At 49.3% G+C, this 144,179-nt stretch overlaps 1 protein-coding gene across 1 annotated transcript; it reads right to left on the minus strand.

Annotated features, from left to right (window-relative positions):
• Positions 1-939: 939 nt before the first annotated feature.
• On the minus strand, positions 940-111,449 carry LOC122923556 (mediator of RNA polymerase II transcription subunit 27-like). The gene is made up of 6 exons (XM_044274398.1): positions 111,218-111,449; positions 109,766-109,910; positions 61,194-61,324; positions 31,456-31,549; positions 7,957-8,064; positions 940-1,005 (listed from the first exon to the last, which is right to left on the minus strand). The coding sequence occupies exons 1-6, from the start codon at positions 111,418-111,420 to the stop codon at positions 940-942; spliced, it is 747 nt and encodes a 248-aa protein (XP_044130333.1). The 5' UTR covers positions 111,421-111,449.
• Positions 111,450-144,179: the final 32,730 nt, after the last annotated feature.

A 144,179-nucleotide genomic window follows, 5' to 3' on the forward strand; every position in this document is an offset into this window, starting at 1 on the left:
GGTCTCGGGGCGGAGCCTAGTGATCACATGATTACTGCCACAGTCGTGTTGGCGAGAGCTGTGCCTCTCCTTTTCTGTCGGCATGGTGGCAGCGGGTTGTCAAAAAAACTGGCACCAGTAGTCGAGACCTCCTCGGACCCCCGTATCTGTCTCGTCAGAACCAAATTGATTGCAGCTTGAAGACTCCACATCCTTGGTGGGAATCATCACGGACTCCAGGAAAGCTGGGTGATGATCATACCTGTGGTTTGGCTTCCATCCAGCTTTCCTAAGAACAGTCACCAATAAAACGCACAGCAACTTTGTCGCTTTCTTCTCTACTGGCCGGTAGTGCAGGGAGAGACGCATTTCGGGAGCCGAAGGTCTCGTAAGTTCAGTAAGGAAATTACTTCATCTCCGGTACAAGATTCTCCAGACGGCGTCCGGGTGGTGGGGCGGGCGTGCAGCGCACAGCGAGACGCGCTGCTCCCCGGACCCCTCCGGCGCGGCAGCCCCGTCATAAACAAACCTAATAAGATAGTTCTGCTGATGCAGCGAATATTGGGGAACAGAGCAGCAGAATAATTTCATCTCGCTCTACCGGGGCCACAGCTGGCGGGGAAGAGGTCTCCCAAATCTCCGAGACTAAGGACGGCGGGTCTGTGCTGGTAATAGAAGAACTTCTGTATTATCAGATGCCAGATTATAGGGCCGTACCACAGAATTATAAAACATGGCTTCTGTCTCCCAGAAACAGCACCACCCCTGACCATGGGTTGAGTCAGGTACTGCAGCTCCACTGAAGTGAACGAGGCTGAACTGCAGTACCTTGCACAACCTGTGGACAGGTGTGGCGCTGTTTCTGGAGGACAGCAGTCATGTTTTAGGACTTTTTATGCAGTGTTATAGTAGGAAATGTGTCTCCACTTTATACTGGGGTATCTGGGCAGGCGAGGTCGGTCAGGGCACGTCTGCCGCTCTTACCTTTTGGAAGACTTGATAGTTGGACTTCGACCATATGTCCAGCTGAAAGAAGAGAAAAGAAGGGTGAGAGGCGGTCACAAGTATAATGTATGGGGTGCTGCACCGTTACCCCGCGCCCCTGACATAAAGGGAGACTGAGCACATACTAAGCGGAGAACAGGACGGGGCTGCAGCACATACGCCCCGCTACACCGATGCTATACACTGTACACCCCGCTACACCGATGCTATACACTGTACACCCCGCTACACCGACGCTATACACTGTACGCCCCGCTACACCGACGCTATACACTGTACGCCCCGCTACACCGACGCTATACACTGTACGCCCCGCTACACCGACGCTATACACTGTACACCCCGCTACACACTGTACACCCCGCTACACCGATGCTATACACTGTACGCCCCGCTACACCGACGCTATACACTGTACGCCCCGCTACACCGACGCTATACACTGTACACCCCGCTACACCGATGCTATACACCCCGCTATACCGATGCTATACACTGTACACCCCGCCACACCGATGCTATACACTGTACACCCCGCTACACCGATGCTATACACTGTACACCCCGCTACACCGATGCTATACACTGTACACCCCGCTACACCGATGCTATACACTGTACACCCCGCCACACCGATGCTATACACTGTACACCCCGCTACACCGATGCTTATACACCCCGCTATACCGATGCTATACACTGTACACCCGCCCCACACCGATGCTATACAACTGTACACCCCGCTACACCGATGCTATACACTGTACACCCCGCTACAACCGATGCTATACACTGTACACCCCGCTACACCGATGCTATACACTGTACACCCCGCCACACCGATGCTATACACTGTACACCCCGCTACACCGATGCTATACACTGTACACCCCGCTACACGATGCTATACACTGTACACCCCGCTACACTATGCTATACACTGTACACCACCGCTACACCGATGCTATAACACTGTACACCCCGCTACACCGATGCTATACACTGTACACCCCGCCACACCGATGCTATATCACTGTACACCCCGCCACCACCGATGCTATACACTGTACACCCCGCTACACCGATGCTATACACTGTACACCCCGCTACACCGATGCTATACACTGTACACCCCGCTACACCTATGCTATACACTGTACACCCCGCTACACCTATGCTATACCTTTACACCCCGCTACACCTATGCTATCACTGTACACCCCGCTCCACCTATGCATTACACTGTACACCCCGCTACACCTATGCTATACACGTACACCCCGCTTTACACACTGTACACCCGCTACACCTATGCTATACACTGTACACCCCGCTACACACTGTACACCCCGCTACACCGATGCTACACACTGTACACCCCGCTACACCGATGCTATACACTGTACACCCCGCTACACCGATGCTATATACACCCCGCCACACCGATGCTATATACACCCCGCCACACCGATGCTATATACACCCCGCCACACCGATGCTATACACTGTACACCCCGCTACACCGATGCTATACACTGTACACCCCGCTACACCGATGCTATACACTGTACACCCCGCTACACCGATGCTATACACTGTACACCCCGCTACACCTATGCTATACACTGTACACCCCGCTACACCTATGCTATACACTGTACACCCCGCTACACCGATGCTATACACCCCGCTATACCGATGCTATACACCCCGCTATACCGATGCTATACACCACGCTATACCGATGCTATACACTGTACACCCCGCTACACCTATGCTATACACTGTACACCCTGCTACACCTATGCTACACACTGTACACCCCGCTACACCGATGCTATACACTGTACACCCCGCTACACCGATGCTATATACACCCCGCCACACCGATGCTATATACACCCCGCCACACCGATGCTATATACACCCCGCCACACCGATGCTATATACACCCCGCCACACCGATGCTATATACACCCCGCCACACCGATGCTATATACACCCCGCCACACCGATGCTATATACACCCCGCCACACCGATGCTATACACTGTACACCCCGCTACACCGATGCTATACACTGTACACCCCGCTACACCTATGCTATACACTGTACACCCCGCTACACCTATGCTATACACTGTACACCCCGCTACACCTATGCTATACACTGTACACCCCGCTACACCGATGCTATACACTGTACACCCCGCTACACCGATGCTATACACTGTACACCCCGCTATACCGATGCTATACACCCCGCTATACCGATGCTATACACTGTACACCCCGCTACACCTATGCTATACACTGTACACCCCGCTACACACTGTACACCCCGCTACACACTGTACACCCCGCTACACCGATGCTACACACTGTACACCCCGCTACACCGATGCTATACACTGTACACCCCGCTACACCGATGCTATATACACCCCGCCACACCGATGCTATATACACCCCGCCACACCGATGCTATATACACCCCGCCACACCGATGCTATATACACCCCGCCACACCGATGCTATACACTGTACACCCCGCTACACCGATGCTATACACTGTACACCCCGCTACACCGATGCTATACACTGTACACCCCGCTACACCTATGCTATACACTGTACACCCCGCTACACCTATGCTATACACTGTACACCCCGCTACACCGATGCTATACACTGTACACCCCGCTACACTGATGCTATATACTGTACACCCTGCTACACTGATGCTATATACTGTACACCCTGCTATACTGATGCTACATACACCCCGCTATACTGATGCTATATACTGTACACCCTGCTACACTGATGCTATATACACCCTGCTATACTGATGCTATATACTGTACACCCTGCTACACTGATGCTATATACTGTACACCCTGCTACACTGATGCTATATACACCCTGCTATACTGATGCTATATACTGTACACCCTGCTACACTGATGCTATATACACCCTGCTATACTGATGCTATATACTGTACACCCTGCTATACTGATGCTACATACACTCCGCTATACTGATGCTATATACACCCCGCTATACTGATGCTACATACACTCCGCTACACTGATGCTATATACTGTACACCCTGCTACACTGATGCTATATACTGTACACCCTGCTATACTGATGCCCTGCTCAGATGCTACATGCACGCACATGTACTTATGCTATAATGACGCCATACTACAAGGTAGCAGACCCCGGCCGTGTGACTACAGGCCTCCTCGGAGCCTCTCCCACCACCTGGCACACACCGGGCACTGTAGTGATGCCCCCACCACAGCTAGTGGTTTTTAGAAACTGAACCAATTCCCAAATTATTATCTTTATTCCCCATTTACGTCATAAGTTTTAAACCAAGTTGCCCCTCCCCCACCTGCCGGGACCACGCGCCGTCCTCCCGCGTATTAGCATAGCGGGGCAGGATGCCATTTTCTTTTTTTTTTTGAAGGTCGTCCGAAGGATTTCAAAGTCGATAAACGAATCGCAACCTTCCGTGCATCTCATATCAAACAGTAACGGTGCCAGCCCCTATTATAGAAATCAGATGCGCCCCCTCCCCGCCAGAGCGCCCCCCCCATCCCAGACAAGTTCTACGCTCGGCTTTGAAGTGGTAGGGAAGCAGGGATCAGAAATTACCCCAGAGACGGCTCTGGTGATCTTTGAAGCTCGGCTTTGATAGCTTTGTGCTTTTCACTTGCCGAGGTTCGGAGGATGTGAGCGGCCGCTGACGCGGGGTAATTAATGAAGCCGTAGTCTGAACAGACGACAAGAGGATTCAACGAGGGCGCTTACGCCTTCTAACTGCTACACAGACGGGGACATGCACTACAGAGCCCAGGAGGGACGGCAGGGGCCCCGGAGGAGCTGTCAGGATAAACGCCCTCGCTGCGTAAAAGAAACAAAGCAGTAACAATGTATCAGGTCTAGGGGATAAAGACTAGGGCTACACGTTGTGCTGTGGTCACATGACTATTTCAGAAGGAGATTTGGTTGCGAGACGATTAGGCCGGGACTAAATGGCGACTTAGGTCTCATGACACGAAGATCAAGACAAGTAATGATCGGGAACGTGAAACGCAACAGTCGGGAAAAATTTAAACGCGCTGAATATTTGGTCACAAGTGATGTAAAATCAAGACCGCAGCCATATCGCACTGTAAAATAGATGCGGACAAATGGCGAACGTTTTCAAGCAACCAACCTGTATGTGGTCGCACGTAGGTTTAAATATTGTCGCAAGCGAGTTACGGTCCCACACGAACCACATTGATCTCAACTCTAAAGTAGTCTCATGGGAATCGCAATAAAAAAAAATCCATCAGGATTCGGACTGTTGACGACCATTTCGCGGTTGCAACACATTGCACGAAGTGACGCGACTGTGACCTAAATGGATCTGCCCCTTTAACCCCTTCGTTTTTTCCTCCCCATGTTCCAATAGACGTAACATTTTTTTATTTTCTGTTCACATAGCCATATGGGGGCTTATTTTTTACGGGATAAGTTGTATTTTTAATGGCATGTCTTGTATTGGGAAAAACGGAGGAAAAAAAAATCTTTGTAGGGTTAAATTGAAAAAACCCCCCCCCCACCATTCTGACAAGGTTTTTGGGGTTTTGATATTCAGGCGTTCATTGTGCGCTAAAAATGACACAATTTCCTTTTTCTGTGGCGCAATACGATTATCGCGATACCAAATTTGTAGGGTTTTTCTTATTTTACAACTTTTACAGTGTACACTGCGCAGGATTTTTTTTTTCATATTTTAACAATTTACGGACGCAGCGATACCGTTTTTTTTATTGTTTATATATTTTTATATGCAACATTGGGAAAGAGATTTAAAATTTGAATATTTTGTTTTTAACTTTTTTTTACAATAACTTTTAGCCCTTAGGGGACTAGAACCTGCGATCTTTTGATCCCTTCTGCCATTAACAGTTAGGGCGCAAGCACAAGACAAATTGCGGATCTGCAAAAAACGGATACCGGCCGTGTGTGTTCCGCATTTTGTGGAACGTAACGTCCTGCCCTCTGTAAAGCCGTCCTATCCTTAGAATAGGACATGTTCTATTGTTTTTTTTGCAGGGCTGCGGAACGGACATACGAATGCGGACAGCACATGGGCGTGCTGTCCACATCTTTTGTGGCCCCACTGAAATGAATGGGTCCGCATCCGATCTGCATGTTGCAAAACTAAAACCATGGTCATACGCGTGAGATCTGTTATGGTGAATGGGTTCGGCCTCTCTATCTGCCGAGTTGTGCCTCGTGCACAGCTCAGCAGGCAGATTACCATGACAGGCCAGGGAAGCTTCAGCAGGCTCCAGGCTGCCATGGTACGCGATCGGAGCCCCGCGATTTCACTGCGGGAGCTCCAATCGGAAGGCAGAGGGAGCCGCATCCATCTGCCTGACCTCACAGATGCCACAATTGATGTTGAATGCGGAATCTGAGGGGTTATATGACTGGTTTCAGCGACATCGCCGATCACGGTCAGTGTGCCCGGGTGCCTGCTGTATTATAAGTACAGGTACATCAGGGTGGCAGAAGAGGTTAAGGGGCACTTCCCTTGTAAAGCTGTTGAAAACTCATTTTTTTTACATTTCTTTGTTATATCTGTTTCTGGGAATGCTGGGTGACCACAAATCACCCAGTATGTGACTACCTGAAAAGGATAACAAAAATCTGATTGATAAAGCAGGACGAGATAGAGAAATGTAGATCCATTACTGCCACGCCCCTTTTCTGCTTGAGAACTTGACTGGTTGCTAAGGACAATCCACCTGACAACCTCCTACGATACATTGTAACTAGGAAACGTAACCACAGCAACCAAACTGTTCACACTGCGACAGCATTCTGCATTGCTAATCAGATTTTTCTAAAAATATGGACCTATAATGCCCAGTGTAGGCAGACTATAGGGGTACCACTGAAGGCTGCACGGGTCACAGGATGGCGATCGCTCCCCTCATTACTGCTGACTTCATTATTTATGCGCTTTTCTCGGCACTGCGCCGGTGAAACATCTGCATGCTAACAAGGTCTTGTGCGGTGCCCTCTGCTCGTTAGGATGTGGCCTTTGGGTCTGAAGAGCATTGTTTGCGCTGTAATCAGTCAGGGAACCTGATCCTCATATTAATGTCCGTGCAGTGAACCTGGTGCGCAGTATGGGTTAACCTCCACACCAATTAACCCTTCCTGATCAAGCAGTGTGAATGGGCAGGCGACTTTACCGGCTGCTGCTTTGTCATTTCCAGCGCCTCGGATAACCGCAGATGATCCGCAGCTGCATTATAGGTGTGTGAGGGGTTAACGCGAAAAGCCAATTACATGAGCACAGTCGGCTGTGAAAACCAAATTAATTTATTAGCTGTTCCAATGTTCCGGCGGACAGGAACCGATCCTTTTTAAAAAAAAAAACATTATTCATCTGTTCCCGTCTGCCCTTTTTGCTCGTCAATAATTTTCGGGAGTGAATATCCCTGAGTAACCCCGGATGTGACCATTACGTGCGCACTGGGAGCAGGGGGGGGTGCTGGGAGCTCTGTAAATATCACAAGCGCCTCGGCCAGGCATGGTTTGCTGTGGCTCACCGCGACCTCCCGATCCAGCAACCGCCGATGCCAGCAGAGACCTGGCAGGAGGCCGCGCCAGGCGCCGCGTCACCTCGCCGTCTCCTTCTCTTGCTTTTTACTCCTTTAGGCACACTTCTCCATCTGCATGCTACTGTTCTCTGCCGTTTCAGCGGTGCCTAAAAGCTACACTTGGGCCCCAGTAACCAGCGGGGCCCCAAAAACCCCAGAGGACGGCGTGATATAACCTGCAAGGGACGGCTGAGGGGCAGGACAGATTTTTTTTTTCCCCCCAGCTAAATGAAAATGATATTAGTGGCTGGTCTTGGCGCCGGCCCTTTAAGAAAGTCACATGATCTCACCTTGCCGTCCTCGGTGTAGACGTTCTCGTTGTAGCCCTTCACGATGGTGCGGTCGATGAAGAGGCTGCGCATCACCACAATCACCTTCAGCACTTTGCCCAGGGTCACCTGCAGAGAGAGGAGCGGGGAAATAGCAGAAAGGCTTTTTGTTTTATTTTTAAGATCCCTGCTTGCTGTCAATGAATAGCAACAGCCTGATTTACATCCAGAGGCTGAAAACCTGTTCTTTGGGTGGGTATACCCACCGTAATGGTATAATCCTAGAATATGCCATCCTTATTATGATGGGGGGGGGGGGGGGGGTTCCGACATCAGCAGTAAACCGGCGTTGTGGCCCCTTTATTCTCAGGGGGGTTGGAATGGCAAATACTAGCAGTAGGTCAGCACTTCATGGGATGGAATGCCCCTTTAAGACCTCTGACAGCTGAGGTTACCTGCACTGATACATTGTAACGAACTGTCTGGACAGAGGACTGTCTAGACTGGATACAAACTCAGCTGACGGATTAGGGCAAATAACAATGCTCCCCTCCACTGACAGCAAGCGGAGATATTTAAGAGGGATAGCATTCTTATATAAGATTGCCTCTAGTCTGTTGGTCAGCACACACACCTCTCCAGTCCGTTACAATGTACCAGCGCAGGTTTCCTAATCTATAAGCCGAGTATTTGAGGACGGGCATCCCAGATCTAGATGGCAGATGAATTAGTGGGTGAAGTATCGTTGTTTGGCAGACATGACATCTATAGGACTGGCACCGGGATGAAGGCCTGATGGAATGGGCTGCCTGGCATGTCAGAGCCACCTGCCTGAGTGGACTGTGTAGTGGCGCCAGGGCAGACGGACAAGGTCTGCATTGGGTCACTAGCTGTACGAACGTCTGCTGAACCGAGTTGGCAAAGCGTGTGCCCAGATGGCAGATGGTAGGGCTCATACAGAGCAGATAAACTGTGCTGGAAAAACCATCAACGATTGCCTTAGTAACCCAACGCCAAGTCTACCTGCCAGGAGAAGGGGCATAGGGGTGTGCCGCCTGCTGTACCCACCATACTAGCCATAGATCCACATCTGTACGGGAAAAGGGACGGAACAAAAGAAACTCCCCCCCGAAGACGGACGTCTAAGCTGCAGCTAATGTAAATGAGCGGAGCTGCAGTGCAAAGCATGGGAGACCAAATGGCAACCCAAGCCTCTGATAACACAGGAAGTGGATTTCAAGCTACACGAGACTCCAATAGACAAAAGTCATGGTTACCAAAAACGTAAATGTCGCAGCTAATGTGAGCGAGCAGAGTGTCCTGGCAGTGCCCTCCATCATGCCCACCCCCCTCGTTCTCACTGCAGGGCAGGTACGCAGGTGGCACAGAGATGTCTCCCCATGAGGGCATGTAATGAGGTGTGACAAAGCTGTGACAGGTCGACATCTTCTGAAAGCCCCAAATACAAGAGAAGAAAAAACTTCCCCAACCTCTGACGAGAGGGAACCTGAAACAGAGCAGCGCCAGCCTCCTGCCCGACGCCCTGGCACCAGCTGCAAGTCACCAAACACTTATCACTGCCGCCTCTTTCCAGACCTCCTAGGTCAAGGGAGTGCCACAGACAAGATCCGTCTGTGCCCCCCAGGTGACGCTGGATCATGCCACCACACCCTTACCACTTAGGACATTGTCCTGGTTATTATGTGCCCCCCCACCATGACCATTTGGTTCACTCCCCTGTAATTTCTTTGCAGTGCCAGGGTCAAACCACCAGCTAGAAAAGGGGAGTTATCCTAGATGGCGCCCCCTCTCTTCCATAGTAAATACCCCCTTGCTGAGTTGGCATTACAGCTGGCACCTTCTCAGCATTTAATTGCATCTTGATTATTGTGGTGTTCAGGCTCCAATCAGGAGAGGGGGGCATCATGTAAGGTAACTAAGAGCCCACGAGACACAATAGAGGGGTGCTTCCCATCAACCCCCACACATTAGGGAACCATGCCAGGGGATTGATACGAATGAGTGCTGAAATGGGTACAACCGCCAAATCTATAACGGCAAGTCATTTTATCGCAGACAATGTCTCCTTCAAGGGTGTGTCAGTGTATACTGCAGCTCTGGAATTCTATTCCAAAACCAGCTCCGGATGACAGGCTACACGTCTCCGCTCATGGCGGAGCTGCAGTTTGCAATGGGTTAATCGTCAGGGAAGCGCTGCTAACTGGATGCCAGCAGAAGATCAGGAAGCGCTGACAATACCGGGGGGATCGCCCGTGTTGGGCTGCACTGTACTCATTATATTGTTTTACTACAAAGCAATGAATTTCAAGAGCTCGGGATCCTTGGGGGAAAGCTCTAAATCCCTATTAATAAGGAAACAATGCCCCCCGGCCCCCGCCTGGCGCTCACCTGACGCCTCCATCACCGGGAACATCACAGCCCCTCATATAATGAATGCAATTAGGAGAAGTCTCCATAAGATTAATAAATAACATCAAGTCCTTGAATCGTCCTCCTGAGATGCAAACTTGACCAGCCGGGCGGCAGCACAAGGGACGCTCCTCATCTTTCAGAATGGGGGCTCCATGCCAAGGAAGGGGGTCACTCAGTCCATGGGCAACCTGGCTACACTTAGGCTTATCCTGTAACCTGAGGACGGGTGGCATCCATGGCTTTGTAGTGCTCTGGGGTGGGGGGGGCTCTACTTTCAATTCGGCTCAGCACAAGTGCCAGCTTTTAGTATGGGGTGCACCCTTCACTTTGTGCGAGCTGTGGGCGTTCGGTGCTTAGGTCCAGGATTGGGAATGAGCCACCCTACAACACATGGACATGTTTTCCTTCACCCTTCAGTACAGGAGAGGAGAGGCGTGCTCCGTAATGTCTCCGGGGGGCGCTCTGCCTTCAGCAATCACTGGGTGCTCTGATGGTGAGAACCCTGTCCTGTCCTTCAGCAATCACTGGGTGCTCTGATGGGGAGCGCCCTGTCCTTCAGCAATCACTGGGTGCTCTGATGGTGAGCGCCCTGTCCTTCAGCAATCACTGGGTGCTCTGATGGTGAGAACCCTGTCCTTCAGCAATCACTGGGTGCTCTGATGGGGAGCGCCCTGTCCTTCAACAATCACTGGGTGCTCTGATGGTGGGCGCCCTGTCCTTCAGCAATCACTGGGTGCTCTGATGGTGAGCGCCCTCTCCTTCAGCAATCACTGGGTGCTCTGATGGTGAGCGCCCTGTCCTTCAGCAATCACTGGGTGCTCTGATGGGGAGCGCCCTGTCCTTCAGCAATCACTGGGTGCTCTGATGGGGAGCGCCCTGTCCTTCAGCAATCACTGGGTGCTCTGATGGTGGGCGCCCTGTCCTTCAGCAATCACTGGGTGCTCTGATGGTGGGCGCCCTGTCCTTCAGCAATCACTGGGTGCTCTGATGGGTGAGCGCCCTGTCCTTCAGCAATCACTGGGTGCTCTGATGGGGAGCGCCCTGTCCTTCAGCAATCACTGGGTGCTCTGATGGTGGGCGCCCTCTCCTTCAGCAATCACTGGGTGCTCTGACGGTGAGCGCCCTGTCCTTCAGCAATCACTGGGTGCTCTGATGGTGAGCGCCCTGTCCTTCAGCAATCACTGGGTGCTCTGACGGGGAGCGCCCTGTCCTTCAGCAATCACTGGGTGCTCTGACGGGGAGCGCCCTGTCCTTCAGCAATCACTGGGTGCTCTGATGGGGAGCGCCCTCTCCTTCAGCAATCACTGGGTGCTCTGATGGTGAGCGCCCTCTCCTTCAGCAATCACTGGGTGCTCTGATGGTGAGCGCCCTGTCCTTCAGCAATCACTGGGTGCTCTGATGGGGAGCGCCCTGTCCTTCAGCAATCACTGGGTGCTCTGATGGGGAGCACCTGTCCTTCAGCAATCACTGGGTGCTCTGATGGGGAGCGCCCTGTCCTTCAGCAATCCCTGGGTGCTCTGATGGGGAGCACCTGTCCTTCAGCAATCACTGGGTGCTCTGATGGGGAGCGCCCTGTCCTTCAGCAATCACTGGGTGCTCTGATGGGGAGCACCTGTCCTTCAGCAATCACTGGGTGCTCTGATGGGGAGCGCCCTGTCCTTCAGCAATCACTGGGTGCTCTGATGGTGGGCGCCCTGTCCTTCAGCAATCACTGGGTGCTCTGATGGGGAGCGCCCTGTCCTTCAGCAATCACTGGGTGATCTGATGGTGGGCGCCCTGTCCTTCAGCAATCACTGGGTGCTCTGATGGGGAGCGCCCTGTCCTTCAGCAATCACTGGGTGCTCTGATGGTGAGGGCCCTGTCCTTCAGCAATCACTGGGTGCTCTGATGGGGAGCGCCCTGTCCTTCAGCAATCACTGGGTGCTCTGATGGGGAGCGCCCTGTCCTTCAGCAATCACTGGGTGCTCTGATGGTGGGCGCCCTGTCCTTCAGCAATCACTGGGTGCTCTGATGGTGAGCGCCCTGTCCTTCAGCAATCACTGGGTGCTGATGGGTGAGGGCCCTGTCCTTCAGCAATCACTGGGTGCTCTGATGGTGAGCGCCCTCTCCTTCAGCAATCACTGGGTGCTCTGATGGTGAGCGCCCTCTCCTTCAGCAATCACTGGGTGCTCTGATGGTGAGAACCCTGTCCTGTCCTTCAGCAATCACTGCGTGCTCTGATGGTGAGAACCCTGTCCTGTCCTTCAGCAATCACTGGGTGCTCTGATGGGGAGCGCCCTGTCCTTCAGCAATCACTGGGTGCTCTGATGGTGGGCGCCCTGTCCTTCAGCAATCACTGGGTGCTCTGATGGTGAGCGCCCTGTCCTTCAGCAATCACTGGGTGCTCTGATGGTGAGCGCCCTGTCCTTCAGCAATCACTGGGTGCTCTGATGGGGAGCGCCCTGTCCTTCAGCAATCACTGGGTGCTCTGATGGTGAGAACCCTGTCCTGTCCTTCAGCAATCACTGGGTGCTCTGATGGGGAGCGCCCTGTCCTTCAGCAATCACTGGGTGCTCCGATGGTGGGCGCCCTGTCCTTCAGCAATCACTGGGTGCTCTGATGGTGAGCGCCCTGTCCTTCAGCAATCACTGGGTGCTCTGATGGTGAGCGCCCTGTCCTTCAGCAATCACTGGGTGCTCTGATGGTGAGAACCCTGTCCTGTCCTTCAGCAATCACTGGGTGCTCTGATGGTGGGCGCCCTGTCCTTCAGCAATCACTGGGTGCTCTGATGGTGAGCGCCCTGTCCTTCAGCAATCACTGGGTGCTCTGATGGTGAGCGCCCTGTCCTTCAGCAATCACTGGGTGCTCTGATGGTGAGCGCCCTGTCCTTCAGCAATCACTGGGTGCTCTGATGGGGAGCGCCCTGTCCTTCAGCAATCACTGGGTGCTCTGATGGTGAGCGCCCTGTCCTTCAGCAATCACTGGGTGCTCTGATGGGGAGCGCCCTGTCCTTCAGCAATCACTGGGTGCTCTGATGGGGAGCGCCCTGTCCTTCAGCAATCACTGGGTGCTCTGATGGTGAGCGCCCTGTCCTTCAGCAATCACTGGGTGCTCTGATGGTGGGCGCCCTCTCCTTCAGCAATCACTGGGTGCTCTGATGGTGAGCGCCCTGTCCTTCAGCAATCACTGGGTGCTCTGATGGTGAGCGCCCTGTCCTTCAGCAATCACTGGGTGCTCTGATGGGGAGCGCCCTGTCCTTCAGCAATCACTGGGTGCTCTGATGGTGGGCGCCCTGTCCTTCAGCAATCACTGGGTGCTCTGATGGTGAGCGCCCTCTCCTTCAGCAATCACTGGGTGCTCTGATGGTGAGCGCCCTGTCCTTCAGCAATCACTGGGTGCTCTGATGGGTGAGGGCCCTGTCCTTCAGCAATCACTGGGTGCTCTGATGGTAAGCGCCCTGTCCTTCAGCAATCACTGGGTGCTCTGATGGTGAGCGCCCTGTCCTTCAGCAATCACTGGGTGCTCTGATGGTGAGCGCCCTGTCCTTCAGCAATCACTGGGTGCTCTGATGGGGAGCACCTGTCCTTCAGCAATCACTGGGTGCTCTGATGGGGAGCGCCCTGTCCTTCAGCAATCACTGGGTGCTCTGATGGTGGGCGCCCTGTCCTTCAGCAATCACTGGGTGCTCTGATGGGGAGCGCCCTGTCCTTCAGCAATCACTGGGTGATCTGATGGTGGGCGCCCTGTCCTTCAGCAATCACTGGGTGCTCTGATGGGGAGCGCCCTGTCCTTCAGCAATCACTGGGTGCTCTGATGGTGAGGGCCCTGTCCTTCAGCAATCACTGGGTGCTCTGATGGGGAGCGCCCTGTCCTTCAGCAATCACTGGGTGCTCTGATGGGGAGCGCCCTGTCCTTCAGCAATCACTGGGTGCTCTGATGGTGGGCGCCCTGTCCTTCAGCAATCACTGGGTGCTCTGATGGTGAGCGCCCTGTCCTTCAGCAATCACTGGGTGCTGATGGGTGAGGGCCCTGTCCTTCAGCAATCACTGGGTGCTCTGATGGGTGAGGGCCCTGTCCTTCAGCAATCACTGGGTGCTCTGATGGTGAGCGCCCTCTCCTTCAGCAATCACTGGGTGCTCTGATGGTGAGCGCCCTCTCCTTCAGCAATCACTGGGTGCTCTGATGGTGAGAACCCTGTCCTGTCCTTCAGCAATCACTGGGTGCTCTGATGGTGAGAACCCTGTCCTGTCCTTCAGCAATCACTGGGTGCTCTGATGGGGAGCGCCCTGTCCTTCAGCAATCACTGGGTGCTCTGATGGTGGGCGCCCTGTCCTTCAGCAATCACTGGGTGCTCTGATGGTGAGCGCCCTCTCCTTCAGCAATCACTGGGTGCTCTGATGGTGAGCGCCCTGTCCTTAAGCAATCACTGGGTGCTCTGATGGGGAGCGCCCTGTCCTTCAGCAATCACTGGGTGCTCTGATGGTGAGAACCCTGTCCTGTCCTTCAGCAATCACTGGGTGCTCTGATGGGGAGCGCCCTGTCCTTCAGCAATCACTGGGTGCTCTGATGGTGGGCGCCCTGTCCTTCAGCAATCACTGGGTGCTCTGATGGTGAGCGCCCTGTCCTTCAGCAATCACTGGGTGCTCTGATGGTGAGAACCCTGTCCTGTCCTTCAGCAATCACTGGGTGCTCTGATGGTGGGCGCCCTCTCCTTCAGCAATCACTGGGTGCTCAGATGGTGGGCGCCCTCTCCTTCAGCAATCACTGGGTGCTCAGATGGTGAGCGCCCTGTCCTTCAGCAATCACTGGGTGCTCTGATGGTGAGCGCCCTGTCCTTCAGCAATCACTGGGTGCTCTGATGGTGAGCGCCCTGTCCTTCAGCAATCACTGGGTGCTCTGATGGGGAGCGCCCTGTCCTTCAGCAATCACTGGGTGCTCTGATGGGTGAGGGCCCTGTCCTTCAGCAATCACTGGGTGCTCTGATGGTGAGCGCCCTGTCCTTCAGCAATCACTGGGTGCTCTGATGGTGAGCGCCCTGTCCTTCAGCAATCACTGGGTGCTCTGATGGGTGAGGGCCCTGTCCTTCAGCAATCACTGGGTGCTCTGATGGTGAGCGCCCTGTCCTTCAGCAATCACTGGGTGCTCTGATGGTGAGCGCCCTGTCCTTCAGCAATCACTGGGTGCTCTGATGGTGAGCGCCCTGTCCTTCAGCAATCACTGGGTGCTCTGATGGGGAGCACCTGTCCTTCAGCAATCACTGGGTGCTCTGATGGGGAGCGCCCTGTCCTTCAGCAATCACTGGGTGCTCTGATGGTGGGCGCCCTGTCCTTCAGCAATCACTGGGTGCTCTGATGGGGAGCGCCCTGTCCTTCAGCAATCACTGGGTGCTCTGATGGGGAGCGCCCTGTCCTTCAGCAATCACTGGGTGCTCTGATGGGGAGCGCCCTGTCCTTCAGCAATCACTGGGTGCTCTGATGGTGAGCGCCCTGTCCTTCAGCAATCACTGGGTGCTCTGATGGGGAGCGCCCTGTCCTTCAGCAATCACTGGGTGCTCTGATGGGGAGCGCCCTGTCCTTCAGCAATCACTGGGTGCTCTGATGGGGAGCGCCCTGTCCTTCAGCAATCACTGGGTGCTCTGATGGGGAGCGCCCTGTCCTTCAGCAATCACTGGGTGCTCTGATGGGGAGCGCCCTGTCCTTCAGCAATCACTGGGTGCTCTGATGGGTGAGGGCCCTGTCCTTCAGCAATCACTGGGTGCTCTGATGGTGAGCGCCCTGTCCTTCAGCAATCACTGGGTGCTCTGATGGTGAGCGCCCTGTCCTTCAGCAATCACTGGGTGCTCTGATGGTGAGCGCCCTGTCCTTCAGCAATCACTGGGTGCTCTGATGGTGAGCGCCCTGTCCTTCAGCAATCACTGGGTGCTCTGATGGTGAGCGCCCTGTCCTTCAGCAATCACTGGGTGCTCTGATGGGGAGCACCTGTCCTTCAGCAATCACTGGGTGCTCTGATGGGGAGCGCCCTGTCCTTCAGCAATCACTGGGTGCTCTGATGGCGAGCGCCCTGTCCTTCAGCAATCACTGGGTGCTCTGATGGGTGAGGGCCCTGTCCTTCAGCAATCACTGGGTGCTCTGATGGTGAGGGTCTGTCCTTCAGCAATCACTGGGTGCTCTGATGGTGAGCGCCCTGTCCTTCAGCAATCACTGGGTGCTCTGATGGGTGAGGGCCCTGTCCTTCAGCAATCACTGGGTGCTCTGATGGGGAGCGCCCTGTCCTTCAGCAATCCCTGGGTGCTCTGATGGTGAGGGTCTGTCCTTCAGCAATCACTGGGTGCTCTGATGGTGAGGGTCTGTCCTTCAGCAATCACTGGGTGCTCTAGCCACCAGAACCGGCTGCTTTGCTCTTCAGAAAGGGGCTCATTTAGTTATTTATGATGCTGAGTCAATCTTTCCACCCCGCAGTGGAGGCGAGTGCTTACTACAGCCATCACTGGGTGCTCTACTTTTAGTGTGGAAAAGGGGTGTCCTGCCCGTCCGTACACACTGCCTTTAATTCCTCAATACGGGGGGGGGGGGGGGGGGGGGTTCTCCAAAAGTGGGCGCCTTGCTCTATGGCCATTATTGGGTGCTCTACATTCCGGGTGGTAAGGGGGTGCACTGCCCCATCAGTACATGCTGCCCTTCACTCCTCTGTACAGTGGGGGTTCTCCGATAGTGGGCACCTTGCTCTATGGCCATTACTTGGTGCTCTACATTCAGGGTGGTACTGGCCCATCAGTACATGCAGCTCTTCACTCCTCAGTACAGTGGGGGGTTCTCCGATAGTGGGCGCCTTGATCTATGGCCATTACTGGGTGCTCTACATTCAGGGTGGTACTGCCCCATCAGTACATGCTGCCCTTCACTCCTCCATACAGTGGGGGTTCTCCGATAGTGGGTGCCCACTTTCATGGTGGTAACTGGACTTCCTGGCTGTCAGTATATACTGCCCTTCACCCCTCAGTATGGGGGCGCTCTACCCTTCACCTCTGCTCCATATTGTGAACACTTGCAGACCGCACCCCTCGATGGCCGGCCATAAACACTGCGCTCTCTGCATGCAGGTGGCTGGACTCTCCGCGAGTGAGCGCGCTGAGTTGTGCGCGATTACTGCTATCCCCACAATGTCAGACAAGGACGATCCGCACTTTCGTCAGATGAGACAGAACAAGGGGAACGCGCGGCACAAACTACAGCGGGATCGAAGGAGCATTCACAGCCCTAGGAGTCACTTTGAAGTGAAGAAAATGTGAGGTGTTGAAATATTAATTAAGAGCACATTACAATGTGTTCCTTCAGAACCGGGGAGAGCGCCGCGCGGCTCGCGGAACTTTCAAGGAAGTGGCGATGGTTGGAGATTCCTCCTGGTCGCTAAATGGCCTAATTATTTCCAGAACACCTCTCGTCTGACGAGGAACAGTCGGAGAAAAGTTTGGCTGGCTGGCTTTGGGGCTTGTGCGTTCCTTAAACTTCGGTGACACTGACGTTCCCGGGGGAGAGGATGGCGTTGGCGGCTATAAATATACATCTGGATACATCAGTCTCCGTAATGAGGACCAAGTAATTACCTCTCATCACCGCGAAGATGACGAGAACGGACGCCGGCACCTAGCGGACCTGCCTGCTGTTCCTCACCGCCCTACAAAATCAATTCCACCTTAAAAAGGAGAAATCCATCTACTGACATGGAGGTCCGAGAACCGAGACCGCCATCGATTCAAAGATCATCGGGTTCTGCTGCAAGAACTGTTAGATACGCCGGCGCCTGCCTTCCACTGCAGCTTAAGAAAGAAATTCCACCTTAAGGCTCCACGCACACGGCCATATTTAACCGCCTCCGTTGTGGACGCATTCATTTCAACAGAGGCACAAAAAGCGTGGACAGCACACGGTGTGCAGTCCGCATCCGTAAGTCCGGTTCGCTGTCCCGCAAATAAATAAATAAATAAATAAATAAATAAGTAGAACACATACTATTCTCATCCGTTTCAAAGAGAACGCGATACACACACAGTCGGAATCCGTGTTTTGTGGACTGCAAAATAGACAAGGTCGTGTGCATGAGAAGAAGACAACCACCATTAGTTCACTTCCAATATAAGGATCTTAAATGTCCACAGATTCCAAAAACCAAGGGTCCTCCATAAAGAACTCAAGCCCTTTGGCCTCTCTGTTGCTTCTTGAACAACCAGCGCAGAAAACAATTCCATCTTAACCACCTCCGGACCGCCTAACGCAGATGTGCGTTCCGGAGGCGGCAGCCCTGCGCACAGTCACGCATATACGAGTCATCTCGCGAGATGCGAGATTTCCTGTGAACGCGCGCACACAGGCGCGCGCGCTCACAGGAACGGAAGGTAAGCGAGTGGATCTCCAGCCTGCCAGCGGCGAACGCTCGCTGGCAGGCTGGAGATGTGATTTTTTTTAACCCCTAACAGGTATATTAGACGCTGTTTTGATAACAGCGTCTAATATACCTGCTACCTGGTCCTCTGGTGGTCCCTTTTGTTTGGATCGACCACCAGAGGACACAGGCAGCTCAGTAAAGTACCACAAAACACTACACTACACGCCCCCCGGTCACTTATTAACCCTTTATGAACCACTGATCACCCCATATAGACTCCCTGATCACCCCCCTGTCATTGATCACCCCCCTGTAAGGCTCCATTCAGACGTCCGTATGATTTTTACGGATCCACTAATACATGGATCGGATCCGCAAAACACATGCAGACGTCTGAATGGAGCCTTACAGGGTGGTGATCAATGACAAGGGGGTGATCACGCATATAGACTTCCTGATCACTTCCCTGTCATTGATCACCCCCCTGTAAGGCTCCATTCAGACGTCCGTATGATTTTTACGGATCCACTGATACATGGATCGGATCCGCAAAACACATGCGGACCTCTGAATGGAGCCTCAGACGTCCGTATGCGTTTTGCGGATCCGATCCATGTATCCGTGGATCCGTAAAAAAATCATACGGACGTCTGAATGGAGCCTTACAGGGGGGTGATCAATGACAGGGGGGTGATCACCCCATATAGACTCCCTGATCATCCCCCTGTCATTGATCACCCCCCCCCCTGTAAGGCTCCATTCAGACATTTGTTTGGGCACAAGTTAGTGGAAATTTTTTGTTTGTTTTTGTTTTTTCTTACAAAGTCTCATATTCCACTAACTTGTGTCAAAAAATAAAATCTCCCATGAACTCACCATACCCCTCACGGAATCCAAATGCGTAACATTTTTTAGACATTTATATTCCAGACTTCTTCTCACGCTTTAGGGCCCTAAAATGCCAGGGCAGTATAAATACCCCACATGTGACCCCATTTCGGAAAGAAGACACCCCAAGGTATTCCGTGAGGGGCATATTGAGTCCATAAAAGATTGAAATTTTTGTCCCAAGTTAGCGGAAAGGGAGACTGTGAGAAAATACAAAAAAAAAATCAATTTCCGCTAACTTGAACCAAAAAAAATTTAATTCTAGGAACTCGCCATGCCCCTCACGGAATACCTTGGGGTGTCTTCTTTCCAAAATGGGGTCACTTGTGGGGTAGTTATACTGCCCTGGCAATTTAGGGGCCCAAATGTGTGAGAAGTACCTTGCAATCAAAATGTGTAAAAAATGGCCTGTGAAATCCGAAAGGTGCTCTTTGGAATATGTGCCCCTTTGCCCACCTTGGCTGCAAAAAAGTGTCACACATCTGGTATCGCCGTACTCAGGAGAAGTTGGGCAATGTGTTTTGGGGTGTCATTTTACATATACCCATGCTGGGTGAGAAAAATATCTTGGTCAAATGCCAACTTTGTATAAAAAAAAAATGGGAAAAGTTGTCTTTTGCCAAGATATTTTTCTCACCCAGCATGGGTATATGTAAAATGACATCCCAAAACACATTCCCCAACTTCTCCTGAGTACGGTGATACCAGATGTGTGACACTTTTTAGCTGCCAAGGTGGGCAAAGGGGCACATATTCCAAAGTGCACCTTTCGGATTTCACAGGTCATTTTTTACACATTTTGATTGCAAAGTTCTTCTCACACATTTGGGCCCCTAAATTGCCAGGGCAGTATAACTACGCCACAAGTGACCCCATTTTGGAAAGAAGACACCCCAAGGTATTCCGTGAGGGGCATGGCGAGTTCCTAGAATTTTTAATTTTTTGTCGCAAGTTAGTGGAATATGAGACTTTGTAAGAAAAAAAATAAAAAATAAAACAAAACATCATTTTCCGCTAACTTGTGACAAAAAATAAAAAGTTCTATGAACTCACCGTGCCCATCAGCGAATACCTTAGGGTGTCTACTTTCCGAAATGGGGTCATTTGTAGAACCTCAGGAAACATGACAGGTGCTCAGAAAGTCAGAGCTACTTCAAAAAGCGGAAATTCACATTTTTGTACCATAGTTTGTAAACGCTATAACTTTTACCCAAACATTTTTTTTTTATCAAAAACATGTAGAACAATAAATTTAGCGAAAAATTTATATATGGATGTCGGTTTTTTTGCAAAATTTTACAGCTGAAAGTGAAAAATGTCATTTTTTTGCAAAAAATCGTTAAATTTCGATTAATAACAAAAAAAGTAAAAATGTCAGCAGCAATGAAATACCACCAAATGAAAGCTCTATTAGTGAGAAGAAAAGGTGGTAAAATTCATTCGGGTGGTAAGTTGCATGACCGAGCGATAAACGGTGAAAGTAGTGTAGTGCCGAAGTGTAAAAAGTGCTCTGGTCATTAAGGGGGTTTCAGCTAGCGGGGCTGAAGTGGTTTAAAGGAGAATTCCACCTTAAATAATTTTTTTTCACATCAAATACCCACAAAACGCCTCTTCTTTTAACTCCACAGTTTAGGCCTCTGCACCCTCCATTTCATGATAAACTACAAATCCCAGCATGCACTGGCAAAGACTACAGGGAATGCTGGGAGATGTAGTTTCCCAAAAGCCAAGGATAATTAAACACTGGCCGTCAGTAATCACCAGTGTTCGGCCGCGCACAGTCCTCTGCTTGAGCCGCGTTCATGGTGACTGCCTCCTGAGCGCAATAAAGAAACTTTCCTGGTTGCGTCTTAAACTTGTTCCGTCGATAGCCGGTGAGACGGCCCTTCGCTTTTTAATATTTCGCCTGTAGGACGTGAGCCAGCGCGACCTTGATGTGGAACATTTTAATTCAAATCAATACGCGAGCAAGGTCATTTTAAAATTCAATTAATATGAATGAAAATGTATGCCGCGCCATTCCTGCAGGAGGACGAGCAAACGGGCAAAACCTGTTTATTTTTATGTTGTTTTATTCATTTTTTTATGTAAAAGGAAGAAAAAAAAAAACTGATAACGAAAATCAGAATCTTATAATTGTCACATAATAATCCAATACAAATCTACTGAATGTAAAACATAAGAGACAAAGGAAAATACAAATATATGCACATAATGCTGAAAATACTATAATACTGACTCCAATGTACAAGAATATAACTACTATAATACTGCTCCTATGTACAAGAATATAACTACTATAATACTGCTCCTATGTACAAGAATATAACTACTATAATACTGCTCCTATGTACAAGAATATAACTACTATAATACGGCTCCTATGTACAAGAATATAACTACTATAATACGGCTCCTATGTACAGGGCAGTATAATTTTTGCCTGCACTGGAGTAACATCTGCATCTTTTGGATCCATGCTCGGAGTAAGGTTCTGACGCCCGCAGCGGTGCCCTCGTTTTGGGTCTGCAGCTCTCCTGCGCACTGGTGTTTGACGAGTCTTGTTAGTAAATAGCAGGAGAGGTTGCAATTAAGCCATTAGCGGTTAGAGTAAACAGGCTTTGTAATTAGTTTCTTTACCGCGATGCTTTGGCGCGGCTCTTGGCATTTACCTTTCATTAATCTAACTTAATTGCAAGAGTGCATGTTTCGAGAGGAAAGTCAACACGGGCAGCGGACTCGGGGCACAGGCTGGCGAGGGCTATTGTGCTGGGTAAACACCACTGGCAGCAATTATTCCTTCCTCCTTCCGTAAGGTTAGTGAAAGGTTACAGGATAGCGGTCGCTCTCACTTAATGAGCCGTGATACGGGCGGTATACTATGCGCAGATGGCCGGGGATGAGCGCAGCACAGGCAAGGTTATACGCTGCGCCTCCTGCGGGTGGCACCTGGGTGGGAGTGTGACGTCTGCCCGCTGCTATAAAGAACATGAAATGCGGGTTGGTTTTTCCCGCTGCATGTGAATGGGGTATAAAAGCCTGAAAATGTGAACGAGCCCCTAAAACTCCGGTAGCTGGAGGTGGTGGTGGGCAGCGATCCACGGCACTGGGAACAGGGGAGAGAAGGAAACACAGACCTGATATTTCCAGAAGATAAGCGGCGCCGTCACTACAGACATAGACGAGGCCTATGGACACAGACCCCCAGAGACCCCCGTCTGTAATGTTCATAGGTCCTACTAGGACAAGTCCTTAAAAAAAAGAAAATTGCAACTTTCTAACAGGCTCTGCGTTTCATTTTATTTTCAAGAACTCTGCTTGCTGTCAGCTGGAAAACAAAAACGTGCACTGACCTAGCCCCGCTAACACAGGGGCAGAGCTTGACCCCACCCTGACTGTACCAGTCCATTCGCTGACAGCAAGCAGAGATCTTGAACATGGCAATGCCATTTAGGAAGTGGCAGATATTTTTATTACAGGCTGATGAGTTTTATTGCCCCCCCCCCCGGACTTGAGGATGGCGCTGGGGATCATTCGCCGCTCTCCTGGCATGGTGCCCGCCACCAGATACTGCGTCTATACGGGCATAGCACATGGCATTCCACCGCTGACTGTAACACCCGTCCCTTTAATGTGACTGGCTGCTGTAACCTTGTCAGGCGCAGGTAGCGGCTGTTAACAGGAGCGCAGCGCCGCGGCGAGCTGTGATCTCATGCCGAGTACGAGCGGGGCCCCCGCCAGGAGGAATGATTTAATTACATCTGCTGCAGGAGCCGTCTCAGTGTGCCGCTCATTAGTAGACATTAGCAGGGTCGGAGCCACACTCTTAATGAAGCCCGGGTGTGAGGGAGACGATCGTTTCATGCCGTTCACGCGTGGCAACCTTCCGAGCCATTTTCCGTCATGGAAGCAGCCATCTTTCTGCTTATGCATATTACTGAAATGTTGCGGTGTTGCCCATAGCAACCGCAAAATTACAAATACAAAATATATTCTAGCGTCCCAGTATCTGGTGACATGCAGTTACCATCTGACCACCAGGTGGCACTATTCTTATAGAGAAGTCCAGGAGGTACAGGGTACCAGGAGAAGTCACAGACTGGTCCACGGGCTCATCCGTCACCACCGCCCGTCCTCCTCGCCATCACTATATGTTTTGTAATCCCCCTCTGGGATGATGGACGTACAGGCTGCTGCTAGTTCAGAGGTGCCCGTCCTTGACCCGATGTGGGCTCGTAGTACGTGACAGCTCCGCAATCAGTCACAATTATACAAACCGCACTGAGCAGTTTACGGATCCTTCCACTGACCGCCAGATGCAGATGTCACTAGGCTATGCAGATATGGGCAGGGTAGGTACCACTGACCTCTAGCGAATACCCCTCACCAGGGTAGGTACAAATGAGCTCTAGTGAATGCCCCTGGGCAGGAGAAGTACCAATGGCCTACAATGAATGCCCCCGGGCAGGAGAAGTACCAATGGCCTACAATGAATGCCCCCAGGCAGGGCAGGTACCACTGGCCTCTAGTGAATAAACCTGGGCAGGGTGGTACCATTGGGCCCAGGTGAATGCCTCTCAGCAGGGTAGGTACCATTGGCCTCTACTGAATGCCCCCGGGTAAAGTATGTACCATTGGCCTCTACTGAATGCCCCCGGGCAGGGTAGATACTATTGGCCTCTAGTGAAAGCCCCTGGGCAGGGTAGGTACCACTGGCATCTAGTGAATGTCTCCTCAGCAGGGTAGGTACCATTGGCCTCTAGTGAAAGCCCCTCAGCAGGGTAGGTACCACTGGCCTCTAGTGAATGCCTCCTCAGCAGGGTAGGTACCATTAGCCTCTAGTGAATGCCCCCGAGCAGGGTAGGTACCATTAGCCTCTAGTGAATGCCCCCGAGCAGGGTAGGTACCATTAGCCTCTAGTGAATGCCCCCGAGCAGGGTAGGTACCATTAGCCTCTAGTGAATGCCTCCTCAGCAGGGTAGGTACCATTAGCCTCTAGTGAATGCCCCTGAGCAGGGTAGGTACCATTAGCCTCTAGTGAATGCCCCCAAGCAGGGTAGGTACCATTAGCCTCTAGTGAATGCCCCCGAGCAGGGTAGGTACCATTAGCCTCTAGTAAATGCCTCCTCAGCAGGGTAGGTACCACTGGCCTCTAGTGAATGCCCCCGAGCAGGGTAGGTACCATTAGCCTCTAGTGAATGCCCCCAAGCAGGGTAGGTACCATTAGCCTCTAGTGAATGCCTCCTCAGCAGGGTAGGTACCATTAGCCTCTAGTGAATGCCCCCAAGCAGGGTAGGTACCATTAGCCTCTAGTGAATGCCTCCTCAGCAGGGTAGGTACCACTGGCCTCTAGTGAATGCCCCCGAGCAGGGTAGGTACCATTAGCCTCTAGTGAATGCCTCCTCAGCAGGGTAGGTACCATTAGCCTATAGTGAATGCCCCCGAGCAGGGTAGGTACCATTAGCCTCTAGTGAATGCCCCCGAGCAGGGTAGGTACCATTAGCCTCTAGTGAATGCCCCTGGGATGGGTGCTGTACACAAATCACGGCTCATGCTGACTGTTTCCCTGGCCTTGGCATTTATACCGCGTTCTCTACAATGTATCAGATTGATGTGAAAACTTGTGCAAATCCTGACAAACCACAATCGTCCAAGTTCTCCCCGTGACAATAACCCCAAACAGCGGACGTCTTGTAAATGAGGCGCAGCGGGGCCCTCGGGGGTCCTAGGGGTGTCTCGGGCGGGTGCAGTCAGATCATCCACTCGAGAAGTTTGAGCGATGTGTCACATGTACCAAGGCATAAAAGGGATGTAACGAGGCCGGAGCAGGCAGGCGGGCAGCAGCGTACGCCCGGCCATTCACTACTACACCGCGCGGGCCGACTGAGCGGAGAGGAGCCCCACGATTGTGCACACTGTGAGAAGGGAGAATTGGGAGCCACCTGAAATTATAAATGTGGGGGGCACATCATAAGGTGGGGGAGGACTGGTCCAGGGGGCTGACACCTCCGCAGAGATCCATCACGGTCAGGAGCGGGTGTCAGCGGCTCTCACACCATGTTCTGGCCTCATTGATAATTTAGGAGCTCCGGTTCGCTCTGATTTATAGCGCTGCGGCTTAATCCTTTGTTCCCCGGGGGACATGATGAGGGCGACCTGTCCCCGAGAGCGTAAATACGGTCATCAAAGACCCAGAGGACAGCACAGTGTAATGGAAGGGTGGGAGTCTGACCATGGACGGGGGTCCTCCCCACGATGGACTCTGAAGATGAATGCAGCAGCATCGAGACGTCTTGGGTTTGGCTCAGGCATCCGAACTGCAAATCTGTCCTGCCGCCATCTTTGTTGGGGGCGTTCTTCACTCTTTGGGCCTCAGCAGAGGATATGCCTTTAGGGGCTTGTGAGCCCCCGACATTGTGGTATCAGTTTGGGGGGGCTCTTTCTGTGGTTTGCCGATAGATCTTTACCCACAACCTCAATCTCGCCCAACAACTCAGGGATGAACTAGAACCGCGACTGAGAAGTAATGGTTTAGGGTTGTCAAGAGACAAGGATTGGGTTGGCAGACATGACAAAAATAAGAATTTTTGGGTAAGGCTTGTTAGGAGTATTATGGGCCAGCGTTGCCAGGAGAAGTAAGGGTTTGGGTTGCCAGGAGAAGTAAGGGTTTGGGTTGCCAGGAGAAGTAAGGGTTTGGGTTGCCAGGAGAAGTAAGGGTTTGGGTTGCCAGGAGAAGTAAGGGTTTGGGTTGTCTGGAGAAGTAAGGGTTTGGGTTGCCAGGAGAAGTAAGGGTTTGGGTTGCCAGGAGAAGTAAGGGTTTGGGTTGCCAGGAGCAGTAAGGGTTTGGGTTGCCAGGAGAAGTAAGGGTTTGGGTTGCCAGGAGAAGTAAGGGTTTGGGTTGCCAGGAGAAGTAAGGGTTTGGGTTGCCAGGAGAAGTAAGGGTTTGGGTTGCCAGGAGAAGTAAGGGTTTGGGTTGCCAGGAGCAGTAAGGGCCAGCGTTGCCAGGAGAAGTAAGGGCCAGCGTTGCCAGGAGAAGTAAGGGCCAGCGTTGCCAGGAGAAGTAAGGGCCAGCGTTGCCAGGAGAAGTAAGGGTTTGGGTTGCCAGGAGCAGTAAGGGTTTGGGTTGTCTGGAGAAGTAAGGGTTTGGGTTGTCAGGAGAAGTAAGTAATTGGGGTGTCAGATACATGACAAAATTAAGAGTTGGAGTTGTCAGGAGAAGAGAGGGTCAGGGTTGTCAGGAGCAGTAAGGGTGAGGAATAAGGTTTGGGGTTCGGTGAGGGGGACATGAATGTTGGGGTGTCCTTATAACTCAGATTTGCCGCCTCCGTCCTCGCTCATCATATGAGTGTTGACACTAGAAATAACAGATAATTAACTACTAAAATATGTATATAACTGCACGAAATGTGTAAGAGGTAATAAGCAGCGCCCGCCGGCGCCTCCTCACCCGCACGCAGCACACACTGCTAAACACAGCACTCCGCGCGCCTCGGGGGGCGCTTTGATGTGCGTTTAGACCCCATCAGGCAGCGTCTGCCCCTCCCCCGTCAGTAACTTACTGCACACGGGCAGGGTAGATACTCCGTTTCTGAGTCTTTTCCTCTTCTTTCCTTCAGAGCAAAACTCTCCTGACATATTACTGTAGGACGGAGAGATTATTCTTCAGGCTTCTCTGTGAAGTATGAGCCGTCCCCGTAATTATCATGCTGAGATTAATCACACCGCGCCGGGCATTACAGGTCCTCGCAAGCGACGGCCAGGACACGAAACCCTTGTCGTGCTGTAATAAATGGCGCGGACGCAGTGACCGAGAGCTTCGGATGAAGGAAAAACTCAGATTTCATCACCAACAGTTCCCTCTGCCGCCTGTCTGCTAGTGAATTTGGGCTACATTACAGATTCTTCTCTAGTCACACCCAAAGCTGCACTCATAGTCCAGGGTAGGGTGGGAATTCTGGACAGTGGACTCGAAGGAGGAGAAGACAAGTCAAAATGGATAGAAAAGTCTCAAACTGTGGACACAAAGTGTCAAAATGTTGCAAAAAGTTAGTAAATAATGGAAATAATAGTAATAATAGTAAATAGTGGAAATAATGGGAGAATATGGAAGATATGTGAGGGGGGCGCAGGGGCTGTGCCTCTGCCTTGTGCAGAATCTACTACTACTACAACCCTCAGCAGACACGCTGCTCTACCCGCTCGCCTGATATAGCGCTTTGGCTGAACGACGTGAGGGAGGGGGTGGAGTGTGACTGGGGAAGGCAATCAGCGGGCGCGTTATCCGGAGATGTAAATCGGCGCGCTCTCTCAATTTGTTTATAAATTGCGCTGGATTACAATCCATCACAGTAATAGATGGGAGAGACGCGGCGCGCGGTGTCAGATGAAGAATGGCAGCCGCCCCGCCATCCGTCACAGGCGAGGCGCGCAGGTAGGAGTCAGGAACGTCGTGCGTCAGGGACCGAAAATTACAGGGATTAAATGATCGACGCGTATAGCAAGTGATAGTGGGGGCAGCGGGGCAAAGCCTGGGGAGACCCCCCCCCCCCCCCCCGAGGTAAAAAAACCCTTTTTAGGCAGAGGAAATAAGAGCAAAGAAAGTCATACTGCCATAATACGGGCCATATAGCAGCACCATGCAGTGCCCACGTAATACTGCCATATAGCAGCACCATACAGTGCCCACGTAATACTGCCATAATACAGGCCACATAACAGCACCATGCAGTGCCCACGTAATACTGCCATATAGCAGCACCATGCAGTGCCCACGTAATACTGCCATAATACAGGTCACAACAGTCCATGCAGTGCCCACGTAACACTGCCATACAGTGCCTAATAACTATATAATGCCAACATAACAGTGCAATTAACACTTCTATACAACACCTGTGTCATGGTCTGCCATAATAATAATGCTATACAGGGTCAACACACCACAGAGTGCTAAATAACAGCCCCATACAGGGCCTAATAACAGTACTATATAGTGCCAACATAATACTGCCATACAGTACCTACAGGACATGATCAAATTTCAATAATGACACAGTGCCCACTACAATTTCCCATATACTTCCCACACAGAATCATGCTTGGTACTATCATATAGCGCCAAATAACTCTACTATATACTAATAATACTATATTATGCCAACATAGTACTGCCGAACAGTACCAATACAATATGACCCGAGATTGCCAGGATAATAGTGCTGCATAGTAACATAACAGCATCATACACCCTGCCATACAGTGCTCATCTATTAGTAACATACAACAGCACATCTAATACTGCTATACAGAGTCCAAATAAATAGCCTAAACCATTACCACGTACACTACCACCACAGAGGGCTGACATAATCCTGCCATACCGTGCCCACATATTAGGAATATACTATCATACAGTGCCAAGATAATAGCGCTGTATAGTACCATACATAATACTACCAAACAGTGCTCACATAACACAACACAGAAGCGATATGGGTCTGTTCCAGAGACTGACTATATCATACTGCCATGGAGCGAACACTCTACCATATGGTGCCCAAATAATACCGCCAGGAAGTGCCTCTCAGAGATGAAGGCCATAGCGCAATGTCTCTTTTACCACCCTATATAATACCCCTCATTATATACATGCAAGGGTCAGGGGATGAAATTAAAGGGGCACCCCACGTCTCTATACCAGGGATCAGCAACCTTCGGCACTCCAACTGCTGTGAAACTACAACTCCCAACATGCAAACTTACTCGGCTGTTCTTGTAACTCCCACAGAAGTGAAAGGAGGATTCTGGGAGTTGTAGTTTTGAAACAGCTGGAGGGTGGGAGGCGGCGGGATATCAGGCCAGGAGATTGCGGAATACATTATCACTAACATACAGCGCCGACTGTAGCGCGTTTGCAGCTCTAGAGGTGACTAGAGTATAAGATGTGTGACAGAGATGAGGTTGAGCAGTGTGCGGGGTAAACGCGCTGCGGCCCTTTAACTACAGCAGGATGAGGCGGCGCACAGCGTGACAATAGCGTGTTCAGCCCGCAGACGCTACGTGTCGGCAGCCTGTTTTTTTTTGGGGGGTGTTTTGACGCTAATTGGAGGCGACACTGAATATATTGTGCATCCTTTAGCGCCGATTACGGTTTCTTAATTACCGCCAGCCTATTGCCTTCCTCCATTGTCTGCTGATTGGATTTGGCCGCCCGCCCCTGAAGCAGGTGTTCACTTTACTTTTTAATTAGAAGCCCATTCCTCCCCTGAGGCCGAACGCGGTCTGCCTCCCAAAAACGTCTTCATCCCGCGCTGCGGATGTCGGCTACGGGAAGGCGGCGCAGGATGCCGGGCTCGCACTCCGCAAGCCGCAGCAAAAACGTCCGCAGCTTTCTCATAGGCTTTACATTTATCTGCACCTTCTAGATCTCTGCTTACTGTCAGTGAATTGGAACATTCCTACTTGCTTCCAGAAACCTGCCTCCGTCTAATACTTCTCACAGCTGAAGGTTTGTTACAATTGTATCCAGTCTAGCCAAGGCTCTAAAAAGCTGAACAGACTGTAGAATGATACATTTTACCTGAGTGGATACAAAGTAACAGACCCTCAGCTGCACAGATTTTATTTCTCACAGCTGAGGGTTTGTTGCAACTGTGTCCAGTCTGCACAATCCTCTACGAGATCGGACTCCTGGATGATACATTGTAACAAACCCTCAGCACAGGACAGAGACTTGCATTGCCAATGTGCTCAGCTCGCAGAGGACTGTCTAGACTGGATGCTACTGTAACAAACCTTCAGCTGTGAGAAGTAGCTGATCACTGGACTTCTTGATAGTATATAAAAGCTAAAAACGTGCCCTGAGCTAGTCTGTCCTGGTCACACAGCTGAGGGTTTGTTACAATGTATCACCTAGATTCCAGGACAAGACAGATACTGGAGCTGCTGATGTGTTCTGCTCAATGAGTGTTGTCTAGACTGATACACTGTAACAAACCTTCAGGTCAGGACAGGTTTTAAAGAGGGTTTTTTTATGGTTTTTCCTTAGGAGAGGTCATCAATATTAGATCTGTGGGGGTCCGACCAGGCAAGGAACGAATGTCACATGGACTAACTTTAAAGACGCCTTTAAATCCCGTATTCACTGACAGGAGGCAGAGATCTTGGGAAAGCTGAAGAACATTTTATTACGCAGGATGCTGGCGAAAGCGTCCTCGCTCGTCACGGCAGTAAAGGGCTAAAGCTTGTCTGTCATGAAGCGCTGTGACTTTGTCCATCTGCGGGTCGCTGAGCATCTGTCACACCTGAGTACGCGGCCGCCCCGGGGGTCCTGGAGGCGCATCCTCGGATACGGAGGCTGTGAGTGCTAGGCCTGCCTGACGAGGCGCTTTCTCCTCCGCAGGGACACGCGGCGCTGACATCCCACATCTATGAGCTAAAGGTGGAGGCGGGCGCGTCCTGTCATGACCCAGGGGCCGAGCAGACACGAGGGTCCGTCCGCTGCATCGCACTTCTGTGCGGCAAATGGAGGGTTAACAGCCTCAAAATCTCTCCAGTAATGCAAGTCTTCACCAATGTTTTATCTGTGACTGGGAAAGCTGGGTCAGGAACAATATGGCTGCCATAACGGCCCTCACCCAGCTTTCCTAGATTCCAGAATGGCACATACATGATGGCTATGGTAAAGCAGCATGCCGTTCAGGAGTCCAGGAAAGCTGGATGACCACTCCTGTCATGGTATACATATACACACAATAAGGGGCGGGGCTCTGACAACTCCGCAGTGCCAGGAGCCGGCATATATACCGGAGGTGGAGTCATAAGAAACGCCAAACATACCAGCAACATGGCGGAAGTCCCGTTGGGTCTGGATAAATGGATGGTCATCTCCGGGAACATGCGGTCAATCCGGGTAATGACATCGTCAATGTACCTAGGACCAAATGGGAAACAAAGAGTTAATCATTTAAAGGACCAGCAAACTTGTAGCTTATAATAGTGTGGGAGCGTTATAAGAGGAGCGGCTGATATCAGTCACATGATGTAATGTCTGGAGGTTATATCAGCGCTGGAGCGTTATAAGAGGAGCGGCTGATATCAGTCACATGATGTAATGTCTGGAGGTTATATCAGCGCTGGAGCGTTATAAGAGGAGCGGCTGATATCAGTCACATGTGATGTAATGTCCCTGGAGGTTATATCAGTGCTGGAGCGTTATAAGAGGAGCGGCTGATATCAGTCACATGATGTAATGTCTGGAGGTTATATCAGTGCTGGAGCGTTATAAGAGGAGCGGCTGATATCAGTCACATGATGTAATGTCTGGAGGTTATATCAGCGCTGGAGCGTTATAAGAGGAGCGGCTGATATCAGTCACATGATGTAATGTCTGGAGGTTATATCAGCGCTGGAGCGTTATAAGAGGAGCGGCTGATATCAGTCACATGATGTAATGTCTGGAGGTTATATCAGTGCTGGAGCGTTATAAGCGGAGCGGCTGATATCAGTCACATGTGATGTAATGTCTCTGGAGGTTATATCAGTGCTGGAGCGTTATAAGAGGAGCGGCTGATATCAGTCACATATGATGTAATGTCCCTGGAGGTTATATCAGTGCTGGAGCGTTATAAGAGGAGCGGCTGATATCAGTCACATATGATGTAATGTCCCTGGAGGTTATATCAGTGCTGGAGCGTTATAAGAGGAGCGGCTGATATCAGTCACATAGGATGTAATGTCTCTGGAGGTTATATCAGCGCTGGAGCGTTATAAGAGGAGCGGCTGATATCAGTCACATGTGATGTAATGTCTGGAGGTTATATCAGCGCTGGAGCGTTATAAGAGGAGCGGCTGATATCAGTCACATGATGTAATGTCTGGAGGTTATATCAGTGCTGGAGCGTTATAAGAGGAGCGGCTGATATCAGTCACATGATGTAATGTCTGGAGGTTATATCAGCGCTGGAGCGTTATAAGAGGAGCGGCTGATATCAGTCACATGATGTAATGTCTGGAGGTTATATCAGCGCTGGAGCGTTATAAGAGGAGCGGCTGATACCAGTCACATGATGTAATGTCTGGAGGTTATATCAGTACTGGAGCGTTCTAATAGGAATGGAGGGGTTAAAAAAATAAAAATAAAAAATGTAACTCGCCTCATCCACTTGTTCGCGCAGCCCGACTTCTCTTCTTTCTTCAGGACCTGGGTAAAAGGACCTTTGATGACATCACTGCGCTCATCACATGATCCATCACTATGGTGATGATCATGTGATTAGTGCAGTGACGTCAACACAGGTCCTTTTCCTCCTGTCATCAAAGGAGAAGACAGAAGAGAAGCTGGGCTGCGCGAACAAGTAGATGAGGTGAGTTACAGCTTTAATTATTTTTTAACCCCTCCATCCCTATTGTACTATATATTCTGTATTAGGAATGCTATTATTTTCCCTTACAACCAAGTTATAAGGGAAAATAATAAAATCTACACAGCACCTAACCTAAACCTAAACTTATGTGAAGAAGTCTGGGTTCGGGTTTGGGTTCCAAACATGCTGATTTATCTCACGCGCGTGCAAAACGCATAAAAACACTTTGCACTCACGGGGGAAAAAAATCACGCATATTCCCGCAACGTACCCGCATCATTTCCTGTACGTCACCTGCAACGCCCGTGTGAACCCAGCCTAAGGCTGTTTCATGGGCAGCTGTGGGCAGTTCCTTCATTATTTCATTCTGAATTCAGCACATAAAAGGCCTGGAGTTGATGTGAGGTGCGGTGCTTGCATTTTAAAGATTTTGCCGAGCAGTAAACACGCGGTCACAGGAGCGCGCCGTGCAGGTGAAACAAGCCGTCCTTCATCTGCAAAACCAGAAAAACCCATCCGAGAAATTGCTGCGCTATCAGGAGCGGCAAAATCTACAGTTTGGTTCATTCTGAGAAAGAAAGAAAGCGCTGGTGACCTCAACAATGCAAAAGACCTGGACGCCCCCAGAAGACACCAGCGCTGGATGATGGCAGAATAATTACCGCTGGGAAGAGAAGCCCCTTTACAGCAGCCGACCAAGTGACAACGCTCTCCAGGATATCGGCGGATCAATACCCAAATCTACCATAAAGAGAAGACGGCATGGAAGTAATACAGAGGGTCCACTGTGCGGTGCAGCCACTCATCAGCCTCCAGAATAAGGCCTCATCCACATGACCGTTTCATTCCGTTTCAGTTGTTCCGTTTTTCGTGATTTTCTGCGGACCCATTGACTTTCAACGGGTCAGTTGAAAACTCTGCTAATGCACCGTTTGTCATCCGCGTCCGTGGTTTCAGTCCGTCAAAAAAAATATAACCTGTCCTATTTTTTTTCACGGAAAACGGTTTGCGGACCCATTCAAGTCAATGGGTCCGTGAAAAAACGCGTGCGCGTCCGTTTTTTTCCTATCCTTTGCATGGCAAACTTGACTTAGACTTTTTTTTACTTTCCTTCATGTCTGGTGATCCTCCAAAAATAAAGGAAGACACACGGAAACAAAAACGGAAACTGATCACGGAACCCCATTTTGCGGAACGGAACACAACAACGGTCGTGTGCATGAGGCCTAAGAAGGATGGATTGGACTTTGCTAAAAAAATCATCTTATAAAACCCGCACACTTCTGGAAGAGCGTTCTGTGGACGGATGAAACCAAGATCAGCCTCTACCAGAATGATGGAAAGAAAAAAGTATGGCGAAGGCTCGGTACAGCTCATGATCCAGAGCATACCGCATCGTCTGTAGAACACGGCGGAGGCAGGGCGATGCTCGGGCATGCATGGCTGCCGGTGGCCCCGGGGCCCTCGTGCTTATTGATGATGGGACACAGGACAGAAGCAGCCGGATGAATTCTGGGGTCTTCAGATCCAGCCAAACTGATCGGTCGGCGTTCATAATACGGATGGACAATAACCCGAAACATAAAGCCAAAGCGACGCAGGAGTTTATTAAAGAAGTGGAATATTCCAGAACGGCCGAGTCCCCGGGTCTGAACCCGATAGAGCGCGTCACTGGTCACAGACTAAACTTCAGACAGAAAGGCCACAACCAGCAACTGAAAACCGCGGCGGTAAAGGCCGAGCATTAAAGAGGAGGAAACGGCGTCCGGTGATGTCCACGAGGTCAGGACTCCAGGCAGTCACTGCCAACAAAGGGTTACAACCAAGTATTAGAAAGTAACATTTTATTCACAATTATTAAATTTGTCCAATGACTTTTGAGCCCCCGAAATAAAAGGATTGCGTTTAAAAAATGCTTAAGTTCCTCACATTTTCCTCATCATTTTGTACCCACTGAAAAGTCTGAACTTCACCGGAATCCATTGTGGTGACAGAACAGAGATTAGGAAAACGGTGTCTCTGTCCAAATATATATGGACCTGACTGTAGTAGTTGTCATGGGGGCACGGACATTTCCGCTTTTACCATACCTCCTCCCCTGGCTACAGTCAGGCAGAAAGCAACAGACTGCATTCATCTGTACAGCAAATGGATAGGATGAGGGTTTGGTACAATGTATCAGTGTAGACAATGCCTTGTGAACTGAACAAGACATGAGCAATATCATCTGTATCGTCTTGGATTCCAGGCTCTTACCTATGCTGATACAGTGTAACAAACCCCCAGTCACGTCAGCAGGAATAAGTCTGAGGTTAAGACCTTTCTACCTACAATCTAAGCGACTAACGTAAATTTTCTTGTCTTCTCCAGTCACACCCAGAGCTGCGATCGCACCGCTTCTAGCTTCCAGTTACAGCACAGCAATGCGGTAAGTTACACTTCTGGAGCTAAACTGCTGTCCGCCACAAGGCCATGTGACCGGAGGCCGAGACAGAAGCGAAGCATCTGCAGTGACTGATGTGCTCCTGTCAGCGGAGTTCTCCTTTACGCCTCGACCGTGACCTGTAAATTACCACCGCTAATTAGTGAGGTGCCCGACACAAGAGACGCTCGCTGAACGGGTGCCATGTGATGGCGACTGCTCCCACTTTTTGCCGATGTGAGTGACAGGCGGCACATTACCGCAGTCCTGCCGCTCGCTCAGCAAAAAAAGAAAATAAATAAAAGTTGTCGCTTTGCAGGAGAACAAAGGTCACCGCTAACGATATGCTAATGGAGACGCGGGAGCCAAACCGCAATCAATACACATCTCTGCGCTGGACACCGGCGGGACCCTGCAGAATGTAATGAAGCGGAGGAGAGGGGGCAGAGCGCAACGTGTGGGCCGGTGCCAGGACGCCAACTCCGAGCTACACTATGTGACCCAGAGGGCAGGGGGCTAGAGGCAACCCTCCAATCCACAGCTGAGAAACACGTCACATGACCACCCTCTGCCCCACGGCCAAGAAGTTTCACAAGTAGGAGGGGCCTACGTGACACGCCAGCTTCCATCCTCTGCCTGGCACACTGGCAGGGCATATCATATACCCCAAGGGTAAAATACACACACCCTTGGCGGGAGGTTGTCATCCGTTTTTACCCAAAAGGTACCTGCATTGCACTTAAAGGGCAGATCCACCTTTGTAAACTTTTATATGACCCCCCTAATGAATCTTAAAGGGGTATTCAGTTTTTTTCAATTTTCTAATCCTCTCTTCCTAATGATCCGTGAAACACGGATGGCATCTGTGTTGCATCCGAGGTTTTCACGGACCCATAGACTATGAAGGGCGCGATAGATCCGTGAACACGGACAAAGCAGAACATGCATCCGTGCTAAAAACACGTACTGTGATAAAAGCACCAATGTGTGAATACACACATTAAGGCCTCATGCACACGACCGTTTTTTTTAAGGTCTGCAAAAACGGGGTCCGTAGGTCCGTGATCCGTGACTGTTTTTTCGTCCGTGGGTCTTCCTTGATTTTTGGAGGATCCACGGACATGAAAAATGAAAAAAAAAATCCAAGTCAAGTTTGCCATTGAAATGATAGGAAAAAACGGACACGGATCACGGACGCGGATGACAATCTTGTGTGCATCCGTGATTTTTCACGGACCCATTGACTTGAATGGGTACGTGAACCGTTGGCCGTGAAAAAAATAGGACAGGTCCTATTTTTTTCACAGCCAGGAAACACTGATCACGGATGCGGCTGCCAAACGGTGCATTTTTTCGATTTTTCCACGGACCCATTGAAAATCAATGGGTCGGCGAAAAAAAATGGGAAAACGGCACAACGGCCACGGATTCACACAACGGTCGTGTGCATGAGGCTACGTGTCCTGTCCGTGGAGAACACGTCAGCTTCAGACTACGCAGGGGTTGTTTGTAGTCTGTTACCATGGAGACACACAGATCTGCCAGGAGCTGCAGACACAAAACGGCAGATTTTTAATAAGGACTATTTGCAAAGTAGCTGCATTTAAAGGGAAGATCAAACTTTGCAACCATTTATTTTATTGCCCCAATGTATCCTAAACAAGGAAATCGTCCATGCAGACTCATGTTTCCATGGCAACAGACTACAAACAACCCCTGTGTAGTCTGTTCCTGCAGTCATACTCCCTTCCACTTCTTACTAAGGCACATTTGATAGGTTACAGGTGGATGGAAGTACGACTGCAGATCAGACTACACAAGGGTTGTTTGTAGTCTGTTACCATGGAGACACAGATCAGAAGACGAGCTGCAGACACAAAACGGTGGGAGATTTTTTAATAAGGACTATTTGCACAGTAGTTAGGATTGAAGGTGCAGTCTGGCAGGTACACGGCGCAGGTAGGACTCCGCGCCAGGAACCTGGTTGCTCCTTCCTATGGCAGTAACCGCCAACCGCGCGTTCCCGAACAGCCGAAATGGTGATTAACGTCTGGACAGATGGCGAGGAGCTGCAGCCTGACCCCTCTTCTTCTGGGGCTGGACGGCTTCCAGCGCTGGTGCGATGCCGCTCGTCTTCAGAGAGATTTAAATAGCAATGAATCCCACACAACGTGCCGGAGACATGCTGTTCACTTCATACACCCCTGCAAAGTGGAGAGAGTAGGCAATGCTGGCAGCGCGACAGCGGCATGAAGTAATCGCAGCTGAAAAAGGAGCGCCGGGCACGCAGCGCGCTGCAGAGACACCACCTGAGGGGGTTAAAGGGGTACTCTGATCGTGCAAGGGCCAGTTTAGGGTCTCTTCATACCACGCTTGCCGCAGGTGGCGGATGCCAAAAAAGCGCCGCCTCCTGATGGGGCATGTGGCGTGGTGCCGACGCGTGTACTCTGTCCTCCCAAAGTCCTCGAGCCGAGTGAATGGGACTGAGCTCCAGTACCAGGAACCACCACAACTGCGGCCAGGGTGCCAATGTTCACGTTCTGTAACAGATCCCTGCTTGCTGTCAGTGAACAGAAACATTACGGTTTACACCCAGAAGCTGGGAACTTGACCTGGTCGTGTCCAGCTAAAGACAACTGCAGCGCTCGTTACAGTGTACGAAACTTCTCCTTGGACGCGGGAAAGTAATACATCAGTTTGTCCCCTTAGAGCGCACTCCACCCGTAAGGTAAAATCGGCGGCAAATCCGACATTTATTTTACATTAAGAAAAATCAGAAAAAAAAAACAAAACAAAAAACATTCACATTCATAAAAAAAAATACTGCCCAAGCGGCAGAAAAATTAATCTTTGCTCGGAGGCGCATCCCGTTGATTATCCCCCCGATCCTCCCCTCCCCCGCCCCTCTTTGAGGATGCATTTTTGATTTCTTTATTAACCTCTGCAGAAGACGAGGAGGCGATAATTTCATCGTGCGCGCAGCTGTCGCCGGCACAAGCCGTTACATGTCAGCGCGCCCGCCGCCTCCATCCCTCCAGCAACACCAATTAACAAGGTTTAATAAAGCAGAAGAATGCGCAGTGATATTCCTGCCGCTGGAGAAGCAATGGAGGCGATCCCCGGGGGAGGGGCAGGGGAGATGGATGTTAAAGAGGAACACCCCCTAAAAATGAAAACCTGGGACCCGGTGTTCCGTTTCTGTGGTTTCACTTCCCGTAATCACAGTGGAGTCGGCATGATGATTTTAGGAATTGTTAGTCTAGGACTTACTAGACTAACATCGATTGAATGGAGGCAGTCTGCCATAAACAGCAGCTGATGGCGCCCGCAGGGCAGAGGCGGCGGAGGGGCACTCCCCGCAGGGCAGAGGCGGCGGAGGGGCACTCCCCGCAGGGCAGAGGCGGCGGAGGGGCACTCCCCGCAGGGCAGAGGCGGCGGAGGGGCACTCCCCGCAGGGCAGAGGCGGCGGAGGGGCACTCCCCGCAGGGCAGAGGCGGCGGAGGGGCACTCCCCGCAGGGCAGAGGCGGCGGAGGGGCACTCCCCGCAGGGCAGAGGCGGCGGAGGGGCACTCCCCGCAGGGCAGAGGCGGCGGAGGGGCACTCCCCGCAGGGCAGAGGCGGCGGAGGGGCACTCCCCGCAGGGCAGAGGCGGCGGAGGGGCACTCCCCGCAGGGCAGAGGAGGCGCAGGCGCACTCCCCGCAGGGCAGAGGAGGCGCAGGCGCACTCCCCGCTGGGCAGAGGAGGCGCACTCCCCGCAGGGCAGAGGAGGCGCACTCCCCGCAGGGCAGAGGAGGCGCACTCCCCGCAGGGCAGAGGAGGCGCACTCCCCGCAGGGCAGAGGAGGCGCACTCCCCGCAGGGCAGAGGTGGCGCACTCCCCGCACGGCCGCGGTGGCGCACTCCCCGCAGGGCAGAGGTGGCGCACTCCCCGCAGGGCAGAGGTGGCGGAGGCGCACTCCCCGCAGGGCAGAGGTGGCGGAGGCGCACTCCCCGCAGGGCAGAGGTGGCGGAGGCGCACTCCCCGCAGGCAGAGGTGGCGGAGGCGCACTCCCCGCTGGGCAGAGGGGGCGGAGGCGCACTCCCCGCAGGGCAGAGGTGGCGGAGGCGCACTCCCCGCAGGGCAGAGGTGGCGGAGGCGCACTCCCCGCAGGGCAGAGGTGGCGCACTCCCCGCAGGGCAGAGGTGGCGCACTCCCCGCAGGGCAGAGGTGGCGGAGGCGCACTCCCCGCAGGGCAGAGGCGGCGCACTCCCCGCAGGACAGAGGTGGCGGAGGCGCACTCCCTGCTCAGTACGCAGACAGTATAGACGCTCCGTATCAGGTACCACAGCTCAGTACGCAGACAGTACGGACACTGCCCTGCAGGCGCCAACAGCTGCTGTTTATGGCAGCCTGTCTCCATTCAATGAACTGACCAAGTGACTAACATGGCAGTTCCACTGTGATTGCGGGAAGAGGAACCATCAGGCAGGTCACTGGGTCCCCGCTCCTGCAGGAGGTCGGCCGGGCCGTACGCTCCCATAGACAGGCGTCCACTGGACGGAGTGACTACTCTTGGCAGGCTGCTCAGCCAGCAGAACGGCTGCAATTGGAAAAAGCTAAAATTCTGCTCCATCAGCAGAGCGACTCCTGCATAACAGATCTGGATGCATCCGTTAGTGCGCGCTGGAGGGGAGCGCTCCCGTTAACGTGGGGGGAGGACAGTGATCCAGTGCCAGGCAGTGATGGATGGGGCGGTATGGTGTCAACGCACAGAATCTCAATACGGTCGCCATATCGTGGCACCTGATAAGAATTTACAATGCGCCCGTCCCCCAGGATTGATAGTGCCTGAACGCGGGCGGCTGCTGCGACACGCCCCCCTCTGGCCAGTTATACATCTATCTACCATTAACCAGGGGCATGGACCTGGCACTGCCGGCACCGTGCACAGTATGGGGGGGTACAAGCACTACATGACAGGCTTAACCCTTTCAGGGCCGATTCCAGGAATACTCATCCATGGCCTAATCTAATGGAGCAGAGGGGCCGTGCTGCAGCAGCAGGCACATGTATAGATGCAACGCTGCGTCTGTCTGCTGACTGGCCGCGGGCACGGGGATTGGATCCAAACTATCCACAAGCATTAAACAGGGGGTTGTCCTGGATCAGAAAACATGGCTTCTCTCTTACAGAAAGAGCGCCGCCCCTGTCCATGGGTCGTGGACAACCCCTTTAAATAGTCCTTGAAAAGCTCTTTAAAGGCCAATTCACACGACCGTATGAACGGGTTCGCATCTGGGTGTGGACCCATTGATTTCAAAATTGCCGAACGCACACGGGCAGCATCTGTGTTTTGCCGAACCACACTTTGCGGACCGGAAAACACGGCGCGGTCGTGTGAATGCGCCCTAACAGAGTAACCCACCCATGAGCAGCCACTAGGAACGGTAGACCTGTCCCTGTCCAGGACCGGTGGGGGTTCTAGCGGTCAATGGTGGGTTATACGGCGGGTACAGATGCACTGATATTAGAGGGTATGTATACTTTTGCAACCAGTTTTATTGTTCCAATGCAAAAAGCAACTGTGCAAATAATGCCGTTCTGTGTATGCAGCTCCTATGCAGACCTTTAAAAGGAACCATGCGTGCAGTCCATTCCTACAGTCACGCGGTGCTTCACTCCTCACACCGGGGGTACACCTTTATTAGGCTATTTCACCCCCATACCGTTTTCCGGACCATCATCAGGTTGCGGACGAGTGGTCCTGGCCGCCTACGCCAGCCCCGCCATACCATCCACCCCGCCGATCACGTCTTAAACGTGCCCAAAGCCATTTCAAGCTGCCGCGCATGGATCTCAAGTTCCAGCCGGAGGAAAGTCGTAGGAGAGGCGTCAGGCCCCGCGGGAGAAGAAGCTGCTACAACCCCACCTTGTATCCAGAAGACGCCTCGACTACCTCCGCAGGCGGACAAGCTGAAAACTGGCGCTCCTTATGGCTGACTGTCTCCAAATAGTACGCGGTACGGGCTGACATATGGCCACATATGTTCACATCTTATAAATAGTGGAAGACGGGGTGCTGGGAGGAACGCGCAAAACCAGTGCAAAAAAAAAGGGCAAGATCCGGGGCGGCGGACAGAGAAAAACCGCCCACAATGCACCAGTCATCGGGACCCCCACTAATCGCTAGAACAGTGACACTTGACCCCCAATGACTGCTGGCAATGGCAGCGGGAATGCTTAGCCATGCCAGGGGACAGGCTTTACAGGAGGCCTACCGACACCACTAAACCCTTTACTGCAGGGATGTCAAACTATCGGCCCTCCAGCGGTTGCAAAACTACAACTCCCAGCATGCCCTAGTTTTGCAACAGCTCAAAGGCCATGAGTTTGACATCCCTGCTTTACTGCTTGCGCTGAAGTTTTCTACTCCATTCACATCTAAAGCTACATTTCACAGGGGCATTGTGGGAGCTCAGGTAAATGCTGCACGGTAAGGGCTCAGTTGTTAAGTCACATGACTGGCGGCAGAGTGGACAAAAACCGTTGTGTGCGGTCAGGGACAAGCCAGCAGAATGCTGAATGCAGCTCTGAATGTGAACAGTGGAAAACCGGAAACAAGCCGTATGGAGACAATCCCAGGAATCCCGAGGATCCAGAAGAAGACGAGACCAGTTTGGCTCTGGTCGCAGCGCCTGCCATTTGGGGGAGATTTTAAAGAGACAGTCCCTGACTGCAGTCGTGTAGGCAGAGAGGCTCTTTAAGATGCGAGACGCGTCATATTGTAATTTATTTATCCGGTGGAGACTTTCTGCAATGCAGCACGCTGGGACGCGCAAATATCACCCTGCGAATGCTGGAGGCCTTGCCGCGAAACGAGACGATCGGCCCGTAATCTAGAAGAAAGGTGAAAATGAAAAGATGGAAGGTGGGGGGGAAAAAGTAGTCCCTGGCACTAAGGAGTGGGGGCCACAGGGACGGAAAGGTGGAGAAAAAAAAGTTTGAGCGGAAATTGACTGACGGCGCATATTTTGTGAATTTCTGTTGGCGATTTTCACCACGGACCAGCGGCAGACGTCACCCTAACAGCAGCCTAAAAAACTCCTTTAAAAATGGTTGATCTGGTGAAGAATTTTTTTTCCCCCAGAAACAGCGCCACTTTTGTGCATGGTCATCTAAGGAACTGCAGCTCATCCCACTTGAACACGACCCGTGGACAAGAACAGCGCAGGATCTGGGGGAAGGGAAAAAAAAAAAAACATTTGCTTTAATCCTCCATGACCCCGCCAGGATTAAAAGGGATTGGCCGATTTCACGTAAATCGCGTTCTACAATGCGACTTTGTGTACTCTCAGTGTACATAAATCGCTGCTTGCTGTCAGTGAATGGGAACATTCTACTTTACATCCAGCGGCTGGCCTAGTCCTGCACTCACAGAGATGGATTGTTACAATGTATCAGTGTCTGCTTGTGCTGCTACACAGGATTATTTTCTTACTTAAAGGGATTGTTCACTTTGAACAGTCGGATTTCATTGTAAATGGTCTGTGGAAAGCTGGGTGATAGCCCGCTGTGGGTGTAAGTGGTTGCCTCCCTTAAATCAGTGACCCGACCCATCAGAGGACGACTCCAGGTCTCGTAGCCCCCCGGTCTCCTCTCTTTCCCAGGATGCTCTGCAGCTGTCTAGTTACCAGCTGGAGCGTGGAGCGCAGACCTCTCCAGTCGTACCCGGGCACATTGATATGCATCTAGGAGGGTATGACCTGCTCAGCGCACAGCTGGCGGCACACAGCGAAACGCGCGCTGCAGATGGCTCTCCTGCAATTGAATTAGCGCAGACCCAGCAACACCAGCACAAATAGGAAGGGTCAATGAAGAGGCAGCACCAGAGGAGAAGTAATTACACCTGCGCTGGAGATGCTGATGATTGACAGGGGCGGCTATGCTGCAAGGTCACTCACTCCTTGATATGACACGGCCCGTGCTGTCTGCGGCCCCCCGCCATCCTTCATCCCATCCCTCCCTCCATCGCTTACTTCTTCAGGAGAGTGGCCTTCACCACCATCCGGAGGAGAACAAATAATAGCCGGGGTAGCTGCCAAATTAAAGGGGAAGGGGGGCGGGGGGTAAATCCTTACTGCAGTCTTGCATTACATTTATGCAGGTGAGAACCACTTTGCTGACACATCCAGGTTCGCTATAAGTGGGCGCCAGACTGATACATTGTAACAAACTCTCGGTGCATCTACACTGGATATATTGCAACAAGTTTTCAGCTGTGAGAGCCATCGGATCGAGTTGGGATTTAAGCCTCTCTAAACAAGAAACCTTCCATTCACTGACAGCAAGCAGAGCAATGTAAGCCTGAGGCCTATGTGTAAGATTTTCAGTTATTTACTGCGCCTCCTTTCATTTGTGAATTCACATAGGGCGAGATGTGAGGGCAGAGCGGGCGGCAGCGCTGGCACCGGTCCTGCTTCCTCGGCCAGTGCCCAGACAGGACGAGCAGATGTCTTGTGCCATCAGCCTGGTACAGGGCGTCACGCCGCACAGTCGCTCCCCTGACACCTCGTGCTCCGCTCTCCTGCCATGTCAAGCGTGTTTTCTGTGAGGCCGTCGATCCGTTTGGCAGGTAATCACCCGCGCCTCGTGAGCGCTCATTAGGGCGACTACGCTGAGTATTGACCCGAGCGTGTGACAGAGGAACTGGAGGCGGCTGCATGGACTGGTCACAGCGGACCCTACCTACGCCAGGACGGGGAGGGATCACGCAGCCACGTTTCCCTGATCCTGGACAAGCCCTTTAAAGTGAAACTCCGCCTGTAATTAATGCTGGTAACGTTTTTACTGAGAAATTCCTTCCATCTCATAATCTAGAAAGTCCGATAACCCAGCATTTATAAAAAGGCCCTTTACACGGGCCGAGGATCCTAAAGATAATCGCTAATGAGCACTCACAGGGTAATCGGCGGCACATTTACACCGCCAGATAAATCGCAGATTAACAATTATCGTTAGGATTCTCAGCCGGAGTAAAGGGCCCTGAAGGAACGCGTCCTTCCCGACAATCTGCGGCTCTGTCGTCCCATGTAAAGCGACCTTTCGCAGCCCAGAACTGGGCAAAGACTGTGAAATGTCCCCTTTAAAGAACCCCCTCCAATAATCAGGAAACTGCTGGAGTGGCAATTCCTTAATCCGCTTTACAGGGGGTGTCGCCCTGGTCAGGATACCCCCATTAATTAAGTGAGGAGGAGAGAAACTAGAATACGTGTCTCTTACCCGGGAGGACACGGCACTTCAGAGTTAGATGGCTGACCTGTAATGTAATCATGTAATGCCCTATTTCCCCTCTGGAGGCGCTGCAGGGGAACTGAACACTTGTTCTAATACTACATAGATACAAGTGGATTCCTGGGATCCTGTGATAATGTTATCAGCCGACATAAGGGATGGTCCATAGTGAAGCACCCCATTACTGGAATCACAGGGGTCGAGGGGATTTGTCTGCACTTTACGGCACTGCTGTAAAACAGACTAACGCAGCAGATACAGAAATTGCCTTACTGTAATTCCTACCGAAAACAGTGAACTACGCAGTGGCGCCAGGGACCTGTTCGCTCCCATCCATTTAAAGGCTGTTTAAAAATTATGACTGCATTTTACTCATTTTGGGCTAAAAATTAAACAACTTATTAGTCTTTATCAAAAATATACTGAGCTGTTCTGTCACAAAGGGTTAACTGTTTTTCTTGCATTGTGAACAGTACATTTTTACTTTCACTTTGTGCAGGTCAACAAAAAACAAAAAACTTATTACTAAAAGGACTAATGGGTTGGGATTTAAGCCACATTCGGATCAGTAAGATAAGGATCGAGCTATAATGAGTGTTTAGATGGTCAGAGATCAGGAGCCGTCCGGTGAGCTGGCTGACGGGCAGAGAGAAAATTCAGATCCTGCTACTAGAGAATCTCAGCCCTGTACAGAGAAAAGGGCTCCATATAAAAAAAAAAAAAAAAGACCAATTGAAAAATGTATTTTAAAGTTCAAAATGAGAACAATACAATAAAAAAAATAAAAAAATTATTGCGCCCCAAGTTGTACATAGCCTTTAAAGGTGAGAACAGTAACAACTGCTGCAGGCTCACTCAAACACGACCATCCGAATCGTGACAATGGCGAGAGACACACATCGCAATTGTTAATTTGCCTTTAACCGGCAAGACTTGACAAGACAAGACTGGAACAGAAACGGCTTCATTCACACGGGAAATGAAGCGCAAAAGACATATTTATACTCCATTCACATCCAGAGCTGCACCAACAGAATGCAGCTTTGCGTGACTGGACTAGAAAATATCTTCTTACCCGTCTCAGACAATGCAGCGGGTGTGAGTGTTAAGCTGTGAGTGAATTTCGGATGAGGCTTGATAGGGAGTCACTACCTTGGAGGATGTCTGCTGACCCGTACCACCACTAATCCCCCCCATCCATTGTAAAATGAAGGCAGAATCCACTGGGGACTCTCAATCGCTGCTCGTACATCAGAACAATCTCCTCCAAACTGTGGGAGCCTCGGCTAAACCAGGATTCACCCTCCTGCCGGGAATAACTCGCCCGGCCTTGGAGTATAGATTTACTTAACAAGACGCCGGGAGGAGGGGGCAATATGAAATAAATAGACGCGGACTGCAGGGGTTATCCCATCTCAGTCCATGGGGGGTATTAGACAGAATAAGAAGGGGGAGGGGGCGTTACAGAGTCGGTTCACTGGCAGAGACAAAGCTAAATGCAGTGTCTGTATGCAGCCAATGTGAAGACTATATAGGCTGGGTCCTGCCCTAGGGGGCGTCCGGTGGCTGGGTCCTGCCCTAGGGGGGCGTCCGGTGGCTGGGTCCTGCCCTAGGGGGGCGTCCGGTGGCTGGGTCCTGCCCTAGGGGGGCGTCCGGTGGCTGGGTCCTGCCCTAGGGGGGCGTCCGGTGGCTGGGTCCTGCCCTAGGGGGGCGTCCGGTGGCTGGGTCCTGCCCTAGGGGGGCGTCCGGTGGCTGGGTCCTGCCCTAGGGGGGCGTCCGGTGGCTGGGTCCTGCCCTAGGGGGGCGTCCGGTGGCTGGGTCCTGCCCTAGGGGGGCGTCCGGTGGCTGGGTCCTGCCCTAGGGGGGCGTCCGGTGGCTGGGTCCTGCCCTAGGGGGGCGTCCGGTGGCTGGGTCCTGCCCTAGGGGGGCGTCGGTGGCTGGGTCCTGCCCTAGGGGGGCGTCCGGTGGCTGGGTCCTGCCCTAGGGGGGCGTCCGGTGGCTGGGTCCTGCCCTAGGGGGGCGTCCGGTGGCTGGGTCCTGCCCTAGGGGGGCGTCCGGTGGCTGGGTCCTGCCCTAGGGGGGCGTCCGGTGGCTGGGTCCTGCCTAGGGGGGCGTCCGGTGGCTGGGTCCTGCCCTAGGGGGGCGTCCGGTGGCTGGGTCCTGCCCTAGGGGGGCGTCCGGTGGCTGGGTCCTGCCCTAGGGGGGCGTCCGGTGGCTGGGTCCTGCCCTAGGGGGGCGTCCGGTGGCTGGGTCCTGCCCTAGGGGGGCGTCCGGTGGCTGGGTCCTGCCCTAGGGGGGCGTCCGGTGGCTGGGTCCTGCCCTAGGGGGGCGTCCGGTGGCTGGGTCCTGCCCTAGGGGGGCGTCCGGTGGCTGGGTCCTGCCCTAGGGGGGCGTCGGTGGCTGGGTCCTGCCCTAGGGGGGCGTCCGGTGGCTGGGTCCTGCCCTAGGGGGGCGTCCGGTGGCTGGGTCCTGCCCTAGGGGGGCGTCCGGTGGCTGGGTCCTGCCCTAGGGGGGCGTCGGTGGCTGGGTCCTGCCCTAGGGGGGCGTCCGGTGGCTGGGTCCCTGCCCTAGGGGGGCGTCCGGTGGCTGGGTCCTGCCCTAGGGGGCGTCCGGTGGCTGGGTCCTGCCCTAGGGGGGCGTCCGGTGGCTGGGTCCTGCCCTAGGGGGGCGTCCGGTGGCTGGGTCCTGCCCTAGGGGGGCGTCCGGTGGCTGGGTCCTGCCCTAGGGGGGCGTCCGGTGGCTGGGTCCTGCCCTAGGGGGCGTCCGGTGGATGGGTCCTGCCCTAGGGGGGCGTCCGGTGGCTGGGTCCTGCCCTAGGGGGGCGTCCGGTGGCTGGGTCCTGCCCTAGGGGGGCGTCCGGTGGCTGGGTCCTGCCCTAGGGGGGCGTCCGGTGGCTGGGTCCTGCCCTAGGGGGGCGTCCGGTGGCTGGGTCCTGCCCTAGGGGGGCGTCCGGTGGCTGGGTCCTGCCCTAGGGGGGCGTCCGGTGGCTGGGTCCTGCCCTAGGGGGGCGTCCGGTGCTGGGTCCTGCCCTAGGGGGGCGTCCGGTGGCTGGGTCCTGCCCTAGGGGGGCGTCCGGTGGCTGGGTCCTGCCCTAGGGGGGCGTCCGGTGGCTGGGTCCTGCCCTAGGGGGGCGTCCGGTGGCTGGGTCCTGCCCTAGGGGGGCGTCCGGTGGCTGGGTCCTGCCCTAGGGGGGCGTCCGGTGGCTGGGTCCTGCCCTAGGGGGGCGTCCGGTGGCTGGGTCCTGCCCTAGGGGGGCGTCCGGTGGCTGGGTCCTGCCCTAGGGGGGCGTCCGGTGGCTGGGTCCTGCCCTAGGGGGGCGTCCGGTGGCTGGGTCCTGCCCTAGGGGGGCGTCCGGTGGCTGGGTCCTGCCCTAGGGGGGCGTCCGGTGGCTGGGTCCTGCCCTAGGGGGGCGTCCGGTGGCTGGGTCCTGCCCTAGGGGGGCGTCCGGTGGCTGGGTCCTGCCCTAGGGGGGCGTCCGGTGGCTGGGTCCTGCCCTAGGGGGGCGTCCGGTGGCTGGGTCCTGCCCTAGGGGGGCTCCGATGGCTGGGTCCTGTCCTAGGGGGGCTCCGATGGCTGGGTCCTGCCCTAGGGGGGCTCCGATGGCTGGGTCCTGCCCTAGGGGGGCTCCGATGGCTGGGTCCTGCCCTAGGGGGGCTCCGATGGCTGGGTCCTGCCCTAGGGGGCTCCGATGGCTGGGTCCTGCCCTAGGGGGGCTCCGATGGCTGGGTCCTGCCCTAGGGGGGCTCCGATGGCTGGGTCCTGCCCTAGGGGGGCTCCGATGGCTGGGTCCTGCCCTAGGGGGGCTCCGATGGCTGGGTCCTGCCCTAGGGGGGCTCCGATGGCTGGGTCCTGCCCTAGGGGGGCTCCGATGGCTGGGTCCTGCCCTAGGGGGGCTCCGATGGCTGGGTCCTGCCCTAGGGGGGCTCCGATGGCTGGGTCCTGCCCTAGGGGGGCTCCGATGGCTGGGTCCTGCCCTAGGGGGGCTCCGATGGCTGGGTCCTCATCTGGGGAGCCATGGTGGCTGGGTCCTCATCTGGGGTGCCCGGTGGCTGGGTTGTAAAGCACTCCAGTGGTTGGATCGTGCCCTAGGGAACTCCGGTGGCTGGGTCGTGCCCTAGGGCTTCCCGGTGGCTAAAGTTCTTCAACCTTTACGGTCTACTAGATCATCCAAGTGGTTAGACCAGTGGTCTCGATCCTGTGGCTCTCGAGCTGTTGTAAATCCACAGCTCCCTACAGTTGTCAGGGCCCGTTGAGTGTTGTAGCTGTGCAGCATTTGCAGAGCACTGGGTACAAAGTCTGACAGGTTGGACATCCCAATAACAAACCAGCTGCCCTGAGGGTTCCATCACCTTAACATTAGCTAATGGGAGTTGTAGTACCTCACCTATACTTCCAAGATTATGCAGTTTTTTTTTCCTTTACTCCCTCTAAAATTAGGACAACAGGGATTGTACAAGAAGATGGGAGACGAGAGGAACCCGGGGAGACAATAGGAATAAATTAACAGAGAGAATTTTATTTTTAGCCAAAGTAGCACAATTCGAGGATTGATTTTCTGTCTGCAGGATTCAAACAGCTGTCTCCGAAACAAAAATAATAAAAAGGAATGGCGGCTTCTGTGCAGAAAACCTCAAACATGTAGGAACCTTCTATGTGGTGCCAACCGGATACTAAAAATACCCCAGATGAAAAGATCCTCCCCTCTCGGCAGACGCCATCGGAGCCTTTGTGTGAAGGCAGAAGACTTAGTAGGAGCTTGGCGTCTCTCTGGTGCCCTCACTGCTCTATTTATTTCCCTGGATTTAAAGGGAACCTGAAAGAATCAGGATCTGTATAGCTTCATGATTGGATAGCGCTAAAAATGGGGCGTCTGGTTAAAAAAATAATGATAATAAAATAGAGCAGGCCCCATTTAATACCCTCAATTGTAGGCAAATTCCTGCAGACCTGAAAGGCTCATGCACTACAGAGATAGTTCATTGATTTCAATGGGCGGGTGTAATTCTTCTATCTGCCTGTGGTGGCACTGCAGGGAAATCCAACACTTGCTGCAACATAAGATCGAAGCGGATCACACAGGTTTCAAGCAGCAGGACAACCTGCGATCAGCTTCTGGTACCGCTCGCTATCAAAAAGGGATCGTCCAAAGTGGAGCGCATCGTTAGGCAATTTCATCAAATGTCCCACAAATCTACATATACTATAAAAAAAATAAAAATAAAATGAAGGCCCCTGCCTAACATGGTAATCATAATACTGTGGCAGAGCACAGGGGCTTTGGGTCCCTATGATCAGGGGTGTGAATTCTATCTTTGCATCCCCTTGCTTTGCTTCTCCATTCACAATCAAAGTCACATATGACCCCACATCCACGCTTTGGATGTGACTGGAGTATAAGACTCAAAAGAGTAATTTAAAGAGGTTGACCAGTATTCAAAAAACCCAAACTTAAAGGGGTTGTCCTGGATTTGAAAAACATTGGTGCTTTATGTCTAAGGGTTGCAGCTCGGCTCTATTGATGTGAACCAGCTGCAATACCACAAACAAACAGAGGGCAGGGGTGGCGCTGTCTTTGGAAGAATGCAAGGATGTTTGAAGATACGGCAGACCGTAGGGCTCTCGGGGTACATCTATGGTTGCACAAATCTAAGGAATATTTCCAGCCAAAGTGCGTGCAGCGCGAGCACAAAAGATGGTATTTTTCAGGGCATCTCAGTCGGGATGATAAGCAAATGCGGCTGATTGACTGGCAGATCGTCAGCGAGGCTTTGTAGCTGTTCCAGCCCCCCCCGGCCCCCTCTATAACAAAAGTGCTAATTGGAAGCGCGGTAGCAACATCAGAGCTTTGATGTCGGCTTCAAATATGAACTTGAGCTGACTTTTCTGTCTCTGTCCGACTGTATTAAACGCCTGAAATATGGAGAAGAAACTTTTCCCGTGCATACTGATCCGCTCAGACAGTTCGGGGAGGACTCCATCACTTCTGTGACACCTACCGAGGGTTAACAAATTCTGCAGATGGACTCAGCGGAAAGCCTAGCGCACGGCGCGTTTCAGTATTCCAAACTCATGCACAGCCTGGAATCAGGATGACTCTTATGTAGATTTCAAGGGTATTTGTAACCAGATAAGTCAAATTCGTGGAGCTATGAACTCAGGAGAACATCCCAGACAGGGCAGCGCTAAAGTGAGTCAAAAAGGGGGGGCATACGGGAGGGGGGGATTAAGTGAGGATCCATTAAGTCCAATGGGGCGTAGTGCAATGCTGGAGCCCATGTGGTATTCACCAGTATCTGCAGCTTCAGCTTTATAGGGCCTCCTGGCTCCTTTAAGACCAGGAATGGGAAAATTGGTCTTGGCACGATGCCGTTTAATATTTAACGGGGTCTTGCTAGCGCTGGGCATGACCGTTTGTAAGATTTGCAATGTACGGATGAGCAGTTTTGCTGGAAAGAGGAAAAAATAATAGACATTTAATTCTCAGCGGGGACGCAGAGATAGAACTGTCACCGGCTCCCAGCAGCTGTCATGTAGGGAGAAGACAAAAAGGAAGCAGTGCAACCCCGATTAGATCAGTGGAGAGCAGCCGAGAGGTTAGACACGAGCTGCGAGGCAGATTTAATATGGTATCAGATAGCACGGGAGCTGCAGATATGTCGGGGGGGGGGGATGTGCCGTCACTAGAGCTTTACAGGCCACGATTCCAGGTGATAGATAGCCCCCCGTTGCAGTGGGAATATATAAGACTGTAGGGGTGACACAGGTTACATTGATGGACAGGGAAGGGCAATAGATTTCTTGTAAAGGCCTCCATCAAGAAAAAAGGAAATGTAGCAGAGCTAAGAGTGCGCCATTTAAAGGGCTTTAGTGGCTTACAGTAGAGGCCATACTACGAAGGCTGGCCATTACCTAGGAATTCATAAAGTATGCTTATTCGTGCCAAGTTGCTGTCTCTTCCCAGTACAGCCATCTGTTGCCGACAAGTCTTCCCAGTAGAACTCTTTCTTGCAGACAGTTTATTCCCAGTACAACCGACTATCGCCAACAGGCTGAATCTTCCCAACATAACCATCTCTTGCCGACAGGCACAGAGTTTTCTCAGGACAACCATCATTAGTCGACAGGTTCCAAGTCTTTCTAGTACAACCAGCTCTCACCAACAGGCTCTAAATCTTCCCAGTAGAACCATCTCTTGCCAACAGGTTCCGAGTCCTCCCATGCATAAGAATCTCTTGAAAACAGGTTTCGGCTCCAGCACAACCAATAGTTTCTGAATCAATCCACCAGTGTCATCACTTGCAGATAGAATCCCTGTCTTCTCAACAGGTCCAGAGACTTCCCAGTACAAGCTTCTCTTGTCGGCAGGTTCAGAGTCTTACTAGGACAAACACCTCTTGCTGAAGGCTACAGGTCTTCCCAGTACAACCATCTCTTGGCGACAGGTCAGAGAGTCTTACTAGTACAAACACCACTTGCTGAAGGCTACAGGTCTTCCCAGTACAACCATCTCTTGCCGACAGGTTCAGAGTCTTACTAGTACAAACACCACTTGCTGAAGGCTACAGGTCTTCTCAGTACAACCATTTTGTTCTGACAGGTAAAGAGTCTTCCCAGTACAACCATCTCTTGCGGACAGGTTCAGAGTCTTCAGAGTACGACCATCTCTTGCCAACAAGTTTCAGCTCAGTCCGTATTACCATTTCTTGATGACACGTTTCGACTTCTCCAACAGGTTCCGAGTCTTTCCACCACAACCAACAGTAGCCAACAGGTTCTGTCTCTTCCCAGCACAGGCAACTTTTGATGACAGGATACACTCTCCTAAACATGGACATATTTTGAATGGATGTTTCAACTCTTCCCAGTATGGCCATCTCTTGCCTACATGTTCTGACTCTTCCTAGCACAGCCAACAAGTTTCAAGTCTAAGACCAAACCTTGCCATCAATTTCTGACACTTGCCAACGTGGGCGAACTCTTGGAAACATGTTATTTCTAGCATGGCCAACTTTCACAGACAGGTTTCAATTCTTCCCAGCATAACCATCTCTTAAAGACAGGATTAGACTCTTCTCAGAATGGCCAAGTTTCAGAATCTTTCTACCATAGCCATCACTTCTAGATAGGATTTGTGTCTTCCCCAAACAGCCAACAGATCCTGATTCTCCCTAGTATGGGCATCTCAAGCCTACAGGTTACAACTCATCCCAGCACAGCCAACAGGTTCTAAAGGCTTTACATCACAGTCAACTCTTGCCTACAACTTCTGAGTCTTCACAGCAAGGCCATCTCCTGCCAACAGACTCCAAGTCTTCCAGGCATAGCCAACTTTTCTGGCAAGTTCTGCCTCTTCCCAATGTGAGCCAACCCTGGCTGTTGTAGGCAACTTTTGCCAACAGGTTCTGAGAATGTTTAGCACGGCCATCTCTTGCCAACAAGGTCTGAGGCTTCCCGGCCATCTCTTTCTGACAGGTCCCGACTCTTCCCAGAACGGGTCAACTTCAGCCTCTATATACTGATAGCTGCGATGCGGGGTGTGGTGGAGAACATTTTAGAACGCTGCAGTTCCTTCTGCCTGTTGGATGCAGATGTTATGAGCCTCTTCATTTTTGAGGAGCATTTCTTTTCTCGCTCTTCTGTATTTACAGGTACATTATGGAGCAAATTAAAGCTATTTTTGTGCCGGGGATGCAGGTCGTGTAGCCGATAATTACAGACGCACATATATAAAACCTCTAATCCTCTCTGTCACTTCCTAGAGATTGATCTCCACTTTATGAACGTCCATTTGTCTTTGACTGGTAGTGTCCTTGCAGCCGCATGTGGTCAGCCTCCCCCTTGACAGTTTCCGTGAGCACATCTGCCTCTTTCCGCCTGGAGAGAGATGTAAAATAAATATATACACAATATAAATATATAACCCAAAAGCGGAGGCGCCATTACCATGGCTAGGGTTACAGGGGGGCAGCAGCGGGGGCTTCTAACGACTCGCTCCCTGGGTATAACAGGCGGAGGTCTGCAAGATGTATAAAGACGAGGACGTGAGGCGTGTTTTGCATCTCGCACACAAATTTCGAGCTGGTAATGACCAACACAGCCATTATACAGCTAACGATCAATTACTTGGGGACATATGCATCCAGAGCCGAGGTGCTGCTGTAGTAATCGGTTGTGTCTGGTTTGGAAGGCGCTTCTCAAGCTGTAATAAATATATATGCATTAATGTGGTGGAGAGAGGGGGGGGCGTCATGATGAAAAATACAGAAGACATTGACTAGCGCCACGCCGTGCCCGTCAAAGGCACCAATGATTACAGTTTTCCATAATACCATGCACTGGAGCACGTCAATCTGAAAGGGTCTAATAGCTTTGTTCATCCGGTTCCTCCTGGTTCCTAAATCTATAGTAAACACTGATAAAACCCGACATAAAATAGCGGTCTGATTATACCCATGTCAGCCACAGAGATTAGTGACTGCCCTGAACTACATAGAAATGCAGAGTCAGCAACTAGCGGTCATGTGGACGCGTCTACCTCAGAGCAGCTTCTCACATCAGGGAGGTAGCGGTGTAATTACAGAGGCAAAATACACAAGATAAACGGACATGACATGTAAAGGAAGAGAGGCAGGCAGCGTCTGTGTACACCTGCAGATGGGTGACCAAAGGATGAGCTCTATGGGATAAGAAAATGGCAGACGATAATTCCAATCCAAGACCACATTCAGGAGTAGGAAGATCAGCTCTGGAGCACAAACTGACAAGTGAAATACTGTGCACTCCAACAGGGAAGGAGAGCAAAGGTTTATAATTCTGATGGAGGGGGAATCACATAGTGAGCAGGAAGGTTTCTGGCCAACTGGAAATGGCTGATAACAGGGGGCAATAGACTGTATTCTCCTGTCCTACAGTCATCCACCCCCTGAAATGGCTGATAACAGGGGGCAATAGACTGTATTCTCCTGTCCTACAGTCGTCCTCTCCCTGAAATGGCTGATAACAGGGAGTAATAGACTGTATTCTCCTGTCCTACAGTCATCCTCCCCCCTGAAATGGCTGATAACAGGGGGCAATAGACTGTATTCTCCTGTCCTACAGTCATCCTCCCCCCTGAAATGGCTGATAACAGGGAGCAATAGACTGTATTCTCCTGTCCTACAGTCATCCTCTCCCCTGAAATGGCTGATAACAGGGGGCAATAGACTGTATTCTCCTGTCCTACAGTCATCCTCTCCCCTGAAATGGCTGATAACAGGGGGCAATAGACTGTATTCTCCTGTCCTACAGTCATCCTCCCCCCTGAAATGGCTGATAACAGGGAGCAATAGACTGTATTCTCCTGTCCTACAGTCATCCTCTCCCCTGAAATGGCTGATAACAGGGGGCAATAGACTGTATTCTCCTGTCCTACAGTCATCCTCTCCCCTGAAATGGCTGATAACAGGGAGCAATAGACTGTATTCTCCTGTCCTACAGTCATCCTCCCCCCTGAAATGGCTGATAACAGGGGGCACTAGACTGTATTCTCCTGTCCTACAGTCATCCTCTCCCCTGAAATGGCTGATAACAGGGGGCAATAGACTGTATTCTCCTGTCCTACAGTCATCCTCTCCCCTGAAATGGCTGATAACAGGGGGGCAATAGACTGTATTCTCCTGTCCTACAGTCATCCTCTCCCCTGAAATGGCTGATAACAGGGGGCAATAGACTGTATTCTCCTGTCCTACAGTCATCCTCTCCCCTGAAATGGCTGATAACAGGGGGCAATAGATTGTATTCTCCTGTCCTACAGTCATCCTCTCCCTGAAATGGCTGATAACAGGGGGCAATAGACTGTATTCTCCTGTCCTACAGTCATCCTCTCCCCTGAAATGGCTGATAACAGGGGGCAATAGACTGTATTCTCCTGTCCTACAGTCATCCTCTCCCCTGAAATGGCTGATAACAGGGAGCAATAGACTGTATTCTCCTGTCTTACAGTCATCCTCTCCCCTGAAATGGCTGATAACAGGGGGCAATAGACTGTATTCTCCTGTCCTACAGTCATCCTCTCCCCTGAAATGGCCGATAACAGGGGGCAATAGACTGTATTCTCCTGTCCTACAGTCATCCTCTCCCCCCCTGAAATGGCTGATAACAGGGAGCAATAGACTGTATTCTCCTGTCCTACAGTCATCCTCTCCCCTGAAATGTCTGATAACAGTGGGCAATAGACTGTATTCTCCTGTCCTACAGTCATCCTCTCCCCTGAAATGGCTGATAACAGGGGGCAATAGACTGTATTCTCCTGTCCTACAGTCATCCTCTCCCCTGAAATGGCTGATAACAGGGAGCAATAGACTGTATTCTCCTGTCCTACAGTCATCCTCTCCCCTGAAATGGCTGATAATAGTCAGGCACTCCTCGGCAGTGTGGCAGACACCCTGTGCTCGCAGTATCGTCCTCCGTAGCGTCCTGATCTCTCCGGAGCCGCGGTGATGGATAGGTAAGACGCAGGCGCCACTTCCACTCACAGACACCATCTAGCAGCCGGACAGGTGTGGGAATGGAGTGCAGTAAAGTGAATTTGCCGTCCCGGCCGGGCATTATCACATAACATCCTGAGGACGTGCTCGCTGATGAAGCTCGCTCTGGAGTGCGCTAATGTGATTGGCCGGCCACAGGAGACTGTTCAATAGCAGAAGATGGCTCAGTAATCAAATATCACGGGGAAAGTGCGCCCTGATGAGAAAACATGAGACGGCCTCTACGCCAATGACTGCCCTGTACCATCCAATATGGCTGCCTTTTCTCCCATCTACCAGGTGTTCTTTTGTACCCCTTCACAGTCCTAGATCACCAGGGATGTTATTGTTAATCTCCTAAAAGACGTAGACCACCAGGGATTTTTATTTTGACCCCTTCACTCCCCTGAGAGGTTATTACCTCCTCTCAAAGACCTAGAGCACCATGGATGTTATTTTTAACCCAATTAAACCCCTAGACCACAAGGGATGCTCTTATTAACCACTTTCAACTAGTGATGTTATCATTAACCCCCTCTGAACCCTAGACTACCCAGGATGTTATTGTTAAACCCCCTTTAAGCTCTAAAACATCAGATGTGTTATTATCCCGCTAAGTCCTACACCATCAGGGATGTTCCTATTACCCCTCTCAAAGCTCTAGACAACCAGAGATGTAATGATTTGTAGACCACCAGAGATGGAATTAACCCCTTCACGGCACTAGACCATCAAGGCTGTTTGATGAACCCCGTCACTGTGCAAGAACATCAGGGATGTTATTATCCTAAAGCCCTAGAACCACAAGGATGTTAATCTTCCCTTCACCGGCCTACACCACCAGGGATGTTTCAAAACCCTTCACTTACCTAGGCCCCCAGGGATCATATCATTAAACCCTGGGGGCGACGGACAGAACAACTCCAGGGTGCTGGAGACGGAGCATCAGGCCCAGACATAAAAAGCGCTTAAGTGACGGCGCTCCCCTCCCCCACAATTATCCTAATCAAGAAGCCATTTAGCCGGGATGTAAAGGACTGAACTAGCCGGGGATCCCCCTCGCTGGAAACCCAGACAGCGGCCATTAATTCTGCCAGGAGCACGCCACGCAGACGATCCCTGAGGTCTCCGCTAATGGCTGTGGCGCAGTGAAGGATCTGTCAGGCGAGCGCGCCGCCGTCCTGGCCCAATGATTTCGTAACGATGCTCTCTTGCGCTGAGAGCGGCGCTGGGTTAACGAGCGCACACGCAGGATGTCAACACGGAGCCTCCCCGGGGGGAAGGGAGGAGATCACAACGACTAGTACTCACTTGAAAAATCGCAAAAGTGACGACAGCGGTGTTAATGAAAAATACTAATTATAGAATTGGCTTTCTATTTCCCCTCCCCCGTACAGGTTGCATATAATTAAGTAATTTAGTAGGACCTGGGGTTCTGTTAACCATTCGAGTCCCTGCTTTCAAGAAACGGGGAAGAAGCTGAAGTCGTTATATAGGATATGATGCAGTTGTGCTGCAAAACTACAACTCCCAGCATGCTCCATGCGGATATACTGGCAAAGCATCATGGCAAGTGCGCCCACCAAGCCCAGATCTAAGCAGTGCACTGTGCAAACAAGCCAAGAGCAGAATTCTGATTTCAGCTCTGGATGATGATGGAGTTGTGTGTCTAATTCATTGTGTTTCCATGTCGCAACATTTTCAAGACCTCTCTGTTTGCTGTCCTTGAATAGGATCATTCCAGAGACTGAAACCCCCTTCTTGGCCTAGTCCTGCTCGCACAGCTTAGGTTCGTGACACGGTATCTAGCTCCTGCATACGCTGATACACTGCAACAAGCCCATCAGCTGTGTGAGCAGGACCTACAGTAGGAGGCCGTTTAGTCTGTGGATCTTGAAAATGGCAAGTAGATTACACGCAATGCTCCGTTGTCATCCAGAGCTGAAATCAGAATTCTGCTTGGGTGTTTTTAGCGCTCCAGCTACCGAAGCTTCCCTGCCGCCTCCTGCTGGTTCAGTGTCTGCATACTACACATTCTCTGCGGCATTGCATTCGGGGACTTTCAAAGATGCAGGCCCGTCTTCCTACAACACTGTCTTATTGGATAGTCCATTCAATGGCTGCAAGCAGCGATCTTGACAATGGTGAAAAGGAGAAACACAAGGTCTAGCAGAAGGCGCTAAAGAGTGAAATAATCTCTCTATTCCTAACCTTCAGACACAAGTGGAACGATTCCGCTCCGGTGACCCCTTCAGGTTTCGATGCCTCCCCCCGTATGACGGTGGCGTACATGGCGCTCTCCTCGTACCACAAACTCGTATGTGTGTTTACTACGATAATCTGTGACATCAACAAAGTCCCCCTTAATCCTTCCACGTGAGCAGGAGGAGAAGCCGCTGCAAATCCACCAGCCGGAACGGAGCAGGAGACATCGATTAAAGGGGTTTTCTGGGACTTTAAAGGGGTTGCTCAGGATCAGAAAACCTGCAAGTCCGGTCCATGGGCCAAGCTGCAATACCACACACAACCTGTGGACAGGGGCGGTGCCAATGAGAGCAGCCATGTTGTTCCGACACTGGACAACCCCTTCAAATGAACAGTTCAGGAAAAGAAAGAAGGGGCGGAGCATGACACCAGAGGGTTTGTGTGTGGACTGGGGGGTTTCTCAGGAGCAAAGGAAAAGCTGAAGGACGAGATGCGAGGAGGATTTGCGCCCAGAATGCGGTCATCGCCGCCGTCTAGGGTGCGGGGACAGACTCACGTGTGACGAAGCGTAAGGAGATTAGACGGAGATTACCGAAGGTCAGGAGCCCCGAGGCCACAGACATGAAGAAAAAGAACATCCGCCGAACGCAGTGTGAACAGCGGCGTCTATGGCGCCGCTGCTCACACAGATCTGACACTCGAAAAGAAGGTGCTTTCATGTTCTGTAATGGTGTCCAAACTGATTGTCACCCAGCTTTCCCAGAAACCGATATAAATAAGAAAAAAAGCCACAAATCTCCTTCATCCTGGTCAAGGAGAAACATTACAGGGCACATGAGGCACGGAGGAGCCGCCTTTACTCTGTGCCTCATGTCCTGACCCGTTATGTAACCATCACTAATACCCCTCGTCTAATCCGCCTCGTCTTGACAGATTATATTCAGCTTCGACTTCACCGCTGCAAAGAGGATAGCCGCTGACCCCGTCTGGAGAAATCCCACCTTTCTGTGGTTTACGCAATGCACTTAAAGGGGTCGTCCATTTCACGATGTGGAGTAGCCTTCAATGCAAGTTATTTCTCCCCGTTATCAGCCATTTCTGGGTGAATGTCCTATTCTTCAAGATGTTGTGCAGAGACCTCCCAGCCCCCCATGACAACTACATCTCATCTCATATCTACAGTGCCGACACCCTTCTATTCCCTTATAGGTGTGTGGCCCTTTAAATACGAGGAGAGATTGAGCGTCCTGTTGGAGGGGCCCATCCCGCAGCTGTTCAGAGTCTTGGTGTCACTGATATAATTAGAGCTGCGCTACGATGCGGCGGTAAACACCAGCGAGCGCGTTATCCTGCGTACAGATGTGGCGAGGATGCCCGGGGAATTACCTTTTTATGCCTCAATAGACTACATTTTGCCCAAATTTTTGTACAACGTGCTGGTGTAGGGTACACCGGGCAAGAGGAGGTGTGGGGAAAAGCGTCTAACGAGACGCGACAAAACACAGAGAGCGCGCCACTGTGATAGATTTGGCGCAGTCCTTCTGGTCTAGTTTTAACCTTGAAATCCCCCCATGACTTTAGGGGTGCAGGTTCCTGTAGGGTGCTGGGTACTGGCCACTGCCAGTTCTGGGTGACAACCCATATGCCCATCATTTAGGCTTCCGAGTGGTTGTCACACAGCTGCGCTAAAGGGGACAGCAACCACCGACACTGCACCTGATGTTAAACTATAACTCCTAACATGCACACTTTATCAGAACACCATGGAAATGAATAACGCATGCTAGGAGTGGTTGTGCCAGAGGATGAGATTAGTTGTGAGAACAACCTTCAAAACTGAAGGGGCAGAGAAAGACTTGGAGACTCAAAAAACATCAAAGACACCGCCCCTGTGTCATGCCCCGCCCCTCAGGCCCCCACTAGAGCTGCCTGGAGTGTTCCTTTAAGCAGTAATCCACAAGCACCGAGGGTTACCTGTTCCTGGTGTAATGGAGCAGGTGGCGGTGAGCTGCGGCGTGATTTGTTTCCAGCGGGTCGTCGTGGGCCGTGGGGGGGGGGGGGTGAAGAGGATGAGCGCCCGATAATGAAACTTGTAGGCCGCAGATCTGACTCGTATTAGCTCAGCCCCGGCCTTGTACAAATACCTATCTCCGTGTGCTGCAAATGCAAACAGTGTTTTAATTTTTAATTAGTCCGCTCTCTGTGCCGCAACTCGGCAGAGGAGCCGGGACGCGGGCGGGGGGATTACCGCTTCATTACAGCGTCTCTGCGCCCGATCCTGCCAATATTGCCACTTAATGCTCTGCAATAAGACGGAGGAGTCGATGCGAGACCTCTGGAGACGGCAAAGTACAGAGAAGAAAAGAGTCGCTTCACCTCTGGCACATGACAGGGGTCAAAGCTATGGAAGGCGCTGGGATGTTGGCACACGGGGGGGGGGGGGACCCGCGAGGAGTCTGCAGCAAATGCCATTTACATGTTATTCGCCATGGATTTACAGCAGAAAAATCCGCCAGCGTTGGACCTAACCAATGAAGTGACTCAGAGTTCCCCTTAACAACCCCCCAGGTATGAAGAGCCTTGAAAGTGCTTGATGATGCAAACCCCAAAATATTCATAATTGAATCTAAGACCAGCAGGGAACAGACAGCAGATCTTAGGGGCTCGGGCCCTCACACGGGGCCACTATGATCTTTTAGTAGCCAAGCATTAAAGACGTCCATAGAAAACAACATGAAAGGTTGGGGTCTAGCAGCCAACGCTTCTCAATGGTTTCCACAAAAGGGTCTCAAACGGACGGGTGTACTCACTGAGGCGGGAGGACGAGGGTCGTGGGCTGAGCCTTGGGTCTCCTCTTGGCCGACACTCCCATCTGGTTGGCAGAGCGTTTCAGGGACTGCTGGTTTAGGAGTCCGGAAGCCAGGCCGGCGTGGTACTGCAACTGTGAAGAAAAAACACTGGGTCAGATCCCAAAATATTGGACAGGGGGGGCCGGGGGATAAGTGGGGATATGCAATATACAATTCAATGAAACAGTAATATGCATTATGAGGAGAGGAGATGAGTGTAGTCCAGCTGATGGTTCCCAGGAGGATCGGTATTACCGGCACCACCGGGGGACGCACCGTACAAACGAGAACCCAAGAGGAGCCTAGTGAGGCAGAGCAGCCGCAGGACCTGAGGGCGATCACACCGGATAATGACCTGTGCAAGAACCATCCGGGCAACAGACACACTAATATATATATTCTACACACATGAAAAAATACCTGGTGAAGGGGAAAGGGGTGAACTTCTCCCTGAACAGTGAAAAATAGACTGTAGGAAGATCAGCTCTGGAGCACAAACTGACAAGTAAAATACTGTGCACGCCAACAGGGAAGGAGAGCAAAGGTTTATAATTTTGATGGAGAGGCAATCACATAGTGAGCACGAAGGTTTCTGGCCTACTGGAAATGGCTGATAACAGGGAGCAATAGACTGTATTCTCCTGTCCTACAGTCATCCTCTCCCCTGAAATGGCTGATAACAGGGGGCAATAGACTGTATTCTCCTGTCCTACAGTCATCCTCTCCCCTGAAATGTCTGATAACGGGGCAATAGACTGTATTCTCCTGTCCTACAGTCATCCTCTCCCCTGAAATGGCTGATAACAGGGAGCAATAGACTGTATTCTCCTGTCCTACAGTCATCCTCTCCCCTGAAATGGCTGATAACAGGGAGCAATAGACTGTATTCTCCTGTCCTACAGTCATCCTCTCCCCTGAAATGGCTGATAACAGGGGGGCAATAGACTGTATTCTCCTGTCCTACAGTCATCCTCTCCCCTGAAATGGCTGATAACAGAGAGCAATAGACTGTATTCTCCTGTCCTACAGTCATCCTCTCCCCTGAAATGGCTGATAACAAGCGGCAATAGACTGTATTCTCCTGTCCTACAGTCATCCTCTCCCCTGAAATGTCTGATAACGGGGCAATAGACTGTATTCTCCTGTCCTACAGTCATCCTCTCCCCTGAAATGTCTGATAACGGGGCAATAGACTGTATTCTCCTGTCCTACAGTCATCCTCTCCCCTGAAATGGCTGATAACAGGGAGCAAGAGACTGTATTATCCTGTCCTACAGTCATCCTCTCCCCTGAAATGGCTGATAACAGGGGGGCAATAGACTGTATTCTCCTGTCCTACAGTCATCCTCTCCCCTGAAATGGCTGATAACAGGGGCAATAGACTGTATTCTCCTGTCCTACAGTCATCCTCTCCCCTGAAATGGCTGATAACAGGGGGCAATAGACTGTATTCTCCTGTCCTACAGTCATCCTCTCCCCTGAAATGGCTGATAACAGAGGCAATAGACTGTATTCTCCTGTCCTACAGTCATCCTCTCCCCTGAAATGGCTGATAACAGGGGCAATAGACTGTATTCTCCTGTCCTACAGTCATCCTCTCCCCTGAAATGGCTGATAACAGGGGCAATAGACTGTATTCTCCTGTCCTACAGTCATCCTCTCCCCTGAAATGGCTGATAACAGGGGGCAATAGACTGTATTCTCCTGTCCTACAGTCATCCTCTCCCTGAAATGGCTGATAACAGGGGGCAATAGACTGTATTCTCCTGTCCTACAGTCTCCTCTCCCCTGAAATGGCTGATACAGGGGGCAATAGACTGTATTCTCCTGTCCTACAGTCATCCTCTCCTCCTGAAATGGCTGATAACAGGGGGCAATAGACTGTATTCTCCTGTCCTACAGTCATCCTCTCCCCTGAAATGGCTGATAACAGGGGGCAATAGACTGTATTCTCCTGTCCTACAGTCATCCTCTCCCCTGAAATGGCTGATAACAGGGGGCAATAGACTGTATTCTCCTGTCCTACAGTCATCCTCTCCCCTGAAATGGCTGATAACAGGGGCAATAGACTGTATTCTCCTGTCCTACAGTCATCCTCTCCCCTGAAATGGCTGATAACAGGGGGCAATAGACTGTATTCTCCTGTCCTACAGTCATCCTCTCCCCTGAAATGGCTGATAACAGAGAGCAATAGACTGTATTCTCCTGTCCTACAGTCATCCTCTCCCCTGAAATGGCTGATAACAGGGAGCAATAGACTGTATTCTCCTGTCCTACAGTCATCCTCTCCCCTGAAATGGCTGATAACAGGGGCAATAGACTGTATTCTCCTGTCCTACAGTCATCCTCTCCCTGAAATGGCTGATAACAGGGAGCAATAGACTGTATTCTCCTGTCCTACAGTCATCCTCTCCTCCTGAAATGGCTGATAACAGAGGGCAATAGACTGTATTCTCCTGTCCTACAGTCATCCTCTCCCTGAAATGGCTGATAACAAGGGGCAATAGACTGTATTCTCCTGTCCTACAGTCATCCTCTCCCCTGAAATGGCTGATAACAGGGGGCAATAGACTGTATTCTCCTGTCCTACAGTCATCCTCTCCCTGAAATGGCTGATAACAGGGGGCAATAGACTGTATTCTCCTGTCCTACAGTCATCCTCTCCTCTGAAATGGCTGATAACAGGGGCAATAGACTGTATTCTCCTGTCCTACAGTCATCCTCTCCCCTGAAATGGCTGATAACAGGGGCAATAGACTGTATTCTCCTGTCCTACAGTCATCCTCTCCCCTGAAATGGCTGATAACAGGGGCAATAGACTGTATTCTCCTGTCCTACAGTCATCCTCTCCCTGAAATGGCTGATAACAGGGGGCAATAGACTGTATTCTCCTGTCCTACAGTCATCCTCTCCCCTGAAATGGCTGATAACAGGGGGCAATAGACTGTATTCTCCTGTCCTACAGTCATCCTCCCCTGAAATGACTGATAACAGGGAGCAATAGACTGTATTCTCCTGTCCTACAGTCATCCTCTCCCTGAAATGGCTGATAACAGGGGGCAATAGACTGTATTCTCCTGTCCTACAGTCATCCTCCCCCCTGAAATGGCTGATAACAGGGGGCAATAGACTGTATTCTCCTGTCCTACAGTCATCCTCTCCCTGAAATAGCTGATACAGGGAGCAATAGACTGTATTCTCCTGTCCTACAGTCATCCTCTCCCTGAAATGGCTGATAACAGGGGGCAATAGACTGTATTCTCCTGTCCTACAGTCATCCTCTCCCCTGAAATAGCTGATAACAGGGAGCAATAGACTGTATTCTCCTGTCCTACAGTCATCCTCTCCCTGAAATGGCTGATAACAGGGAGCAATAGACTGTATTCTCCTGTCCTACAGTCATCCTCTCCCTGAAATGGCTGATAACAGGGGGCAATAGACAACATGCTGCAGGGTCAGAGCCTCTTTGAACAGATGACCCATTCGGATATTTATTTCAGAAGAAGCGGGAACATTTCCAAGGAGACCATGGTAAGGATCAGAGACGCTAGCGCCTGCACCCGCCGTGGCCTCGCACCATTCACACCGCTCATTAAGCGTCAGCCGCAGAGAGCGATGGAGACGATTTAATGAACGTGGGAACTGAAGGTCCAGGCAAGTTCAGGCGGAAAATGAGTAATTGACACCGATGACAGATGAAACATTTTTTTTTTTTCTCCTTTCTCCTGAAGACACCAATTAAATCCCGGAGATAATCGCACGGAGCGGTGGCGGAGGAGAATACGGATTCTCAGCGCTGTCATGGAGGCCTTCCAGGCAGACATCCGAGAGATGGCTCTTTTAACACGAGCGCTCCTCTGTTCACATCCCTTGCCTGGGGGACGAGCGCCTTGATATCTGAACACTTTCTACCGTCAGGAAAAGCAGATCTCCAAGTGCTGAAGCTGCCGAGGAAATACACGAAATTCAGGCCGAGATATTAAAGGGGTTCTTCGGAAGGTACACTCATTTAGACCCCTAGCGATCAGATCTGTGAGGAAACCTGAATTGTTCAGTTTACCTGCAGCACCCCCAGAGGGGATATGAGGCATTACACAATGTCCATTCGCATCAATGGGTTGTCTGTGTAACACAGGACAGGACGGGTCCTCCAGAGGGAGTGATGCATTCTGGCCAAGAGATTAGGATCCTGAGGACACCCTGTAATAACCCAGAATTACCTAATAGGGTCTAGGACATGGAAAACCCCTTTAAAGGGCCCCACCACACATAATAGGTGTAGTAACGTCATGTGGAAGGAGCAGGAACCCAAGTGCTTTTCAGCCCTGTGACCGGGGTCTAGAAGAGATCCAGTCACCACGATCTTCTCCAGAACAAGGGTGCCCTTTAAACCCCTTTAACACTGCGCAGAGATCTCTGTAACTGGATTTCTGACTCTAAATTCTATGTGAAAGCAACATAAAAATCAATGGCGACGTTGGGTCTGATTTATAGCGGCTGTGCCAATGGGCTTTGAGCTCCTGGTGCTCCAAGACGTCTCCAAGGTAGTCATCTCACTGGTGTCTAATCCACCTTTGTGATTGGATGACAAATATTCCCAAACTAATAGATAGCAGGGGCTAGAAGTCCTCCTGACAACTATATCAACATCTCACCCAGGGGTGGGCTGGGGTTGTCGACAGGCGGTCAAAAATGGTGCCCAGATCTGGTATACTGAACCATTCCAGTACTCTGGGGTGTAAACCAGAGAGATCAACCAATGAGATCCTCCCATTCCAGCTCATGGGTGGAGCCATCCCGCTGACGGTTTCCACTCTATCAATGCTGTATGGTCCAGCAGAGCCAAAAAGGCAATTTTTCTACTATTTTTATATTTTGTGCAATCATTTTCCCGCTCTAGATGTCAGGCAGCTTCCGATAATTGATTTTAATGATATATAGAGATGTTCTGCCAGCCAGAGTCACAAATCTCACCAAAAATTAGAATTTCTTCACCCACAAATTTATTTCCTACGAAAATAAATAAATTGGGCTGAGAAGCTTTGAAAAGACAAATGCTTCAAAATGTCAGCGTCTGGAGGCTTCGATCCTGCGGTGCTGCGAGGACAGCAATATGCAGAGAGCGTCATGGAAGAAGAAGGAGACAGCTTGGCAGAATTCACACTCTGGAATGTTCCTTTCGCTTCTCCTCTGATCTCTTCGAGAGGCGGCGTATTAAAAAAGATGGAAGCGAGATCAGCCGCTGGATTAAAAATGGATATCTGCAAGCGGAGGAGGGATCAGGAGGAAAGCTTTCCAAGCTCTCATATGAAGGGTTTGCAATTTTGGGAAGTCTGGCTGGTACAGATGTAGCAGAGCTAAAGTTGTCATTTGTGCCTTTTCTTTTTAAAGGGGTAAGAGCCAAGTAACAAACACAGCTCTGCTATGATAATTTTTTTTACCCTTCGTTCCGGTCAGTATAGTCGGCGCAGGAGGGCGTGCGTATTATGGCGGCTGAAGTGAATGGGAGTCAATGGACAGAAAAAGCGTCCATGTGGAATACTTTACCCAGAGAGGAAGGAGCGACAGGGGAGCTGCGTACATAATGTAAAGACGTCATCGGACACAGTCATGGTGTGCAAAGCCGAAAACCGGAAAAGTCATAGAACATGGGCTCCAGTGACGCTAAAGGGTCAGTTCCATCTGGGAGTGAATATGCAATCACTCCATGATCGTCGGGGTCCAAACTGATCCTGAGAAGGAAGGGGCTGCAGCGCATGTGTAGTGCTGCGCCTCCTTCACACTGCACAGCAGCGCTCCCGCGAACCAAAGCGGGGACGACCTGCTGCGCTCTTTATTTTCAAGATCAGAAAGGTCACAGAGGTCGGACCCCCACCGATCAAAAGGCGATACTAGTGATGTGCAGTCTCTTTACCACCCATTAAAAAATAAAAAATAATAAAAGAATTAAAGAAATAAAAAAAAAATTAAAATCTATTGGGGATGATCATCGCCTTTTCTGCACCCATAATGACAATGCTAAAAATTGCATTTTTCCTCACCCCAAAAATAAAATTATTTTTTTTTACAGAAACTTGCAGTATGACAAAAAAATAAAAATATAAAAAAAAAATAAAAACTCACTACTTACTTCCCAGCATCCCACAAGAATAACATTAGATTTTAAAAAAAAACTAGAAAAAACACAGAATTATATAAAATGTAGTAAAAATAAAATGTAGACTAAAAGAGTAACAGACAGTAAAAGACTAAAAGTAATAGACTTGAAACTGACAAATGTAATGAAAGAAAACAAGTCATACAAATTAAATAAGTAAAAAAGACGTGATATCAAATAATATATAGGCAATATATTCATAAAAGACTATAAAAATAATCTATGATGTCAGAAGACAATGGAAAATATTATATGAAGCAAATAAGAAATGAAATATAAGAAAACACACGATAAAATAATCTGGAATATTATAACAAAATTACCCAGAAAACTACAATAAAACTAAAAAAACTAAAATGGTATAAAAAATTATCTACCGTAGATTACATAAAATGTAAAATATTATAAAAAGATGTGGAAGTTAGTATTATATAAAACTATGCAAATATTAGATAAAATTATGTAATATATAAAATGATCTAAAAATTAGCACAAATGATTGCATAAATTACTCAGAAACAATTAAAATCACCCAACGTAAAATAATTGAAAAGTATTAAAAAAAAATAATCTGAAATATTAATGTAAAAAAATCTAAAATCAAGTAAGAAATAAAATAAAAAGGCTAAAATAACAAAACAAAACAAACTAGAATTCGGGTTTTCTGAGTAGAGACATTTATAGACTGGAATCTTTTGGCATCAGCGCCAAACGCAATGCCCGTTATATCGAGGACGTGGAAGTATCCCCCCCCCCCTCCCCCCACCATCTTAGGGCCTAAAGTCCATAAGCAAACCATTAAAATGTAGAAAACTGCCATTTAAAGGCTGAAGAAGGTCAAAGTGAATGAAGCGGTGTGTGAGCGGGGTATGCATTATTTAAGCAGCAGACCCTGGATTCGGGTCCATGCATATTTCATCTTAAGGTGACAGAACCTCGGAGCTTCCAGGTCGCGGCTCTCGGCCGCCCAGCGTGCGGTGGGAATCTGCATAACAAAAACCTTCCCGCAAACTATCAGTTTATTGTGCGGGCCCCGACTGAAGGCGCCCGGGCCGTACATCGCAGGATGAATATCTCCCGCGCCGACGCCTCCATGTTCTGACTGGATTATTACTGTCTGGATTTGCATGTTCAGAACCTACAAGAGCGGCAGAAATACCCTGGGAGCCGAATACAGCGCTGGAGATGATGGATATGAATACTGAACATCCAGCAGCGAGAGGAGGAGAGAAGATCGACAAGTGAGCAGCTCCGAGGATAGACCCCCGGGTGACCGGGCCGGGGATACACGTATACAGCACGAAATAGACCAATCTTATCATCTCAACTTAGTCCTACACTTTAGTAAAGGGAACTGGTCAGTGTCTTAAAGGGCTCTGTATTAAATATTAAGTAATCGTACGGGTTGTATTATAAAACCGCCACATAGTCCCTGCTCTAACTCAGGCCCAAGGAGGCGTGACGGATGTCCCAAAGAGGGTCCTATGTCAGCATTGCGCAAATCCTGAAGATTTCTGGTTCATGGGCATGCTCAGTGCGCATGCGCAGGAAGACCGTGGATGTGCAGCAGCAATCGACTGAGCATGTGCAAGACGTCAGCACCGATCATGCAGAACCTCCGTGCTGCTACACATCCACCGTCTTACTGCGCATGTGCACTGAGCATGGCCAGGAACCAGAAAGGCAAGCTAGTAGACCTCTTAAAGGGCCACATACCAAGCAATGGTGGCTTAGAGCTGAAAAGATGACAGGTTCCCTTTCAAACCGATTACCTGAGGCGCCACAGGACCAGACGTAATCTAGGTGCCCCCATGTCCTACGCAAATCACAGTCCCCGCTCCACCTGCACAATTCTAGCCAATCACAAACCAAGTAGCAGAAATAAGATTGGCTACACGACAGCATGTGACCAATAGAATGGCAGCAGGAAAGTCACAGCAGCTTAGAGAATTTTTTAATCTCCCCTATGCTTTACACTGCAGCTCTGATCCATAAGCTGGTCTGGTCAATGGAAGCTGCTTTGCTGCACAGTCCACGGAAAGTTGCATTTAGAGCCTGCTGCTCTGTCCCTCCTCCATTCTTTACACTGCATCCCTGCTTGTACACATTACCTGCCCTGCAGCAGCAGTACGTCAGTCCGCGGACAGACGGTCCCCTTTACACTGCGGACAGAGTGACGTACACCATCGGTATACAAAATATCACCCTTGGACCTAGACTAAAGGGGAGGGGCCTCCATAAAGGGGAGGGGCTTATATACCCAAAACTCAGCAGAAAATCAGGTCATTACTAGTATAAATTGGAGCGGATACATGCGTGTAGCATTCGCTCGGCCGTCCAACATCACACATGAGCGCACATACAAGCGAACGCGCTCCCCCTGAGGAATGCATTAAAACAAAAAAAAGAAAAAAAAAAAAAAGAAAGAAAAAGTGTAATTTTTATTGTTTTAAACTAAAGCAGCGGAGATGCGAATCCCTGATGTCAGGATGTCTCCTCTCCCCCAGGGAATCCATGCATTATTTAGCAGATGCCGGCGACTAATCGGCGGCACAGGCGCTTTATACATGCATTGGGCATCGGCACGTCTGTTCTGTTTTTTTTTTTCTTTTTTTGAGGCCCTTGTTTCTCCTCATTAAAATCGTTTTCTTCCCCCGTTAATGAGGGAGAGTTTCACTTCTCAGAGACAAATGCGGCTCATCTTTTTTCTCTGAAGGCGACGCGGAGCGCGCTGCCCCCGGTTTTATCCTGGTAGAAGAAAGCCAGCGAAAAAGAAAATTACGCGCCTTTAATTGATTAAAGTGAGGCTCGGCGGTAATGAGGCCGGTTTGGGGAATGTTTGTCGTTCAAACAGCGTTTGATCCGATAACAGGGAGGTAAATTCTCAACATGGACAAGCGGCGCATTCGGCGTGGGTCTCCGGTTTACTTACTCCCCTACGCACTTTGTTCTTCTCCCAGATTTCGGGGCTTTCAATTAACAAGTAACCGGGGCGAGCAGGGGAGAGGCGGCCTGTTTTCTGCTCCAATTAGATGACCATTAGGCAGACTTTGCCGAGCGGTGGGAGGGATCGGCGGGAGGCCTCGCGGCACACTGAACGCAAGCAGGGTCAGGAAATAATGGACCGGCAGAGACCTTCTCCAGGCAAAATCAACAAAAAAAATAAAAAATAGGGTAACCCCCCCCCACCCCTCCCCCGACTGCGGCTGGCGACTTACAGAATACTTTTGTTTGTTTTTTTAAAAACGGATCGCGAAGAATCACAAAATAATCAATCACCGAGCTGGCGGAGTGAAAAACTTCAAACGCAAAAATGTTATGATTATGATAATCCTAAGGCCAAAAAAAAACAAATATATGGCAAGTCAAAGGTCAGGAACCAGCCAATCAGAGGACAGGATCAGGACGGGAGCTACTATTGGAGCATAGCCTCTCTATGCGTTTGCTGGTTTTTATCTTCTCACGTACACCCGTATGCCTTGTGCATGGACCGCCACCGTAATCCCCTCCAAACAGCCTCACATTGCTCACCGGGGCCCAGCACCTTCCACGGTAATTGCAGAGGAGCGTTCAATGCGATTCCAGCATTAATAATCTCAACGGATCAGCTTCACTTTACAGTCAAGAAGACGGTGAGACCATGGAAGGAAGAGCAATCAGTCACGTGTATGGCATTTGGCAGAGACCCTTAAAGTAGCCAAAATGACATCAAACTTGTGATGAATGGCAAGTAATTGCCATCCATGACCCACAAGAAGTCAGCGGAGGAGAAATAAGGGGTTAAACATGTATAAAATAAACGAATATAACTACTATAATACTGCTCCTATGTTCAAGAATATAACTACTATAATACTGCTCCTATGTTCAAGAATATAACTACTATAATACTGCTCCTATGTACAAGAATATAACTACTATAATACTGCTCCTATGTACAAGAATATAACTACTATAATACTGCTTCTATGTACAGGAATATAACTACTATAATACTGCTTCTATGTACAGGAATATAACTACTATAATACTGCTCCTATGTACAAGAATATAACTACTATAATACTGCTCATATGTACAAGAATATAACTACTATAATACTGCTTCTATGTACAGGAATATAACTACTATAATACTGCTTCTATGTACAGGAATATAACTACTATAATACTGCTTCTATGTACAGGAATATAACTACTATAATACTGCTCCTATGTACAGGAATATAACTACTATAATACTGCTCTATGTACAGGAATATAACTACTATAATACTGCTCCTATGTACAGGAATATAACTACTATAATACTGCTCCTATGTACAGAATATAACTACTATAATACTGCTCCTATGTACAAGAATATAACTACTATAATACTGCTCCTATGTACAAGAATATAACTACTATAATACTGCTCCTATGTACAAGATATAACTACTATAATACTGCTTCTATGTACAGGAATATAACTACTATAATACTGCTTCTATGTACAGGAATATAACTACTATAATACTGCTCCTATGTACAAGAATATAACTACTATAATACTGCTCCTATGTACAAGAATATAACTACTATAATACTGCCTCCTATGTACAAGAATATAACTACTATAATACTGCTCCTATGTACAAGAATATAACTACTATAATACTGCTTCTTTGTACAGGAATATAACTACTATAATACTGCCTCCTATGTACAAGAATATAACTACTATAATACTGCTCCTATGTACAAGAATATAACTACTATAATACTGCCTCCTATGTACAAGAATATAACTACTATAATACTGCTCCTATGTACAAGAATATAACTACTATAATACTGCTTCTTTGTACAGGAATATAACTACTATAATACTGCCTCCTATGTACAAGAATATAACTACTATAATACTGCCTCCTATGTACAAGAATATAACTACTATAATACTGCTCCTATGTACAAGAATATAACTACTATAATACTGCTTCTTTGTACAGGAATATAACTACTATAATACTGCTTCTATGTACAGGAATATAACTACTATAATACTGCTCCTATGTACAAGAATATAACTACTATAATACTGCTCCTATGTACAAGAATATAACTACTATAATACTGCTTCTATGTACAGGAATATAACTACTATAATACTGCCTCCTATGTACAAGAATATAACTACTATAATACTGCCTCCTATGTACAAGAATATAACTACTATAATACTGCTCCTATGTACAAGAATATAACTACTATAATACTGCCTCCTATGTACAAGAATATAACTACTATAATACTGCTCCTATGTACAAGAATATAACTGCTATAATACTGCTCCTATGTACAGGAATATAACTACTATAATACTGCCTCCTAGGGGTCTCTTATTCTAGAGGTGACGAGATGAAGCTTACATCAGCCTTCTATAGGACGGGGCTGATTGATCGGGTGATGTACTTATATCACAGGTTATAGGCCCAGCGCTCTCTAATGACAGGACGATGCTACACCGGAGAACACGGCCGGGAACGCTGCTCACATCTATCGCGTTGGCCGTTATACCGTCCACATCCGGACGCTGACATCTAATGCTGCATACAAGGAATGGCCGGTGGCCAGGAGTCAAGTTCGACCCCTGTAAGTCACCTTGGACGCTGATATAAGTACAGATCCGGGATGACAACCAGTTAGATCCACCATCACCGAGCTCAACGCCAAGCAGGAGGAGGAAAAGCCAAGGTATGAGTGCTCGTGGTGCTGCTGACTAGCATTGAGGGCTCAAAGGTGGTGCTTACCCTTCAACCTGTATTTTATCCAATATCAGGGGAGATAAGGCAGGTCTTCCAGAGGCTGACGGCCGATGCCGCTGAACAAGACGCCTCCAATTAGACGCTGTCACTTTAAATACTGCAAAAAAATAAGTTTTAGTTGCAGGATTTAGTTTTTTTTTTGGCCTTGACCTTTCCCTTTAAACAAGCTTCAATGATGTCCCACTAAACAGGATGCACCCCCTCCCCCGCACCAGTCACAGCAATGCTATAATTTATACATAAACTCGCTCTCCAGGGGAAGAACAAGGTACAGAATTATAACCGCGTTTCAGGTCAAAGATAAAACGGGAAATGACTTTCTTTTTCAAAGGGAGACAATTATGTGTAAAGGATTTCTGTTCGGGTTTCGAGTCGTCAACATCTGAAGACAACAAATGAGTCACTTGCTACGAGCAGCTCAGATGCCGGCCTGAAACGCGTTTCTGTGCGCCCTCCAGCCGCTTTGTGCTGCTTGTTATTAGTGTGTTAGGTGAGGCTCCGGTCTTTCCGCCTTCAGTGATGTTTTAATTACCTCGCCCCCTTTTTTGGAGAGTTCACTGTTGGGCCCTCAATTCTACCCTCATCTTCTCAAAACATTCCCCCGGAGGTAGAAAACTGACAGAGAATCGGAAGCCGTCAAAGTCGTCCTTGATTCTCCGCTGAGCTGACAGAGTGGAATCGTTTCAATGGGATCAGCAGAATGGGAGCCGCACGCGAGGCTTGTACCGTTCATGTAGGGCTGTAGAAACGTCTAGAAGTGACATCTCTGATAATTCCACCTGTCAGCCAAACACTCCCCACCAGGCAATGGCGGGACCGCTGAGGGTGGAAGGCGGCACAGACTGCGGGACAGGAACTGTGGGGACACTCTACAGGGCGGCAGGGGGAAAAAAAGAGTGAAGGCCAGAGGGCGGCAGGGGGAAAAGAGTGAAGGCCAGAGGGCGGCAGGGGGAAAAGAGTGAAGGCCAGAGGGCGGCAGGGGGAAAAGAGTGAAGGCCAGAGGGCGGCAGGGGGAAAAGAGTGAAGGCCAGAGGGCGGCAGGGGGGAAAAAAAAGAGTGAAGGCCAGAGGGCGGCAGGGGGAAAAAAAAAGAGTGAAGGCCAGAGGGCGGCAGGGGGAAAAGAGTGAAGGCCAGAGGGCGGCAGGGGGAAAAAAAGAGTGAAGGCCAGAGGGCGGCAGGGGGAAAAAAAAGAGTGAAGGCCAGAGGGCGGCAGGGGGAAAAAAAAGAGTGAAGGCCAGAGGGCGGCAGGGGGAAAAAAAGAGTGAAGGCCAGAGGGCGGCAGGGGGAAAAAAAAAAAGAATGAAGGCCAGAGGGCGGCAGGGGGAAAAAAAAAAAAAAAAAAGAGTGAAGGCCAGAGGGCGGCAGGGGGAAAAAAAAAAAAAGAGTGAAGGCCAGAGGGCGGCAGGGGAAAAAGAGTGAAGGCCAGAGGGCGGCAGGGGGAAAAGAGTGAAGGCCAGAGGGTGGAAGGGGGGAAAGAGTGAAGGCCAGAGGGTGAAAGGCAGGGAGGCGGCACGGACTGCGGGACAGGAACTGTGGGGACACTACAGGGCGGCAGGGGGAAAAGAGTGAAGGCCAGAGGGTGGCAGGAGGAAAAAAGAGTGAAGGCCAGAGGGTGAAAGGCAGGGAGGCGGCACGGACTGCGGGACAGGAACTGTGGGGACACTCTACCCTAATGTCTGCAGATAGGGTGTCACCACCAAACCCATAGTGATCTAGAAGGAGCCACAACATACAAATTTTTTTTTAGCTACACAAAGAAAGGAAGAGGGACGGGCAGGGAAAAAAAAAGGGCCAGAGGGACGGGCAGGGGAAAAAAAGGGCCAGAGGGACGGGCAGGGGAAAAAAAGGGCCAGAGGGCCGGGCAGGGGAAAAAAAGGGCCAGAGGGACGGGCAGGGGAAAAAAAGGGCCAGAGGGACGGGCAGGGGAAAAAAAGGGCCAGAGGGACGGGCAGGGGAAAAAAAGGGCCAGAGGGACGGGCAGGGTAGAGGAAGTGACCCGAGATAGCATTAGATAGATATGGGAGGGAAACATGGATATGAGACAGACAGAAAGATGATGGATGGATGGATGGATGGATAGACAGAAAGATACAGTCATTGCCGAAAGTGTTGGGTCGCAATGTAGGGCCAAGTGTCAGAAAACTGGGTTTGCGTCCTAGGCCCAGGGTCTTCCAGCAGGACTATGATTTCAAACATACTTCAAGAAGCCCCCAGAAATGGATGGGAACAAAGCGCTGGAGGGTTCTGAAGAGGCCAGAAATGAGTCTGTGGAGAGATCGTAAAATTACTGTTGGGAGAAAGTGACCTTCAAATAGGAGAGACCTGGAGCGGTCGGCAAAAGAAGAGTCGCCCAAGAGATGGAAGAGGCTTGTGGGGGGTTATAGGAAGCTTCTGATTTCAGTTACTTCTTCCAAACGGTGAGCAACCAAATATTTAAAGTTGAGGGCGCCAGTTAATTTGTCCATTATTCGAGTTTTGCATGAAATTATATACATTTTTGGGGGGTTTTTTCTCTCCGTTTTTATTTGTTGTGTTGTTTCAATACACACAAAGTAAATTCACATGTGTAACTGCAATAATTTGGGAGAAAGATAGATACTTAATTATCTGGAGAAAGATAGATACAGATAGGGATGGATAGATATATGATAGATAGATAGATAGATACTGTAGAAATCTCGGGGTGATTGAGAAGCCGGGGGAGGGGTTTTTCTCGCCGTTGCTGCTGCTTTGGTCTAATTTGCTTTCTCGGCCGTTTTGCTCTCTGCGGCACATAAATCAAACAAATGCTAAGAGAGGCGCATGCATCATGGATTGGCATTTCAGAATCACTTGCAAAACGTGTATTGGACACAGGGCACAAGAGAGCAGGGTGACCCGAGCAGGCGGGCGACGGAGAAAAGGCCAGCGCAGGCGAGGGACGTGGGTAATTAAGCTGAAAGAACTTCTTTACCAATAAGGTTTTAAGAGTAAATTCTCAAGTAGCGATGTGAGTTCCAAGATGGTAATATGCACAGGAGCTCCACCAGCAGAATAGTGAGTGCAGCTCTGGAGTATAATACAGGATGTAACTCAGGATCAGTACAGGATAAGTAATGTATGTACACAGTGACTGCACCAGCAGAATAGTGAGTGCAGCTCTGGAGTATAATACAGGATGTAACTCAGGATCAGTACAGGATAAGTAATGTATGTACACAGTGACTGCACCAGCAGAATAGTGAGTGCAGCTCTGGGGGATAATACAGGATGTAACTCAGGATCAGTACAGGATAAGTAATGTATGGACACAGTGACTGCACCAGCAGAATAGTGAGTGCAGCTCTGCAGTATAATACAGGATGTAACTCAGGATCAGTACAGGATAAGTAATGTATGTACACAGTGACTCCACCAGCAGAATAGTGAGTGCAGCTCTGGAGTATAATACAGGATGTAACTCAGGATCAGTACAGGATAAGTAATGTATGTGCACAGTGACTGCACCAGCAGAATAGTGAGTGCAGCTCTGGGGGATAATACAGGATGTAACTCAGGATCAGTACAGGATAAGTAATGTATGGACACAGTGACTGCACCAGCAGAATAGTGAGTGCAGCTCTGCAGTATAATACAGGATGTAACTCAGGATCAGTACAGGATAAGTAATGTATGTACACAGTGACTCCACCAGCAGAATAGTGAGTGCAGCTCTGGAGTATAATACAGGATGTAACTCAGGATCAGTACAGGATAAGTAATGTATGTACTGTAAGAAGGTACAGGGAATCATCGTGGATAATAGGTACATGTCACTGAGGTTCCTGGCCTCGGTGGAGTAAGAGCCAGTTTATATGTGTCAGCAGCAGTTGCTGTTTGACACCTTAATACTTAGTATGGCTGTATAGCTGATCCAAGACTGCTCTTACTGGGAGTAGTCAAAGTGCTAGGTGGGCGACTACTACCCCATGTACCAGGCCAGGTTTTGCCAGGCCTAAAAACCAGCCAGCACTGCCAGGTGGGGAGGATTACCTCAGTCTGACAGTGGAGCTCAGGAGGTGTGTGTTGGGATCTGAGGCTTGTGCGGTGATGAAGGGCTGAGACCCTTGTGTAAGGGAAACGGGCCTCCTAAAAGCCAGCTATGGACTGCTGGAGGCAGAACTGCCAACAAGGTGATTTTTGCTATGTGGACTTTCCATTGTGTGTGAACTAACACCAAGACTGCAAAGTGACGTTTCTTTTTGCCTTATGTGTGAATAAACCCAGAAGTTTTATTTAAGAACTGGTAATTTGCCTCTGTACTGCGTCCGCTAAGGCTACTTTCACACTTGCGTTTGGGGTTCCGCTTGTGAGATCCGTTTGAAGGCTCTCACAAGCGGCCCCGAACGGATCCGTACATCCCCAATGCATTCTGAATGGATGCGGATCCATTCAGAATGCATCAGTTTGGCTCCGTTCCGCCTCCATTCCGCTCAGGAGACGGACACCCAAACGCTGCTTGCAGCGTTTTGGTGTCCGCCTGGCTGTGCGGAGCCAAACGGATCCGTCCTGACTTACAATGCAAGTCAATGGGAACGGATCCGTTTGACGTTGACATAATATGGTGCAATTGCAAACAGATCCGTCCCCCATTGACTTTCAATGTAAAGTGACAGACCTGTCACTTACCAGTAGGAGGAGCGCCAGCCACAGACAGCGCAGGTAAGTATAAGCTAAGTAACCATGGCAGCCAGGACTGCAGTAGCGTCCTGGCTGTCATGGTAACCGATCGGAGCCCCAGCGATAACTAGGACTCCGATCGGAAATGCCGCTCCGCTGCCACCAATGATGGGGAGGGGGGGGCCGCACTGGCCACCAATGCTAATACTGGGGAAGGGGGGGCGGCAACTGAGGGGTTAATTGTGTGGATCACAGCCCCCTGTAAGAGATCGGGTGGTGCCAGGCGGCAGTCATGTACACAGTTCTTAGTATATTCTAACTTGAAGCGTCCCCATCACCATGGGAACGCCTCTGTGTTAGAATATACTGTCAGATCTGAGTTTTCACGATCTTGAAAACTCAGATCTGAAAAAGCTGTTATGCAGACGGATCCGTTCTGAACGGATACCATCGTTTGCACAGACAGATCTGCACCTATAATGCAGATACCAGACGGATCCGCACTGAACGCAAGTGTGAAAGTAGCCTAATCCTGTTTACCAGAGAGAATCCCCACAATTGGTGGAGGATGCGGGCACCAGCAGTGAGGCTGGCGTGAACGCCGGTATTTTTGGTTTCTGCATTTTTCAGGCACGGTTGTATGTCGTACATTAAACCAACTGTATTACAACCAGTGCCCCATGACAAAATGGAGGCTGTTGTGAAGGCCTTCATGAAGGCTAATCTGCAGCAGCGAGAGACAAACCTGCAGCAATGCGAGACTAATAAGCAGCAGCAGGAGACTAACCAGTTGCTGCTACAACATGTGATGGCTTTGGAGACAGCAGAAGCAACCCCAAACGTCCACGATGCCCGGAAAGCTTTCCGTGCCGCGATTCCTAAGATGCCCCCCGCAGACGACATCAAAACCTACCTGGCAATGTACGAGAAAGTGGCCATCAGGGAGAAGCTACTCAGACCAGTGGGCTGAGGTCGTCACTCCGTTCCTGGCATCCGATTCCCAGCGAGTGTATTTCGACTTGCCGGTCGATCAAGCGGCCGACTACCAAAAATTAAACATTTCGATTTTGGCAAGACTGGGGGTGAATGTGTTGGTCGCGGCACAGTGGGTACATCAGTGGGGGTTTAAGCCGCTGAGCCTGCGAGGACCCAGTATTATAACTTACTCACCTCTTGCAAAAGTGGCTACAGGCTGATGTGCTGAGTCCCATAGCTATGCTGGATAGACTATTGGCCGATATGTTCTGGAGGTCGCTGCCACCCCCTCTCCAGCTCTGGATCGGCCAGGTCTCTCCAAGTAATGCCCTAGAAATGGTGGACCTGGAGGAGCGCTATAAGGGTACTAAGACTGTTACAGGGGGTTCTTTTGGGAGGGGGGCAGTCAAACCCCGTAAATCTCCATCCCAGACCCGGCGACTTGTACCAACCAAACCCACCCAGGTTGTACCCTCTACGGACCTGGCTCAAATAGTCTGGTGGCGCTGTCAGGAGCCTGGCCATCTAAGAGCTGACTGTCCACATCAGGTGGAACCCATGGATACCAACTATGGCTATCGTCAGTCGCTATATGCCAGGAATCTGTGTGCAGCGGGTACCCCAAAACTCTAAACCACTTGTGCCAGGTGGAGGTAGGAGACACTCCAGAGGAGGCTCTGCTGGACTCTGGGAGTCTGGTGTCCCTAGTAAGGGCTCCCCTGGTACGGTCAGCCGAGTATACTGGCCAGAAAGTCAGGGTCATGTGCATTAATGGGGACTTAAAAGACTATCCCACCGCCCCGGTGTCTCTAGCCACAGGGGCCGGCAGGTGGACTCACAAAGTGGCAGTTGCCCCAAATTTACACTACGAACTTATAATAGGGAGAGACTTCCTGGACTTCTCGGCACTGTGGCATGCTACGAGAGTGTCTTATACCTATGAGACGGGGTAACCCCATCAAAGTAGCCTTGCTACAGGGGGGAGGCCAGAACCCTGGGAACCCGAGGCCGAAGAGCCAGCGGTAGTGGTGACCACCACTTCGGTGGTAGAGGGGGAGACAACCCCACTGAATGTAATGGTGGTAGATGTAGAGGACTTGCGGCCGGTGTCTCCGGGGATAATTTTGGTACTGCACAACACCGGGACCCAACCCTATCCCGAGCTTGGGGAAATGTATTAATAGTAGAAGGTGAACCACAACAAACAGGGGCAGAGTCGGTGTTCCCCGTTTTGTGGTTCAGCAGGATATGTTGTATCGGGTAAATCAGCTGCAAGGTGAATCCATTGAACAGTTAGTGGTGCCCCAGGCTTATAGCAAACTCGTGTTAGCACACCAACATGTTCTCGCGGGTCATCTGGGAATGCAGAAGACACAGGACCGGATTCTACAACGGTTTTACAGGCCCAGTGTGTTTAGAGAGGTGGACGAATTCTGTAAGTCTTGCCCGACCTGCCAAGCAACCAGCCCCCAGCACGTTTTCCGCCCTACCTTGGCACCTCTCCCGATCATCGAGGTACCGTTTGAGCGAGTCGCGATAGACCTTGTAGGCCCAGTACCGAAGTCCGTTAGAGGACACCAACACATCTTGGTCATCCTAGACTATGCCACTCGGTACCCGGAGGCAGTGCCACTGCGACATACATCGTCCAAACATATAGCTAAGGAGTTAATGGAGATGTTCTCCTGAGTGGGGCAAACTAAAGAGGTTCTGACCTACCAAGGGACCCCTTTTATGTCCAAGGTGATGAGAGAACTCTAAGTTGCAGCATGTCAAATGGTTATGGACGTCCGTTTACCATCCGCAAACGGACGGTCTGGTTGAAAGGTTTACTAAAACATAAAAAAATATGTAGAAAAAAGGTGGTGTCTAAAGATGGGAAGGACTGGGACCTCCTTCTGCCCTGTCTCATGTTCGCCCCAGGCCTCTACTGGGTTCTCACCCTTTGAACTGCTATATGGCAGACACCCTCGCGGTCTCTTGGACGTGGCCAAAGAGGCGTGGGAACAACAACCCACTCCACATAAAAGTGTCATTGAGTACGTTACTCAGATGCAAGATCGGATAGACACAGTGTTAACTCTGGTTAGGGAACATATGGCCGCTCAGCGAGCCCAGAGTCGGGTCTATAATCGGCAGGTTCGGGTCCGGATCTGTAACCAGGGTGATCGGGTTTTGGTTCTGGTGCCAACCATGGACAGTAAGTTCTTAGCTAGGTGGCAGAGGCCCTACGAGGTACTCGAGAAAGTGGGAGATGTAAATTACAAGGTACACCAGCCGGGGCGGTGAAAGCCAGAGCAGGTGTTCCATGGGAATTTACTCAAACCGTGGAAAGATAGGAAAACCTGTACAGAAGACAGCCGGTGGCCGGGTTATCTAGAAGAGGTTCCGACCCCTCTGTCTGATACAATAGAGGCGGCTGCTGACAGCCTCTCCTCTAAACAGACTCAGGAGGCCAGGGAGTTTGTTAGTCGGAACACGGATGTGTTCTCGGACCTCCCTGGACGCACGTCCAAAATCCAGCATGACATGGTCACTGAGCCTCAGGCAAAAGTCCAGTTAAAACCATACCGGGTGCCCGAGGCTCGGCGACAAGCCATATCAGAGGAGGTGCAGCTAGACGTCATTGAGGAGTCTAAAAGTGAGTGGACCAGTCCTATAGTATTGATACCAAAGCCGGACGGGACATTGCGGTTTTGTAACGACTTTCGAAAACTTAACGAGGTTTCCAAATTCGATACGTATCCCATGCCCTGGGTGGATGGGCGCATCGAGAGGTTAGGTCAAGCCCGGTATTTTTCTGTTTTGGACCTCATGAAAGGGTACAGGTGCCCTTAACGGAGGCTTCCAAAGAGAAAACGGCCTTCATCACGCCTAAGGGGCTGTATCAATATTATAAAGGTCTTACCCTTTGGTCGGCATGGCGCCCCCGCCACATTTCAGTGACTAATGGACATCGTGCTTCGTCCATCGACGGTACGCCTCGGCTTACCTGGACGATATTGTCATTCACAGTACTGAATGGGAAAGTCACCTGCCCAAAGTGCAGGCTGTAGTGGACTCCCTTCAGAAAGCTGGCCTGACTGCTAACCCCCAAAAAATGTGACTAAGTACCTGGAGTATGTCATTGGGCGCGGAGTCATTAATCCCCAAGTGAATAAAATAGAGGCGATACGGAATTGGCCCCGACCTGTCACCACTAGGCAAATAAAGTCATTCCTGGGAATGGTGGGCTATTACATGAGGTTTGTCCCCCACTTTGCTACTCTAGCCGCGCCCTGGACAGGGTTATTGGAGGGACGCAGGCCAGTGATGGTTCGCTGGGATGATCAGGCGGAAGAGGCTTTCTCCGCTTTGAAGTCGGCCCTATGTAGGTCCCCGGTTTTGGCGACGCCCGACTTCAAGTGGGAATTCATAGTACAGACAGACCACTGCCCTCAAGTGGATGAGCCAGGCCAAGGACAGAAATGCCTGAGTTACCAGGTGGTTCATGTCCTTACAGAACTTTAAGTTCTCCATAGAACACAGGGCAGGTCGGTTGCAGGGAAACGCAGATGCCCTGTGCCGAGTATACTGTATGGAAGGTGTTCACCCCCTCAGGGCTGAACAAAGGGGGGGGGGGGGGGGGGGGGGGGAGGTATGCAACGGGTTCAAGGAATCATCGTAGATGATAGGTACATATCACCGAGGTTCCTGGCCTAGGTGGAGTAAGAGCCGGTTTTTATGTGTCAGCAGCTATACAGCCATACTTCGTATGGCTGTATAGCTGATCCGGGACGGCTCTTACTGGGGAGTAGTCAAAGTGCTGGGGGGCGACTACTCCCCATGTTCCAGGCCGGGTTTTGCCCGGCCTAAAAACCAGCCAGCACTGCCAGGTGGGGAGGATTATCTCAGTATGATAGTGGAGCTCAGGAGGTGTTGCTTTTGCTTTATGTGTGAATAAACATGGAAGTTTGATTTAAGAACTGATAATTTGCCTCTGTACTGATGCCGCTAATCCTGTCTACCAGAGTGAATCCCCACAGTACACAGTGACTCCACCAGCAGAATAGTGAGTGCAGCTCTGGAGTATAATACAGGATGTAACCCAGGATCAGTACAGGATAATTAATGTCTGTACACAGTGACTCCACCAGCAGAATAGTGAGTGCAGCTCTGGAGTATAATACAGGATGTAACTCCGGATCAGTACTGGATAAGTAATGTATATACACACAGTGACTGCACCAGCAGAATAGTGAGTGCAGCTCTGGAGTATAATACAGGATGTAGCTCAGGATCAGTACAGGATAAGTAATGTATGTACACAGTGACTGCACCAGCAGAATAGTGAGTGCAGCTCTGGAGTATAATACAGGATGTAACTCAGGATCAGTACATGATGTGGGTTCTTCTTCCTCACTCAACGTCTACTTCTCAATTTGTCAATTTAATAAAATCCTCATAAAATAATAATTCCAGAAACCTTTAGAACCAGTTCAGAATATCGCTTTTATGATGGTGATGAGTAATGTTTTCCCCCCGCAGCGTAAACCTTCATCACCGCAGACGCGCCGATTATCAGAAAGTAAAACATCATTACAGCGTTACTCCACAAACATCTCCATGGAAACGGCTCGCTTCATCATTAGCGCTCGTTTCGTCTGTTAGATTTTATGCAGAATTCTGGCAATAATTACAGTTGTGACATCGCAGGCGACAAACAAGAGGAGACCCGATCCTGTCAACAACGCCTGCCGGGGCACGAAACCCACTACTGAATCTGCTAGTGGTCCAGGACCCTCCCCCACTCTTCTGGGGACTTGGAGCACAGTTTATCCAGTTCTTCCTGTTTCATGAATCTTACACCACAACTAGTGGACTACATGGGCCTGGGGACAGTGATCAACTCCATAACCATGCAGATTTACATACCATCTTGGATCTATGGACAGCTGGGTACTGACGGGCACTGTAAAAGGTAGTCATTAGCGGTTGTCAGCCACTGGCAATCAGTGCGATGGAGCAAAATATTAAAACAGCATTTCTTAGTATAGAGCAGAACTTTGTGCTCCAGAGCTGCTCTTCCTACTCTAACTATGCACAGTTAGCTGTAATCATGGTCGGCCATCAGTGCTCTTGCAGTATCCTGAGACTGGCAGAGGTGCCATCATTACGCCAGCAGTCGAGATGGTGCCCACATGGGACGTCTCTCCCCACATTGGTTACCTATCGACCAGGGAAACGCCCTGGGGCAACTAAAACAAATGAGGCCATGTCAGACAGGCCAGGCTCACCCTGGCGCAGGCGCCCACCTCCTGTAGTAACACTTAGGTCACTGTATTTGCAGTCACGGGCCGCGCGGCTCGGGGCTGTTACATTGGCAGATGCATTGCCTCCTACGCCTCAATTAATTGCAAATGCTCCCAGGTTGGGAAATAATGAAGGGGAGAACATTGCTCTGCTGGTTGTGTCTGGTTCCCCGGAGGTGGATGCCGTAGGCGAGGCGCAAAACTGTGCTAGAGCTGAATGGGTGCCAACGGAGAGAAAGCACACGCCAAGGAGTCCCATCCACAGTGAAGCGTGAGCTGGGGGCGATCGGCTGGGACGGGCGCACTTGCACACAGGGGTGGGTGATACTCAGCCCTCGCCACAGTCATTCAGGGTTAACGAGGGTGGCACGTACCGCCAGAACGCGATTAACTGCTAAACTGAGCGAGACCTTCGCTGTCACAACGCGGGCGCTCACCAGGCGGTAATGGGCACGGACAGGAAGCATATGGCAGGAAGAGTAGTCACGTGGTGTCCTCTACACGGGCGGGGAATGCTCTCGGACACAGTGGCAGCTCACCAGAAAGAGCAAAACTACGACTCCCAGCATCAAGGAACATCAAGGCACAACTGAACCTTGATTTGAAATGAGCAGATACGTCCTGATCAGACAGACCCGCCATTGGGGCGTCTCAGAAAGCAGGACAGTGGTGGCGGCGGCGGCAACCTTCCCAGAAACAGACTGATGTAAGATTTCTCCGCTGCAGGCGACACCTGACCTTATGTAGGTCAGCGTTTTTCATGATTTTTTCCAGCTATTTTTCAGAAAAACATAACATTTCAAAAAAGTTGTATAGCTGTAAACACGTGCCTTCTTTTAGCTCTCCCTGTAGAACGGCGCAGGGGCCCCTCCGCGAACCCCGCTTCTCCCAAAGCCAACAAGCCCCGCAGCGTTTTCTCCAGCAGGAGCCTGACAAGCTAAAAAAAAAATTGTGAAACGGATGCGTGCAGGTCTTAATGCAGTGAATGGTAACAAGAGCCACTGACAGCAAGCAGAGATCTTGACAATGATGAAAGTTAATTACAAAGTTGCAAATCTTTTTATTTTGCGACGATACATAAAAGCGGAGAGCGGCTTCATGAGACGCCCGGAACCCCTGTTCTCGCCAAGTCTATCCTTCTGCCAAATAAAGTCTCTTAACATTTAGAAGACCCCCCCCCCCCCCCCCCCCCCCACCCTCAGCCCGCAACCACTGCGGTGATTTATTAGCCAGGAAACGATCCCTAATTGAGCAGCATTATTGGGGAATGATTGATGGCGCTTTGTTTTCTCCTGCATCAGCTAGCTGGTGCGGACGGACGCCGCAGAGTAATCGCCGGCAAATGGCAGCCGCCTAATTACCTTTTAAACGTCGCCTTCTCCGGAACGCCTGCTAGTGCTGCGGACTCACAATGCACCAGGAACTGCCGGCCTCCATCAATCTACCATCCGGGTAGGGGGCCAACTACAATGGAATGAGCAAGCCTAGCCATCCCAACCCCCACACTGAGCCGAGCATGCATGTGCTTTCAAAGGCCACGCTGCCATGCTGAAATCCAACATGCCCGACCCTTCCTTCCTGGCATCGCAGACCCCCATACACGTTAGGTAGGTGGACGATCTTACCAAAACTGACGGGTTCTCTCGTGTGAGCCCCATTACTGTAAGAGACCCTGGAACGTCCATTTTAATGGGTGCTGCATAACAACTATTGGTAGGGGGCAGGGCAGCTTCTCCACTCCAGACAACCCCGTTAAAGGTGACGCCTTTTTGCGGAAAGGGTGCGGACCCAATTATTTTCAATGGGACAGGAATGTGCTGTCCGGATCCGCAAAAAAATAGAACATGTCCTATTCTTGTCCGCAATTGCGGACAAGAAAAGGCATTTTTTAGGACAGTACCGGCAATGTGCGGTCCGCAAAATGCGGAATGTACAATGCCGGTGTCCGTGTTTTGCGGATCCGCAAAACACATACGGACGTGTGAATGGACACTTAAAGGGATATTTCCATCTTGTAAATTCTTAAGCATATCACTTGGGTCCCACTTCATGAACACCCCAGGATGGTGGCCCCGTCACGATTGGCGGTGCAGGGATAGATGCAGTGCAGTGGCCCTTAATTTAGGCATTGTGGGGGCCCCAGATAATAAAAGAGAAGACATAGGATACTTGACCCATCACTAAGGTCATCGCCCCGCTTAGCAAGGGGCCATGTATAGCAACCAGCATCTAGACACGTGCACCAGGAGACAATCAGTTAATGGGCGTGGCCCCTCCGTGGTACCTGCTCGTCTCCGACATGTAATTGACTTGCAGATATTAAATACCTCCTTTGCTTAAATACTCTTGATAATGAGTTTTGCCTTTTTATTTCGGCGTCTTTTACAGGGTGTTTCATGTCGGCAACTGCAGGAATCTGCGCTAAACTGTTCTAATTCGAAGCGGCACCATCTGTTGTGAACATCGCCGAGACGGCTCTGCAGAGGAGACGCTGTGCTGTCGGAGGGAGACGGGGGGGGGGGGTCGGCAGCTGAAAAACACAGTGATTAAAGGAGGAGAGAGAATGAAAGGGATCAGCGGAGGCGTGCGGTCCACGGCGGATCCGGTGGAGCGATCATTTCTGACCATCACAGCTGGACACAATACAAATCCAGCCGTACGGGGGACACGCCCGTTTAAGCACCACGACCACATACATAGCAGCCAGATTAAGGCACTGTTCACATCATGAGATACAGTTGCAAGAAAAATTATGTGAACCCTTTGGAATGATATGGATTTCTGCACAAATTGATCATAAAATGTGATCTGATCTTCATCTAAGTCACAACAATAGACAATCACAGTCTGCTTAACCTAATAACACACAAAGAGTTAAATGTCACCATGTTTTTATTGAACGCACCATGTAACCATTCACAGGGCAGGTGGGAAAAGTATGTGAACCCCTAGACTAATGACATCTCCAAGAGCAAATCGGAGTGAGCTGTCAGCCAACTGGAGTCCAGTCAATGAGATGAGATTGGAGGTGTTGGTTACAGCTGCCTGCCCTATAAAAACACACACCAGTTCTGGGTTTGCTTTTCACAAGAAGCATTGCCTGATGTGAATGATGCCTCGCACAAAAGAGCTCTCAGAAGACCTACGATTAAGAATTGTTGACTTGCATAAAGCTGGAAAGGGTTATAAAAGTATCTCCAAAAGCCTTGCTGTTCATCAGTCCACGGTAAGACAAATTGTCTATAAATGGAGAAGTTCAGCACTGCTGCTACTCTCCCTAGGAGTGGCCGTCCTGTAAAGATGACTGCAAGAGCGCAGCGCAGACTGCTCAATGAGGTGAAGAAGAATCCTAGAGTGTCAGCTAAAGACTTACAGAAGTCTCTGGCATATGCTGACATCCCTGTTAGCGAATCTACGACACGTAAAACACTAAACAAGGATGGATTTCATGGGAGGATAGCACAGAGGAAGCCACTGCTGTCCAAACAACACATTGCTGCACGTTTACAGTTTGCACAAGAACCTGGATGTTCCACAGCAGAACTGGCAAAATATTCTGTGGACGGATGACACCAAAGTTGACTTGTTTGGAAGAAACGCACAACACTATGTGTGGAGAAAAAGAGGCACAGCACACCAACCTCAAAACCTCATCCCAACTGTGAGGTATGGTGGGGGGGGGGGGGGGCATCATGGTTTGGGGCTGCTTTGCTGCGTCAGGGCCTGGACGGATTCCTGTCAAAGGAAAAATGAATTCCCAAGTTTATCAAGACATTTTGCAGGAGAACTTAAGGCCATCTGTCCACCAGCTGAAGCTCCACAGAAGATGGTGATGCAACAGGACAACGACCCAAAGCATAGAAGTAAATCAGCCACAGAATGGCTTAAACAGAAGAAAATCCGCCTTCTGGAGCGGCCCAGTCAGAGTCCTGACCTCAACCCGATGGAGATGCTGTGGCAGGACCTCAAGAAAGCGATTCACACCAGACATCCCGAGAATATTGCTGAACTGAAACCGTTCTGTAAAGAGGAATGGTGAAGAATTACTCCTGACCGTTGTGCGCGTCTGATCTGCAGCTACAGGAAACGTTTGGTGGAAGTTATTGCTGCCAAAGGAGGTTCAACCAGTTATTAAATCCAAGGGTTCACATACTTTTCCCACCTGCCCTGTGAATGGTTACATGGTGCGTTCAATAAAAACATGGTAACATTTAACTCTTTGTGTGTTATTAGGTTAAGCCGACTGTGATTGTCTATTGTTGTGACTGAGATGAAGATCAGATCACATTTTATGACCAATTTGTGCAGAAATCCATATTATTCCAAAGGGTTCACATACTTTTTCTTGCAACTGTATATGTCATGACCGCTACACGACCGACAGCACGAGACATCCTAATGTCGCCCAAGCCAAGCAGCCCCTGTCTCGTTAAGAGACCCCTATGGCCTAAACACCAGTAACATTTACTGACATATATGCCAACCTTAGCGCTCAAGTGAGTGTGTGAACAGCTTTAAACTGGTCATCTGTCTTAGAAGACCATAGACATGCACACCAGCATCGCCAAGCATGCATGTGGTGTGCAAAGAGAGAAAGCCGCTGCCGCACATTTCTAGTGGCAGCTTATCTCATCGAGTTATCTATCAACATGCCCAATCCTAACCCCCCCCCCCTCCCCCACACACAGATCCTAAGGAAATCCCTTTAAACTAATCTGTATGGGCAGCTTCAGACTAAGTTCACACCGTGGATTTGGCCGAGGACCATGGCAAAGCTGGTTGTGCGGCCCAAGGATTTGGCAGCAGATGCGCTGCAGATTACACCCCACAACGCCTGAAATCTACAGCAGCACGCACACGCCCCCAGATATACATGCGGCATTTCGGAGAGCGGCCGCCAACACCGAAGTAGTAAGAAAGGCGCAATAACAACAGGTGAAGTCAATTTGAGTAACTAAAGCTGGAGAACTACTGCCACCTAGGGGGCAAAAAGGGAAGAAGTTGGAGCAAACCTGAAGAAATTAGTTCAATATAGAAACACGATAATATGATCGTAAAGACTGAACTTGTCTGACCAACAATGAAATGAGTGCAGCTCTGGAGTATAATACAGGATGTAACTCAGGATCAGTACAGGATAAGTAATGTATGTACACAGTGACTGCACCAGCAGAATAGCGAGTGCAGCTCTGGAGTATAATACAGGATGTAACTCGGGATCAGTACAGGATAAGTAATGTATGTACACAGTGACTGCACCAGCAGAATAGCGAGTGCAGCTCTGGAGTATAATACAGGATGTAACTCGGGATCAGTAATGTATGTACACAGTGACTGCACCAGCAGAATAGTGAGTGCAGCTCTGGAGTATAATACAGGATGTAACTCAGGATCAGTACAGGATAAGTAATGTATGTACACAGTGACTGCACCAGCAGAATAGTGAGTGCAGCTCTGGAGTATAATACAGGATGTAACTCAGGATCAGTACAGGATAAGTAATGTATGTACACAGTGACTGCAGCAGCAGAATAGTGAGTGCAGCTCTGGAGTATAATACAGGATGTAACTCAGGATCAGTACAGGATAAGTAATGTATGTACACAGTGACTGCACCAGCAGAATAGTGAGTGCAGCTCTGGAGTATAATACAGGATGTAACTCAGGATCAGTACAGGATAAGTAATGTATGTACACAGTGACTGCACCAGCAGAATAGTGAGTGCAGCTCTGGAGTATAATACAGGAGGTAACTCAGGATCAGTACAGGATAAGTAATGTATGTACACAGTGACTGCAGCAGCAGAATAGTGAGTGCAGCTCTGGAGTATAATACAGGATGTAACTCAGGATCAGTACAGGATAAGTAATGTATGTACACAGTGACTGCACCAGCAGAATAGTGAGTGCAGCTCTGGAGTATAATACAGGATGTAACTCAGGAACAGTACAGGATAAGTAATGTATGTACACAGTGACTGCACCAGCAGAATAGTGAGTGCAGCTCTGGGGTATAATACAGGATGTAACTCAGGATCAGTACAGGATAAGTAATGTATGTACACAGACTACACCAGCAGAATAGTGAGTGCAGCTCTGGAGCATAATACAGGATGTGACTCAGGATCAGTACAGGATAAGTAATGTATGTACACAGTGACTGCACCAGCAGAATAGTGAGTGCAGCTCTGGAGTATAATACAGGATGTAACTCAGGATCAGTACAGGATAAGTAATGTATGTACACAGTGACTGCACCAGCAGAATAGTGAGTGCAGCTCTGGAGTATAATACAGGATGTAACTCAGGACCAGTACAGGATAAGTAATGTATGTACACAGTGACTGCACCAGCAGAATAGTGAGTGCAGCTCTGGAGCATAATACAGGATGTGACTCAGGATCAGTACAGGATAAGTAATGTATGTACACAGTGACTGCACCAGCAGAATAGTGAGTGCAGCTCTGGAGTATAATACAGGATGTAACTGAGGATCAGTACAGGATAAGTAATGTATGTACACAGTGACTGCACCAGCAGAATAGTGAGTGCAGCTCTGGAGTATAATACAGGATGTAACTCAGGATCAGTACAGGATAAGTAATGTATGTGCACAGTGACTGCACCAGCAGAATAGTGAGTGCTGCTCTGGAGTATAATACAGGATGTAACTCAGGATCAGTACAGGATAAGTAATGTATGTGCACAGTGACTGCACCAGCAGAATAGTGAGTGCTGCTCTGGAGTATAATACAGGATGTAACTCAGGATCAGTACAGGATAAGTAATGTATGTGCACAGTGACTGCACCAGCAGAATAGTGAGTGCTGCTCTGGAGTATAATACAGGATGTAACTCAGGATCAGTACAGGATAAGTAATGTATGTACATGGTGACTGCACCAGCAGAATACTGAGTGCAGCTCTGGAGTATAATACAGGATGTCACTCAGGACCAGTACAGGATAAGTAATGTATGTACACAGTGACTGCACCAGCAGAATAGTGAGTGCAGCTCTGGGGTATAATACAGGATGTAACTCAGGATCAGTACAGGATAAGTAATGTATGTACACAGTGACTGCACCAGCAGAATAGTGAGTGCAGCTCTGGAGTATAATAAAGGATGTAACTCAGGATCAGTACAGGATAAGTAATGTATGTACACAGTGACTGCACCAGCAGAATAGGGAGTGCAGCTCTGCAGTATTACCAGGATCGGTACAGGATAAGTAATGTATGTACACAGTGACTGCACCAGCAGAATAGGGAGTGCAGCTCTGCAGTATTACCAGGATCGGTACAGGATAAGTAATGTATGTACACAGTGACTGCACCAGCAGAATAGTGAGTGCAGCTCTGGAGTATAATAAAGGATGTAACTCAGGATCAGTACAGGATAAGTAATGTATGTACACAGTGACTGCACCAGCAGAATAGGGAGTGCAGCTCTGCAGTATTACCAGGATCGGTACAGGATAAGTAATGTTATGTATGCACACGGTGAAGCTTCATGATAGAAACATTGCAGTTTGTTGTTCGTGTCCTTGTTACTAACGGTTTCTATTTTTTTCTCCGTTGTGTAAAATCGAAGAATTGATCGGTAATTCACAGCTTCCTGCTCCAGAGAACAAAACATGACCTCCCCAATATGCTCCACATCTCAGGCTTGTGGTGGGAGTTCTCGGCGGCAGATTCTTTCTTAAGGTTTGGTGACAGCTTCTAACCCTTGTCACAAAGCACTCAGGCTGTTCGTTAAATAACTAATGGCCTCTCGAGGCGCTGGGTGCAGAGGTTCCCACCAGCCCGGGTTCAGGGCTGACGCAGCACATTGTGCGGCAGATGAGGCCTGGGGTGAAACAGGACGGAAGAGGGGGAGATGGAGAGGCGCAGACTACTGGATCCAGCCCAGGATCCCCGGGGACATTACGTATGTGAGGACTGCAGACGCTTCTGGGTCAAGTTACTGCTGATCCTAAGGTCAACAGTGAATAAGAATCTGAAATCCCAATGGATTATGTAAAAAAAAAAACAAAAAAAAAACGCCACAATGGAGAAACGGGGAGGAAAAGAAATGACTGGGAACCAAGAGGTTAAAAAGAAAAAAAAAAAACTGTGTTAAAGAAACTTAGAATAGGAAAAATACCACAGTGGAACTGGATACAATGCTGCAGAGCGATAACTGCTGTGAAGTCACAAGATGTGATACATTGTTTCTTTAAACACCAGTGAGGGCAAAGATTGGGGGGGGGGGGGGGGGAGGGGGAGAGAAGCATGGAGTGGACCCCAAATAATAATCACAAAGGAAAAAGACAGTGTACAACATTCTAATACATGCCACTGAAAAGGCGCATGAGGTCATTAGCTCCACCCATGAGGTTCACCAGCCCCACCCCTGAGAATCAATAAGCCAGTTCTTAAAGAGTTCACTGAAGCATGACATGGCATCCACCGATTCAGAAGTAGTCCATGTATTGCAAAGGCGCTGGTGTTCCTCTGGAGAGGTGCAGATCAGTTGACCCCCCCCCCCCCCCCATCTATCCGAGATGATCTAAAGCAAACAAGCCCTCCAGAATCTGCAGTCTACTGCTGGCTAGCCTTGGGTGTTCAGGCGAAATGCTGGTCTTCATCCTTAACCTCTGGAAGGAGGTGTGCTGTTTGTTACAGGAGGTTCCCAAAATGGTCCTGTGGATGGAGCAGTAAGGTGTTAAAAAATGGATGGAACAACAAGTACCAGACAGACAATCCCAAGGATGAGGCCAGCAAATAAGACAGGCGTTGGAGCAGCGGAGGAAGGAGCATCCTACTGCCCGTCATTTGGACGTGGAGAATAACACTGGCGCCAATGTAATTACACCGCGCAGTCATTCGTTTGGGGCATCTATCAGACTTATTACAGATCCAAACAGTCCACATAGGTTTGGCATGTTGCTTAGCAGCAGCAGTAGTCTGCGAGTGACAACCCTGGGTCTGCTGTCCTTAGTGTAGCTCTGAAGTGGTCACTCACAGTGAATGCAGCAGGGGATGCATGAGATCTAGCCCTGTCGTGACACAGTGTTCCCCTTTAAGACACTGACTCCTGTACAATGTGGGTCTGCGAACACCTGGCTAAGCACAGACTGAGGCGCCCGGAGCACTGGCTGCATCTGAGAATGAAACCCTCATCATCTGCATTTCAGAAGTCACAGATAAGACATGAGACGAGGACACTTGAGGTGTGACGGACACGTGCCATCTGTGTTGTGACTGCGTCTCTGCGTCTGCCTGAAAAGAACTAGGAACTTTGCTGTCTTATGTGGAGCAGCCACTATAGCAGTGCGGCCTGATCTGCCGTCACCGAACTGACGAGAGAGGACGTGTAGCCAAAGCAGGCAGTGAGCGCGAGCGGGAGGCGCGCTGCGTTACCCCACAATATACAGCAAGCAATGTCAAGGGGCACCACGACGAGACCAGAGGGGCGCACCAGCACCAGTCCCCCAAATAAACCCACCATTACATCACCGCTAGCTTCAGACAGTGTTCATCCTGAGCTTTCAGGTTCACAGGAGATTACAATCTATTGCCCCCTGTTATCAGCCATTTCAGAGGAGAGGACGACTGTAGGACAGGAGAATACAGTCTATTGCTCCCTGTTATCAGCCATTTCAGGGGGGAGGATGACTGTAGGACAGGAGAATACAGTCTATTGCTCCCTGTTATCAGCCATTTCTGGGGAGAGGATGACTGTAGGACAGGAGAATACAGTCTATTGCCCCTGTTATCAGCCATTTCAGGGGAGAGGACGACTGTAGGACAGGAGAATACAGTCTATTGCCCCCTGTTATCAGCCATTTCAGGGGAGAGGACGACTGTAGGACAGGAGAATACAGTCTATTGCTCCCTGTTATCAGCCATTTCAGGGGGGAGGATGACTGTAGGACAGGAGAATACAGTCTATTGCCCCCTGTTATCAGCCATTTCAGGGGAGAGGACGACTGTAGGACAGGAGAATACAGTCTATTGCTCCCTGTTATCAGCCATTTCAGGGGAGAGGACGACTGTAGGACAGGAGAATACAGTCTATTGCCCCCTGTTATCAGCCATTTCAGGGGAGAGGACGATTGTAGGACAGGAGAATACAGTCTATTGCCCCCTGTTATCAGCCATGTCAGGGGAGAGGACGATTGTAGGACAGGAGAATACAGTCTATTGCCCCCTGTTATCAGCCATGTCAGGGGAGAGGATGACTGTAGGGCAGGAGAATACAGTCTATTGCTCCCTGTTATCAGCCATGTCAGGGGAGAGGATGACTGTAGGACAGGAGAATACAGTCTATTGCTCCCTGTTATCAGCCATGTCAGGGGAGAGGACGACTGTAGGACAGGAGAATACAGTCTATTGCTCCCTGTTATCAGCCATTTCAGGGGAGAGGACGACTGTAGGACAGGAGAATACAGTCTATTGCTCCCTGTTATCAGCCATTTCAGGGGAGAGGACGACTGTAGGACAGGAGAATACAGTCTATTGCCCCCTGTTATCAGCCATTTCAGGGGGGAGGATGACTGCTTCCACCTGTCCTCTTATAACGCTCCAGCGCTGATATAACCACCAGAGACATTACATCATATGTGACTGGCAGGACGCTGTGCACTAACCATTGTATACATCAGCAAGCCGCGCCGATCCACTTAAACGCCGTAATGTTCCTTGTGAACCCAAAATGGCTGAGCGCGTGCAATCTTCACATGGAGCACGAGGATGACATCTGTCTCCAGCGCCAATTACAGTCAAATTATGTAAAGTACGAGCCCCAGACAGACAAACAGCGCCATAAACGAGGCATTGTTAAGGGCACGGCTGTTAAGTCGCCAGCAGAGAGGCACTGGCGAGGTGAACAGTCTCATTCTTCACTGCTTCAATGCTTTGGAGCGGTCCGGTCCCTAGGAACGCTCGGCTAATAGGCAACAAAAGCTACAACGAGGCCGGACGCAGCGGGGAGACTTCATTTTCGCTCCTATTAAACGGTACCTTGAACGGAAGGTCACATGGGCTAATTGGTATGAATGCTTCCAGCGCAGGCTTTAAGGTCCTTGCTGGGAGACAGTGGAGGTTGAGATTCATTACTTGAGGGCCTGTATGGCAAGGTCTGCTCCCAGTGGGGGCCCATCATACAGTGAGGCCTGGTGGCATCAATCCTGGCCGCAGCGGCTCAAGAGGAGAGAGTTAACCCTGGCAATGCCGGGTAACACTACGGGCAAGTATTTACACCCTAAAATCCACAGAGAATGACCCTCCGGGGGTCGTCCTCTCCTGTTGGGTGTTTGGTGCTTCCTCTCCATCTCTTAGTTATATTTGTTACTGGGGAAGGTTTGGTTAAGAGCAGCACGACCGCCCCGAGCTTTCCCAGAGCCCTGAATGGCAAACCTGCCAAAGTGACACGGGGCTAAGAATGTAAGTGTGATAGAGGGAGCAAGATGTGATGGTGGCCATAGTAAATCCCCCAGCTTTCCAAGGAACTGACAGAAGAGGGATTGATTCTTCAGGAGAAAGGAGGGAAAACAAAGCAGGGCGGAAAGAGAATAAGGGGAAACAGAGGCGGGCGGGTCAAAGGAGGGGGAAACAAAGGCAGGCGGGTCAAAAGGAGGGGGAAACAGAGGCGGACAGGTCAAAGGAGAGGGGAAACAGAGGCAGGCAGGCGGGTTAAAGGAGGGGAAAACAGAGGCGGGCGGGTCAAAGGAGGGGGAAACGAGGCGGGCGGGTCAAAGGAGGGGGAAACGAGGCGGGCGGGTCAAAGGAGGGGGAAACGAGGCAGATTAGAAATGAGGCAGGGGAAAGGAGGCAGAAGGAAGAGAGTTGGGGGAAGGAGAGGAAAACGAGGAGGTGGAATGGAGGGGAAAAAGAGGAAGGGAGATGAGGTATAGGAATAGAAGGGGGAAGGGAAGAAGTGAAAAAATTAGATGTACAGGAGCCAAGGAGCAGATATGGTGGGTGTTGTGCGGGGCAGCTGGCCATCTACTACCATGTGTGGCCCTGACATGGGTCAGAAGATGATGACCAGGCTGCCTCCCACCTCTATAATGGGTGTGTGACACGTACAGGAGAGTTTACTGGCTCCGTTGCCATGCAGATCTGCGGTCTGGGATGGGTGACTACCGCTGTCAGAACAGTTCTGGTGGGCAGTGTGGTGGTCACCCAGATGCCAAACACAGACAATGCGTTTATTTATTTTTTAAGGGCAACTTGAGGACTCTATTTTCTGCAGATTTTCGGGATGTGACCGGAGTCGCTGTGAGGCTCTGGTCAGGGATGACGCTCTGCCAACCTGTCTGGCCGCTCTCATTTCACATTCACCGGCTCATCTTCCCTCCGCATCGAGCAAACATCACTCGCTGACCTTTCTGACGGACAACTCCGCAGTCTATAGAGCGTCGGCTGTCTAACCTTTACCGCGGGCCCCTAAATACCTGCGTCCGATCGTCCAGACCATGTCAAGTGAAATGGAAATGACAGGCTTCGAAATAGTTTCCGACTTTTACGCTATTTTCAACACACTGCAAAAAACCTCCAGCTCTGCGAGCAGGACCAGATCCAGGGTGTCAGCATCTGAATCTAAGCAATAAATCTCTACGGATGGTTTCCACTCACAAGCAGCAAGCAGAGCTCCTGAAAAGGTGAGGAACTGAAACAAAGTCTATTAGGATGTTGCAGGGCGGCCCCTTTAAATCTCAGCACCGGTTAAATATGAAAGCCGCCGCCGCCGCCCTCTAAACACTTAACACGTCAGGACACACTACACTGCTCTTTGCACGCCGCGCAATTTCGCCTCGCTCCTAATGGAAAGACGCAAAGCCTCTTCTTGACCTTCCTCCTGGCGGCTGCGCTGGCGGAGCGCCAACTGGAAATTAAAATAAATCTCCAACAACTGCATTTTCACATAACCGAGAGCGGCTTACGGTTGACAAGGTCGGGTCAAAGGGACATACGGAGCGAGAATTAAACCCACAGTCGGAAACGCTGAGCCCCCCGCCCCTGAGTGCAGAACGCAGGGACACGTAGACACACAGCGGGGGGCACTTACTTATGCAATTAGGTCGGTTTTCTGCAGCAACAGCAAAGAAAAAAATATATATATAAAAAAGCTCATTCCTAGATCATCCTCATTAACGGATAGCATCACATTTACTGACGGAGACGTCACTGTGTGTCAGTAAAAGGGGCGGGGCTGTCGCAGGTGCGGAGGGCGACACCGGGTACAGTCTGACAGTCGGGAGCCATGCTTTATTACACCTGCCTCGATATATGGCGTCGGCTCAGCCTGGATAACGTGGCTGTCATGGCGGAAACTGTGCGGTCAGGTTTGTCTGGAGATTTTGGATTTATCCCTTTTATTGTCATGAGGGTTAAAAGTTACGCAAAGAATCACAAGTCGTATCGTACATGAGGCAGCAAGACTACTACCCTCAGCATCCACAGATAGACAGATAGGAGATAGACAGATAATGGGGGTAGTAATTTGCAGATATCACTGGTCACTGATTGTTCCGGATAAATACGTAGCGGATGATGGAAAACACCGCCTCAGCAGACGCAGAAGCTTCGTATCGATAGTTCTGATGGGGGTGGGTGAGGCGGTTTAATCCCCCCCTAATCCCGCCACAGCCGGGACTTTACAGACTGTGGGAAATTGACTGCATTCACTGTTTTTACTGAGTCCCAGACCCTCAATACAAATCACCCCCCCCCCCCCGATGGGCAATCAATGGTAACCCTTCCAGTGCCACTGGGTAAAGGGTACGTCAAATCAGACACTGACAGGAGGCAACTACTGTCACAGATGTGAGTGTCAGCTCTGTGGACTAGATTGCGTGGAAGCCCAGACCACCAGCTCTGCAGTGTAGAGACCCTGGCAAACAGCGCCCCAAATCTCAGCTTCCCTCTGATTGTGTCGGGGGGGGGGGGGGGGGGGGGGGACACCTAACCTGCCGGCAAAACATTAAAGGGCTCCTCCTGCCATTGAACCCCCAAACCCGCTCATCACTGGGGAGGGAGCAACCTAGATCTGTGGGTGCAACAAAGGATCAGACTGTTATGGGGACGCCCCCGCTTCCTGTGACGGGGGGGTAACTGATTTCCCCTTTACATCTTCCTCCTCGATGACAATGGGCTGGGAGGAATCAGACACAGAACTGGGGGGGCAGAGACGCCTCGCTGATTGGAGGATACTCCCCCGCAATGCGCCTCATTATCCTGACCTCGCTATCCGCCTGGTAATGAGGCAAGCGCCGGGCACAGCGCAGGACCGGAAAAAATAAAGGGCGACAAAAAGGAAAAAGTTCTGGCTGCAGATGATTAAAAGCGTCTTCGTCGTAATCTCTGCCCCCATGTAATTTCTGTTTCACTAACGAACCCTTCAGCTGCGGAGCGGGGGCGTCAACCGACCGGCGCCGGAATCATTAGGGAGCGGCAGGAGAGAACCAGACTGATGGGGACGAGGACGGAACCGCAAACGGCGGCCATTTCTGGAGATTATCAACCTCCTGACTCGCGGGAGAACCCCAAAACGTCAGTGCTGGGAGCCATGGTCCTCGACGGCCGCCATGTCAGGTGAATGTATGAGGAGCTTTAAAGGGCCGGTAACCATAATAGTGCAGAATAGGACACCCGGCATCCGCCAATAGGACCCTCTCGCCATACGCCGATCGCCGAGGGCCGTAGAAATGCATGATGTGTACGTGTCGGGCTCTTTCCCACCACCAAAGTGTGAACTGAGCCTAAAACGTATCAGTCCGGGCTCTGTTCACATCACTGGATACAAAGGTAACAAACCCTCAGCTGTGAGTGGTATTAGGTCTGTACAGGGCCGATATAAACAAGAATGGTCCCATTCATTTACAGGCAGCAGAGATCTTGAAAGTGGTGGGGAATATAAACACTAAAGGCAAGAATGATCATGACCCTTTTTTAAGTGGGAGGGGCTTAGTGGGAGGGGCGTGGCTTCCTTTGGCCCATTTCTGCCTGCGCCAGTCAGATGTAACGACCTGTGCCTCGTTTAGCGCCCCTTACCGCGGTAGAAGGAAACACCAGTCAGCGTGCATGCTCCTTATATTGGACTCCCGAATCATTAACCCTCTCCGCCAGGAGGAGCAGCTGCCATGGCATCCGCCAGTGTCAGACCTCCTGGCGGCTGCGCTAACATGACTCTTGGCACAGAGCAGCGCTCCCTCCCAGGGATAATAGGCTACAAGGAAGCTGTCCGCGCTCAATTGACCGCGCAGATTTATGGAGAGGGCGCCCGCTGCCGCTAATCAGCGATGATTGATGACGCAGTAATTATGGTAACTTCCTGGCGGGGAATCGACAATATGGACACGGTCCGGAGCGTAGCGCCTGCCGCCCATCACTCAGGACAACAAGTCGGGAGGGAGAGCCATAAAATGACGCGACGTCATCCGGAATATATGGGGCGATACGACACATGCCAGAGCCGTCACCCTGCTTTCTATAACCACCCCAGCCAAGCTCAGCTGTGTGTCTTAGGCCTCTTGCACACGACTGCATGTATTTTGCGGTCCGCAACAAATATGGATGACATCCGTGTGCATTCCGTATTTTGCTGAACGGAACAGCTGGCCCCTAAGGGTCCATTCACACGTCCGTATGAATGGTCCTTATACATTTCGCAATTATGCGGAACGGGTGCAGACCCATTTATTTTCAATGGGGCCAGAACGGATGCGGACAGCACACTATGTGCTGTCCGCATTTCCGGATCCGCTCTTCCGGTTCCGCATTTCCATTCCCGAAAAAATAATTTACATGTCCTATTCTTGTGCGCAATTGCGGACAAGAAAAGGCATTTTCTATTAAAGTGCCGGCGATGTGCACATTGCCGGTGTCCGTGTTTTGCGGATCCGCAATTTGCGGAGGAGTGAATGGACCCTAATAGAACAGCACTATCCTTGTCCGTAATTCGGACAATAATAGGACATGTTCTCTTTTTTTGCGGAACGGAAATAGAGAGCACAAGGAGTAACTTCAGTTTTTTTTGACGGACCCATTGAAGTGAATGGTTCCGCATACGGTCCGGAACGGACACGGAAAGAAAATACGTTCGTGTAAAAGGGGCCCTAACTGTAGTCCTGGCATTGTATTCAAAAACAGGAAGCATAGGATGGAAAGACCCTACACATGCAGCGGCTATGATATACTGAGCATGTGGTCTTTTATCCTTTCAAGATCTCCGCTTACTGTCAAAGAACAGGAACTTTCCTGTATACAGCCAGAAATCCTGTACAGATCTAACCCTTCCCACAGCTGAGGCTTTGTTACAATTGTAAGCCGCCTGACACACAGTAACAAACAGGAGCGAGAGATTGCTGCTGCTGAGGGCTGGATACACTGTAACAAACCTTCAGCTGTGAGAACAGAGCTGCACCAAAGCCTTCCACTCTATATAGTAATTGCTATTCAGGCAAATACATGTATGGAATTACCTTTCGAGCAATTACCCTGTTACTTTACGCCAAATAATAGCATATGCCGTCATTACATTTGGCGCACAGGTAACGACTTCTTAGCCACGCCTACTTTTTTGGACAATTTTTTTAAAAACAGTCAAGAAAGGGGCATTTTTGGGAGTAAATCTCCCCCGCTGCTCACGCCAGCCGCTTCTCCGGCCGACAATCCACAGCAAACGAACCGCTACCGGATTACAGGCGCCTCCAGGGGCCCGGCCCGACTCTCCGGGACTGCAACAGGCAACTGCTCGCAATGCAATCCCCTAAAGTCACAGAGCTGCTGCAGAGCGTCACTTCTGAAGACCATACGGGGTGCTCTCTGCTGCCCCTCCCCCCATTAACATCTCTACATACGAAAACTTATGTAAGACGTCTGAACAGATGGCGCCGGGTTCTGAGCATATTCTTCCTTCAAATAAACTTTTTGGAGGAGTGGGAGGGAGCCAGCGGATTGTTGGGGGGGGGGGGGGGGGCATTTTTCAGCGCCTCTTTTCTCAGCTTGAAGATGAAATAAGTACCGAGGACGGCGCAGTTGTCAGGTAGAAGCGCCCTCCACCACAGGGACGAAGCGCGCCATTAGCATTCGTTTCATCCACCGCTCGGACGGACGCGCTTTTATTTGTTAAACGGCTGATTATCAACAGCGACTGAAAAATTTATTGAATCCCGGAATGAATTAGTAAATATTTCATACGCGATTCAGCAGATTAAACGGATCTCGGCGCGGCCCGCCGGGAAAACGCCAACAGTTTCTGGGAAACGCAGAGGAACCATAAAAAAATTTAAATTAAAAAAACACTTTCATGGAGAAAGGAGGTTCAGACGAGGAGCGCTGGTAACGCTACTGGGGTCACGGTCCGACGGGGGGTGATGATAATCTGTTACATCCTACCTTAGTCACATCCAAAGCTGCATCCAAACGGGAAGAAGACCCCCTTCTACCCTCCTCCAATGCAAACAGAGGTACAGCAGGACCTTGCAGGCACCTATGGATGTATACCACCCGCAGCTTGTACCTCAACTGGAGCATGTCTTATATAGTCAGGGTTACATATGTCTGTTTTCTTCTGGGGCAACGTGCAGATTTGTGAATGCTGCTCTGGATGTGAATGGAGCAGCAGACAAGATCAGTAAAGTTTCTGGACATGATGAAGGTCTGGGAGATGTTGGTGAAATAGAATTATGGTGTGACTGTTGCATTGGGTACGCGTCAGCTCTCTGGGTGCAGCCTGCAGTGTAAAGAATGGCGGTTATTTGTCTGTACAGGTAAGGAAGCTTCTCCCCCGGGCTGTACTAATACATCCAACCATGCTACGTCTCATCAGACTTCCCATCCTGACCGCCCATGAGCCGGGCCTGAGAGAGGACGTATGAGACAGTCCCAATGTATCTAAAAGAGACACAGTAACAGCATAAACGGATGTATGAGCCTGGACAACCAGAATGAAACCCTCCATTCTTTACACTGCAGGCTGCATCATCCAGACAACTGGAAAATGATACACTGTAGAAATCAGTTTTCAATTATCCAGTGACCCCTCCCCCCCCCAATAACGGGGAATATTACAGGGGTCTTATACGACATCACCCACTCCCTCCAAAAATAAATGCGCATCCTGTGATCTCCAGTGAAAACGCGGCAAAGAAGGTGTTGGCAGCACAATTATCATCTCCTGACCGCTTTCCGCACTTGCGCCTGTGGCCCATGAAAAAAAGTTTTCTTCTTTCGTATAAATGGCGGGCGCTCAAGACGAGACGTCTTCTCCTCTCCCAGGAGGAAGGAGCGTTGGATATGAGCCCTGATGACGGCCGTCCTGCCAAGGCTGAATCCAGATACAAGGACTTACAGCGACGTCCCTTGGAACAGGACCCAGAACCAAGGAGGAGAGGAGACGGGGCGGACAACTGATGAACGCCATCCGTGCAAAGGCGGAGGATAACGTTTCTGTGTGTGACTAGCATCATCTGCTCATCTTTCCACACTGTAGGTTACTGGCCCTTTAAATATCACAATTTATGGGATTTTACCGCATTGACGCCGAGTACCTGCAGCTGATCAATGGCGGCTTATTGAGGGCGGGAGGCCTCACAAGGATCTATCGACCGCAGCAAGGAATACCGGCTCCCAAAGTCAAACGCAAGGAATTGCAGATCGGATTATTGGTTGTAGGGAAAAAAGATGTGGGACACATCTATAAAGGGGTGGGGGGGGGGGGGTCACTATGGACGGGACACCTGGGATACATCTATATAGGGGGGGGGGGGGGCGGTCACTATGGACGGGACACCTGGGATACATCTATATAGGGGGGGGGGGGGGGCGGTCACTATGGACGGGACACCTGGGATACATCTATATAGGGGGGTGGGGGCGGTCACTATGGACGGGACACCTGGGATACATCTATATAGGGGGGGGGGGGGCGGTCACTATGGACGGGACACCTGGGATACATCTATATAGGGGGGTGGGGGGGCGGTCACTATGGACGGGACACCTGGGATACATCTATATAGGGGGGTGGGGGGGGGTCACTATGGACGGGACACCTGGGATACATCTATATAGGGGGGTGGGGGGGGTCACTATGGACGGGACACCTGGGATACATCTATATAGGGGGGTGGGGGGGTCACTATGGACGGGACACCTGGGATACATCTATATAGGGGGTGGGGGGGGTCACTATGGACGGGACACCTGGGATACATCTATATAGGGGGGTGGGGGGGGGTCACTATGGACGGGACACCTGGGATACATCTATATAGGGGGGTGGGGGGGGGGGTCACTATGGACGGGACACCTGGGATACATCTATATAGGGGGGTGGGGGGGGGGTCACTATGGACGGGACACCTGGGATACATCTATATAGGGGGGGGTCACTATGGACGGGACACCTGGGATACATCTATATAGGGGGGGGGGTCACTATGGACGGGACACCTGGGATACATCTATATGGGGGGGGTCACTATGGACGGGACAAATATATATGGGGGGGGTCGACTATGGACACCTGGGATACATCTATATAGGGGGGTCACAATGGATGGGACAAATATATAGGGGGGGTGACTTTGGACGGGACACCTGAGGCACATCGTTAAAGGAGGGGGGGTCGACTATGGATGAGACACTTGGGATACATCTATATTGGGGGGGGGGGGGGTCACTATGGACAGGACACCTGGGATACATCTATATAGGGGGGGGTCACAATGGATGGGACAAATATATAGGGGGATCACTATGGAAGGGACACCTGAGACATCTATAAAGGAGGGGGGGGTCACTAAGGATGGGACAAATATACATGGGGGGGGGTCGACTATGGATGGGACACATCTATATTGGGGGGGGGGGGGTCACTATTGACTGGACCCCTGGGATACATTTATATAGGGGGTCACTATGGACAGGGCACATCTATATGGGAGGGTCACTATGGATGGGTATATCTTGGATACATCTATATAGGGGGTCCTATGGGGGATATATGTATACAGGGGTCCCCATGAGCAGGATACAGGGGGTCTCTAAATGTGAGATATGGGGGACACAGCTATAGTGACTGCACATTCACCACCTGCACAGAGACCCCTGATATAGGTGATCGACCCTCCTGCACTAAGGAAAACTCCAACCTGACATCCTGTGTTATTCCTAGCGCAGGGCCTCAGGAGGCGGGGCATGACACGACCCTCTGCAGCCAAGATGGCTGCCAGACACCAGACTGCGATTATAAAGCCAGACCCCCATGAACAAACTAATCCCATGAAGTCACTGCGCTGACCGCACTTTTTTTTAGGTTTTTTGTTTTTAAACACATTCAATTCGGTGGCGGCTTTCCCTCTTTTAAGTGATGTGAAAAAGCAAGAGAAATCCTTGTCTCCTCCACATTAATAAGACGCCGATCGTTTCCATCTCGCTTCCGCAGTCAGAGATTTCATGCAAATTACTTATCCTGGGGCGAATGCAACGCGGGCGGCTAAACCTTAACAAAATGATGCACGGAGAGCGCAACGCTAAAGACGGCGCGCCCCGATGTTACAAAAACACGACATTGTGTAGAAGTCATCGCCCAGCACATTGGGGCCCCAGAGGACCGCTAGCAAAGATAGTAAAACGGCGAGGAACTGAAAGGCAGTGTTTTGGAACTTGGAGAGGCCATGTTGATGATTTCAAGCTCACAGAGGAGTAACTTAATTGGATGCAACTGCAGCAAACACTCAGCTGCGAAGTGGTAGGCCTTAGATTGTCATCCTCTACTAGCTGTCAATGAATGGAAACCTTGTTTGCATCCAAATGCCGAGACTTCTCCAGATGGTGGCCAACTGTCTCATTACAGTGTGTCATGATCAGCTTATCTTATTTTCCATTCACTGACAGCAAGCTGCGTAGCTCATGGGGGTTGGTTCTAGAGGTGCACACTCTGCACTAGTGCTGGAGGGTGAAACCTGACGGGGCCCCTCCAGGGGGTATACACTCTGGGCAGGGATCTGGACTCGAGGAGGTCGGCCTGCGCTGCCCCCAGTGGAGCCGATGCTGCTGACGCAGGGATTATGCTAAACCTCAGCGAGCGGCGAGCGCTGCTCCCAAATTCCAGGCGAGGGCTTGTTAAGCGCCTGAAGTTTGATGTCAGCTCCTCCACTGCCCTTCACAGGCGTCCTCTGCAATCTTGGCCTGCTTTCCCTCCTTGCATGCGATCTGCCTGCCGCCGAGTCACTCAAGCAAGCAGTAATGCTAGCAGAGGCGGGAGCGAGGAGATGCCCGTATCTCAGCTCATCAAATATACAAATGGGGGTGGGGGGCACATTAATTATTGAGAGGCAGGGAAAACAAAATAGAGGACAGCAAAAAACAGCTGCCACTTCAAAGGGCACAAAACCGAGCCGGGGCGGGGGGCTACAAGTGCGGAACCACAACCCACCAGGACTAGAGGCACATACGGATTTAAAGGGGCAGGCGCAGAGAGTGGCCGGATCTATGCGGAGTCAAAAATATGGAATTTATCACATTCCACAAAATGAGACATCAAATATTATAAACAGGGAGATGCATGAAAAGAATGATGCGCCAGATGACAACCTGATGCTGCTGACGGTAAAAGTTGTCATCGGGCGCATTAGTGGTTTATTAAATGGGTTTCCCCGGAGAATCTGATCGGTGGGGGTCCGACTCCCGATACCCCTACTGATCAGCTGTCTGAAGAACATGCAGCCTCTTTAGGCCGCATTCACACATATGTGGATTTTCATTGGTTGCTATGATGCCGTGCGCTTCGTGCCGCCGCGCAGTAATACACTCATATGATCTATACAAGTGCAACACCGTACAGCGGCGGCAGCATGAAGCACACCAATGACGCCGTGCGCTCGTGCACTTAGCAGGACGACAGGCAGGGTTTTCACGGACCGTGGTCCATGAAAATCCACGCATGTGTGAATGCGGCCTTAAAAAAAGCACAGCGCCGTCCAATGTATAGTGGACGTGCTTGGTATTGCAGCTCAAGCCCATTGCTTTCAATGACCCTGAGCAGAACATAGGTCATGTGACGTCACCTTCAAACAGCTGATCAGTGAGGATGCTGGGAGTCGTACTCCCAATGATCAGATATAGGGGTTTGGAAGGTTTTACATTGAGGGTTAACCTTAGGGTAGGACATCAATGGGGCTCCCCACTAATCAGCAGAATGAGGGGCACAATTAATAGTCTATCCTAAGAAAAATGAAAAGGCAATGATGGGAAAAAACGGAGGACAAGTGTGACGAGCCGCCGAGGTGACCAGTGACCGCGGCTGGAGGTATCACAAGATTTTGCGTGAAGAGCAAAAGCCGCGATTTACCATGTGCAGTAATGAGGGGTGTCAGGCTCGCTGCTCCTCCTGATATATGTAGCTTATAATATGAAGCGTCTAGACGCCCCAAACGACTCCCCGCACCGGCGGCCAGAGAAAAAAAATCCAGAAAAGGGAAGGTTTCAATTTGGTGTTTTGATAGATTGGAAAATGATAGAGGAGTGTATGAAGATGAATGGAGTGTGCCGTGCGGCGCCTGATAAATCAATCACACGTTCGCATCTCTGCAGATTACTGCGGTAAGCAAAAAAAATAAAACGGCTGACATTAGCGGAGCAGCCGGGGCACAGCGCAGCTACATCTACCGGCTGACAACAGCGCAGCTACATCTACCGGCTGACAACAGCGCAGCTACATCTACCGGCTGACAACAGCAGCGGAGCCGGGGCACAGCGCAGCTACATCTACCGGCTGACAACAGCGGAGCAGCTACATCTACCGGCTGACAACAGCGCAGCTACATCTACCGGCTGACAACAGCGCAGCTACATCTACCGGCTGACAACAGCAGCGGAGCCGGGGCACAGCGCAGCTACATCTACCGGCTGACAACAGCGGAGCAGCTACATCTACCGGCTGACAACAGCGGAGCAGCTACATCTACCGGCTGACAACAGCGCAGCAGCTACATCTACCGGCTGACAACAGCGCAGCAGCTACATCTACCGGCTGACAACAGCGCAGCAGCTACATCTACCGGCTGACAACAGCGCAGCAGCTACATCTACCGGCTGACAACAGCAGCGGAGCCGGGGCACAGCGCAGCTACATCTACCGGCTGACAACAGCGGAGCAGCTACATCTACCGGCTGACAACAGCGCAGCTACATCTACCGGCTGACAACAGCGCAGCTACATCTACCGGCTGACAACAGCAGCGGAGCCGGGGCACAGCGCAGCTACATCTACCGGCTGACAACAGCGCAGCAGCTACATCTACCGGCTGACAACAGCGCAGCAGCTACATCTACCGGCTGACAACAGCGCAGCAGCTACATCTACCGGCTGACAACAGCGCAGCAGCTACATCTACCTTCTGACAACAGCGCAGCAGCTACATCTACCGGCTGACAACAGCGCAGCAGCTACATCTACCGGCTGACAACAGCGCAGCAGCTACATCTACCGGCTGACAACAGCGCAGCAGCCACATCTACCGGCTGACAACAGCGCAGCAGCCACATCTACCGGCTGACAACAGCGCAGCAGCCACATCTACCGGCTGACAACAGCGCAGCAGCCGGGGCACAGCGCAGCTACATCAACCGGCTGACAACAGCGCAGCTACATCAACCGGCTGACAACAGCGCAGCTACATCAACCGGCTGACAACAGCGCAGCTACATCAACCGGCTGACAACAGCGCAGCTACATCAACCGGCTGACAACAGCGCAGCTACATCAACCGGCTGACAACAGCGCAGCTACATCAACCGGCTGACAACAGCGCAGCTACATCAACCGGCTGACAACAGCGCAGCTACATCAACCGGCTGACAACAGCGCAGCTACATCAACCGGCTGACAACAGCGCAGCTACCTCAACCGGCTGACAACAGCGCAGCTACATCAACCGGCTGACAACAGCGCAGCTACATCAACCGGCTGACAACAGCGCAGCAGCCGGGGCACAGCGCAGCTACATCTACCGGCTGACAACAGCGCAGCTACATCTACCGGCTGACAACAGCGCAGCTACATCTACCGGCTGACAACAGCGCAGCTACATCTACCGGCTGACAACAGCGCAGCTACATCTACCGGCTGACAACAGCGCAGCTACATCTACCGGCTGACAACAGCGCAGCTACATCTACCGGCTGACAACAGCGCAGCAGCCGGGGCACAGCGCAGCTACATCTACCGAGTGACAACAGCAGAGCAGCCGGGGCACAGCGCAGCTACATCTACCGAGTGACAACAGCAGAGCAGCCGGGGCACAGCGCAGCTACATCTACCGAGTGACAACAGCAGAGCAGCCGGGGCACAGCGCAGCTACATCTACCGAGTGACAACAGCAGAGCAGCCGGGGCACAGCGCAGCTACATCTACCGAGTGACAACAGCAGAGCAGCCGGGGCACAGCGCAGCTACATCTACCGAGTGACAACAGCAGAGCAGCCGGGGCACAGCGCAGCTACATCTACCAGGTGACAACAGCGGAGCAGCCAAGGCACAGCGCAGCTACATTTACCGGGTGACAACAGCAGAGTAGTCGGAAAAAAGCGCAACTGCATCTACCGGTTGACAACAGCGCAGTGGTTACAGCGGAGCAGCCGGGGCACAGCGCAGCTACATCTACCGAGTGACAACAGCGGAGCAGCCGGGGCACAGCGCAGCTACATCTACCGGGTGACAACAGCGGAGCAGCCGGGGCACAGCGCAGCTACATCTACCGGGTGACAACAGCGGAGCAGCCGGGGCACAGCGCAGCTACATCTACCAGGTGACAACAGCGGAGCAGCCGGGGCACAGCGCAGCTACATCTACCAGCTGAGGATAAATCCAACAGGGCGGAAGGTGCCAGGCTGCTGCCATTTATGTCTTTGACTATTAAAGGGATATTCCCATCTTATATAGTGAGGTTGTTTGGCTAGGACAGGCCGGGGTCTTTGGCACTCTTTTCGATCGTGAAAGTGAAGGGGCTGCAGCGCTGACATAGTGTTCAATGTCTTTCTCCAGTCACCCAGTGAAGGGGGCACCGCTGTACAGGCAGAACTAAGGGCTGCAGCCCCCTCAGGATCTGTAAAAGTCCCAGAGATCAGACCCCACCGATCCTAAAGGTTCTCCATAACTTTATAAATTGAGAACACCCCTTTAAGGGAGGGTCCTATGTATGGCATAGCTCCAGGCTACGTGGGCTCCCAACCTTTCAGGAGATACGGGGTCACATGCCTCGCGCGGCCATCTCTGTGCCGCCCGCCCCGAGGCGGGGGGGGGCTGACAACCCCCCATTATACCTAGTGAGGAGGTGGGTGACAACCGCTGTGCCGCGATGAATAGCAAACCTTTCCAGTTATACATCACTAGTCTGATCTACCATTCAGGGTGCAAGAAAAGCTGGGTGACAATTCCTATTGTAGGTGTAACGAACATCATACTGGTTGTCAGACAGCTTAGACATGTCAAACGCTAGATCCATGAAGGTGCAACAGCTGGGACCCTCACTGATCAGGAGAAGGGGGGGCACACATGAGGAGACCTATACTGGTAGGAAACCAGTATGACAGTGATGTGTATCCAGTGACCAGCACGCTGGGAGTAGTAGTCTCACCGCAGCTGGAGGAGGCGGTGTCCGGACTCACCTTATTGGACCACTTATAGGCCTGCAGCAGCTGGCTGTACTGCGGGGTCTTGTCGTGGACGGGGTCCAGGCTCAGCAGGCCGCTGTTATGGAGGGGGTGGTTCTCAGACGGCTTCCCCACCAGGTTACTGAGACGCTCCAATTCACTGAAGAGAAGGGAAAGAGAGAAATCAACAACACCTCGGGCTATTCCGACACTACAACTCCCAGCATGCCCCGAAACGAGAAGGAGGTTACATAGGGAGAGAGCAGCTTCTACCAGCAGCACAGAGTGTTTCAGGAGATGAGTGCGCTGATTATGTGACAGATCGCTGCTCCCCTACTCTGCCATACCAAATACTCCACTGTCATTGCCTGCCAACGCCAGCAGCACCCACCACCAACCACCCAGGTATTACCAAGGCAACGCAAGCAGTGCCCACCACCAACACCAAGGTGGTACCATGCTATCACCAGCAGTGTCTGCCACCAACCACCCAAATGTTAGTGTGCCAACGCCAGCAGTGCCAACCACAAACTACCCAGGTGTTACCATGCCAACATCAGCAGTGCCCACCACCAACCACCCAGGTATTTCCATGGCAACGCAAGCAGTGCCCACTACCAACACCGAGGTGGTACCATGCTATAACCAGCAGTGTCTGTCACCAAACACCCAAATGTTACCATGCCAACGCCAGCAATGCCCGCCACCAACTACCCAGGTGTTACCATGCCAATGCTTGCCACCAACCACCCAGGGGTTACCATGCCAATGCCAGCAGTGCTTGCCACCAACCACCCAGGGGTTACCATGCCAATGCCAGCAGTGCCAGCCACCAACCACCCAGGGGTTACCATGCCAATGCCAGCAGTGCCTGCCACCAACTACCCAGGGGTTACCATGCCAACGCCAGCAGTGCCTGCCACCAACTACCCAGGGGTTACCATGCCAATGCCAGCAGTGCCTGCCTCCAACTACCCAGGGGTTACCATGCCAACATCAGTCAGTACTGACTCTGTGGGTACGGTAGATGCCAGGACAGGCGCACAAAGGCTGGCATGTCACCACTTGGGGCACAAAATCAACCCACCGCTGCTCTCAAGGTGGCTCCTCGTGATGTGCCACAATGTGTCAGTGCTATTCACCTGCGCTGATACACTGTAACAAACACAAGAGGTTTGTGCTGCTGACAGGATTGAATACAACTGTAACAAACCCTCGACTGTAGAGTTTGAGGAGGTTTCCATTCACTGACAGCAGGCAGTGTTATTGGACACTGGAGCGCAGACACACATCACAAGCCCTGACAGGAGATACTGGGACTTGTAAAACTACAACTCCCATCAAGCTTCACTTCTATGGGGTTTGTGAGAACAGAAGAGCCAGTCTGCACGCTGGGAGTTGTAGTCCCACAGCAGCAGTAGACACTGGCACCCTCTCAGCCCTTAGCAACCCCCGCCCCCTCCGTACTTGAGGTCCCGGTTGACGGAGTGCAGGTTGTCCTGGAAGTCGCTGATGAAGGCTCTCTCCCGGGCCTCCTGGCTCTCCTTGTTCTTCATGCCATCCTTCAGGCAGTCAAAGACCCTGGTGACGCTGGAGCGCAGCGCCTGGATGGCGTGAATGGCCTGGGAGAAGGCCTCCAGGTTCACCCCGACGTTCAGCTGGTCCGCCATCACCCCGTCCAGCTGCTGCCGTAGGAACCGTCCCCGGCTGATGACGTCACTGGCGCGCAGGGGACGCTGGGAGTTGTAGTGAGAAGCGGAGTGAGCGCCCTGAGGAGAGAGTGAGGCGGCGGAGGCGCGAAGTAATGAGCTGGGGGGGGGAAACCAACATGGCCCCTGCTTCATAGTCACATACAGGGGTGTGGGAAAGCTGGGTGACGGCCAACATGGCCCCTGCTTCATAGTCACATACAGGGGTGTGGGAAAACTGGGTGACAGCCAACATGGCCCCTGCTTTATAGCCACATACAGGGGTGGGGGAAAGCTGGGTGACAGCCAATATGGCCCCTGCTTCATAGCCACATACAGGGGTGGGGGAAAGCTGGGTGACAGTCAATATGGCCCCTGCTTCATAGCCACATACAGAGGTGTGGGAAAGCTGGGTGACGGCCAACATGGCCCCTGCTTCATAGTCACATACAGGGGTGTCGGAAAGCTGGGTGACAGCCAACATGGCCCCTGCTTCATAGTCACATACAGGGGTGTGGGAAAGCTGGGTGACAGACAACATGGCCCCTGCTTCATAGTCACATACAGGGGTGGGGGAAAGCTGGGTGACAGCCAATATGGCCCCTGCTTCATAGCCACATACAGGGGTGGGGGAAAGCTGGGTGACAGCCAATATGGCCCCTGCTTCATAGCCACATACAGGGGTGGGGGAAAGCTGGGTGACAGTCAATATGGCCCCTGCTTCATAGCCACATACAGAGGTGTGGGAAAGCTGGGTGACAGCCAACATGGCCCCTGCTTCATAGTCACATTCAGGGGTGTGGGAAAGCTGGGTGACAGCCGATATGGCCCCTGCTTCATAGTCACATACAGGGGTGTGGGAAAGCTGGGTGACAGACAACATGGCCCCTGCTTCATAGTCACATACAGGGGTGTGGGAAAGCTGGGTGACAGTCAATATGGCCCCTGCTTCATAGCCACATACAGAGGTGTGGGAAAGCTGGGTGACAACCAACATGGCCCCTGCTTCATAGTCACATACAGGGGTGTGGGAAAGCTGGGTGACAGCCAACATGGCCCCTGCTTCATAGTCACATACAGGGGTGTGGGAAAGCTGGGTGACAGTCAATATGGCCCCTGCTTCATAGTCACATACAGGGGTGTGCAAAAGTTAGGTGACAGCCAATATGGCCCCTGCTTCATAGTCACATACAGGGGTGTGGGAAAGCTAGGTGACAGCCAACATGGCCCCTGCTTCTTAGTCACATACAGGGGTGTGGGAAAGCTGGGTGACAGCCAACATGGCCCCTGCTTCATAGTCACATACAGGGGTGTGGGAAAGCTGGGTGACAGCCAACATGGCCCCTGCTTCATAGCCACATACAGGGGTGGGGGAAAGCTGGGTGACAGTCAATATGGCCCCTGCTTCATAGTCACATACAGGGGTGTGCGAAAGTTAGGTGACAGCCAATATGGCCCCTGCTTCATAGCCACATACAGAGGTGTGGGAAAGCTGGGTGACAGCCAACATGGCCCCTGCTTCATAGTCACATACAGGGGTGTGGGAAAGCTGGGTGACAGCCAACATGGCCCCTGCTTCATAGTCACATACAGGGGTGTGCGAAAGTTAGGTGACAGCCAATATGGCCCCTGCTTCATAGCCACATACAGAGGTGTGGGAAAGCTGGGTGACAGCCAACATGGCCCCTGCTTCATAGCCACATACAGGGGTGGGGGAAAGCTGGGTGACAGTCAATATGGCCCCTGCTTCATAGTCACATACAGGGGTGTGCGAAAGTTAGGTGACAGCCAATATGGCCCCTGCTTCATAGCCACATACAGAGGTGTGGGAAAGCTGGGTGACAGCCAACATGGCCCCTGCTTCATAGTCACATACAGGGGTGTGGGAAAGCTGGGTGACAGCCAACATGGCCCCTGCTTCATAGTCACATACAGGGGTGTGGGAAAGCTGGGTGACAGCCAACATGGCCCCTGCTTCATAGCCACATACAGGGGTGGGGGAAAGCTGGGTGACAGCCAACATGGCCCCTGCTTCATAGTCACATACAGGGGTGTGGGAAAGCTGGGTGACAGCCGATATGGCCCCTGCTTCATAGCCACATACAGAGGTGTGGGAAAGCTGGGTGACGGCCAACATGGCCCCTGCTTCATAGTCACATACAGGGGTGTGGGAAAGCTGGGTGACAGGCAACATGGCCCCTGCTTCATAGTCACATACAGGGGTGTGGGAAAGCTGGGTGACAGCCAATATGGCCCCTGCTTCATAGTCACATACAGGGGTGTGGGAAAGCTAGGTGACAGCCAACATGGCCCCTGCTTCTTAGTCACATACAGGGGTGTGGGAAAGCTGGGTGACAGTCAATATGGCCCCTGCTTCATAGTCACATACAGGGGTGTGCGAAAGTTAGGTGACAGCCAATATGGCCCCTGCTTCATAGTCACATACAGGGGTGTGGTAAAGCTGGGTGACAGCCGATATGGCCCCTGCTTCATAGCCACATACAGGGGTGTGGGAAAGCTGGGTGACAGACAACATGGCCCCTGCGTCATAGCCACATACAGGGGTGTGGAAAAGCTGGGTGACAGTCAACATGACCCCTGCTTCATAGTCACATACAGGGGTGTGGGAAAGCTGGGTGACAGCCAACATGGCCCCTGCTTCATAGCCACATACAGGGGTGTGGGAAAGCTGGGTGACAGCCAATATGGCCCCTGCTTCATAGTCACATTCAGGGGTGTGGGAAAGCTGGGTGACAGCCAATATGGCCCCTGCTTCATAGTCACATACAGAGGTGTGGGAAAGCTGGGTGACAGCCAACATGGCCCCTGCTTCATAGTCACATACAGGGGTGTGGGAAAGCTGGGTGACAGCCAACATGACCCCTGCTTCATAGTCACATACAGGGGTGTGGGAAAGCTGGGTGACAGCCGGTATGGCCCCTGCTTCATAGTCACATACATGGGTGTGGGAAAGCTAGGTGACAGCCAACATGGCCCCTGCTTCATAGTCACATACAGGGGTGTGGGAAAGCTGGGTGACAGCCAACATGGCCCCTGCTTCATAGTCACATACAGGGGTGTGGGAAAGCTGGGTGACAGCCAACATGGCCCCTGCTTCATAGTCACATACAGGGGTGTGGGAAAGCTGGGTGACAGCCGGTATGGCCCCTGCTTCATAGTCACATACAGGGGTGTGGGAAAGCTAGGTGACAGCCAACATGGCCCCTGCTTCATAGTCACATACAGGGGTGTGGGAAAGCTGGGTGACAGCCAACATGGCCCCTGCTTCATAGTCACATACACGGGTGTGGGAAAGCTGGGTGACGGCCAACATGGCCCCTGCTTCATAGTCACATACAGGGGTGTGGGAAAGCTGGGTGACAGGCAATATGGCCCCTGCTTCATAGTCACATACAGGGGTGTCGGAAAGCTGGGTGACAGTCAATATGGCCCCTGCTTCATAGCCACATACAGAGGTGTGGGAAAGCTGGGTGACAGTCAACATGACCCCTGCTTCATAGTCACATACACGGGTGTGGGAAAGCTGGGTGATGGCCAACATGGCCCCTGCTTCATAGTCACATACACGGGTGTGGGAAAGCTGGGTGACAGGCAATATGGCCCCTGCTTCATAGTCACATACAGGGGTGTGGGAAAGCTGGGTGACAGTCAATATGGCCCCTGCTTCATAGCCACATACAGAGGTGTGGGAAAGCTGGGTGACAGTCAACATGACCCCTGCTTCATAGTCACATACACGGGTGTGGGAAAGCTGGGTGACGGCCAACATGGCCCCTGCTTCATAGTCACATACACGGGTGTGGGAAAGCTGGATGACAGCCGGTATGGCCCCTGCTTCATAGTCACCCAGCTTTCCCTCATATCACTAGGGTGGCAGGCCTGCCCCTCAGGAGTCCAGGACACCTAGTATTAGTAATAGTATTAGTGGCCATACCTCTGCTGGTAAAGGGCACATTTCACAATTAGCCAGGAGCTCTACTTGCTGTCCATGAATAGAAGCATCCTTCTTTGCATCCAGAGGCTGAAAACTTGTCCAAATCTAATACAGCTGAGGTTTTGTTACATTTGCAGACAATCCTCTGAGTCTCTGCTGGTAGTTCGCTCCAATGTGTCAGAGGGCACTGTTCTGGTCACAGAGGATTTTCTAGACAAGATACAATAGTAACAAATCCCCAGCTGTGAGAAGCATTAGGCCCCTTTCACACGAGCGTGACGGATTAGGTCCGGATGCGTTCAGAGAAACTCGCACCATTTTGCAAACAAGTTCAGTCAGTTTTGTCTGCGATTGCATTGAGTTTTTTCCGCGCGGGTGCAATGCGTTTTTCACGCGCATGATAAAAAACGGAAAGTTTACAAACAACTTCTCTTAGCAACCATCCGTGAAAAATTGCATTACATCCGCACTTGCTTCCGGATATGATGCGTTTTTCACTGAAGCCCCGTTCACTTCTATGGGGCCAGGGCTGCGTGAAAAACGCAGAATATAGAACATGCTACGTTTTTCACGCAACGCAGAACTGATGTGTGAAAAAAAAAAACGCTCATGTACACAGCCCCATTGAAATGAATGGGTCAGAATTCAGTGCGGGTGCTATGCGTTCATGCGGAAAACTTGCTCGTGTGAAAGGGGCCTTAGGTACAGGTTTTCAGCCTCTGGATGTGTGTTTCCATTCACTGACAGGAGGCAGATCCTGTGTCTGTATCGAGTACATTGTCGTACGTCCGCTCCAGCAGATTCTTCTTTTCTCATGTGATTTCTGTTTGCAGATATGGTGGCGGCGGCAGACTGCGGGGAGCGAGGACACCATCCGTGTGGATATGAAGCGCTCCGGGTCGTCTTCAGGAGGGAGGTGTAAGTAATGGTACATGGGGGCGTCTAACCCGGGGGCCCTATGTCCAGGGAGGGGGCCACACACAACGTAAGTGGCTGGTTTTGAGAGGGGTTGGGTTGATATGATGACAGTCGCAATGCACAGAGATCACAGTAGCAAAACTACTCCCATCATGCCCTGATGACCTCATAACTGTCAGGGCATGATGGAAGTTGTAGTTTTGCAACAGTAGGGGAGGGTTGTGGGTAATTATACTGCCCCCTGTTGACAACTCTTAGGCCCCTTTCACACGAGCGTGTTTTCCGTGCGGGTGCAATGCATGATGTGAACTTATAGCACCGTCACTGAATCCGGACCCATTCATTTCAATTGGGCTGTGTACATGAGCGTTTTATTTCACGCATCAGTTCTGCATTGCGTGAAAATCGCAGAATGTTCTATATTCAGCGTTTTTCACGCAGCCCTGGCCCCATAGAAGGGAATGGGGCTTCAGTGAAAAAAAAAAACGGAGGAAAACTGCAAAATGGTACGAGTTTCACTGAACGCATCCGGACCTAATCCGTCACACTCGTGTGAAAGAGGCCTTAGGGTGTATTTGCGGTAATTTAGGACTCCTCCAGTCTTACATAAAGCTAATGACAAGGTCTGCAACTTTCCTATAGACTTCCCAGATCTCTGCTTGCTGCCGGTGAATGGAAACAATCTTGACAGTGTCCAGAGACTGAAAGCTAAACATGTGCTAATACTTCTCACAGCTAAGGGCTTTGTTACAATGTGTCCAGCCTAGACAGTCCTCTGTGAGCCTAATATATCAGCAGCACCAGTCTCTCCAGTCCTGATAGTTTATTACAGTGTATCAGTCTGAAGTCCAGCTTCTTTAGTGCACTAGGATGTGCACCCCACAAATACCAAATGCATTACTAAGGCTACTTTCACACTAGCGTTCGGGCGGATCCGTTCTGAACGGATCCGCTCATAATAATGCAGACGGAGGCTCCGTTCAGAACGGATCCGTCTGCATTATATTAGCAAAAAAAAGCTAAGTGTGAAAATAGCCTGGGACGGATCCGTCCAGACTTTCAATGTAAAGTCAATGGGGGACGGATCCGCTTGAAGATTGAGCCACATTGTGGCATCTTCAAACGGATCCGTCCCCATTGACTTACATTGAAAGTCTGGACGGATCCGCACGGATCCGCACGCCTCCGAACGGCCAGGCGGACACCCGAACGCTGCAAGCAGCGTTCAGCTGTCCGCCTGTCCGTGCGGAGGCGAGCGGAGCGGAGGCTGAACGCCGCCAGACTGATGCAGTCTGAGCGGATCCGCATCCATTCAGACTGCATCAGGGCTGGACGGCTGCGTTCGGGTCCGCTCGTGAGCTCCTTCAAACGGAGCTCACGAACGGAAACCCGAACGCTAGTGTGAAAGTAGCCTTATCCTGTACTGATCCAGAATTACATCCTGTATTATACTCCAGAGCTGCACTCACTATTCTGCTGGTGCAGTCACTGTGTACATACATTACTTATCCTGTACTGATCCTGAGTTACATCCTGTATTATACTCCAGAGCTGCACTCACTATTCTGCTGGAGCAGTCACTGTGTACATACATTACTTATCCTGTACTGATCCCGAGTTACATCCTGTATTATACTCCAGAGCTGCACTCACTATTCTGCTGGTGCAGTCACTGTGTACATACATTACTTATCCTGTACTGATCCTGAGTTACATCCTGTATTATACTCCAGAGCTGCACTCACTATTCTGCTGGTGCAGTCACTGTGTACATACATTACTGATCCTGTACTGATCCCGAGTTACATCCTGTATTATACTCCAGAGCTGCACTCACTATTCTGCTGGTGCAGTCACTGTGTACATACATTACTGATCCTGTACTGACCCTGAGTTACATCCTGTATTATACTCCAGAGCTGCGCTCACTATTCTGCTGGTGCAGTCACTGTGTACATACATTACTTATCCTGTACTGATCCTGAGTTACATCCTGTATTATACTCCAGAGCTGCACTCACTATTCTGCTGGTGCAGTCACTGTGTACATACATTACTTATCCTGTACTGATCCTGAGTTACATCCTGTATTATACTCCAGAGCTGCACTCACTATTCTGCTGGTGCAGTCACTGTGCACATACATTACTTATCCTGTACTGATCCTGAGATACATCCTGTATTATACTCCAGAGCTGCACTCACTATTCTGCTGGTGCAGTCACTGTGCACATACATTACTTATCCTGTACTGATCCCGAGTTACATCCTGTATTATACTCCAGAGCTGCACTCACTATTCTGCTGGTGCAGTCACTGTGTACATACATTACTTATCCTGTACTGATCCTGAGTTACATCCTGTATTATACTCCAGAGCTGCACTCACTATTCTGCTGGTGCAGTCACTGTGTACATACATTACTTATCCTGTACTGATCCTGAGTTACATCCTGTATTATACTCCAGAGCTGCACTCACTATTCTGCTGGTGCAGTCACTGTGTACATACATTACTTATCCTGTACTGATCCTGAGTTACATCCTGTATTATACTCCAGAGCTGCACTCACTATTCTGCTGGTGCAGTCACTGTGTACATACATTACTTATCCTGTACTGATCCTGAGTTACATCCTGTATTATACTCCGGAGCTGCACTCACTATTCTGCTGGAGGAGTCACTGTGCACATACATTACTTATCCTGTACTGATCCTAAGTTACATCCTGTATTATACTCCAGAGCTGCACTCACTATTCTGCTGGTGCAGTCACTGTGTACATACATTACTTATCCTGTACTGATCCTGAGTTACATCCTGTATTATACTCCGGAGCTGCACTCACTATTCTGCTGGTCCAGTCACTGTGCACATACATTACTTATCCTGTACTGATCCTGAGTTACATCCTGTATTATACTCCAGAGCTGCACTCACTATTCTGCTGGTGCAGTCACTGTGTACATACATTACTTATCCTGTACTGATCCTGAGTTACATCCTGTATTATACTGCAGAGCTGCACTCACTATTCTGCTGGTGCAGTCACCGTGTACATACATTACATATCCTGTACTGATCCTGAGTTACATCCTGTATTATACTCCAGAGCTGCACTCACTCTTCTGCTGGTGCAGTCACTGTGTACATACATTACTTATCCTGTACTGATCCTGAGTTACATCCTGTATTATACTCCAGAGCTGCACTCACTATTCTGTTGGTGCAGTCACTGTGTACATACATTACATATCCTGTACTGATCCTGAGTTACATCCTGTATTATACTCCAGAGCTGCACTCACTCTTCTGCTGGTGCAGTCACTGTGTACATACATTACTTATCCTGTACTGATCCTGAGTTACATCCTGTATTATACTCCAGAGCTGCACTCACTCTTCTGCTGGTGCAGTCACTGTGTACATACATTGCATATCCTGTACTGATCCTGAGTTACATCCTGTATTATACTCCAGAGCTGCACTCACTCTTCTGCTGGTGCAGTCACTGTGTACATACATTACTTATCCTGTACTGATCCTGAGTTACATCCTGTATTATACTCCAGAGCTGCACTCACTCTTCTGCTGGTGCAGTCACTGTGTACATACATTGCATTACTTATCCTGAGTTACATCCTGTATTATACTCCAGAGCTGCACTCACTATTCTGCTGGTGCTCCTCACAAATACCACCAAAGGGCATCTCTTCTCAAAAAACTGCAATACCAGACCCGGCCATCGGCAAGCGTGGCGCTGTTTAATCTGAATAAACCCTTTCTGTAGGGGGCCGTCTGCTCCTATCAGCTCCTGAGAAAGCTGAGTGTCCGTCACTATAGCAATGAATCCCGTTTCCTTCCACTAAGCCGGTATATTCCTAGTAATCCAGAATCTCTCAGCGACTCATGGTTTCCAGATTAATGGATGCCTTCTCACTGCTGCTGGAGCAGGGACGATGATTTGCTGACCTTGGCAGGCAATATTCATAGAGCAGAGAAGAGGCAGCAGTAGGAGGATGGGGGTGAGCAGCCGGCGGAGGATGGGGGTTGGGGCTGATTATTCTGTCTGCTACTTGTCCATTTTTCTCTTGTAACATTCCAATAAAGAAAAGATCGATTTGGTTTTCATAAGTGGCCGCCGTGAACTTCCAGCTCTCCATGTTTGTTGGTTCAGCAAAAAGTTCTGCTCCGGCCGGCCGCTCCTTATATATGCTCATAGGAAGATGATCCGCCAGCAGAACTTAACCCTTCGTACTCTGAGCACTTGTGTACGGGTTCCTAAAATATAATGTCAATACAATATCATATGACCTGGGGGGCAAAGTTCACCAAGACGTGTCCCCTCAGCCCCTGACTGTGTGATTCATCTACTGGAATAACGTGACGAATGCGGAAGAAAAAGAACAAATAAACCTAAAAATATTCTGCATATAATCTTTAGTATTTTTACTTCTCTGATCCTCCCATAACATACTCAACATCCAGAGCTGAATTCATACTGCTTTCCTCATAGTTCTCAAGCTGCAAGAATTCACTTCTCAAGTCGACCTCCTGCTGGTTCAGGATCTGCTATACTGCCTTCTAGAAGATACACAGAGCAGATTCCAGGCGCTATACAGTCATATAGTGTGTAAGTACAATAACTACGTCTTCCCACATGAAGGTAAAATGACTGGTGTCAGACGCTGATCAGTACAGGGACAGAGCATATGGTATGCAAGGTCTTATTACAAAAGCAACAGCTTTTATGATTGAATGAAATTGAAAAAGGTGTCACAATACCATTGTTTCCCTCAATACAAAGCTGTTCGGATACCTAGTTCCACGCTGTATTATACTCCAGAGCTGCACTCGGTATTCTGCTGGTGCAGTCACTGTGTACATACATTACTTATCCTGTACTGATCCTGAGTTACATCCTGTATTATACTCCAGAGCTGCACTCCCTATTCTGCTGGAGCAGTCACTGTGTACATACATTACTTATCCTGTACTGATCCTGAGTTACATCCTGTATTATACTCCAGAGCTGCACTCGGTATTCTGCTGGTGCAGTCACTGTGTACATACATTACTTATCCTGTACTGATCCTGAGTTACATCCTGTATTATACTCCAGAGCTGCACTCACTATTCTGCTGGTGCAGTCACTGTGTACATACATTACTTATCCTGTACTGATCCTGAGTTACATCCTGTATTATACTCCAGAGCTGCACTCACTATTCTGCTGGAGCAGTCACTGTGTACATACATTACTTATCCTGTACTGATCCTGAGTTACATCCTGTATTATACTCCAGAGCTGCACTCACTATTCTGCTGGTGCAGTCACTGTGTACATACATTACTTATCCTGTACTGATCCTGATTTACATCCTGTATTATACTCCATAGCTGCACTCACTATTCTGCTGGTGCAGTCACTGTGTACATACATTACTTATCCTGTACTGATCCTGAGTTACATCCTGTATTATACTCCAGAGCTGCACTCACTATTCTGCTGGTGCAGTCACTGTGTACATACATTACTTATCCTGTACTGATCCTGAGTTACATCCTGTATTATACTCCAGAGCTGCACTCACTATTCTGCTGGAGCAGTCACTGTGTACATACATTACTTATCCTGTACTGATCCTGAGTTACATCCTGTATTATACTCCAGAGCTGCACTCACTATTCTGCTGGTGCAGTCACTGTGTACATACATTACTTATCCTGTACTGATCCTGATTTACATCCTGTATTATACTCCATAGCTGCACTCACTATTCTGCTGGTGCAGTCACTGTGTACATACATTACTTATCCTGTACTGATCCTGATTTACATCCTGTATTATACTCCAGAGCTGCACTCACTATTCTGCTGGTGCAGACACTGTGTACATACATTACTTATCCAGTACTGATCCTGAGTTACATCCTGTATTATACTCCAGAGCTGCACTCACTATTCTGCTGGTGCAGTCACTGTGTACATACATTACTTATCCTGTACTGATCCTGATTTACATCCTGTATTATACTCCAGAGCTGCACTCACTATTCTGCTGGTGGAGTCACTGTGTACATACATTACTTATCCTGTACTGATCCTGAGTTACATCCCGTATTATACTCCAGAGCTGCACTCACTATTCTGCTGGCTGAGTCACTGTGTACATAATCTCTTCAACATTAAAATTGCAGAACCTGGAAGGACAAGCTGTAAGATTATATGAATCAAGGAGGTAGCAGGTGTCGCTAAATGTGCAGATGATGACATTTTCCAGCACCTAGCTCCAACTGTGGCAGGTGGGAGGGGCATAAAAGCCATATTGAAGTCAATGTTTTTTACCCACAAGACACCACAAAATTAAGATCAAGTTGAGCGGGATGATTGTGCGATGCCTCCTTTTTCTCGACATGCCAGTTATGACCAGGGACAGGGTCTTTGACCTGAGAGACCTTGGTTTGTCCCTTCGGCATCTAGACTGAGATGTTCTACACTGTGTGTCCCAGTAATTGGAAGAACAACGAGGAACTGGAATGACAGCAAGAGGAGAACCTCTGCCCGGATGGATCGTGTGATCAGAAGAATGGCGCCTAGTGATGTATTCTCTACTGCAAGTGAAACTGTCACATCCCAAGCCTAGGGCGGCAACTAATGACTACACAGACCATCAGAAGGCACCTGGACGGCATTGGGTGATGAGCCAGACGTCCAGCTACAGGTGTCCACTGACCTCCCACCACTTCTCTCAAATGCTATCCTGTTCCAGAGCAAGATGGAGGGGAGGCTGGAATGGAGGTCTGTCCTCTTCAGTGATGAGTCCCGCTTTCCTCTCAGACACAATGCTAGCTGGAGAGAGATCTGAAGACCACATGGACGGCATCATGTAGAGGCCTTCACAAGGGAGCATTGCGCCGATCCTACTGCCAGGATTATGATGTGGGGTGGTATAATCTACTGTAGTCTTTATTTCAGGTACTAACAGCTCAGAGTTACAATGATTGGGCAAAAACCAGTGGTCCGGCCATTTCTCCAGAGTGTCCCAGGAGCCGTTTTTCTACAGGACATCACCAGGCCGCATGTCGCTCGTGCTACTGTGAGCAGCCTGCGAGGCCCAGAGTAATAGAGCACATGAGGGATGTCATTGGTCGGCAATTGCAAAGTGTGCTTTCAGTGTGGTAGAAGATTCCTCAGAGAATCATTAGTGATAGCTGCCAAGGCGTGGGAGTGCGTGGATTCCTACACATGGCCTCATACTCCATACTGAATAAATTCAGATGTTTTCAATGTTTTGTTTCCATTTTTTATCATTAACATATCTGTCGATCCTGTAATTTAAATAATTCCACATCTTTTTTTCTTCCTTGTGTTGCAATTTCACTGTTCAGGAGTGCGGCTCTACAGTACAGGGACCTCACAAACATCTCATCGTGTCTGGGCAGGGTAAGTGTTGTATACGGGATTAGCTGCAGTCCTGCTGCATATGTGGCTAGGTTTGGAGTGACTCCTCCACCTAAATCTCCTCCTCTGGTTCCCCTGTTAATCTTATTTAAGACTGTCAACAGACAAAATTAAAAATCAAAGTCAATTGGTAAAATCAGACTTCGGCCAATTCATGTTTTGAGTCCTCACAAATCACTCGCAGGCCGCATCCGTCTTTTACAAGGTCACAACCCATTAGTTTAATTGACGTTCCTTATTCTAGAAACATAAATCATTTTATATCATGTATAGTTCCTCTCCTGCCGGTAACCACAATATTCACAATGTAAAGCAAGAGGAACAATTCTGTCATCTCCTTCATGGGAGGCACAAATTAATCACTGCATGACGTGATCAGGAATAACCAGAAGCATCTTCATCTCATAGTTGTGTATAGGACAATGAAAGAGTCGCCACTCCTATAACATATGGACAAAGACATTTATGTAACAAGACTTAAATGAATACAGAACGGTGGCCCTTACTGTACACTGCCCCATCTGTACATTAATATAACTACTATAATACTGCTCCTATGTACAAGAATATAACTACTATAATACTGCTCCTATGTACAAGAATATAACTACTATAATACTGCCTCCTATGTACAAGAATATAACTACTATAATACTGCCTCCTATGTACAAGAATATAACTACTATAATACTGCTCCTATGTACAAGAATAAAACTACTATAATACTGCCCCATCTGTACATTAATATAACTACTATAATACTGCTCCTATGTACAAGAATATAACTACTATAATACTGCCTCCTATGTACAAGAATATAACTACTATAATACTGCCTCCTATGTACAAGAATATAACTACTATAATACTGCTCCTATGTACAAGAATATAACTACTATAATACTGCTCCTATGTACAAGAATATAACTACTATAATACTGCCTCCTATGTACAAGAATATAACTACTATAATACTGCTCCTATGTACAAGAATATAACTACTATAATACTGCTCCTATGTACAAGAATATAACTACTATAATACTGCCTCCTATGTACAAGAATATAACTACTATAATGCTGCTCCTATGTATAAAAATCTAACTACTATAATACTGCTCCTATGTATAAAAATATAACTACTATAATACTGCTCCTATGTACAAGAATATAACTACTATAATACTGCTCCTATGTACAGATATACTACATAATACTGCTCCTATGTACAAGAAATCTACTATAATACTGCCTCCTATGTACAGGAATATATCTACTATAATACTGCCTCCTATGTACAAGAATATATCTACTATAATACTGCCTCCTATGTACAAGAATATAACTACTATAATACTGCTCCTATGTACAAGAATATAACTATTATAATACTGCCCTATGTACAAGAATATATCTACTATAATACTGCCCCATCTGTACATTAATATAACTACTATAATACTGCTCCTATGTACAAGAATATAACTACTATAATACTGCCTATGTACAAGAATATAACTACTATAATACTGCTCCTATGTACAAGTATATAACTACTATAATACTGCTCCTATGTACAAGAATATAACTACTATAATACTGCTCCTATGTACAAGAATATAACTACTATAATACTGCTCCTATGTACAAGAATATTACTATAATACTGCTCCTATGTACAAGAATATAACTACTATAATACTGCTCCTATGTACAAGAATATAACTACTATAATACTGCTCCTATGTACAAGAATATAACTACTATAATACTGCTCCTATGTACAAGAATATAACTACTATAATACTGCTCCTATGTACAAGAATATAACTACTATAATACTGCTCCTATGTACAAGAATATAACTACTATAATACTGCTCCTATGTAAAAATAACTACTATAATACTGCTCCTATGTAAGAATATAACTACTATAATACTGCTCCTATGTACAAGAATATAACTACTATAATACTGCTCCTATGTACAAGAATATAACTACTATAATACTGCTCCTATGTACAAGAATATAACTACTATAATACTGCCTATGTACAAGAATATAACTACTATAATACTGCTCCTATGTACAAGAATATAACTACTATAATACTGCTCCTATGTACAAGAATATAACTACTATAATACTGCTCCTATGTACAAGAATATAACTACTATAATACTGCTCCTATGTACAAGAATATAACTACTATAATACTGCTCCTATGTACAAGAATATAACTACTATAATACTGCTCCTATGTAAGAATATAACTACTATAATACTGCTCCTATGTACAAGAATATAACTACTATAATACTGCTCCTATGTACAAGAATATAACTACTATAATACTGCTCCTATGTACAAGAATATAACTACTATAATACTCCTATGTACAAGAATATAACTATAATACTGCTCCTATGTACAAGAATATAACTACTATAATACTGCCTATGTACAAGAATATAACTACTATAATACTGCCTCCTATGTACAAGAATATAACTACTATAATACTGCTCCTATGTACAAGAATATAACTACTATAATACTGCTCCTATGTACAAGAATATAACTACTATAATACTGCCTCCTATGTACAAGAATATAACTACTATAATACTGCTCCTATGTACAGAATATAACTACTATAATACTGCCTCCTATGTACAAGAATATACTACTATAATACTGCTCCTATGTACAAGAATATAACTTACTATAATACTGCTCCTATGTACAAGAATATAACTACTATAATACTGCTCCTATGTACAAGAATATAACTACTATAATACTGCTCCTATGTACAGAATATAACTACTATAATACTGCTCCTATGTACAAGAATATACTACTATAATAATGCTCCTATGTACAAGAATATAACTACTATAATACTGCCTCCTATGTACAAGGAATATAACTACTATAATACTGCTCCTATGTACAAGAATATAACTACTAATAATACTGCTCCTATGTACAAGGAATATAACTACTATAATACTGCTCCTATATACAAGATATATAACTACTATAATACTGCTCCTATGTACAAGAATATAACTACTATAATACTGCTCCTATGTACAAGAATATAACTACTATAATACTGCCTCCTATGTACAAGAATATAACTACTATAATACTGCTCCTATGTACAAGAATATACTACTATAATACTGCCTCCTATGTACAAGAATATAACTACTATAATACTGCCTCCTATGTACAAGAATAAACTACTATAATACTGCTCCTATGTACAAGAATATAACTACTATAATACTGCTCTATGTACAAGAATATAACTACTATAATACTGCTCCTATGTACAAGAATATAACTACTATCATACTGCTTCCTATGTACAAGAATATAACTACTATAATACTGCTCCTATGTACAAGAATATAACTACTATAATACTGCTTCCTATGTACAAGAATATAACTACTATAATACTGCTCCTATGTACAAGGACTATAACTACTATAATACTGCCTCCTATGTACAAGACTATAACTACTATAATACTGCATCCTATGTACAAGAATATAACTACTATAATACTGCTCCTATGTACAAGAATATAACTACTATAATACTGCTCCTATGTACAAGAATATAACTACTATAATACTGCTCCTATGTACAAGAATTAACTTATTATATACTGCCTCCTATGTACAAGAATATAACTACTATAATACTGCCTCCTATGTACAAGGAATATAACTACTATAATACTGCCCCTATGTACAAGTATATAACTACTATAATACTGCCTCCTATGTACAAGGATATAACTACTATAATACTGCTCCTATGTACAAGAATATAACTGCTATAATACTGCTCCGTATATACAAGAATATAACTACTATAATACTGCCTATGTACAGAATATAACTACTATAATACTGCTCCTATGTGCAGGATATAAACTTCTATAATACTGCTCCTATATACAAGATATAACTACTATAATACTGCTCCTATGTACAAGAATATAACTACTATAATACTGCTCCTATGTACAAGAATATAACTACTATAATACTGTCATATGTACAGAATATAACTACTATAATACTGCTCCTATGTACAAGAATATAACTACTATAATACTGCTCCTATGTACAAGAATATAACTACTATAATACTGCCTCCTATGTACAAGAATATAACTACTATAATACTGCTCCTATGTACAAGAATATAACTACTATAATACTGCCTCCTATGTACAAGAATATAACTACTATAATACTGCTGCTATGTACAAGAATATAACTACTATAATACTGCCTTCCTATGTACAAGAATATAACTACTATAATACTGCCTCTATATACAAGAATATAACTACTATAATACTTGCTTCCTATATACAAAATTAACTACTATATATACTGCTCCTATATAACAAGAATAGACTACTATACCTACTGCTCCTATGTACAAGAATATAACTAATAATATCGCCATCCTATGTACAGAATATAACTTACTATAATACTTGCCTCCTATGTACAAGATATAACTACTATAATACTGCTCCTAGGTACAAGAATATAACTACTATAATACTGCTCCTATGTACAAGAATATAACTACTATAATACTGCCTCCTATGTACAAGAATATAACTACTATAATACTGCCTCATATGTACAAGAATATAACTACTATAATCTGCCTCTATGTACAAGAATATAAATACTATAATACTGCTCCTATGTACAAGAATATAACTACTATAATACTGCTCCTATGTACAAGAATATAACTACTATAATACTGCCTCCTATGTACAAGAATATAACTACTATAATACTGCTCCTATGTACAAGAATATAACTACTATAATACTGCCTCCTATGTACAAGAATATAACTACTATAATACTGCTCCTATGTACAAGAATATAACTACTATAATACTGCTCCTATGTACAAGAATATAACTACTATAATACTGCCTCCTATGTACAAGAATATAACTACTATAATACTGCCTCCTATGTACAAGGATATAACTACTATAATACTGCCATCCTATGTACAAGATATAACTACTATAATACTGCTCCTATGTACAAGAATATAACTACTATAATACTGCTCCTATGTACAAGAATATAACTCTATAATACTGCTCCTATATACAAGAATATAACTACTATAATACTGCTCCTATGTACAAGAATAGAAACTCCTATAATACTGCTCCTATCTACAAGAATATAACTACTATAATACTGCTCCTATGTACAAGAATATAACTACTATAATACTGCTCCTATGTACAAGAATATAACTACTATAATACTGCTCCTATGTACAAGAATATAACTACTATAATACTGCTCCTATGTACAAGAATATAACTACTATAATACTGCCTCCTATGTACTAGAATATAACTACTATAATACTGCTCCTATGTACAAGAATATAACTACTATTTGCTCTGGGTTGCAAGCTTAAAAGGGATCGACAACAAACACTGCAGTCCCTGCTTAAACGGATTACTGAGATTGAAAGCCTCCACAAAAGGTCTAGAGCCTTACAGGCTCAACAAGAGCTCCTCCTCATGAGAGCGAAACTGAAGGACCACCTGAATGTTTGCCACGCTAAGGCGTATCAATATGCGCAGTTTCGGTTTTACTCTCATGGGGACAGAGGTTCGAAGTTGATGTCTGCTCTTGTTAAGCAAAGGAAAGACGCTATGTACATTCCTAGCATAAAATCCGCTGAGGGTAAATCTTTACATAGAACGGTGGATATAGCTAAGGAGTTCCAAAAATTTTATCAAAACCTATACGGGCTAGATGATAACACTGAACGTTCAGATTTCACTGCAGATTCTGTATTAGAAGATTTCTTGTCTCACCTAAATTTGCCTCGCCTTGACAGGGATGAAGGTTCCTTACTGACTACCCCAGTCACCGAGGAAGAAGTAGGGACAGTTCTGAAATCAATGCCCATGGGGAAGTGCCCGGGTCCGGACGGATTTCCGGTGGGGTACTATAGGAAATTTACTAGTATTTTGAGCCCTCAACTCACGACTTGGTGTAATTCTCTTCTTGCAGGTGGACGCCTCCCTACCCAATCTTTAGAAGCTACAGTGACTATCTTGCCTAAACCTGGGAAGGACCACACGCTCTGCGGGAGTTACAGGCCCATATCTCTCCTGAATGTCGATGTTAAGATCTGGGCTAAGATCTTGGCCTCTCGCCTCAGCTCCTTCCTCCCTAAACTGATTCACCAGGATCAGGCGGGCTTTGTGCCAGGAAGAGAGGGGAACCATAACTCCTGCAGAGTCGTCACGGCCATTCAGTGGGCAAAAAAGCAAGGTACACCTCTGACTTTCCTGAGTGTTGATGCGGAGAAGGCCTTCGACCGGGTGAGCTGGAGGTTCATGCGGATGGCATTGCAGAGGTTTGGGATCCCCGAGCAATTTCAAAGGGCCGTTACGACCTTATATACCAACCCGAGTGCTAAAATTAGAGTAAATGGCACTTTATCACCCTCCTTTCCTATACATAATGGCACCCGTCAAGGCTGCCCACTATCCCCCGCCCTGTATATATTAGTGATGGAGACCCTCCTGCAAGCAATCAGAGATCATCCTGGTATTCGAGGTGTCAGGGCCAGGAATGATACAGTTGAGTATACCAATGTTGCGTACGCCGATGATCTTTTAGTAATGGTCTCTAACCCGGTCGAGGCCTTCCCGCATCTCCTATCTCTATTTGAATTGTTCGGCAAGGTCTCCAACTATAAGGTAAATTACACCAAGTCGGAGGCCATGAATATTACAGCCCCACTAAAAAGTGTGTCCTCCCTTAAGGCCAAGACACCCTTCATATGGCAGACTTCCCACATTACCTACTTGGGGGTTAAGATCCCGGCTGACCCGAGCAATATTTTTCGGCTGAATTATACACCCCTATTGGCTGAGGTGCAGCGCTTATTGGGCTCCCTTCGCATTCCATACACTTCCTGGATGGGGAGAAAGAATTTGCTGAAGGCCTTTGTACTACCAAAGATACTCTACGTCATGCAGATGCTGCCTGTCTTCCTTCCCTCTTCGTTTTTTACGCAGATGCGAAGGTTGTTTTCTACTTACCTGTGGGGAGGGAGGGGAGCCAGGATAGCACATAGCAGATTGATTTTGAGGAGGACTCAGGGTGGGTTTGCTCTGCCAGACGTACAGCTATATTACCAGGCGATCCATCTTAGACGGTGGATGCAACTCCACGTCCCTAATTACTCTACACTGGGCACTGACCTGGAGATACTCCAACTTTCTCAACCGCAGAGGGCCGCTCTGTGGGGTCTACCCACCGCATCCTTACATAACCAAACGCTGCTTAAAGGAACGAGTCTGGTGATTAAGCAACTTAACAAAGACGGCAAACTACTGGGTAACCCCTCACTAGTCATGCCTGCAGATTTAGCCCCTTATGCTGCGAGACCTAGGTTAGTGAGGTCTTCCTCAGCGTGGAATACCCTTAGGAGTTTCACTGTTAAGACGCTCTTGGAGGATGCCTTGAGTACATTGGCTGCTGAACACCCCCTGCGTCTGGCTGTGCGGTCCTGCAATTTTTTGGGACTGGCTGACATTAAGTCGGTTGGTAAGATCCTGCTAGGGACCCTGGCTCATGAACGAGAACTGACTTGGTTTGAAAAAATTTTGACCTCCAGCTCTCCGCATAAAAGAGTGATCTCTCTATTTTATTTAGGTTTGAATGTACCCAATTCTACTGATGTCCCTTCATTCTTGAGAACCTGGGAAACAGAGTTAGGTAGGACCTTCTCGGAGACAGACGTTCTTCGCCTATACGCACATTCGCATGGCTTTTCCAGGTGTGTTAAGATTCAAGAACATTCCTTTAAGGTGCTTACCCAGTGGTACATGACTCCTAAGCAGCTTTCCCTTAGAGGTCTTAGCCCTAGTGACCGCTGCTGGAGATGTAAGACTGGGGAGGGTACGCTCTCACATATTTTCTGGTCATGTCCTAAGATTCAGCCTTTCTGGGATACAGTATCCAAAACCATTAATTTGATTATGCACAAGGTGATGCCTTTGTCTCCCGAGTTGGTCCTACTGTGGCTCCCCACTAAAGACCTTTCCCCCTCAAAACGCAGCTTGGCCACACAGCTAATCCAGGCCGCGAGGCTAATAATCCCCCAGAGGTGGCTTAGTACCGATCCGCCTACTTTTATGCAATGGGTAAATAAAGTGGACCACATCCAACGTCTCGAAGAGTTGGCTAGTTGGGAGGCTAGAACACATGATCAACATGCCAAATTGTGGGATCCTTGGTTGCGCTACCGTCTAACATCTACTGCGACAGCTCAATAAAGGTCTTTGACCCTGATACCGTGTGTCGCTATGTCTTACCCCCAAGACAGTATTACCATATTTTTCCAAGATGTGCCTAGAGATCCAGTTTATGATTGGTTTGTTTAGTAAGGCCAGTTGCCTTGCTGTTCACCTAAAAAATAAAATGTCCCTGCAGACCAAGTGACATTCATATACATGTATGTTAATGCAATGGGCGCGTGTCGGATAGGGCAAGCAAGAACAGATGTCTTAGTATAATGTCGGTATTGTATGGAACGTATGTGCCTATCTGTGGGATGTGCCTATCCCCCTTGTTGCTATACTTTGATGTGCATGTGAATTTTTGCCCTTAATGCGGGTCACTTTTATACATGCTGTCTGCTTCTTTTCAATAAAAAGATAATTGACAAAGAATATAACTACTATAATACTGTCTCCTATGTACAAGAATATAACTACTATAATACTGCCACCTATGTACAGGGATATAACTACTATAATACTGCTCCTATGTACAAGTATATAACTACTATAATACTGCCTCCTATGTACAAGAATAAAACTACCAGATTATACCAGCTGTACATATATAATTATATACAGGAGATGCCCAGGTTATACCAGCTGTACATGTATAATTATATACAGGAGATGCCCGGGTTATACCAGCTGTACATATATAATTATTTACAGGAGATGCCCGGGTTATACCAGCTGTACGTATATAATTATATACAGGAGATGCCCGGGTTATACCAGCTGTACATATATAATTATATACAGGAGATGCCCGGGTTATACCAGCTGTACATATATAATTATATACAGGAGATGCCCGGGTTATACCAGCTGTACATATATAATTATTTACAGGAGATGCCCGGGTTATACCAGCTGTACGTATATAATTATATACAGGAGATGCCCGGGTTATACCAGCTGTACATATATAATTATATACAGGAGATGCCCAGGTTATACCAGCTGTACATATATAATTATATACAGGAGATGCCCGGGTTATACCAGCTGTACATATATCATTATATACAGGAGATGCCCGGGTTATACCAGCTGTACATATATAATTATATACAGGAGATGCCCGGGTTATACCAGCATGCTCCATATCACTAAGTATAGGGAATACAACTACTACCGGTACAGTTGTGAGGAGGGTGGGGGTCAGTTACCTGATGCTCTTCTCTATATGTATAGGTGTTTGGGGGGTGTATATTGTGTTTTCTCATGTTCTCTGGCGGTTGCTCTTGGTGATAATGTTAGTAATTGCGGTCGTATATTATTCGCCTTCCTCTACGGTCGTCCTGTGGTCGCCGCCGTCCCTTATTGCCTTCCATATAAAGTGATTATTCTTTACGTTCTGCTGCTCGGCAGCGTCTTCCTCTTGTTTTCTTCCTGGGACCCCTGAGACCTGCAGCAATAACCGGACTCTCTCACCGCTCCGCGCTGCATTAAAACCTTTTCACTTCCATTAGAAATTCAATATTCAGATCCTTTTGGACAAAGTAAATTATCTTTAACTCCTCCGCTGGCGCAGGGTAACGAGAGCCCGGGCAGCACAGTCCACGGTCCGTAGAGGTTGTGTTGTTACTTTTCCTTTCTTTTGTGTCTTTTCTGTGCTTGTGCCTATCCATTCATGAATCTGGAAGCACAGGATGAACAAATTTTAAACTGGAATGCAACATGTAAAGTGATAACTGACATGACTTCTGTGCCAGTCTTCACTGTTCTACTGGCATTCTATTCATAATTCTCAGCTGCTACTCAGTTGATTCAGTTTCATAGATAGCCTAATGATAACTCTCTGAGTACAGATAATGTAGTAGATGTCACCTGCAGTCCTATGTAACACCACAGATAACAGTGATAACTCTCTGAGTACAGATAATGTAGTAGATGTCACCTGCAGTCCTATGTAACACCACAGATAACACAGTGATAACTCTCTGAGTACAGATAATGTAGTAGATGTCACCTGCAGTCCTATGTAACACCACAGATAACACAGTGATAACTCTCTGAGTACAGATAATGTAGTAGATGTCACCTGCAGTCCTATGTAACACCACAGATAACACAGTGATAACTCTCTGAGTACAGCTAATGTAGTAGATGTCACCTGCAGTCCTATGTAACACCACAGATAACACAGTGATAACGCTCTGAGTACAGATAATGTTGTTGATATCACCTGCAGTCCTATGTAACACCACAGATAACACAGTGATAACGCTCTGAGTACAGCTAATGTAGTAGATGTCACCTGCAGTCCTATGTAACACCACAGATAACACAGTGATAACTCTCTGAGTACAGCTAATGTAGTAGATGTCACCTGCAGTCCTATGTAACACCACAGATAATCAGTAGTACTATGTTATATCAGTCATTAGTGCCATATACCACGCACACAGCTCTGCTACGTCTACAAGCTGCGCACTGCTGCACCGGCCTGACATTATTATATATACGGCATTTATTATTCACTTGCTCTTCAGAGGTGACTGCTGTGACTGATATATCACAATATAGATTTTCCTGCCCCGCGAGGTTCCTATCATCGCTATGCGGCAGCCGCTCTCGGTCATCGGTTTATAAATAGGAATTTTACTGTACTTGTCCTACGGTATCGGATTCCTGGGGTAGGACTTGTGAATGAGCTGCACCTTCCTCCCGACTCTGACCTTGTGGGGTCACATTACACAGACCCAAGCACAAAAGTAAGAAGTCTCCCCAGGAGCAGCGCTAAGTGCAGAGTTCTGCAAGGTTAAGCCGGTGCAGAGGTGTGAGATGAGCTTTCTGTCCGCGCTCCAGAGGTGAAGGACACAGGACGCAAACTTAAGCAAAAATGTGGCACTTGTGCTTTCTCTTAAAGGGCATGTCAACCATTGATATTTTTTTATCAAACTAAAACCTTCCTAAAAAGTTGAGTAGTTTTGTGAATACATTAAATCACATATTTTTATTTTATTTTACTCCAGATTCTGCTGGTGCAGTCACTGTGTACATACATTACTGATCCTGAGTTACATCCTGTATTATACTCCAGAGCTGCACTCACTATTCTGCTGGTGCAGTCACTGTGTACATACATTACTTATCCTGTACTGATCCTGAGTTACATCTTGTATTATACTCCAGAGCTGCACTCAGTATTCTGCTGGTGGAGTCACTGTGTACATACATTACTTATCCTGTACTGATCCTGAGTTACTTCCTGTATTATACTCCAGAGCTGCACTCACTATTCTGCTGGTGCAGTCACTGTGTACATACATTACTTATCCTGTACTGATCCTGAGTTACATCCTGTATTACACTCCAGAGCTGCACTCACTATTCTGCTGGTGCAGTCACTGTGTACATACATTACTTATCCTGTACTGATCCTGAGTTACATCCTGTATTATACTCCAGAGCTGCACTCACTATTCTGCTGGTGCAGTCACTGTGTACATACATTACTTATCCTGTACTGATCCTGAGTTACATCCTGTATTATACTCCAGAGCTGCACTCACTATTCTGCTGGTGCAGTCACTGTGTACATACATTACTTATCCTGTACTGATTCTGAGTTACATCCTGTATTACACTCCAGAGCTGCACTCACTATTCTGCTGGTGCAATCACTGTGTACATACATTACTTATCCTGTACTGATCCTGAGTTACATCCTGTATTATACTCCAGAGCTGCACTCACTATTCTGCTGGTGCAGTCACTGTGTACATACATTACTTATCCTGTACTGATCCTGAGTAACATCCTGTATTATACTCCAGAGCTGCACTCACTATTCTGCTGGTGCAGTCACTGTGTACATACATTACTTATCCTGTACTGATCCTGAGTAACATCCTGTATTATACTCCAGAGCTGCACTCACTATTCTGCTGGTGCAGTCACTGTGTACATACATTACACACTTTATGGCGCTTTGTTACTGGGCCCTCGTGTTGTGAGTATAACCCCCCCCCTCCTCCCGCTGTATAGTGACCTCAGGTGTTGTCCTTCGAGCAGTTATTTGTAATGTAGGATCAGAGGCCACGAAGAGGTGACACAATCAACCCTCGATGAAAAAAGTGTCAAGAAAATGACTGACCCCTCTGTGGGTGTGAGAGGAGGATCCATGTACTTAAGGAATGTTCACACTGATGGCAAGTGACAGCTGCTAAAATCCCCACTGTTAAATTTTCCATGATATAAAGCTGTGAGATCTCAATTTTCTATCTATCTCATATCTATCTAATCTATGTACCTCCTATATGTATCTATCTATCTATCTATCTATCTCATATCTATCTACTGTAATACAAAAAGAAGAAAAGCAAAAATGACTGGGTGCAATGCCCCTTAGGATCAGGGACCAGGATCCACAGTTGATGCAAAAAATACAGAAAGAAGCAGAACTCCAAACAAGCATCAAGATAAAGATGTGGATGTCTGTATTCCCCCATGATAGGTTACCAAAGGCTACATTGAGTAGAGCTGAAGCGTTACTGGTGCCGGGGGAATAAAGACATCCACTTATGTGACTTGATTGTTGTAGTGCTGCTTCTTTTTCTCATATGTATAAGGTTAATTTGTATTCACAAAAGTCAGCTCTAACCTTTACAGGAGAACTTAATGTGACCTTCTCTCACCTTCTGAATGCACATGCCCAACTGTTTCCAGGTTCAATGAGAATTGGTATTAAACAGTCCTCATCATGCTGCTCACATTCTGACATCATGAGACCAAGACGACGCCTAACAGTTGATGAACACGACCTCGCCATTGTGAGGCTTCAAGCAGGATGTTCTCAGATGGAAGTGGCCCCTGAGTTTAGAGTGTCCTCAGCAGGTTGAACAAGAGATACAGAGACTGGAAGAGTCACAGGCAGAGAAGTGGACGTCCTTTGGCCACATCCAACACTGATGACCGCTTCATTGTAAGCAATGCCCTGCGGAACTGGATGATGAATGACACATAGCTCCAGGCACATTTAAGGGAGGTAAGAGGCACCCAAGTGTCACCTCAGACCATTGGAAACTGTTTGCATCAGCGTGGTCTGCATGCTAGACGACCTGTAAGGTACCTGACCGCACCACCATGCACAGGCCTCATCTTAGGAGGATCTACACTGACGAGGGAGCAGTGGTCCTTCCTCAGTGCTGTTCACTGATGAAAGTTGATTCACGCTGAGCAGAAATTATGGCCGCCAACGATGTTGGAGACGTCAAGGAGAGCGCTCTGCATCATCCACTGTGGTCACCAGACGATCCTTTGGTGTTGGTGGTGTTACAGTCTGGACAGGTGTGTCTAGTCCGTACAGAACATGTCTTACACTGTGAATGGTTCAGTGACAGCCCATACTACCTGAAGAACATCAGTAATCCAGTCATTGAGCCTCTGTATGACCATCACAGGCCTAATGTCATCTTCATGGAGGACAATGCTCCAGCTCATCGAGGTCACATCATTAGGGAACCTCACATGGAGTGGCCTGCACTTTCTCAAGACCTGAATACCATTGAAAACCTATGAGATCAGCTGAGTCGCCGTGTACAGGTTCGTATCTCTACCCCAGAACCTCAATGACCTGAGGGCCGCTCTTCAAGAAGAGCAGGACGCCATGCCTCAGCAGACAGTAAGGCGACTTGTGGACAGCAGGAGACGTCGTTGTCAGGCTGTAATGGATGCTCAAGGCCACATGGCAAGTTCTTGAGAAAATTTAGGCCGAAACAGCTGTCTGCAGATGAGATGCTGGCTTATTTAATATCAGAGTCATGTCTCAAGGCCTGTTTAACTGGTTGAACATTGACTTATAGGATAGCTGCCTTATATCTGGTAGCATTAGAGGAGCATGTATGGCTATAAGTCACCTCACGCCGACCAAGTAACTCTCTCCCCAAGGAAAGATAGTGCCCGCAAATCATAAATTTCACTCGAAAGCCAAATATCCCTAACGTTTTTTGTGGGTAGTGTAGATATCCATTGCACTGTGATCTCTGTTCCTTCTCTGAAGCTGCAGTCTCTTCTCCGGGCCCCTGGGTCTCACAGATCCATGCACTGACAGCACATAGGAGGACATCAGAGGTGGATGCTGTGGGGCCGGGGCTTGTTTGCGCTCTTGCTATTGATCGCCTGTGTCCGGTAATGGCCTCCTCAGTCTTCGGGTTGTCTCATCCTTCTTTGTATTTATGGTGAAGCCGCTGAGGCTTTGGGTCTATGTATCGGAGGAGATTTCAGCTTCATGTTACATGTTCTATTCTGGTCTCTGATAAAGCGCCGTCTATTTTTATACGCCTGTGCACACTGGCACATTGATGGATCTGACGTGTTGGATGTTTCGTTCTGTTCAGGAGCACGGCCCTCTAATCCGCCCTGTAAATGTGGGATAATGCGCGTGGATCTGCGGTGCCCGCTCTCCAGCAGCTTTGGGGTCCAGAAGGATCAAGTGTCCGTATTAAACCTGAACCCCTCATAAGTTCAGACATCCTTCAGTCGTCCTCTTTAGTTAAGTTTTCTAAAAGTTAGTCAAGCGCGGCCTTCGCCCTGTTGTATCAGTGCTTGCAAAATGCCATCTATTAATGTATCCCTGTAACCCTACTGTATGGTGCACAGTGCCTGATTACCACCGCCATACAGTACCAGATTACCACCACCATGTCATGCCTGATTACCAGTGCCATACAGTGCCTGATTACCACCGCCATACAGTGCCTGATTACCACCGCCATACAGTGCCTGATTACCACCGCCATACAGTACCAGATTACCACCACCATGTCATGCCTGATTACCAGTGCCATACAGTGCCTGATTATCACCACCACACAATACCTGATACCAGCACCATACTATGGCAGATTACCACCATCATACACTGTCTGATTACCACCACTGTACAGTACCAGATTACCGCCGCCATATCATGACTTATTGCCACCACCATTCAATACATTATTACCCACCATATTTTGCCAGATTACCACTGCCATACAGTACCAGATTAACACCGCCATACTTTACCAGATTACCACCACTTTACAGTGCCTGGTTACCACCGCCATACATTGCCTGATTACCTTCACCATAGTATAGCAGATTACCACCGCCATACAGTGCCTGATTACCACTGCCATACAGTGCCTGATTACCACCGCCATACAATGCCTGAATACCTTTACCATAGTATAGCAGATTACCACCGCCATACAGTGCCTGAATACCTTCACCATAGTATAGCAGATTACCACCGCATATAGTGCCTGAATACCTTCACCATAGTATAGCAGATTACCACCGCCATACACTGCCTGATTACCTTCACCATAGTATAGCAGATTACCACCGCCATACAGTGCCTGATTACCACCGCCATACAATGCCTGAATACCTTCACCATAGTATAGCAGATTACCACCGCCATACAGTGCCTGAATACCTTCACCATAGTATAGCAGATTACCACCGCCATACACTGCCTCATTACCTTCACCATAGTATAGCAGATTACCACTGCCATACAGTGCCTGATTACCACCGCCATACAATGCCTGAATACCTTCACCATAGTATAGCAGATTACCACCGCCATACATTGTCTGATTACCACTGCCATACAGTGCCTGATTACCTTCACCATAGTATAGCAGATTGCCACCGCCATACACTGCCTGAATACCTTCACCATAGTATAGCAGATTACCACCGCCATACAGTGCCTGATTACCACCGCCATACAGTGCCTGATTACCACCGCCATACAGTACAAGATTAGCCACCATATTCTGCCTGATTACCACTGCCATACAGTGCCTGATTACCTTCACCATAGTATAGCAGATTACCACCGCCATACAGTGCCTGATTACCACTGCCATACAGTGCCTGATTACCACTGCCATACAGTGCCTGATTACCTTCACCATAGTATAGCAGATTACCACCGCCATACAGTGCCTGATTACCTCCACCATAGTAAAGCAGATTACCACCGCCATACAGTGCCTGATTACCACCGCCATACAGTGCCTGATTACCTTCACCATAGTAAAGCAGATTACCACCGCCATACAGTGCCTGATTACCACCGCCATACAGTGCCTGATTACCACCGCCATACAGTACAAGATTAGCCACCATATTCTGCCTGATTACCACTGCCATACAGTGCCTGATTACCTTCACTATAGTATAGCAGATTACCACCGGCACCGCCATACAGTGCCTGATTACCACCGCCATACAGTGCCTGATTACCACCGCCATACAGTACAAGATTAGCCACCATATTCTGCCTGATTACCACTGCCATACAGTGCCTGATTACCTTCGCCATAGTATAGCAGATTACCACCGCCATACAGTGCCTGATTACCACTGCCATACAGTGCCTGATTACCTTCACCATAGTATAGCAGATTACCACCGCCATACAGTGCCTGATTACCTTCGCCATAGTATAGCAGATTACCACCACCATACAGTGCCTGATTACCTTCACCATAGTATAGCAGATTACCACCGCCATACAGTGCCTGATTACCTTCACCATAGTATAACAGATTACCACCGCCATACAGTGCCTGATTACCACCGCCATACAGTACAAGATTAGCCACCATATTCTGCCTGATTACCACCGTAATACAGTGCCTGATTACCTTCACCATAGTAAAGCAGATTACCACCGCCATACAGTGCCTGATTACCACCGCCATACAGTGCCTGATTACCTTCACCATAGTAAAGCAGATTACCACCGCCATACAGTGCCTGATTACCACCGCCATACAGTGCCTGATTACCACCTCCATACAGTACAAGATTAGCCACCATATTCTGCCTGATTACCACTGCCATACAGTGCCTGATTACCTTCACTATAGTATAGCAGATTACCACCGGCACCGCCATACAGTGCCTGATTACCACCGCCATACAGTACAAGATTAGCCACCATATTCTGCCTGATTACCACTGCCATACAGTGCCTGATTACCTTCGCCATAGTATAGCAGATGACCACCGCCATACAGTGCCTGATTACCACCACCATACAGTGCCTGATTAACTTCCCCGTAGTATAGCAGATTACCACCGCCATACAGTGCCTGATTACCACTGCCATACAGTGCCTGATTACCTTCACCATAGTATAGCAGATTACCACCGCCATACAGTGCCTGATTACCTTCGCCATAGTATAGCAGATTACCACGCCATACAGTGCCTGATTACCTTCACCATAGTATAGCAGATTACCACCGCCATACAGTACAAGATTAGCCACCATATTCTGCCTGATTACCACTGCCATACAGTGCCTAATTACCTTCACCATAGTATAGCAGATTACCACCGCCATACAGTGCCTGATTACCTTCGCCATAGTATAGCAGATTACCACCGCCATACAGTACAAGATTAGCCACCATATTCTGCCTGATTACCACCGCCATACAGTGCCTGATTACCTTCGCCATAGTATAGCAGATTACCACCGCCATACAGTGCCTGATTACCACCGCCATACAGTGCCTGATTACCTTCGCCATAGTATAGCAGATTACCACCGCCATACAGTGCCTGATTACCACTGCCATACAGTGCCTGATTACCTTCGCCATAGTATAGCAGATTACCACCACCATACAGTGCCTGATTACCTTCACCATAGTATAGCAGATTACCACCGCCATACAGTGCCTGATTACCACCGCCATACAGTACAAGATTAGCCACCATATTCTGCCTGATTACCACCGCCATACAGTGCCTGATTACCTTCGCCATAGTATAGCAGATTACCACCGCCATACAGTGCCTGATTACCACCGCCATACAGTGCCTGATTACCTTCGCCATAGTATAGCAGATTACCACCGCCATACAGTGCCTGATTACCACTGCCATACAGTGCCTGATTACCTTCGCCATAGTATAGCAGATTACCACCACCATACACTGCCTGATTACCTTCACCATAGTATAGCAGATTACCACCGCCATACACTGCCTGATTACCTTCACCATAGTATAGCAGATTACCACCGCCATACAGTGCCTGATACACACTGCCATTATGCGCCCACATAACGCTCTCTGTCACTAGTAAGGTCAGGAGTACCTTGCATGGTTGACCTCTCCACAGTAATATTAGATTATACTCTTTGTTCACACCCCAAGCACCGCCATAGGTGATGACTGTTGTGGAAGCAGTACAACTCCCACCCTCCTTGGCAGCCATTATAGTCCTTCAGATTGCCCCACTGTGCAGACATGGCCTTCAGGACGGATGTGAATGCCGCCATATTTGTTGTCCTGCGTTCATCTTCCTGAGTCAGACTTTACTGGAGTTCCCCTTTAAGTTGCTCATCTGTAGCTATAGATCTGACCTATATTTGCCCCCCGTATAGAGTATCCCTGGACTGGCCCCGGCACCCAGCGCCCCCCGACCCTCTGGCAGAATCTAATCAATAACGAAATGTATTAAAATCTCTGAGGAGAGTTACAATGTTTTTCCTCCTCCTGTGCCAGCCGTGTCCTGTGCGAGGCTTCCGCATGTGGGAACGTTACACGATAACACGTTACCATGGAGCCGCAGGATCCCGCATCCACACGCAGGCCTGGCAGCTCCATGCGGGCAATCTGTTTTCTAGACTGACTTACATTTAGTCACTGGGCACGGGCGACAAGCAGATCTCGTGTCCTCCCCGGAGACAGCGCCTGTCCTAGTTTTAGGTCATTGTCCCCTACATTCAGAAGTGACACCCCCCCGACCATGTTATACCGAGTTTTAGAAGCTCCAGGCAAGAGCCCGTAGAACAGTGCCAGCTACAGTGCGCCCAGAACAGTAGATGTCACTCCATAGTCGGGCAGTCCTGGATGTGGTGTCCCTATAACAATCTGCCAAGTGTCCCTTTAGCAGTGCCAGTGAAAAAGCCACGCGTGACCCATGACTGTGACCCTTATAGTATTGCCACCCGAGGGCATAACGGTGTCAGTAATAGTGCCTCTATAACGGTGAGGCCACGTCACAATGGTAACCACAGCATCGACTATAGCAGTGCCAGCAGCACCGACTACTATAGCAGTCCCAGCAGCAGCGACTACTATAGCAGTGCCAGCAGCAGCGACTACTATAGCAGTGCCAGCAGCAGCGACTACTATAGCAGTGCCAGCAGCAGCGACTACTATTGCAGTCCCAGCAGCAGCGACTACTATAGCAGTGCCAACAGCAGCGACTACAATAGCAGTCCCAGCAGCAGCGACTACTATAGCAGTGCCAACAGCAGCGACTACTATAGCAGTCCCAGCAGCAGCGACTACTATAGCAGTCCCAGCAGCACCGACTACTATAGCAGTCCCAGCAGCAGCGACTACTATAGCAGTGCCAGCAGCAGCGACTACTATAGCAGTGCCAACAGCAGCGACTACTATAGCAGTGCCAGCAGCAGCGACTACTATAGCAGTCCCAGCAGCAGCGACTACTATAGCGGTGCCAGCAGCAGCGACTACTATAGCGGTGCCAGCAGCAGCGACTACTATAGCAGTCCCAGCAGCAGCGACTACTATAGCAGTCCCAGCAGCAGCGACTACTATAGCGGTGCCAACAGCAGCGACTACTATAGCAGTCCCAGCAGCAGCGACTACTATAGCGGTGCCAGCAGCAGCGACTACTATAGCAGTGCCAGCAGCAGCGACTACACCTCCTGGTACAGCACCCGCTATAACAGTATCACTTGCACCAGTGTCCATATATTATTGCCATTGACATCAAACTGTCCCTATATACAGTGCTTCTATAATAGTGCCATCCACGGTACCCCATGCACAGTGCCAGCTACACAACTGCTATCCTGTAAACATGCTAGACTACCCACTGTACCCCTATACCAGTGGCAACATCCCAGCCACAGTGCCCCATAAATATCACAGCACTCCGCGTCATTGTCAGACACCACTCTGTACCCCTATGTCAGTGTCAAGCACATCCAAAGGCACTTAAAATATCCCAACC

The sequence above is a fragment of the Bufo gargarizans genome, unplaced genomic scaffold, assembly GCF_014858855.1.
Source record: "Bufo gargarizans isolate SCDJY-AF-19 unplaced genomic scaffold, ASM1485885v1 original_scaffold_1730_pilon, whole genome shotgun sequence".
NCBI lineage: Eukaryota > Metazoa > Chordata > Amphibia > Anura > Bufonidae > Bufo > Bufo gargarizans.

What these genes read in the sequence shown, in the direction of transcription:
- LOC122923556 (XM_044274398.1), bottom strand. Translation starts at nt 111,420, where the DNA reads ATGGCGGACCAGCTGAACGTCGGGGTGAACCTGGAGGCCTTCTCCCAG. An exon ending in CCTATAAGTGGTCCAATAAG is followed by an intron (nt 61,325 to 109,765) that starts GTGAGTCCGGAC and finishes TTTTCTTCACAG; the next exon opens with TTGCAGTACCACGCCGGCCT. An exon ending in ACCCTCGTCCTCCCGCCTCA is followed by an intron (nt 31,550 to 61,193) that starts GTGAGTACACCC and finishes ATTTGGTCCTAG; the next exon opens with GTACATTGACGATGTCATTA.